This window comes from Embiotoca jacksoni, unplaced genomic scaffold (genome assembly GCF_022577435.1).
Source record: "Embiotoca jacksoni isolate LCO1_2020_lvr unplaced genomic scaffold, fEmbJac1.0.p SCAF_24, whole genome shotgun sequence".
In the NCBI taxonomy this organism is placed as follows: domain Eukaryota; kingdom Metazoa; phylum Chordata; class Actinopteri; family Embiotocidae; genus Embiotoca; species Embiotoca jacksoni.
The window spans coordinates 6,126,651-6,269,279 of record NW_027185375.1 but is presented as its reverse complement, the minus strand read 5'-3'; the positions used below and the strand labels follow the sequence as shown (position 1 = coordinate 6,269,279).

At 42.8% G+C, this 142,629-nt stretch overlaps 9 protein-coding genes and 2 long non-coding RNA genes across 17 annotated transcripts in view; 2 read left to right on the top strand and 9 right to left on the bottom strand.

The window, feature by feature from the left end:
* The window catches only part of efnb3b (ephrin-B3b), an 80,014-nt gene extending 46,531 nt beyond the window's left edge, over window positions 1–33,483 (bottom strand). Inside the window, exon 1 of the mRNA XM_069159215.1 lies at window positions 31,901–33,483. Coding sequence (XP_069015316.1) covers window positions 31,901–32,049 — 149 coding nt within the window. The 5' untranslated portion in view covers window positions 32,050–33,483. The remainder of the gene's footprint in view (window positions 1–31,900) is intronic.
* A 71-nt stretch (window positions 33,484–33,554) lies between these two features.
* Window positions 33,555–38,191, bottom strand: LOC138204180 (uncharacterized). The gene is made up of 3 exons (XR_011178777.1): window positions 34,691–38,191; window positions 33,944–34,133; window positions 33,555–33,807 (listed from the first exon to the last, which is right to left on the bottom strand). It is a non-coding gene; the product is annotated as an uncharacterized lncRNA (long non-coding RNA).
* A 6,092-nt stretch (window positions 38,192–44,283) lies between these two features.
* Window positions 44,284–59,092, bottom strand: wrap53 (WD repeat containing, antisense to TP53). The gene is made up of 11 exons (XM_069159213.1): window positions 58,896–59,092; window positions 57,989–58,460; window positions 57,678–57,858; window positions 55,691–55,786; window positions 55,169–55,277; window positions 53,995–54,083; window positions 51,671–51,894; window positions 48,468–48,679; window positions 47,703–47,806; window positions 47,294–47,437; window positions 44,284–45,979 (listed from the first exon to the last, which is right to left on the bottom strand). The coding sequence occupies exons 2-11, from the start codon at window positions 58,278–58,280 to the stop codon at window positions 45,754–45,756; spliced, it is 1,677 nt and encodes a 558-aa protein (XP_069015314.1). The 5' UTR covers window positions 58,281–58,460; window positions 58,896–59,092; the 3' UTR covers window positions 44,284–45,753.
* Window positions 59,093–59,211: 119 nt separating this feature from the next.
* Window positions 59,212–64,470, bottom strand: LOC138204088 (uncharacterized). Its single transcript, XR_011178772.1, has 2 exons — window positions 61,713–64,470; window positions 59,212–61,599 (listed from the first exon to the last, which is right to left on the bottom strand). It is a non-coding gene; the product is annotated as an uncharacterized lncRNA (long non-coding RNA).
* A 375-nt stretch (window positions 64,471–64,845) lies between these two features.
* On the bottom strand, window positions 64,846–84,901 carry gigyf1a (GRB10 interacting GYF protein 1a). Of its 5 annotated transcripts, none has more exons than XM_069159210.1 (25): window positions 84,404–84,901; window positions 79,525–80,146; window positions 79,371–79,434; window positions 75,518–75,647; window positions 75,171–75,266; window positions 74,859–74,976; window positions 74,209–74,317; window positions 73,201–73,403; window positions 72,072–72,301; window positions 71,722–71,848; window positions 71,409–71,594; window positions 70,590–70,744; window positions 69,762–69,930; window positions 69,312–69,607; window positions 69,003–69,103; window positions 68,778–68,878; window positions 68,592–68,665; window positions 68,269–68,406; window positions 67,698–67,919; window positions 67,364–67,584; window positions 67,095–67,252; window positions 66,809–66,972; window positions 66,067–66,111; window positions 65,209–65,353; window positions 64,846–65,002 (listed from the first exon to the last, which is right to left on the bottom strand). In XM_069159210.1, the coding sequence occupies exons 3-25, from the start codon at window positions 79,403–79,405 to the stop codon at window positions 64,935–64,937; spliced, it is 3,291 nt and encodes a 1,096-aa protein (XP_069015311.1). In that variant the 5' UTR covers window positions 79,406–79,434; window positions 79,525–80,146; window positions 84,404–84,901; the 3' UTR covers window positions 64,846–64,934. The 5 variants fall into 5 exon arrangements, with proteins under 5 accessions (XP_069015311.1, XP_069015309.1, XP_069015312.1 ...); XM_069159208.1 differs by having other exon boundaries at window positions 71,722–71,851; window positions 84,404–84,900; XM_069159211.1 differs by having other exon boundaries at window positions 68,778–68,872; window positions 71,722–71,851; window positions 84,404–84,900.
* Window positions 84,902–88,067: 3,166 nt separating this feature from the next.
* Window positions 88,068–89,487, bottom strand: ufsp1 (UFM1-specific peptidase 1). Its single transcript, XM_069159329.1, has one exon. It carries the CDS (start codon window positions 89,425–89,427, stop codon window positions 88,654–88,656), a length of 774 nt encoding a protein of 257 aa, XP_069015430.1. The 5' UTR covers window positions 89,428–89,487; the 3' UTR covers window positions 88,068–88,653.
* A 520-nt stretch (window positions 89,488–90,007) lies between these two features.
* LOC138203826 (zona pellucida sperm-binding protein 3-like) lies at window positions 90,008–92,519 on the top strand. Its single transcript, XM_069158816.1, is given in 10 exon segments — window positions 90,008–90,145; window positions 90,549–90,632; window positions 90,634–90,677; window positions 90,814–90,917; window positions 91,051–91,146; window positions 91,149–91,227; window positions 91,397–91,510; window positions 91,675–91,767; window positions 91,918–92,036; window positions 92,173–92,519. Coding segments are annotated over 10 exon segments (960 nt in total). The 3' UTR covers window positions 92,262–92,519.
* Window positions 92,520–99,243: 6,724 nt separating this feature from the next.
* epoa (erythropoietin a) lies at window positions 99,244–107,979 on the top strand. 2 transcript variants are annotated; one of them, XM_069159206.1, is made up of 5 exons: window positions 99,244–99,322; window positions 103,142–103,272; window positions 103,421–103,507; window positions 103,702–103,866; window positions 104,545–107,979. In XM_069159206.1, the coding sequence occupies exons 1-5, from the start codon at window positions 99,244–99,246 to the stop codon at window positions 104,695–104,697; spliced, it is 615 nt and encodes a 204-aa protein (XP_069015307.1). In that variant the 3' UTR covers window positions 104,698–107,979. The 2 variants fall into 2 exon arrangements, with proteins under 2 accessions (XP_069015307.1, XP_069015308.1); XM_069159207.1 differs by lacking the exon at window positions 99,244–99,322 and adding an exon at window positions 99,677–99,777.
* LOC138203825 (interferon-induced very large GTPase 1-like) lies at window positions 107,974–117,909 on the bottom strand. The gene is made up of 10 exons (XM_069158815.1): window positions 117,828–117,909; window positions 117,595–117,664; window positions 117,411–117,480; window positions 116,984–117,247; window positions 116,471–116,672; window positions 115,784–115,853; window positions 115,600–115,669; window positions 115,173–115,436; window positions 114,600–114,860; window positions 107,974–113,865 (listed from the first exon to the last, which is right to left on the bottom strand). Exons 2-10 carry the CDS (start codon window positions 117,637–117,639, stop codon window positions 109,178–109,180), a joined length of 5,934 nt encoding a protein of 1,977 aa, XP_069014916.1. The 5' UTR covers window positions 117,640–117,664; window positions 117,828–117,909; the 3' UTR covers window positions 107,974–109,177.
* A 1,438-nt stretch (window positions 117,910–119,347) lies between these two features.
* LOC138204085 (ribonuclease P protein subunit p20-like) lies at window positions 119,348–122,285 on the bottom strand. 2 transcript variants are annotated; one of them, XM_069159205.1, is made up of 3 exons: window positions 121,995–122,285; window positions 121,082–121,142; window positions 119,348–120,593 (listed from the first exon to the last, which is right to left on the bottom strand). In XM_069159205.1, the coding sequence occupies exon 3, from the start codon at window positions 120,543–120,545 to the stop codon at window positions 120,090–120,092; it is 456 nt and encodes a 151-aa protein (XP_069015306.1). In that variant the 5' UTR covers window positions 120,546–120,593; window positions 121,082–121,142; window positions 121,995–122,285; the 3' UTR covers window positions 119,348–120,089. The 2 variants fall into 2 exon arrangements, with proteins under 2 accessions (XP_069015306.1, XP_069015305.1); XM_069159204.1 differs by lacking the exon at window positions 121,082–121,142 and having other exon boundaries at window positions 121,995–122,284.
* A 785-nt stretch (window positions 122,286–123,070) lies between these two features.
* Window positions 123,071–134,978, bottom strand: LOC138204084 (up-regulator of cell proliferation-like). Its single transcript, XM_069159203.1, has 4 exons — window positions 134,604–134,978; window positions 133,602–133,664; window positions 133,405–133,492; window positions 123,071–128,568 (listed from the first exon to the last, which is right to left on the bottom strand). The coding sequence occupies exons 2-4, from the start codon at window positions 133,626–133,628 to the stop codon at window positions 123,887–123,889; spliced, it is 4,797 nt and encodes a 1,598-aa protein (XP_069015304.1). The 5' UTR covers window positions 133,629–133,664; window positions 134,604–134,978; the 3' UTR covers window positions 123,071–123,886.
* Between the last annotated feature and the right edge of the window lie 7,651 nt (window positions 134,979–142,629).

Below are 142,629 nucleotides of genomic sequence, written 5' to 3'. Positions count from 1 at the left end.
CGAGAGTCTGTGAGAGAAAAATCCAAGAAGAAAAAAAATGAGGTGAGAGACAAAAAGAGAGAGAGAGAGAAGTGGGATTCAAAGTGATAAAGCATCAGAACAAACACATAAGGACAAAGCGAAAACAAGAATTTTGGACAGCTTGCTCCTGCACCAATGTGGAAAAAATTGTGTCGTGACAAAAAAAAAACAGATAGAAGAGGACACTGGTTGGCACAAAAATAAACCAAAAGGAAATCAGCGTGGAGGATTTACTCGAATCTCTGCTAAAACTTTGACCTCTGCCATCCTCTGAGGAGGGGGAGGGGGTTTGTCCTTGAGCTAACCACAACCTGGTGAGAGCGGGACGCCGAGGAGAGACAGCAAAGGCCCGATCTATTAGAGAATAATAAATGACGGTGGTATTCGGGTCTGTGGCGGGACAGATTTATGGCGGGCCCTGCGCATAAAGCTGTCCGCACTAATCTCATGGTATACACAGCGTAATCACACACACAGGGGCTCTGAGTGAATCCCCCCTCCCCGTCCGTCCCGCCCCGCCAGCTCCTCCCACTTTTTAATGTACACACGCTGTCAGAGGCACGGCAGGGGAGCACGCACACTACAGAGTAGCAAACCGATCGGCTACGGGAGGAACACACACTCTGTATGACAAGCGTGCACGCACACACGCCCGCTGAGCTGAAACACCTGCGGGCCATCTAGTAGCTGTCGAAAGTAAATCCACCGGGTCTCATTTGCTGGAGAGCTGCTTTTCCAAAGAATGCCACAATGAGCACGCGCGCGCGCGCACACACACACACACGCACACACACACACACACACACACACACACACACACACACAGAGAGAGAGGGGAAAATTTCGAACATGTCATTTGAGCCCGAGTGGAATCTTTAAACCGCCCATTCTGCACCATAATTAATTTTCTTCAAATGCACTTTAATGGCTCTTTCTATCAAACAAGTGCTAAAGTCTTGAAGGAGCATTAAAAGACGTGCTCCTCCGGTATGAATAAAACGATTCAAAAGATTTTTTTGGGGGGGAAATGTAAAGTTATCTCACCCCACTGACAGACTGTTTTACCAGCTTTAAGGAAAATATTATTTCAAGCCTCGGCGCTGGATTAAATCACTTGCTACGACGGAGTTATTTTGCAGAGCACCCACACAGAGGAGGGACTGCAGGAGCTATCACTTTCCCCTCTTCTGCTGTAGCAATCAGCACAGCCCAGAAACACCAACAACATATAATGCAAAACACATGGCCTGGAGCATTTAAAACATGAATCCACAATCTGTGTCTGACACTGTACATGTAGGAACAGCAGCTCCATCAAACTGACCTGTTGTGCTCGACACGTCTCCCCTACATCTTTTGCCTGCAGCTGCGTCTGATAGGTTTAAAATTAAAGATTCAGGAGCTTTTCCGTTTTCCTCGTGTTGCGCTCTTTTATCTTGACCTCATCTTTGATCAGTGCCGTGACTGAAAGGGCCTTTTCAATACCTGTAAAAGCTGTTTGAAACCCATTTTGCAAGTTGAGCTTGAGGCCTGGTGTCAAAAAGTGCTATTATCATCTGCAGCTTTATCAGTGTGTGAGGTCATCCTGTGACATATTACTGAACAAATTCTGTGTTCATGTTTTTATATGTACACAAAATAGTCATATATGTCTCAGAGCACAAAATTAAAAAAAAAAAGAAAAAAAGAAAAGAAAATCCCTCTGTAGCTTCTAAATTAAAGAAATTATGTAATTCCTGCAGCTTTGAGACATTATTTGTCATCTTAAACTGTAGGAAGTAGCAATCAATGGTTATAATTTAGTTATTTGAACTTCTGCATCATCTGGCAGGACCCTCGGAGACGCTGCCGCTTCTGCTTCCATCAGCGCACAGGGCCGGAAAACGGTTTTAAAATATCCATAATCATTATTACTGTCTTCATTAAAGAACCATATACCCTGGAGAAGAGCCACAGAAAGTGGTCTTTGACTGTGTGTACAGAGCTGCGGAGAGAGAGAGAGAGAGAGGCACATTTGTACGAGATCGGGGCAGACAGAGAAGGGTTAGGACGAGACGGAGAGGAGGGGAAGAGGGAGCTATAATGTAAATTGATGAGAGTTTGAGTCTCTCTAGAAGCCATGGCCCAGATACCTCCGAACATTTCTATTACGGGTGGGATGGATGGGAGTTCGACGGGGAGCAGGAGAGAGGGAATAAAAGTTACATGCTTGGTTTCTGTCCAAAACTTTTCCTGTATTATAGCATCTTCTGTTTACTTGGACAAAGGTGGATGTAAACAGAAAGGATGCCAAACTGATCTTCTTTGACACCACGACACCACTGGTGGGTCGGTCAGTACAAATTCTGGGCGGACAATATTTACTCAAAAACCGAGCGACCCGATAGCTGAAAGTTTCAGGCACATGGGTGGAAATGCCGTCAGAATAGTTGCTGTTTCGATTCCCGGCATGCCGGACCTCTTTCTTCAAACATTTCCTGTCTGTCACTCCTGCTGCTAATCCAATAAAGGCAAATTGTCCAAAAAAAAAGTATTAAAAAGAAAAACAAATCCACTTAAACCTCCAGAAATTTTATTAAAAACCTGGGGGAGATATTTAATTTTCCAAAACTATCAAATATGTCAAGACTGAATTTGGAAGGGAAAAAACCCCACAAATCATGAGGAATATTACCGTTTGATGGAAAAATAAAGCCATTAAAACACAGCATCTTTGGCTTTGAAGCATCACAATACTGAAGCATCAATAAAAAAAGATCTGTAATCCTGTTATTTGCAGCTAAAGCAGAAAGCAGGAATTAAAAGACTTTAATCAAACTGACTACCTGCCCAGCATCACGATGGAACATCCAGCAGAGAAAGAGCCAGATATCTCCCTAAGGAGGTGGTGGAGACCAAAACAAAGCTAAAAAAAAAAAAAAAAAAAGAGTGGGTGTTGGATTTAAAATGACCAGGTGGATATGAATGTGAAAGCTTCCTCTTTCAAATGTTAACGCCAACAACAAGGTAATTATACGTCACTGGTTTGTTCTGTTGCGTCCAAGTGGACTAAAATAAATAGCAGCTTCGATGTCGGGAAATAAAAGACGAGGGAAAGATAAGCCAGCGATGAAGAGCAGCGTGAACAAGCACAAGGTTGATGTAAAGTCAGTGAGCTCTGCAAAGCCCTCAGGAATGTTGGTGGTGAGAAACGACAAGGGCTGTAATAGTTTCCATATGGTGAGAGAGGGAGAGGGATGAGAGGAAAAGAAGCAGTGAGGAGAAAGGTAATGCAACATTGATGAGGACGAGGAAGAGAGAGGAAGAGAGGAAGACAGAGAGAGAGCGAGAGAGAGAGAGAGAGAGAGAGAGAGAGAGAGAGAGCTGGGAGGTGGCAGTCAGCAGGTAGGGATGCAGAGCTGTGTTTGAATAGTTAGTTGGCATCATGGGACTTTGAAGGTAACTGCGTCCTTGTCATCAGTCACACACACACACACACACACACACACACACACACACACACACACACACACACACACACACACACACACTTGTCCGGAGGCGGTCCAGAATGCTGCAGCGTCGGTGTCACATCCAGTACACATCACCTGTCGGATCACCACGGAGACACGGGATGGAGGCACACCGGACGCCTTGGCATTTACAAAGAGCACGTACGAACACAGACACACACTGTGTTTGTCCCCCTTATAAACACGCACGCACGCACACACAGTCTTCATCTCCCTTGTTGCAGTGCCCCTGCTGCGTTCAATACATCCCATACAATACAATGCAGCAGATGAGCGTATCGCATTAAGTTGAAACTTGTAGCTGCATCATAAAGAGAAGCTAGAACTAACTGCGGAGAGATACTTTTTTTTTTTTTCCCCCCTTTGAACAAACGCAGCCATATTCAGGTCAACAGAAACTTTTCTCAAGCAAACATCCCCCCTCTCTCTTCTTCCTCATCTCTCTCATTTGCATCCTTGTTCCTGAGCTTTTTTTTTTTTTATGTTTCTGCTCCTGCATCTGCAGCTCAGAACTTTTGTTCACCGCTTCTTTTGACTCCTCCAAACAGTCGCCAGATGCGAGTTGTAGAAACTCAAGCTGCTCCTCTTCCTCGGTTTCTCCACCTCTCTACACCTTTCTCCAGCTTTCTTTTCTATCCAGCCGACCATGTGTCACCTCACATGTTTGCAGCTTTTCTGAGATTTTTGTTTTATTATCTGTGCTTTAGTCGTAAAAAAAATAATTAAGATCATAAATACGTGTTCATAATTCATACCAGCACCCTTGAGGCACTTTAGAAACAATTTTTGTTATTACTTTGCTTTACATTTTTATTGATCCGTATGTATGATGCTTTACTATTTCTATTATATAGTAATGTATACTATTGGTCTTTGTCATATTTATACTTCTATGTCTCTGTAAACTCTCAGTGGGACCTCATCTGACAGGTTATAAAATGGTTTTGTTTAGTTAAACAAGTTGGAGAATTTTCTCCACCCAAAAGGAAAGGAATAGTTTTCCTCTCCTGTTTTTATATAAGTGTTATGTTTCTCTAAAAACGAACTAACCAGCAACCATAAAGCCGCAGAGATGTGTTTTTGTCCAAAGTCGTTTTTTTCCTCCCGATTGTTTCAAAAAGAAATTTAACCATCCCTGTGGGCGATCACATGAGCCTAAACTCATACATCTGACTTCCCTGCTCACAGAAACAGTACTCCCCATCTTTTTCGTTTTCTGTCTTCACCTCTGAACCATCTCCAACCACCTACTCTTCCTGTTCCTATATCTCTTCTCCTCTCACCTGCCCTCCCCCACTCCATCCTTCCCGCCCAATTTCAGCATGTACTCCGGATGATTTGCAGCAGTCTGGATTGGTCCCATTAAGGTGGTCTATAGTGGAGGTGTGTGGTGATAGAGCACTACGGGCCTTGACAGCTCTGTGTGTGTGTGTGTGTGTGTGTGTGTGTGTGTGTGTGTGTGTGTGTGTGTGTGTGAAGGGGGGGGGTTGATTGAGAGGGCCCCCACAGTACGCAAATGGATACACCTACGCATGTGAGGCTGAAGGAGACCCTTGAGACAAACGCACACACAAACACACAGACCCCTATAACTCCCAGTGAGGTCTTTAGTGTGTTTAAGTATTTAACTTATGATGACATATATGTAGAGAATAAACACGCATACATGGATGGTGGCAGCTGGTGTTTACGTCTGGTGTGTGAAAAGTCTTTGAGAGTCGACTCATTCACTCCAACCACCTCACTAATTTAATTAGGTCACCCAGTGCTCCGGAGGAATGACGGTTATAATGCATGCAAGTGACTCTCACACACACTCACACACACACACAGAAAGAGAATCATCCACTATGCATCCCACTGGGAGTGAAGGAGTGAGGTGAGACGCTGACCTGCCACAGTGTGGGTCACCTACATTTCCAAAGCTGTGTGTGTGTGTGTGTGTGTGTGTGTGTGTGTGTGTGTGTGTGTGTGTGTGTGTGTGTGTGTGCCTACATGCATGCGTTCATGCATGTAGGCGTTCTCCCGGGGGTCCCCCTCTCCCCATCTGTGACCTGAGGGCCACTCTTGTGTGTATGTGTGTGGAGGTTCAACTTTGCTCTGGAGAGGCCACAGGGTGCAGGGAGTCTGAAACTTTAGCTAAAGGCGACTCAACTTAAGCTCAGTCAGGCCACGGTGTCAGGAGTGCAGTGTAATCCATAGGGGGCCCCTAGGGGCCACCAAGTATGCGGGGGCTCCTGGGATATATGTTTTTTTTTTTTTTTTTAACCAAGTAAGCTAAAGAACAAAGAAAGTATTTGCTCCATTTTATGAACATCTATCTTTTTACCCTTTAAAGGGTGAAGCTTGTGTTATTCTGTAGATTTTATGATTGTCTGAAAATCCAATAAAAACACCAAAACCAACAATACATTTCTTAATATTTAGTTTTTTAAACCTGTGACTCTTTAAAAACTCCAGTCTTTCTTTTAAAAAAAGTTTTCTAAAATATCTGGCTCATATAATTTTTGACAAATGGTACTAATTCTCTGGGGACTATGTTCTGCTGTGGATTAATACACATTGTAAATTGATAAATATTTATGGCAGCAGGACAATGTGTGTGAGATTGATTTAAATAAACTAAAGTGCTCAGGTTTATGATTATGACAGAACACCAGTGCAACAGTATGGCTCACTAACGGGTTATTGGGCAACAATGGAGTTCTATAACACGCAGGAATAAAATACATAAAACACACTTTGGTTGAATTAGATCTATAAATCAAATTGATTTCATATGTTTTGAAGATTTGTTGATTAAAAAAAAGTATTATTATCACAGTGGGCCACTGCAAGGCAACCGGCAGAGACTCAAAGCCCCTGCTCTGACCAACCTGTCATCTTTCCGTTTCATTTTTAAGTGTCAGAACAAAATCATAAAATAATGATATCAGGATAATATATGTTTAGGGGGTTGTAGGAATCATAATCCCAGGATATGTGTGTGTTTGCTGTGTGTATGCTGACAGGGGCCTTGTGTATCTGCAGCAGTGTCTTAATCCACCATTTGAAATGGGAACCTGGCTTCCATTCGGTTTCCCCACAGGCTCCGAGGAGCGCTACCCGACTCTCAGATTCTCAGCTACTCCGACTCCAGTGGAACGCATCTTGAAGCGATTTTGGGCTCAAACCCTCTGCTGCTCCCTCTCTCTCTCTCTTTTTTTTTTTTTTTTTTTTGCCCTCTTTCGTTGGCTATACCCCCTCTCGCCCCCCTTCTCCCCTCACCCACCCAAACGCCTCCTCCCGTTTTCGGCTGAGGGAAGATTTAAGGGCTTAGGGGAAAGCGCTGGAGCGGCAGTCCCGGCTCGACCCAGGGGTTGTGGAGCCCCGCGGTAAAATCAACAGTTAGCCCGCTGCAAAGAGCACAGGCTCCGAGCGGCCAGGGAGGGAGGGATGCGTCCACAAAAGTAGGACAGACGGGGTCTGGGACTGGCTGACGGCTGCCTCAATTGCAAACAGACACACATAAGTGCAACAACATGCACACGCACACAAACACGCTGAAAGAGAAAGCCTCCGGGTCATCAAAAATCCTATTCACTGCCGTCAGGATATTGAAGAGTGCCATGCCAATATTTCAGAGCAGATAGCTTTGCCAGAATGTGGTGTGTGTGTGTGTGTGTGTGTGTGTGTGTGTGTGTGTGTGTGTGTGTGTGCGTGCGCGTGTGTGCCAGTGTGAGAGTGCACGGCTGCGTGTGGGCGTGTGCTTGAGCACGTCCGTGAGCGTGCCTCGCCACTTCTCTCCCTCTTTATTTTCAAAAGAGTGGCTGTTTCAAAAGTCACCCGGGTATTTTCAAGGGGCCTGTCTAATTCATGCAGGTGAAGTGTTCTAAAGTTCCATTCGCCGTTTACCTGCGGGGCCTGAAAAACACACACACACACACACACACACACACACACACACACACACACACACACACACACACACACACACACACACACACACACACACACGACAGAGGAGTTGAAAAATCACCTCCTCCCGTTCCTTCCCCTCCCCTCCCCTCCCTCCCTTTTATCACAACTTCTATCCTTTTGTCCTTCACTTTTCTCCTGTCCCTCCACACCTGCCTCCCCCTGCTGCACACCTTCCCTTTCTTTCCCTCTTCTCCTTATCCTTCCTTCTCTCCTTTGCTCCCCTCCCTTCTCCTCCTCCTCCTCCTCCTCTCTTTTTTTTTTACCTCATCCATCCCTCATCCTCTTTCTCTCTGCCTCTCAGTGTTTGAAGCAGAGTGTTTGTCTCTAGGGCTGGATGATTGACAGCTGAGAGAGAGCCAGGCAGCTCTCTGGTGACAGATAAGGACTTTGGCTCTATTACTCACTGGGTCCCACAGACAAACACATACACACACACACACACACACACACACACACACACACACACACACACACACACACACACACACACACACATACATACATACATATAAACTCTCACCCATCCTCTCACACGCACACGGATTCACTTACTCGCCTGTGCGCACACACACAGAGAGAGAGAGAAACACACACAGAGAGAGAAACACACACTCCAGGTCCCATGCTGCTCCCACAGTTCGGCAGGGAGCAGACAAACCTATTTGCATTAGGAAGCAGCGTGTAAAATAAATAAAGAATCGCATGAATCGAGGAATAAATAGACAGGAGGCACGGCTGGGGATGAGTATGACTGATTTGCAGAGTGTGCGTATGTGTGTGTGTGTGTGTGTGTGTGTGTGCGCGCGCTCTCTTTTTCAACCTCTGGGCTCCCGAGTGGGGAGCGCGGCAGTGCAGCAAAAAGAAACACCCTGCACACCCTGTTGAACACACACAAACAGTCAAATATAAATTAAAAAGATTCTACAAAGCCAAAATCATTATGGTAATAAAAAAAATGAAAGATTCCAAAAATACTGCTTTATCCCTCCCTTTGTTTCAGGGGACCTCCGGAGAGACTGTTGCTGACAATGAAATCGGGAAAGAGTGAGACGGAGGAAAAGAGGGGAAAGAGTTTTTGCCTCCGATCTGCTTTTCCGCGAACATCTCCCTCTACAGCCGCCCAAATCTCTGGATTGCAACCCTCTGTGCTTGCTTCAAAGAGAGAAATTGGATTGGAGTGCAACTGGTCCAAATTGGGTACATGTTTATGTTCTTGGCACAAGAAAAGAAGGAGAAAGAAAAAAAAAAAAATGGAAAAAGAAGAAGCCTTGGTGACTTGTTGATTGACAGCTAGAAGTGAGAGGAAAATGGTGAGAAAGAGAGGCAGCCGGCGCATAAACAGGTGCAGCATCAGACACGGAGAGGGAAAACAGAACAAGAACAGGAAAGGAGAGCAAACACGGAATTAGAGAAGAACATGGTGAGTTCAATACTTATGCAAGTCTGTGCAAGAGTGAAAAAATAGGCTGAAAATGTGGGAGGGGGGTGGGGGGGATGCAGAAGAAAGCGAGCAGAGGGTGGTGGGAGATAGAAGGAGAGATGGATGAAAGACTGTGAGATGCATGCCGAGTTACAGGTGTGTGTGTATCAGGGAGTCGTAGGGGAGGAAAAGAGGGGGAGAAAAGATGAGCGAGGAATAATTAGGCCGACCCCCAGCTGAGGAGTGTGGCAGGTGAAAGGACAAATGGAGGGGAAAAATGAGGAGGAAAGATGGATGGATGGTGGGGAGATGAAGGAGGAAAGGGGTTGAAGGCAAGGACGCCGTGACATAGTGGGGGAATAAAAAAAAAAAAAAAAAAAGAACGAAAAAGCTAAGGCATGACTAAAGAAATGGCAGGCTCAGCGTGAGAGAAAGGAGAGGAGGGCAGCCTGGAGGACAGAGGTTTAAAAGTAAGAGGAGAGAAAGAGGAGGAGGTGGAGGAGATGGAGATGGAGATAGACGCTGAGCATGAAAATGGCCTTTGTCATCCTTTCTCAAAACACATTGCCGGAAGACAAAGGGAGCGTGAGCGCGAGCTGCTTCTTCCAGCATCTCTTAGATGACAATAGCTATTTGTCTCCTCGTCAGAGAAAGGAGAAGGTACAGAACGCGCTGTTCTTCATGTCTCTTCCTCCTTGCTTGCTTCTCATCTTCCCCACCCATCCCTCCATCCCAAACACTTTGTTCCCCCCCTCTCTCTCCACGGGCCATGCATGGATCTAAACATCCCCGACTCTCTGGTAATGGCCGTCTGGCTGGGTGCGAGGGGGGGGGGGGGGGGGGGGGGGGGTTGTGGGGACACTTCCCCACCCCACCTCCCTCACTTGAGGTTGGAGGTTAGGGGTCATGCTTGAGTGCTGATGGTGCACCCAGCCAGACAAAGCAGATTAGCACGCACACATACAGGCCAGAGCAGTGGTATGTCACCCCTCTGAACCTCCCCCCTCTCCCAGCTTGCTCCCAAGCCTCCCTTCTCATTGGGTGAGATGGGATCATATGTTACAGGTTGCACCAATGGGAGGTCAAGGCCTCAATTGTGCCTGCGGTCAGCGGTCAAACCACCTCTTGCTGCGGGCAGTGATGTGACTGCGGGGTTAGTATTCATGGCGAACAAAGTGCAGATTAACAGCGAGCATTATTTGGCGTGTTGACTCATCTAAAACTGACATGTTCACCATAAAGTGGATATTTAAAATCAGTATACTCCACATTTATCAAATTACACACACTTAGTGTAGCTCTGAACCTGCTGCTGATTCATATTATCTGAGCAGTGATTAACTCTAAATTAATTTAGTCATCTAGTCTGCTTTCTTTTTGCTTTATATATATATATATATATATATATATATATATATATATATATATATATATATTAAAAGACAAGATTAAGATTGCTTGGTAACTCCGTATTATGTCTCAGTAACATGTCCTTACCACCCTGAGATATCCACTACACAGGGATAGATTCTCCAGCCACAACAAATCAATGTTGTTCTGCAGAAAGTCTCTAAAAACATATCAAAACAGTTGCAAACAACAATTATTTGTCTTTGCTCTCATTTTGCCATGATATAATGGACGTGCAGATTTCCATTTGTGTGCATTTCAAGGACTTCTCCTCCACGTAGGCTTGACAATTGGGCTTTTATGTTTTTTGTCTTGGTCTGTCGAAATTAGAACCTAAAAAACCTTTTTTAAAACTGAGCACCAGCCAATGCAATGAAAACAGATTCAAACTGTTTCCAATAGAAATAAACTTTTATAAAGTTTCCATGAGACGGTCTTAATTAAGCATAAAAAAAAATGACTTTATTTGGGGAAAAAATTTAAACAATGTGTTTTTGTTTTTTTTGATCCAGCTTCAGATATTCTCGCTTCAGTGGCAGATTTTTTTTTTTTTTCAACAAAGTAACTCTTTAAAGAAGTGACTGCAGACGGGAAAAAAAATGGACAAGTGTAAAAACACATTCAGCCCAAGAAAGAATGTAACAACAACAACAGATCAATTTTGACGTCCTTCATTCCTCTGCTGATCTGTGTGTGAGGTTCTCCTTCTGATCTGGCAGCAGTGGGCAGCTCTGCCAGTGTGTTTAGAAGTGTTAAAAGCCCCCCTGACCTGCTGCAGTCTGTTATTAGGCCTACTGACTGCCAGGCCTGCTAACTCGTACTGGCATCAATGCCCACGCCTGGCAACACACACACACACACCAACCGGTCAGAGACACAAACTCACATGTGCAAACACTTACAGGAAAACATGCACGCACACGCGCACGCGCACACACACACACACACACACACGCACACACACACACACACACACGCACACACACACACGCACATACACGCACACACGCACACGCCCAACGGGCACTCAGCAGAGGGTGAATAGCCAGTGATCCACCTCCTCCTTCCGTCTTATCAGCGAGTCGCGTTCCGCCTTAGCCATGCATACTGTACAGTCATTAATCATGATTCTCATTAATTATCTATGCACCCGGCTGGCTAATTAACACATCAGCTCAAGCAGAACTAATGCTGCATGCTAGTTCACCTCCCACTCACACCCAACACTTCCCAACCCACACACACACACACACACACCCGACAAACCAACTCCAACCCTGCTTCTGTCAAAACTTTCGTCTCCGTCAGCTGCGTGGAGGAAACACACTTGTGACAAAAAAGCTTTAATGTGACAAACCGCTAACTGCAAATTAAAGGAACGTTCTGCGATGTTTTCTCGGTGTGTGCCGTTTCATGTCTTTCTGCTGTAACCCGTATTCGCTGCTCTTGTCACGTCTTTCCAGTGGCACGCTCCAGTCCATTTCACTAAAAGTATTTTGACAGGCCCCTAATGAATAGACATGAACGGCATTTACACACACACACAACACACAGGTGGGGATCGCAGTAGTGCTCGCTTGCGAAGGAATACTATAGCTTGAATAAAAAGCCAAGGGGTCTTCAAATATGTCCACCACATTTTGCCTGACAGAGTCCAAAAAAAAACACAAAAAAAACTAACAACTTTGATGGTTGTTAAATCTAAAAACCGAGACAATCTGCACATTTTAGGAGCCCCAGTCATTCAATGTTTGGTATTTAACTTGATAAATTACAGCCGTGTCGTCACACCATGTTCTGTAACCACTTTCTTAGCATTTCAGGACTAATTTACAGGCTTCTAATGTGGATCTGGTTCTTTGCTGGCTATAAGAGGTCTTGTCACATTGTGAGGTTTACGCTCCATAAAACAATAAAAAGTTATATATATATATATATATATACATATATAAAATATATACAGTGATATTTATACCTCTTTAAAGTTTATTTCAAAATAAATCAACACCCAATTTAATCACTCAGGATCCCTTGCAAATGAAATCAGGAAGATGTGAAGAGAAAGACGAACTATACATAAAATCCCACTGTTTAGACCCTGAAATAAGTGAAATGGATGGAATGGGAACTTTTAAAGTCTTGAATATATTGGAACTTCCGATTTTAAGCACCTAACACCGATTCAGCCCAGTGTCACGCCAAAGTATGTCATACATCAGTCCACTAGAGGATACCGTGTCAGTGCCACATTTTGTCTTGCCAATCTGTGAAAGGTAAGGTGCCCTCAGGTTTAGGCATCTAAAACCATGCGGTTAGGTTCAAGAAAAGATTGTTTTTTGGTTTAAAATAAATAATTTTACATTAGTAATGCTACGTACGTCATGTACGTCAATTTCCATACGTTACCCAAGTTAAATACGTTACATTTTGTCCAAAATGTTGACTTTTGCTTTCTCAAGGACTGAAATGTCGTCTGTGTGATAGTCCTGTGTTCGTTCAATCCAACCAAGCCCAACTAACTATGAGGACTTTATCACTCTTTGTACTTCATCGCATCACCTCCATCTTCAAGCCTGGTGAGTGTACTTTTCACGCCTCGGCGAGTCAAAACCTGACGCTGACACAGAATCCTCTAGTGGACTGACGGGTGTATTACACGTTCACCGTGCTGACCGATCACTACAATTTAAATGTGGTTTTTTGCATTTTAGGGACGTTTCCTCTTGGTTTGATCATAAAGGACACATGGGAGCAGGAAGCAGTAACAGGCAGTGAGATTGATTCAAAACGACTCCATTCAGAGTACAGGAGAAGGCCCGCGTCCTGCTGGGATATCTGGCCGCTCCATGTGGTTGATATGCAGGTCCAGCTTCCACAGTATTTACTCCCTTTAATCTCCCATGAGGCCTTGGGCAGAAGTAAGATATATGCCTGGGGGTAAAACGGAGGCTAATTCACACTCAGACATGGAATTATAATGTTTCCATGCATGAAGCTGCTGAATAATTTACAGCATTCAATGGCTTAACATTTCTCATCCTGCACACATGCATGTACACACACACACACACACACACACACACACACACACACACACACACACACAGGTCTGGAAACGCCCAGGTTGTAGTGCAGATTTAGTCGTCGTCATCGCCTCACCAATCTCTCACTGGTGCATCACTAAACACAGCCCCCTCATCTCATTCTTTCTGACAGGCGGTGCAGCATGTAATCATGTCCCCCCTGAAACCAGGGCGGTAATCTCACACACTTGTCTGGCCATTATTACGTCGGGCTCTGGCTTCTCTCTGCCCACACACTGCCGTCCCTCAACCTCTCTTATCCACAACTTGTTCCTTCAGCTGAGCTCTGATTTCTCTATCTCTACTTCATTTTCTCTCTCCCTCTCACCCTCTCCCTCTTCCTCACCCGATCACCCTCTCCCTCCCTCTCTCTCACCCGTTCACCCTCTCTCCCCCCTCCCTCTCCCTTCCTCTCTCTCTCAGGCCCAAAGCCTGAATGAGAGAACGAATGAGAAAGAGGCGCTGTGACATTAATGAGATTGCTCGTTAAGAAAGGAGGGAGGAGGGAGAAGGAGAGAGGAAGGGATGTGGAAAATGGAGTAGCTGTAATTGGGAGGTTTTTTTTTTTAAAAGGAGAGAAAAGAAAAGACAGAATTAGGTTTCCTTCCATGGCCTGTCTGAAAGGAGATACAGAGGGGACTAAATATAAGGTGAGAGAATGACTTGTCGGATTTCTCAAGAGGTGCTAAAGGTCAGATACACCTATCAATCAGGTTCATACAAAAGGGGCCGGGTCTGCCCCCACCCCTCCACCTCTCTTCGGAAGACAAAGAAACACTTTACAGTAACAGACTTCTGGAGACTATTTCCTTGCGGCTCTTGCAGCCACTGCACTGTCAGCAGGCCCATTACAGAAATGCATTCCATTAGCGTTTCACTTCTTGTTGGGCAGCGAGGCTGGAAAGCTGCTTCACAACACTAGACGCATCCTGCAGATACAGCTTGGTTCATAGCAACATAAAGAAGCGTCAGGTCCTTTCTCCGTGTGGGTAAAAAAATATTTACTCTGTCTTCAAGGAGTGACGCAGCATCCTTTGGAGTATATTTTCTCTTTGAGGCGTCGGACTTCTCTTGAAACTTTTTGCAGCTCATAATACTTGCTAATACATTTACAGAAACTGATATCCTAGTGTGTGAATGAGCAACCACCCCGAATAAGTCCGTGTGTGGCTGAAAGCGTGGGGTTTTGCATTTCTTAATGTGTAAATTTTTGTCAATAGATGTGTGTGTGCGTGTGCGTGTGTGTGTGCGTGTGTGTGTGTGTGTGTGTGTGTGTGTGTGTAAATCAGTGTAATCCCTCGCTATGGGATGCCCTCCCTTCTTCCTGTGCCAGATGAGGAGATATTCTGCCAAATTCGACGGGCTGCCAACTGCAAAATATACACTCTGGAGCGCACACCGAAATCATACGCTGGCATGTGGTGCATGCATATAGGACACAAAGAGCTTCTGTATGGATGCATATGCGCAGAAACACACGGGCGCTCTTGGCTGGGTGTGGGCAGGTTTATTCTCGTCTATAGGTCTGGAAAGAAATGTTTCGGGGGATTAGGGAGCGAGCCCACGAGGAGGTAGATGGAGGAGCTCCGAGTGAGGGATGGAAGGATGAAGACGAAGAGAAGACGACGGAGCAAATGAAAGACTGGAGAGGGGAAATCGGATCCAGAGGCAGGATGACGGAGGAATAAAAGCAGGCCAAGCTTCCGCTATGAAATGGTTAAACTCTGTGGTTTATACAGCAGGATGGATTATCTCTACCTCTCTGTGTCCCCCCCCCCCCCCCCCTGCTCCAATCTCTCCATTGTGCGCCGCTATAGAGCTCTATGGAAGCAGCGGTGTAGGGGGGAATTGAAAGAAATTCCCTCTCATTCTCTTTCTCCAGCTAAATTAATAATATGAAGCTCTCTATCCCTCTCAGTCTGCTTTATCCTCCTATTCGCCCCCCTCCTCCACTTTATCTCAGAGTATTCCTTGATTCTATTATTCCCTTGGCTGTATGCTTGAGTTATAGGAGTATACGCTGCTGCTGCTGCGTGTATTCAAAGCAAGCTCGGCAGGCTGCACACCAAACTGAGCATGAGAATTTTTTTATTTATTTTTTTGCTGGTGAGAGACTCAAAGTGAGAAAAGAGTGCGAAATAGCGAGAGATAGATACAAGTGCGACAAAGGGAAAGCAGGAGAGAGCCGATGGAGGCTGGGTGGGAGAGAATGGGGCAGAGAGAGAGAGAGAGTGACGAGCTGAGGCGGAGGTGTGAGATGAGTCCAAATAGATCAGAGTCACAGTTTCTAATAAGAGGTATGACACATTCTCATCTTTTACCTTCCCTATTTTTTTTTTCTTAACCCTCTTTTCCTCCCAGTTTTTTTCCTCCTTATGTCTCCCTTTATCTCTCCTCTGCCTTTGTTCTTCATCGCTGCTTGAACAGGAGTGAAAATATGGCAAAAAAAAAATCAGGAGCCTGCATGCAGTATTTTAAAAGCACAAATCATGAACAGGAAATGATTCATTTAAGTGCATAAATTATTACAAAATCCTGGTTCTTGTGCACAGATGACCTGTTGGAGTCTTTTATAGATTTCGGAGGCGTTAGCAGACAGCTTTTGTTTCACTCGGCCACATATTGGTCCCCACACCTCCTCTCACCTCTCACCTTTGACTTCTTGCGGTTTGTTTAAGCAGGAAACATTGCAGCACTAAAGTATGCCAAGCTGTGAACACTATGTTTCCACTGCGGCCTTCTACAGCAGCGGGATAGCGGCGCTGAGCAATGCTACTGTGGTGAACCTGTGACAATCTCCCACTCCAACAATCTGCGTCTTGCACTTGCGTGTCTGTGCCGTTTTACTTTTGAGATATCAGCCGTTTGTGACCGTTTGCTGATCACTCTCAAACACATCAGAGCTGCTCTAAGCCACTTGTTGATGCAAACCCTCCGTTTCCTGCTGCTGCTGCTTCACATTAAAAGTCCGCCACCAGCAGAGTTTTGTCAGCACCTGTTCAGCCCTGCAACCCAAAGAGCCTGCTTCACAGGCCATGTGGTGATTGAGATACCATTAAGGCATGAAATACAATCCAGGAAGTGAAGTTTGAGAAACAGATCTGAGAATTCGAAGGCTTATTGAACACGGCAAAAGTTCACAATACTCTGAGACGAGACTGAACAAACTCTGGACAGCTATTATTGTATCTTTTGTTGAGACAAACATGATGTAATCTGTAGAAAATCTGTCACATTCCCAAATAATACACCAGGAAGTCACAGTAATTGGCCACTGGTGCACCTTGACAGATAAAGTTGTGTTGCTTTGTGGCAAAGAGCCAGGTTACCACGGGGTCATGCCCTCTAAGTTAGCTAGCGGCTCCATTTAAAGGGATGGAGAGGCTACAGTTTTTCACATAGGGGTGGAATAATCTTCAATAAAAAAAAAAACCTGTCTACACGACAAGATATAGACATATTCTGTACTGCTTGGTCAGGAGATTCGTTTTTGATATTGTAAGAAGCAACGGTACAAACAGAAACTGCCACAGTGAGACGCTGAGCTGCAGGCAACCGGCTCTCTGGCAGTTTGAGCAAACCAACAATCTCTGCCCCGCCACGCTAGGAAGTGAAAAAAAAAAACTGCATTCATTCACGACTGCACTGCTCCTCTCCCTCTTTTCCCCAACTTCCTCACCCCTCCACCCCCCCTTTTGTTCCAGCATCTCTGACAGTGGATGTCTTTAATCAGAGCGTCAATCAGAGAACGGCGCGTGTAAGAGAATGAAGTTAAATCCAATATGAGATACACAAGATAATACAGCTGTTAAAATCATCAGCTGCCTGCCAGATAACAACCCTGTCACCCACATTAAGTGTCTCGCTCTGCCTTTTCTTTCTTCTCCCTCACTTTCGCTCGTCGTTGTCGTCGTCTAATCTCGCTCTCTTAATGGCAAAATGAATGGTTGTTAAAGCTCAGCATCTCTCCATCTCTCCATCAATTTTTTTGCTTCTTCTCCACACTGAAGTCTCTTTGCATCATCGTCTCCTTCAGGGTTATTATTGTTAACAAGAAGTCTAAATCAAGCCATGACAAACACTTTTGGATAAACTGAAATGAGATTTACAATTATAGTACAAATAAATCCGAACTGAGCAACTTAAGCTGTTAGCCTGTGAAAAAATTAATTGAAATAGGAAAATAGTTTTGAAAAAATGCAGAGAATCCTTAAATAACAGATCCAGAAGAAAATCAGTACTTTGTGATGTTTTTCGTTTTATAGAAATAGCTTTAAAATACAGTAAAAGAGGATAAAATGAATTAAACCAATAAGAAGAATATTAACTTGATATGAACCTAAAAACAGACCTTTAATAAAATGTTGCAGTCAAACTATAAAAACCTTAACCCCTGGATAAACCTCCATGCAGAGCCGACCTCTGATTTCTGGATGAAAGCGGCGAGATTATTCATAGGATTGAGGCAGATTAACTGGTTAATGTCCTGCAGCTAACCGTGCCCCGCTGGCCAAACTGGACAGATCACCAGTGAGAAACACAGAAACAGAGACGCTGCGTGTGAGACAGGGAGTCAATTTTAAAAAACAAAAGGAGACAGAGGGAGATGAAACAGTACCACAGGTGGGCAAACCGGTTCAAGGAGGTGAGGAGTGAAAGCCCGTCTGAACGCTGACAGACGCTTAAACTAAACAGACATTTAACAGACAGTTAGATGTGGGAGATAGTCGACGAGGAAAAAAAAATGGTGAATTAATGGAGGGTGACGGCGGGAGGAGCTTCCGTCACCACCTTGCAGGAGCCGATGGAGGCAGAGCTTTGGGTTTAAAACAGCATGGTTAAGGACGGGGAGATAAGATAGGACCGCAAGCTATTCATCACGTTGATAGGAAAGGTGACATTTAGTCAGATGACAGCTTGATGCTCGGGTGGGGGGGGGGGGGGGGGGGGGCAGGACGCAAAAAAGAAAGAAAACTTTGGGGAAAAAAAGGGGCAAAAGTTGTGACTTCCATACAAAAAAGTAGGTTTTTTTGCGTGTATTTGTGTTCTTAAATCAATTATCCTCTGCAACTTTGACCTCAGTCTGGCTTGTGCTGTTGTCTGCCATTCTTATTTAAGAGTGCAGATAGTTTGTACTACAAGACTCGTAGTTCTTTCTTTTGTGTGCAGGTGCGTGGCCAGTTTCCTTTGTCCTGATAGAGGACATGTGTCACCTCCCAAAGACACACACACACACACACACACACAGAGACAAACACCTGTCCCTTGTCTAGGTGAGAAACGACGCACGGGTGGGACGAAGAGATAGAGAAAGAGCGCGAAGGGCTTTAGAGGGAGAGAAATGGGGCTTACGGAGGACAGAGGGGGGACGGATGGAAAGCTGAAGATAAACTAAGCTTCAGACAGCAAAGCAAAATATGTCCGAGGAGAAAGACGCACTTTGTTGTGAGAGGACAGTGGACAAGGGGACTGACAGGCACAAAGCAGGGGCAGGATGCAAGAGGTGGCAATGGGAGAAATAGGAAAAGAAAAAAAAAAAAATGAAGGGAGAGAAGAAGAAGAGGGGAAAAGGCAAAAAGACAGAGGAAAAAGGGTGAGGGAGATGAGGGAGAGGAGGGAGGGTCCGCGGGTTCATAATCCCCTTACAGACAGCTTTGTTGAGTGATTGACAGTCCAGCTTGTCACGTTAGAGCCCAAGTGCAGGGGGGATGGAGGGAGGGATTATCTCTTCCCTGGTTTACAACCCTCTCCCCTCCCACACCACCTCATCACCCCCTTTCGATAGGGTCAAGTGGTACAGGCCGCTGTCTGTTGTTTTCACGCTCTCTTTTCACGCTCACCCAGAAACCTTTGCTTTGTCTCGCATGATTGTGTTGTTTTGCAAATAATGCTTAATGCGGTGATGGAGGGGAAGGGACGGTGAGGGGCGCGGGGAGGAGGGTGTACACAATCCCACGCAGGGCACGTACACAAGCGCACGCACCCACGCATGACGCATGCCTGACATCCACACAATCACACACGTAAAAAAACCTCACTCTATTCGGCATGCAAGGGCATCATGAGGGTAGAGAAAGCACTTAAACAAGACCTTGAGTGAATTCTTTTGTTCTAGCTAAGTACCACCATAATAGAGTTAGCTCGCCCGTCACAAGAGTGATTAAATTTAAGAGGAAACATAAGGAGAAAGCAAAGGTTTTGATTAAATAGATATAACATTAAAAATACAGTTCGAATTAGAGCACTTATGCATGATAGCGGCATTGTTTGGCTGCTCGACGGCGTCGACATTAAGGCTCGGAGGAATCAGATAGTGTGTGTGATTTAGGCAGTGCCAGAACACACCTCAGAGACTGGACGTGCTGCAGTGCTCAGCTGTGCACACACACTGCGCGCACACACACACACACACACACACACACACACACACACACACACACACACACACACACACATCACGGCCACCCAGGACTGAGGCTCCAGATGGGCTCGGCCTAACTGGGACCGGTGGCTTTACTGAAAACACACACACACACACACACACACACACACACACACACACACACACACACACAAAGAGGGAAACCAAACACAAACAGCACAGCAGCTGGGAGGACAAGACACACTCTCTTCCAAACCTGAGACCACACAGCCAGAGCGTTATCAGCGCCGTGTAATAAGCATCCCGGACACAAGCACATAAGCACACAAGGTACAGGACTGCACATGCTCGGCACAGTGACCCACAGTCGTGCCACTCATCCATCAACCCAAAGCCGAAGAATACAAGAGAGAGACTGTCGAAGAGGAGGGCTTTTGTCCCATCTACCCCATATCCCCCTCCTGAGCACCGGCATTCTTCTGGCTTGATTTTTCTTTGTGGGGAAGGAGGGAAGAAAGAAGGGGAGGATGAAAGAAAATGAAGAAAGGCGGGAGCTCCATCTGTTTTTTTTTTTTTTCTCCCCCTGCCGTGGCTGTGGACCTGCAATAGCTGCACTCCAATGGGGAGGAAGACTGATAAAGTATCAGGAAGGAAGACAACGATTTTTGGAAGGGAGATTAAATGACCAGGCAGCTAATGAGGGACTGGCTTCCTGATTTGAAGAAAATTTTGAGGGAGTGGTATGAGAGTGTGTGTGTGTGTGTGTGTGTGTGTGTGTGTGTGTGTGTGTGTGTGTGTGTGTGTGTGTGTGTGTGTGTGTGTGTGTGTGTGTGTGTGTACGCAGGCCGAGCTCTGGTTCACAGCGACTCCCAAATTACTTTGACACCACTGTGATAGGCAATCATGATTATTCATTCTGTCTCCACTACAGAGGGCCTATTTACTGCTGGACAGTGATGAGGAGAAACGGAGACCACAGATCAAAAACCACCCACAAAGAAGGAGAGAGACAAAATGAGCTGTTGGAGGAAAGGAGAGAAAATAGAGGAGAAGGAGATGGGAGCAATTTAAGACCAAAAAAAAAAAAAAAAAAAAACAAGGGAATAAATTTTACTGTCTGCCAACCAGCTGTAACATGATAAGGGCTTGGATCTCGAAGGAAACTTACACTGGTGGTAAGCCAGGCAATGAAAGAGAGAGAAAGTAAAGGAAAAGACAAAAGAAATGAAGGGTGGGGGGGTGGGTGGGGATTAGCGTGGAGAAGTGGACTGGTTTTGCAGACGACGAGAGGGCTAAGAGTGCGTGTGGGAGAGTGTGAAGCTGGAGAGCCGAGTGTGTGTGAGGGCTTTCAGTGGAAGCTCTGGGAGGGGAGCTCTTTTGTTCACGGGGAGCAGAGGGAGGAGGAAGAAGTGAAGGAGGGAGAGCGAGAGAGAGAGAGAGAGAGAGAGAGAGAGAGAGCGGAGACGAGGAGAAGAAGTAGTGGAAGAAGGGGAGTGAGGGATACGCTACTGACGGAAAGGGTGGTGTGGGGTTGGGGGTGGGGGGTGGTGGTGGTGGTGGAGTGCACCTCTGAAGAAACTCAACCCCTCCACTTGGACTTTTTCCAACACTGGGAGCAATAACATTTTTCATCTGTGCATGCATGAGTATGAGTATGTGTGTGTGTGTGTGTGTGTGTGTGTGTGTGTGTGTGTGTATATACAAGCTCTCCTCTGTGTGCATGCATGCCTGGATGTGTGTACGCCAGTGTATATGAATGCTGGTGTGTGTTAACGTTGACTGCGAGACATGAGGACAAAGGCAACGAGAGAGACGGAGTAGAGAGGAGGGTAAAAAAAAAAAAAAAAAAAAGCGCTAGAAAAGCAGCTCTGTCGCTTCGAGCGCGCACACACAGAGTCGTGTATTACGGCCGGAGCCGGGGGTATCAGATGATGGGATGTGGAAGGGGCAACAACAATCCACTTCACCGCTCTTTCTATACAAGATGGATCTTGTTAGAGTTACTTGTCCTAGACAACAAAGCACTGCAGTGCACTCCATACGCTGCAAAAACAAACAAAAAAAGCCCAGACCATTTGGAAGCAGTCAGCTGGTTTACTTTTGTACACGGCCTTAAATCATTGCTTCAGGTTGGAATACTTTTATCGGCAAAATGTCTGCTTTTCAGGAAGTGGGAGAAGCGGCCTTGTTTTAGTTTGACAACCATGCATTTTTGAGTTTATCCACCGCACGGTCTGAAAGGGGTTCATAAACCCATGAGTCTGGATCACTTTCTCAGTGCAAAAAAACCCAATGTGGTAGAGCCCGACGGACACTGGATTTTTGGGGCCGATGCCGACACCGATTGAAGAATTGTCCGATATTCTTTATACAAAAACTATATATAGATATCCATAAAAAAAAATAAAAAAATTTGCAATGATCCCTCAAATGGGGTTGTCAAACACTTTTGACACTTGTGACGAAGGTGTAATGGAGGCAGGACATTTTATAGTTTATTGTCCACACTGAGCACTGAAACATCAAACTTCACTGGGTATTTTAATCATTCTAAATAATTATAAAAAAAATTTAAAAAAAAAACATGCAAATAGGACAATTTATGATTTCCCCTAAGCTTCTTTTTTTTGCATTATGTTGGATAAAAAAAAAAAAGAAAAAAAAAGAAAGGTTTAATATGGCATATCAGTAATATATATCTGCAACAGGCCAATATCAACTAATAAAATCAGCCACCCAATAAATTGGTCGGGCTCTACAGTGTAGCTCTTCAATGACGTCCAAGATGGATGTATAAGCAGTAATACAAGTCCCTGCTCAACAAAATGTACTCAAGGACTTCAGCGCTCACAGCTTTACTATATCTGGTACAATAAGTGGCTTATAGGGGCTAAAGTTAATTATTGTTGGCCAATTTTAGCTTTAAAATAGAGTCTGACTTGCAAGCTAACTAGCTTTAAACTAATAACATTAAACTATAGCATTTCAAACTTTGGTTGCCACTAGAAGCTGTAGTGCATATGAACTCAACACAATGTTATTTTGTGTTTTCTTGGTTGTTGTTTTTTTACAGCAAAATCATCCAGTGTAGCTGAACTAGCTTTAAGAATGAAGCTATAGCCAGGTGGTGATTATCTTAGCTTAGCATACCGTAATGAGTTGAATAAATTGTTGCGATCTTTCAGAATAAGAAACCAGAGACAGTGTGTGAATTACTGAGCTTAAGCAGATATTTTGGAGTGAGTACGGCAAGCATTAAAGAATATACAAAGAGCGGTTTCCTCTCATCCAACTGGGCAAAAATATCTCCCAAAATGTCAAACTATCCCTTTAAGAGTTCTCGTATTCTGACAAAAATGCTGACTGAAATCAAAATGTGTATTTTTCTTCTCTTCTTTCCAGTCACAAGTGAGAAGTTTTCAAATCACAACAACTTAAACGGAACCATGTGGCTTATGTGCGACCTTCCAACTCGGCATGTGTGATTTAATTCCGCAAACTCCGATACACTGACAACTTTCATTTCTCCCCTCCCATGAAGCTCAAACATGCATTTGAAAACAGTAGAGTTCATCTTAATCTCACATTTCCATCATAATCGTGCATATTTAACGTCAGGTCCACTTATGTTGTATTTTATGCAGAACCCAGGAAACGGAGCATGATTTTTTTTTCCCTGCGCAACTCGCCAAGGTCAGTTTCCCTATAGACTATAACAACGATGGGCTAATGCCAAAGCCAGATGGACGATGCTCACTGTACGGTCTTTTAACTCCTAATTAGAAGTATTCATATGTGCGCGCGCACGCACACACACGCACACACACACACACTCTCACACACACACTCTCCCTCTCGCTATGTCTCTTTCACATTCATTCACTCTCTCTCACTCTCACACTCACACACACACACACACACACACACACACACACATACACACACACACAGACACACACATCTGAGGAGAAGAAAGTGTGAAGCCTGGAAAAATAATCAAGGTGGCAAGAGTCAGTCATGGAGAATATTGCAAAAAGATCTGAGGAGGAGGCCCTGTGCATATACGGGGTAATAAATGTGCACGTTTATTAGTAAGCCAGGTTTCAAGATGACTGGTTGTTATTGCAGCGGGGCAGCCCAGGACGGGGTTCCCCACCAAAGCCTCTTAGCATTAGGATCATCTCTGACCCATTGTAAGTCAATGGGTAAAGATTATTTCAAGCTAAGATGCCTCGGAATAACAGGTCTCCACATCTCCTACACAAGAAACCAAAACATCTACTGCAACTGCCAAAGGATCCACAACCCCTCCAATCACCAACCCCCTTCCACACACACAAATAAAAGCCATGTATCATTTTGTATTTGAGCAGTGAAATGCCGGTTCTGCTTTGTTACCAGGCTCCTTGCAGGCAGCGTGATTCATGTACGCTTCTTTTTGCGGCTCTGTGCGTTTTCTGCAAATCTCTGGGTAACAGCTTCTTATGTCAAAAACGCTAAATGAGATATTTAAAGAAAACTCCACTTGTAACCACTTCATCACTTTAAAAAAAAAACAAAAAAAAAACGCAGCCACAAACTGTGTGCCTTGCATTTCTAGGTCCGTTTTGTAGTTTGAGTTTTTGTTGTTGTTATCCTCGACATGACTGAGTGAGACTGTGTTCCACCGAAGCTTCAATGGAGCACAAGTAAAAGGAAAACATCCCAGCGAAACGTCAGGATTTTTTGGAGTGTGTTTCGCGGACTCAAAGAGAGAGGGCTCTTCTGGATGAAATCCATCAAAGACGAGGCAGAGACACCTTTTGACTGCAGCCTCAATGGACCATAATGCAAGTTGACTTCTGAATAGGAAGCATGACTCTAACAATGGCTCAGAAAAACGTGGTGTCTCGCGTTCGCTGTATTATTTTTCTCCCACACACAGTGCTGATCGCAGCGTATCAGTTGTAAACCACGTCTTTTGAAAAATTCAGAAAATCTCAAGTACAAGTTGAGACAATGTGGGTTCACCAATAAATGTAAATTAAAACACTTCACCCCGGAGTGAACTGAACTTCAAGTATTGATTATACAGTGGAACAGTAGCTTTCTTTTAAAAGCAATCGATCTAGCTTTTGGCAAATTAAGTCCATCAAAACGTTGTTCTGCTACGAGGCATTTGGCATCATTTCTGCCTCTGTGACTCCTGCGTACTGTGTGAAGTTGAAGCGCAGTGTGTGTTTGCAGCGTCTCATCTTATCATATGAACTGTGGTGAATAACAGAGAGGGGAAACAGCTGCCAGTCTCTTAATCGCTCCACGCTAAGTTGATCAAAGAGCTCATTCGAGCCCCAAAAGTCGGCGAATTCCTTTAAAGCTTACCGTGTTTCGTGCTGGACTTCACAGGGATAAATATTATGGGACGTGTCAGTAATGAGGAATGAGGGGCCGGCTCGGTCTTAGTCGAGCAGGAAGCAGCTAGTCATGGTGGTGACCTGTGGATCATCCGTCACTCTCGCTGTCTGGGCCGCGTCACATCAGCCAGTACCGATGTCAAAACGAGCCAGGCCTCCAAATCATCCATCTCTCTCCTCGCTCGCCTTCCCTCACCGTCTTTCATGCTTTTTGTTTCCCTCTCCGAGCCTGTCAGCTCTCCCATCTCCTCCATCTTTGCCTCATCTCACCCTGACAACACCCACTTCTTCTATTTTTGCCCTCCTGCTCATATCGGTCGAAGATGTTTGCCAAAACTTCAGCTGTGATGAGGCACAGCTGTCCGCCGGCAAACCCACTCATTTGTCTCTCTTGTGTAGACACACACAGACACACACACACAGACACACACACACACTCTCTTTAACATTCAGTTACAAAACCATTTTGGGCCCGTGTCCAATCAAAGCGCCGTGTTGACGTCCACTGGCCGACGGCGAGAGGAGAGTGATGGGTTTTGGTGTTGTTGAAAGTGATGGCATGTGGAGGCCGAAACTGAGATTAATTCTGGCTGATGAGTGAGGGACTCGCAGATAAGAGAACAAAACATTTGTCTTTTGCTTTGCATTTTATAAGCTCGGCCTTAACCGTGTGTAGGACTATGCAAAAGAGGGCTCCACCTTTATTTCGCTGGAGGGGAGAACGGGTGTAAAAAGACCAAACACGTGCTACAAAAAATACTCTTTTCAATCAGTCAGTTAGTTGCTAAAATCCTTGCCATCAGGCAACACATGAAGAATATCTCAACTTGTTGTCCGCAGAAATCAACTTTTTACAATGATTTACCAGGATGGTGTCAAATGTCTTCTAGCTAATGCATATTTTAGATGATACTTCAGACAAGTTGCTAACGGGATGAAAAATATCTTATTATACTGGCAGATTTTTTTTTCACGAGCGTCAGAAAAATAAAACTTAAGTACTCAATAACAATCTAAGTCACTTGATAAGAAGGAGATTTCCACATGCCAAACACAGGACTGCTTCGAACTTGACGATCTCAACACAGTTTAGTATTCATGGCACAAACACGCACATGCCAGCGCATCCTCCGTCACAAACCAGAATCCAGACCCACAAAATGACAATAGTGTCCAACTCCCTCCCGCTGCGGTCCCGTTTATCTGGAATGATGCCACAGCGGCTGCTGCAATGCGAGCCCAACCCAGTGCTGTGAAGATGTGCAGAGCAGCCGCAGAGCTGGTAGCCTCCAAGCTGAAGGGTGACGACGGAGGAGAAGGAGGAAGCTAAAAAAGAAAGAGCTAAAAGACTGAAGGGCAAATCAAGAGGAAGGATAGGGGAGGTGATGAACACTGTGACAGAGGCTGCCCTTACACTGCACACCCCTCTGTCCTGTAAGGGAGGGGGATAGAGGGGTGGGGGGGGGGGGGTTGACCTGGCCCAGTCCAAATGCTGCCAGGAGGATTGGATGATCCTGCTTAGGCAGGGGTGTGCTGTGAAGCAAGCTAATGAGAGGCCTGTGTGTGTGTGTGTGTGTGTGTGTGTGTGTGTGTGTGTGTGTGTGTGTGTGTGTGTGTGTGTGTGTGTGTGTGTGTGTGTGTGTGTGTTGGCTGGCCTTGCTAAGGGGCTCCGGGTTCAGCCACCCAGGGCAATCTGCCCAGTGATGCTGAGACACATGTGACCCCTTCATACCTACGGCCCGGATTACTGTTACCACCACTACCTCTGTGAGCGTGGAAGCGTGTGTGGTTTTGTGCATGTTTCCAGGAGTGGGGAGAAGAAGGGAAAAAAAAAGAGTTGCTTGTTTCTGCTAGTGTTTCCAACATTTTGAACCAGCTCAGCCAGCCGCACGCTTTTTAAATCTCCTTCATCCTAATCATCAGCACTTCTAACAATTACTGAAATCCCAAAGTCACTTCTAAAGCTCGCGGGACTGGGGAAGTAAATTAGTTCTTTAGCTAACCCCAGCATATTTACAACAGCCCTTTACAGCTGTTATGATGTTGATGAATGTGCAGTGCCCTGCCAAATAAACTTATAATCGAGTGATAAAATAATGAATGAATTCCGAGTGGAACAACAGTCCGTGACGCCTGCCAATTTTTTCATCTCTTCTCTACGTGTGTTTGTGTGTGCGTGTGTGTGCGTGTGTGTGTGTGTTTGTGTGTGCGTGTGTGTGTGTGCGTGTGTGCGTGCGCACATTTGCCCTCGTGTGTTTACTGTCTAGTGGCAGTGGTGGTGTGTTTAATGCTCTCTTGCACATGCAACAAAGGAGATACATTAGGACCTCACACTCTTTACACATGTGTCCGACAGCGATGGGAGGGGAAGGTCGAGCCCCCCGGGGCTCATTTATGTGGATGTGTGCAGGCATCTGTTGAGCACGAGCGGCTGCAATAGATCCGTCCGCTCACATGTCTGTGTTTTCCCAGTCCAACCTGCATACCTGTGTGTCTATCTATCCGCCCGCCCGCCCCGCCCGCCCGTCGTGGCCCGGCAAAGAAAGAGAAGGAGAAAAAGATTGCAGCCTCTCCGGCCCGATTGGCCGCCGTCGCTTTCTCCTTCCCCCGGCCTTTTCCTTTCTGCCACATCAGCTGAAACCTCTTTTCACAGCTCCTGTTTGCTCTCAGCTCGTAAACGTACACACACACGCACGCACACACACACGCACGCACGCACACACACACACCTCTTTTTCACCAAAGGGAGGTCGAAGGAGGAAGAGGAAGAAGGTGGGGTGGGTGGGCGGGCGGGGCGGGGTGGGGGTGGGGGCTGCTGCCTGCTTGCTTTAACAGGCGGCTCTCGAGCAATATGCTTCATATATCCTTCCCTTCTCTTCCTCTCTTAACTACATCCTCCGAAAAATGAAAAACTACCCAGTGGATATTGTTTAATCGTTTCGCCCAAGGATGCGTGTAGGCTTACCTTGCTTCGTTATCCACACGGCCAAGGAAAAAAAAAAACTCAGCGCGTGCATTATTCATGAGGGGGGGGGAGGTACAGTGCGAGTGGATCTCACGCAGGTGAAAACGGGTGTGGAGTTTCAAACACACCAACAATCGGTGAACAGGTGTCGGGAGTGCCGCTCCTCTGATATGACACCCTGTTTGACCTACTAACACTTATTCCACTCTCAGTCCGAGCATGCCCTCGCCCAAAAAGATTTCCGGCGATCCCACGCTTTTCTCCGGTTTTTTTCTTTTTTTTTTTCTCTCTGTAGCTGAAACATTTAGCCTAGTTAGCTAGTCTGTTATCCGGCGCCAATTAGCCGGCGATTAATGAATTATTGAGAAACGGGAAGGGGGGGGATTAAATTTTAATGTGGATCTTAGGGGGAATAGTTGTATTACAAGTCACCGCGAGCGAGGAGACGCCCACCCTCAGCAGCCGTTTGCAATAATCTACAGCCGTTTACTAAAATATGGAGAAAGAGACAGAGAGAGAGGGGAAAGGGGGTGGGGGGGGGGGGGTGAAGAAAGGAGAGGAGAGGCTTTGAGCAACAGGAGGGGTGAATGAGAGGTTTTGGCCTCAAGAACAGACACTGAAATCAAACTTGCAGAAGGGCCAAAAACTACAAAACTCCATATGCTGTGATCAGAGGAGTGACCAGAGCCAACGTTCTCTCTCTGCTTGGATTTATTTTTTTGTGTGCGCGCGTTAAGACGAGTGTGACCCGCCAGCGTGTGTGTGTGTGTGTGTTGGGGAGAGGGGTGGGGGTGGGGGGTGGGGGGGGTCAGCTGCTATCCCAGCACACACTCCACCTCCACGCCGCTCCATCCCCTCATAGTCCTGGGCAGTAATGCAAGATTCGATCTTTCATTAGGGTGGCCGTGTAAGACCAATAATAGGAGATGCTGAGATAAGGGTAATGTATGTCTGGAGGGGGTGGGGGGGGGGGGGGAAGCTCTTCCCAAGGTGATCGTTCTGGTTCAGTTCCCCTCTTCCTCAAGCAGAACCCGTATTGGCACTTGAGACTTAACTGGTATTGATTTACTTAGGGTTAGGACTGTGTCTACCCTCACTCTGCTCCCTCTGCCGCTCCCTCTGTTTCTCTTTCACCTCCCGGCACCTGTCTCTGCTTATATCCCTCCCTGAACACTTCTGTCTCCTCTCTCTCTCTCTCTCTCTCTCTCTCTGGCAGGCTGGAGTAATTTCAGCTGATGGAGCCATCAATAGGAGGGCGGATATAGCACTTGACGACCCCTAAGCACTTTGATACTACATTTTTAATTCAACTTAACGCGAATCCGGTCATTGTATTTATTCCAGGAGCGAATCGGAGTTTTCCCTCCTCATTTCTGTCATTCCCAACACATTTTTTTTTTTTTTTGGGTGCGTCAGCGGCTGCCGTAGCGGCATAATTAGTGGCTGGATGTGACACATGTTTCCAATTTGCTACGTCTGGTCACTGCACTGAAAAGGGGCGGGGGAGGAGGGGGCGGGGGAGAGGGGAGTGACAGAGCGAGGTGGAGATGGAGACAGACGGAAAGTGACAGAAGGGGAGAGAACACACGGATGCAGAGGGAGAGAAAGCAGCGTCAGAAACAAGGAGAGGGATGAGAGGGAGATGAAGGTGAGGAAGAGAAGGAGGAGCAGGAGGTTGCTCACAGAGGTGGAAAAAAGATGGGAGGGAGGGAAGGGGAAGGGGGAGCGGGAGGTGGAGGACGGAAGCTGCAGGTGGACAGTCAAAACAAAAAAAAACTTCAAAGCGTGTACATCCAGCGCAGGTCTGGAGGTTAACAACGTGACAGGCCATTTACTGCACAGACGAGACGTGAACCATACGTGCACTCCGGCACCTGATGGTTACAGACTCCTGCTCCTGCTTACTTTTCGCCTCATTTCAGACCAACAAACCAGATGTGTGTGTGCGGGGGCTCGGCAAGCTCGGCCTTGGAAGACGCACGCTACTTTGGACAAGCACGTGCTCTTAGCATATTTCAGCCCACGGCCAAAACCAATTTTGCCCCGAGGCAGCCGATACTAAAGTACAGCTCTTGTCATGTAGAGAGCAAGAAGAAACAAGTGCGTGGAAGTATGTAAAAAACAACAACAAAAAAACAAGGGTGGCCAAGAAAATAAACTGAAGGAATGACTAAGCTGATTAACTATGAATAGTAAGCTTCATGAATAAGCTTCGTAGTGTACAATAGGCTTTGTATGTTTATATGAGTGAGCAAATCTGTGGAAGTGACTGCGGAGTCTGCCGTCAAAGCCACCACCCTTCTAATTGCCAGCCAGGCCCTGTTCGCTGCTAAGCCCTGACACCCACCCTTAACACTAAACTCCATTAGGAGACAATGGATATGGAATCACCTGTAAGGCCTCCGAAAGCCCAGGCTGTTAGCTTTCTCAGTGGAAATTACCCTCCCGTGTCCAACCCTGTTGGGTGAATCCACCCACTGCTGACAAAAAGCCCTCATTAAGGGCTTCATGCCTGGCTCCACAGCAGGGGCCCACGCACAGTCACATCTGTGGAGAGGTGGAGGAACCGGGCCGGCCGTATAGCCTACAGCACATTGGGCGCATTAAAAACCTGTTAGTGCCTGAAAAGGCCCCTGGTATGGGTGTGAACCGAGAATGGTTTGAGGGTGGTGGTGGGTGGTGGTGGTGTGGGTGAGCCTAGATTAGCTTTTGTGTTGTTGTTTTTTTCTGTTACAAAGTGGGTAATGTAGACAAACCTACAAGCTTTATTCTGGACCAGCGCTCCTTGCTGATACTCTGTTTGCCTACATAAAGGTATTTATCAAGTTCAAAATGATCACTGCTCTAATTTGTCCCCAGAAGCAAGGATTTACAGCAATGAATCCCCCCCCCCTCCTGTCACCTCCATACAATCCACCTTCTTTTTCTCCAGACCCAGTTCCATTCAAATGCAGGGAAACTGACAGAGGTGTGAGAAAATTGGTGTCAGTCGTTAAGGCCGGACAGCGGAGAGGTGTTTAAAATGGCATTTCCTCAGCTAATGCCTGACACCTTCTCCAGAGGAAAGAAGGGGGGGGGGGAATTATGCAAATGAGCGAGGCCAAGTGGGGCAGGCTGGGTGTTTGGAGAGAGGCCTGAGGGCCTGGGCCTGGACTTTAATCAAGGTCATGCAGCAACAGCAATTAAGAGCATCACACAAGTCTTTATTATCCTCCACACAGCCTCCATCTTTCTACACGCCTGGAGCTCCCACACAGTTTGCCAATAAGACTAACTGCAGCTGGATTATCCACAATAATCAATGTGAGGGTGACAAATTCAGACCAGCTGTGAAACAGAGCAGTGTGTGTCAACTCCAGGTGTGGACATTTATCAGATTACACTGTTTAGATGGAACTTCTGCTTGGCTACAAACAGTAATGATGGAATTATGCTATTTCGGGAGGACACTGCAACAAAGTGGCCAAATGAAAACCTAAATAAATGAATACTCATCCTGTGGTAGGCCTGCATGTGCAGTGAATTGTTGCCCTCACTCAACTTTATGCTGTTTTGCATGTCATGTTGTACTAGTAGCTGCATTTAGAGTTGCTTGCGTTCAGGCAATGTTGCCTGAATAAACTCTTCTCGGCATTTCAAGTTGCATTTCACACTTCGAACATGCAACTTCGGGAATTTCGGTTTATCCCAAGCTGGAAAACTTCAAACCTACAATCAGTCAACCTCTGAAATCTTAAATGAGAACTGTTCTTACCTTTCGTTCAGGGAATTCCAGTAGATGGGCTCCATATTGCTGGCCGTCGTCCCCAGTAAATCCAGTAAGAATACCAGCAGGATCCACAATCCATTCCCACTTCCTCGACACGCCATTTCAACCCTGACACCCATCATATGCAGACCCATTTAAAATAAAATGGGCAATATTCGCTATGTTTTCAATGCTGTTTCAAAGGAGACTCTCAAAACAACGGATGTGCGACTACAGCCGACCAGGCTATAGGTAAAGGCAGTCAAAGTGAGAAGTGAAAACCTGCTGCAAGCAACCGCATGGATCCGAAATGTCGTAGATTGGACTGGATCACAGCAAAAAAAAAAATAAGAAAAACACGCTGAAACGTGCAGGAGAAACTTGTTCAATCCGTGCGTCTGGATCTCCAAAAACGACGTTTTCAGCGCGTCCTCGCTCGTACTATTTCAGTGCCAATCCCATGACTTTCCCATTAATTTGTCATTAGTCGTCCTTTTTTTTTTTTTTTTCCGAAATAGTGCTCCTCGGCTCAAATATAACTCCACAGAATCAAAAGATTTCTGCGAATTACCGCCACCCAGGAGCTATTTCTGTTGCCTTTCGGTGCGCCCTAATTGTCTTTTTCCGAACAATGTTCCCTTGTTCTCTGTGCCGACTCTGTGTGATTTCTTTCCCATTACCTTGTTTTCTCGCCAGCAGATCTACCTTCCAACAAATCAGGGTGGACTGGAAAGAAATATTGTCTCTCTGTTGGAAGGACACAGTCGAGATCCGGCCAGAACTGTGAAGGTAAAAGCGTTTTAAAATGGAAAAGATGTCACTCGTGTCCACAGCTCCATCCTCGTGAAGACGTGTTGATGCTCGGTGGGCTCAGTCAGTGCGCATTACAATCCTCACTCGCCTCTTTGTAAAATTATACAGGCTGGTTGTAAATCCTTCACAACGGATTCGTTGATAATTTAAAAAAAAAAAAAAAAAAAAAAAAAAAATCACGATCCAAATCGATAATAAATCCAAGAGTCAATTTTAGTGTCAACACAAGAAAACTGAGGAGAAACAAACCAAAGAGCTAGAAAAGCATCTCCCCTCTAATGATAGCGTGCGAAAGGCCGACGTGAAACTTGTGAAAAAGGAATAAGATGCGAGTTATGAGCGTCAGTCCCTGCTAGAAATTGACGTCTGTCTGATTGCAGCGCATCATTTGGAGAGCTGTACGCGTCGCTTCTCGGCCGGAGGAAAGCGCTTCAGTCGTTAGCCTATCTCATCCGTCTCAAAGTCCCACTGGTTTGACTTGCCCTAATGTTCGCAGCACATTGACAGACCGACTGGCTTGTTTGAGAGGAGGAGGAGGGAAAAAAAGGGGACGTGGATGAATGGAAAAAAAAAAATCCCCATCCTCCGACTGGCAGGCAGGGCGCACTGACGGAGCGCAATTCTTCAGGCTTTTTTTTTTTTTCGGAGGGGGTGGGGGGGGGACGCGGTATCGAGTCCCTTTCAGCACCTCTTCTCTCCTCCTCCTCTTAGAGTTTCAGGGGGGCCCCCCGACTCGGACCTTTGGACTCCCTGGCGCTCTATTCTGCCTCCTTTCAAGCGCTGAAGAACACCCCCCCCCCCCCCCCCCCCCCCCCACACACACACACACACACACACACACACACACCCCTCTAAACGCTCACAACGTGCGCCCCGCGAGCTGCTCGGCAGCGCCACGGAAGAGCAAGAGCGCCCTCAACGCATTTACGGGGCATCACACGTGGCGCGGGGAGAGGATTGTGTTGGGGAAAAAAAATAAAATATCCAGATGCAGTTTTAGGAGGATATTATGCAAATGTAGGATCAAAGCTATGTCCTATAGGAGAGTTCAGGGTTCACTATAGAAGAAATATGCCTCAACATGAGCTCACTAGGACTCCCTGTGGATGATTAAAGGAAAGCTTTCAGGTCAATTTAACAGCCACAATTTTGAGTAATTTACATTTGTCAGGAAAAGACTGAAAACCAAACTCCTTCGCAAATACATCTCACACTGATCAGTGGACTGGTCCTCACCTCATACATCTGCAGCTCAGTCTAAACAAAAAGAATCCCTTCTGTGGGAGGATGTGGTCCCCTCTGTCTCCCCTGTCCTCTGTCCACCAGGTTGACAGAGCAGGGGAAGAGTCCCAGCATCCAGCAGCCGCACTTCAAAGTGGGTTCATCGGCTTGATGAGTTGCAGGACGAGCCGCGTGACAGTTCCTGCTGTGGGCCACACACACACCAGTGTTTATGCTTTGGACCCGTACAGAATTTCTCACACACACACACACACACACACACACACACACACACACACACACACACACATGCTTGCGATTGGAGGCCTGTCAAAGCTGTGGCTGTACTGCCCCCATGTGGTAGATGGAGTGCATGGGCCTGAGGGTTGGTGTTTACTTCCAGTAACTATTTTACAATATTGTTTTACATACATTAACAGTCTATTGAATTGCATTATATGATTATGGTGTTTGATCAATACTGGAGAATTAAAGTGAGGCTATATCTGGCATTGAATCTTTAAAAAAAAAAAAAAAAAAAAAAAAAAAAAAAAAATTACAAAATCTTTATGAAATGTTATTTATTCCTTTCAAAATAAAAAAACAGGCTGCTCCTTTCCTTTGAAAAACAGCGCAGTTAACGACAAAATGTCACAGAGGTGCATGAAAACATGAGGTTTTACTCACATGAACTGACAAAAATACATACATTTTTGTCACTTTCTTTCAGATTTTGGGGTTTTGACTCTACGTCGTGCTTACATGACATTTCCATCAAAGGAATTGCTCCCGTACAGAGATCTTGGTCTGCCAGTAATGCTTTAGCATAGTCATCCATCAGTTCCCCAAACTGTGGCTCAGTGCAACGCAGCTCCAGATACCAAGAGGGAGACACAAAGAGAGGAAGAGACTTTTAGAAATGTCATTGAAAATATTTTACTTCATAACAACAGAGTTGGGAAAACTCGACGCACCACAAACACCTCGCCCTGTTCCTGCACAGCCAGGAGAGAGCGAGGAAATGAAAGTGAGACAGAGACAGAGGGGAGTGCAGGGAGGGAGGGAGAGGAAAGAATTATTGGAAAGTTGTGTCTACAAAAAACAGCAGAGCCGAAGCTGGGAGCAGTTCAGTGTCATGCTCAAGGGCACTGCAGCAGAGGGATGTTACAGGGGATCAAAACCAGAGACTGTCTGCAGGCTGAGGGATAATCTACAAGCGAGACAAAAAAGTTCAGACATTTCTTTTTTGCCTCCGCGATGCAAAATTACAGCATTCTTTCAACAGGAATTGTAATTGCAGGTTAGGAGATCCAAACAAGAAACAAATACAGCAGGGAGATTTTATAAAGTCGGTCGGAGACGAAGAACGAAAGAAGGAAAAATGAAAATAAAGAGGGTGCTGTTTCTGTTGCGCTGACCTCCAGGAACCTTGGCAGGGCAGATGACAGAGCTAAATGTAGTGGAGGAAGATAGACCAGTTTATAGACAACAGCAGTTCAGAGGTGGAGTTGGCAACAACAAAACAAAAAAACCTTCTGCTCTGTCTGGGAATCTATCTGTGTGGGAAAACTGGCTGGCTTGTGCCTCTGCTTGTGTGCGGAAAGATGACGCGTTTTTTTTTTAGTTGTTTTTTTTTAAACCGCACAGCTATAAGATCCCACCTACGCCAGATATCTGCCATACTGCTGAGTAACACGCACTCTCCGCACTGATGTGTGAGCAGAAGGATGGAGCCTTGTGCGTCTCATATACGCTCGTATGTTGGTGTTTTTATTAGTGTTCATTTATTCAGGCTGACCTTATTTACTGCACCGACCTTCAACTCCTCGTCACAACCGCATCCTCTCCCTGGCGACGCTGGCTACAGTCTGCTCCAGCTGCCAGACCTCACCACACACACACACACACACACACACACACACGCACACAGACACACTGTACTCGAAATACACGCACATACATGCATGCATTTACACAAATTCGCACAGCATGCATGACTGAAAACGTAAGCAATTACAGTAAGTGCATGGTTGACATTATGCATGTAGTGTGAGGGTTGAGATACACACACACGTGCACATACACAATCACACCTAAACCGGCACAGACACCCACGGTGGCGGCAGCACAAAGACCTCAGACAGGAAAACATGCACCCTGATGGGAATGAAATTTACACCGAGGGTGGTACAGATATGTGTGTGTGTGTGTGCGTGTGTGTGTGTGTGTGTGTGTGTGTGCGTGTGCGTGTGTGTGTGTGAGGATGTGGGTCGCTGCCAGAGCATGGCACCCTCGCCCGCCTTGCAGTTGATAGATCTCAGCTGCACGTCTTTATCCTTCAGCATCTGTCTATCCCTGTGAGCTTCCTCCTCCTCTTTCTTTCTGACACGCGCACGCACGCACGCACACACACACACACACACACGCACGCACACACACACACACACACACACACACACACACACACGGAGGGCAGGGGAGAGGGGGCGGCTGTGCAACATGTGAATTGCAGATTATACGTATGGATCGTACGCAGCGATTCGCTGATTCTGCCTCAGGAAATTTGTACCTGACGGCTGACCTGTCTCTCACACACACCGACTCACATTTGCATTCATAACAGTCTCTGTGTGTTTGTGCAACTTTACCTAAAGGGATCCATTCCAACCCAAATATGACTAATTTAAATAGCTTAAACATTAAATTTCCTCTACGTACACTGACTGACACTGTCGTCCCACAATGCAAAGAACAGGAACTAACACACAAACCAAGTATTGTATTTTAAATCAAGATTTTGCTTTGTCTTGGTGAAGATTTATTGGAAATGACATCCTGAGGTCTCCCTTTGACGTCCCTCAGTGCCAGCCTTCACTTAAAAGCTTCTTCTGTCTTTCTTGTATGATTCTCAGCTGGGAAGGGATCAGAGTCAGAGCAGGAGTTCCTGGATGGCTGGACAAAAATAAAACACGAAATTCACTTTGGACACCTGAGACCGTCCCTGAAGGAGAGACATGCATGACCGCCCGTTGCCACAGGACCTGAAATCTACACGTGGGTCATTTGGCGACAAACGAAACATCTCTTTGACGGCTGAGCAACTCCATCTACAAGGGAGGGCCGAAACGTGGAGCTGAGACCTTCAGAAACACCAAGTGAACTGGTTTTAAGGTTGGTTTTTTTTGCCAAGAAGTAGAAAAACATACATTGATTTTTTTTTTGTTTTGTTGATATGGTAAGAGAATACTAAGAACAAAACGAATCCTTGTGCAGCTTGTGACATCATACAGACTGAATACACAGTAGTTGTTAGGACTTTAGCAAAAGACTGATTTTCTCAGCTGGTTTCATCCGAGAGGCCTGAAGAGGAAAACTATGTCTTATAGGGGGGAAAAAAAGCAAAGATCAGTGTTGGAATAAACTTTAAGGGAGCAGAAGATAATATTTTTTTTTTTTTAAAACATCCTGTTTATCGTGATGCTTTCCGAACTCTGAGATCTGTCGGGTGACCCTCAGAGTGGTTACAACCTACGGGTCGGTAAGCAGCCCTGTACACTATTGGAACATAACCTAAAACTGGGTCTTTGAGCTATTATAGTCTGGGGACCCTGTTCGTATTAAGGTTTGCTCAGCTACTCTAAAGGGTGGACCAATCAGTGACCGGTGGGCGTGGCTTCTTGCAAAGACATTGAAGTAGTTCGAGGAGGCAGTGGTAGACTTTCAGCACACAACAGCTGCATTATGAATCTTTTTTTTTTTTTTTTCTGAAGGATATGATTTGGAACGAGTACTACACTTAATGTCACACTTCTTTTTAATGCCTTTTCCTCCTTTTGCGAATTGCAAACCTTTTTTTTTTTTTTTTTAAACGAAGTCACATACTGTATTTGTTATTTAACTTTAGACATCTACATGTTCAGTAGGAGCAGACGATCAGAGACAAAGTACCACTGTTGGCTAACAAGAGTAGAAAATTGCCAGCCTTCTTCTTCTTCCATGTATAAGTCATCACCCGGAGGTGTTAGCTCAGGCCACCCACAATGTCACTTGAGAGGATTTTCATTATCTTCGGATTGAACTTTGTTGCAAGAATACACACACACACATACATTTCGCCACACTTGGACTTTGGCTTTCATATCCTCTGCGTGTCTCCGTCTCCCCCTCCTCTGCGTGCCTTCTCATTTTAGCAGCGGGACACCTCCTCGCTCCTCCTAATCTCCTCCTCCATCTGTCTGCTCCTCAGCCCCTCGCAGAGGTCCTCTGACCTGCCCGCACCCCCTCATCCTCCTCCTCCTCCTCCTCCTGCGCTTCCAGCCTCCTCGAGCACTGACTCCCCCTACAAAGCGCCCCCCCCCCACACACACACACACCTCCCGCCGTGGAGAGGGGGGAATGAGCGGGAGGGCGCTTGTGAAAAAGGTGCAGAGGATGGACAGACCCCGGGATTCGAGTTGTCCACGCAGCCCGAGGGCGGGCAGAAGGGTGAATTTAGGCCTTACTGCTCTCCCTTTTTCCCTGGAGTGCAATTACGCAAGCAATTACCCTCCTTGGGCATCGCAAACCCGCTAAACCGCCAAGATCACATCCAATCTGCCGGGGCCGGCTGGGATACTGGATGCTTAATGTACTTCAATGAGCTCACTCTCATGATAGCTGGCTACACGGAGATCGCCAGAGGGAACGTGTGTAGAGCAGGAAGAAGAGACTGGGAGAGGATGAGGAGATGAGAAGAGGATGAGGTGAAGGGTATGGGGACGGTGGAAGCTCAGTTGATATTCTGCGAGGGCATATATATATATATCCGTGAGAGAAATATCAATGCGGAGCCACTCGTCTCTACTTGTCAGCAACAGTGGAATCCGATGGTATGACACATCTTTACTCTGGATTAATCTTCCCCAGCTATTTCAGATAGACACCCATGTGTGTGTGTGTGTGTGTGTGTGTGTGTGTGTGTGTGTGTGCGCCTCCACATCTGGAGCGAATAGAAGGAGATCAGACTCCGGCAGTGAAATGAAACCTCTGGTACTGTGCTTTTTTTTTTTTTTTTTTTTTTTTTCCCCCTGGCTTCAGAGCATGTGCGGGAGTGCAGGTGCCAATTATTTTCACATCTAATGTAAACCAGAGAACAAGGACACGTCAATCACAGCTGCAGCCTTTTGGAATGGAAATGGGATGTATTCATAGGAACGTGGCTATTTTGGCAGCTGATGAAATGGGTTGGTTGGGACTTATAAAAATATCCCCGCAGATTCAGGCTTTGTAAGGGAAACCTAAAGTCATCTGAACTTCAGACTGGTCCTTCTATAATGAGCAGAAATTGTAGCGACGCGAAAATGACATTCTCCGGCTGACTGTGAAGAATGAGGTGTGTCAATTTGGAGTCATGCTCATGAAGACATTTAGTATTTGGGGATTTGGCTCCTCTGCTAACTCGCGTTAACAGAAGAAATCATTGATCATATTCCTGCAGCCTGATAATAAAAAAAAATTAAAAATTAAAAAAAAAAAATGCAAAGGACAGCAACACACTGCTGAAAGAAGATGCGAACATCAGAGTGCCAACATGTTCACAATGATCACGCTAATGAGCTCCAGCATACATTTATTGCTCTTATAATAGTTTGCTAAATATCACTAAACACAAGGAACAGCTGAGGCATGTGAATGTCAACTTTTCGCAGGTAATTTGTCGTAAAAAATAAATTCCGATTTTGACCTTAAAAAGTGGCTGAGTGAAATCATCAAGTAATTAGAATTCATGCTGAAGGGAACATGGATGTGTGTATGTCCTGGTGGCACTAGAGGACAAAGTTAGGAGTAAAAACTGATTGGCCATGCACTGAATAGTTGTTTTAGACTAACTGACCAAAAAAATAAAAAATAAAAGTGTGTAATAGACCAGTGTATTCCACTAGAGGATGTCAGTGTCACATTTGGCCTCACCTTGGCACAAAAATTTGGGCAACCTCCGTTTAGGCACCAAAAAACATGAAATTTGTTTTAGTGAAAGATCATTTTCTGGGTTAAATATGATATGGCCAGCCTTAGGCTCCAACATGTCCTGATTAGCATCAGAAAAAGATTGTGATTTCGAGTTGAAATAAGTTCGTCATGTACGTTATTTAACATGTTTAAGTTAAACACATTAAGTAACTCCCTTATGTTAAGAAATCCGCGGTAACTTCTGCTTCCTCACCGACTTGAACACCGGCCTCCTGTGTAAATGTTGTCCGACCCAACGAACCCCAAACTCCTCCTCCTTTGTGGCCACCTCATCATATGGCTTCCTTCTGGTCACGTGACTGGTCTGGTCATACATACACTGACGCGGTATCTTCTAGCGAACTGGGTGTGTTACACACTTTGCCATGATCCGGGCTGGACAAACGAAACAACGGGACCTATCTGCAGAGCCGTGTCACAGGGGATGGTTCAAGTACAATGCCACAAGTCCTGAATTCTAAAGTTTACTCGAGTAAAAATATAGAAATATCATTGGCAAGATGTGATTAAGGGATCTTGTGCGCTCGTCAGACGTCGCACCATGAGGAGCATCAGCTGGTCACGGTGAAGCCAATTCAAACTGCTCTGTACCGGTGGGTAGTTTGACCCACACGGGCGCATCAAATCTAAAACCTGCCATACGTTTAATATGTTTAGGAAGGACGTTTCCCAGCAGAACATTGAACAGAGCATCACACATCGTGCACCCTGCTGTCATCTCCTCCGCAGGTAGACGTCCACGCGATGTCAAAGAAAACGTGACTCGTGTGACCAGGCCACCTCCCTCCTTCTTGCGCCGTTCGGCCCCCTTAAATAGTCGCTCATTTTCTCGAACCTCTTGCCGTCTCATATATCCCACCTCGTCGCTACGAACAGGCGCCACGGTAACAAGACAATCAATAAAATGCACCTCACCTGCCAATGGTTGCAACGGCTGATGGGTGCAAGTATAGCGGTGGAAAGTACACCATCTCCTCCCTCAAATGGTAACACTTTAAGTAAAGTACCGATACCTCGACACCATGCTGAAGTATTTGCGTGTAGTTTGTAACTTTCCACCACTGCTCGTGACTAAAGGCCTGGATGCCGATTCCATTTGGTCCCTACCCGGTCCCTTAGTTTTTATGAAAGAGTTGCACTAAATTGCAGGAGTCTTCTCTAAAGCTGTCCTGTGTGTCCCTTGTCCTCATGCCAGGGTAAGCTCCATCTGTCTGGTGGCAGGCAGAGGCCACATTTGCCCCCCAGCACAGCCAAATGTGGGAAGAATGAGTTCAACAAATTCACATCACACAGAGAGTCGCACGGAATTTGTTTTGGTGACACGTCCTCGCTGCAAATCGTCATTCCAGCGCCCAACTGTGATGAGGTTGATATGCGTCCGGATAATTTACACTTTAGTCATACATTTCCTAAAAAGCCCGAGCTGCAGAGTCGGACCAAATAATGTGGCGGGTGGGAATACGCGGCGCATAATCTATTAACTCTGAAGAAAACTGGATGGAACAACTGTGCTCAGCTGGCGTGTCAGAGCCGGGTCAGAATGAAGCGCTGCGCTAAGCGGCTGCCAAACACATCCGAAGTCTCTCGGAGATAAAGGAGCCACCCCTTTGACATTTTGAGAAATGCCATGTATGGCAACCTCTAAAAGCTACAGGAAATCTGTTCCCTCTGCTTCATGTTCCTGAAAGCCTTTTCCTTTCAAAGGCAGCGTGAGTGACAAACCAGAGCGCGGTCTAGACGTTTTAGCATCTCAGGCTTCAGAGCCGGCATGCGATCCCTCTTCCTTCATGCTGATTCAGCCGGGGTCACGAGCGCTGAGTGTTTGCTTGAGTGATTCACTGTGGGATTAGGAGATTCAACAGGCATACAGCCATTTGAATAATTGTTTTCAAATGTCTTTCTTAATATCAAGATCCCATTACTTACTATTCTGCACACTCCCTGGTGATGAGCGCTGGAACTGTTAAGTTTGTGTGTGTGTGTGTGTGTGTGTGTGTGTGTGTCCGTCTAATGGAAGGCACTTATGCGAGGCCGTGGAGACTCACTCTGGACGCGGCGTAAATGGAGGCAGCGCACACAGAAACACAGAACACTTGGATGTGGATTGGCTCATTAACTGCACAAGTGGAAAGACCACAGTGCAGGCCACCTTGGGGTGAAGATAACGGCTTTGCTGTCATCTGTCTCGAGGTCTGGCCGACGTGGCTTTTAAGAGGTGCGGCGGCGCAGATTGCATTTTCTAATGCATACGGCACGTATTCAGAATCTAAATGTAAATAGAGGACTGTCGTTCAGCCCTTGCTCAAGATTCCCATTCCTGGTAGGGTGTCCGAGCTTCTCGGGATTGGTTAGACAGCTTAATCGCTGAAAACTACAACATTTAATATTGAATCAAAATGATCAGATGCAATTTACAGTTTCAGCCTAGGGGGGGGAACGTTTTGACCGTGAGGATGAAACCTGATTAGTTTATTATTAAATCCTTTGGTAATGGACTGAAAATCATAGCAAAACCCTGAAATTTGAATATTAAATAGACAAGTAAGGAAACGAATCTGATTTGTAGCCAGCATAGACTGCGTATACAAATGGGAGTTGCGTATGGGTCGGAACAATGATGCAAATGAGGAAGTGCTTTAAAGTGCAATACCACTGGGGGCCACTAGGGTCTGGCTCCAAAAACTCACTTTAAAAAAAACCCATTAAGTACAAAGTCAATACAATTCAAATGGTCCTCTTTGTTAAATTCACTCCCTCTGATCAGAGCTCTGGCGGTCTTTCTGAAACTATTTTATAAGATCAGACATCAAAGAGAGCTATGTATGGGGGCGTGCCTTGTTTGATTGACAGGCCTGGAGTGCAGTCAGATTTCTGGTAGAGGTGGGCGGGGCATTGCGTCCTCTGGCTTTCAGTCAGATTGGCCCCTCGCTCCTCCCCAGCTCGAACGAATATGGTCACTTCCGGCTCTGAAAAAAAAAAAAGATGGCGACGGCCAAAATGCAAGACGTGAGGCTTAAGAGTTCAGTGGGTGACGTCACAGCAGATTGCCGCTTTGTAGCCACGCACTCCTGCTGCATCGTACTACAGCTGGAGAGCACAGACTCAATGAATGCCCAGGTTTTCAATCAGAAAATATCAGTCCTGTACCAGGTTTCTATGAACGATTAAAGCCGCACTGAAAGACAGCCTATATATATATATATACACATATTTATATATATATATATACGTATATACATATATATACATAACATATATATATATATATATATATATATATATATATATATATATGTTTCGGGCGAAGAGAGGACAAGGCACAAGCTCTCAACGGAGCAACAACACGACCTTATAAAACTGGGGGACTGTGCTGGGTCATTTTGTGTTGAGCAGGTAGCAACGAGCATGTTTAGAATAAGTTTGCCGAGCTCCATGAGGGCGGTGAGCATCGAGCTGAAAGATGCTTTAAAGCTCTGTAGAGCTGAGGGGAGCTGCAGAGTTGGGCGATGGCACGGGTGACGCCCTTTTACGTTGTGAGCAGTAATTTTAGCCACCGTTAAAAACGTTTTTTTATTTTTATTTGAGCAGCTTTAAAATTGGAATGAAGTAAAGCTTCAGTGGATCTGGTCTCCTTTGATAATCGCTGAATAAAGTGCCTGCTTTATTCTTTTAATAACTGCCCGTGATCACATCTGCTCACCACAGATCCAGCGGCTCAGAACAACATAAACTAGTGACAGGCCGACTTCATTCAGCCTCGGTGTCATGACCAGTTTCTGCCCCGGACAGTGAAGAGCTGACGGAGAGGTGATGGAGACCTATATAACACTCATCACCGTACATACACTTGACGCTCTGGTAGGCCTCGAGATTAGGACGAGTCCAGACCATCACGCAAACAAGTAGCAATCACTACACTGCTGGATTATTTATTACACTTGTTTGGCTTTTTTTTTTTTTCTCTCTTTGGTGCCTCCAATTTTCTGTCTTCTCGTCTTTCCGTCTACCTTCCTCTCCCGAGGCGGAGACGGTCGCTAGGCAACCCACACAACACAACAGTGCAGCTCTCCAACTTGGCTCTCTGCTCGTCGTGCCCCCCGTGGTTTCAGACAATCAAGTACACGAGTGTGCGCGCATTCATACGGAATGTGTGTGGGAAAGGTGAAAGCTATGAATAGGTTCCAGCTCATAAGCAAAAACCAATAGTCCTTTTAGCTTTTAAGAGCCGTCTCTTGGCTCAAGTGTAACATCATCTTGTATTCATGGAGGATTTATTACAGGGCACAGAACTCTAAACTGCCTTTTACACACACACACAAAAATACAAAAATGAATAAAGCGGTGAATCTGTTAAAAGATATGCTTTTAATCAACCCCAGCTTGACTAAAACCACCTGTTGGAGACAGAGCAACCTATCAAGACACTTAGTTGACATCTTAAAGGCCTACATGGTGCCTAATGCTTCCTGGTAGAGAATAAATCTGTGTAATAATAGCTACAAAATTATAGCTACTATTGTTTGGCAACAAATTTGAGTTCCAAGTTGTGAAACCTGAATTTCTGTTTGATATATCAGTGTCTGGAGATAAAAGGCTTCGGGTGGAGCATCCTGCAAATTAAGTCTACAGCACAGCACGTTTCATTAATTACAACATCAGAGCAAATCATTGCAGTACATTACTAAAGCAAATACTCAAACACGACGTGTTTTGTGCTGCCGTATCACCACTTACACGCGTACAAATGTAATCTGACCACAATCTGTAGAAAATATAACGATAAAGATGCTCGTTTCCCAGCTGCACCCACTGAATCACGACTTTCACAGATCGTTATGAAGTTACAGTAATCAAGCCAGCTGCTCACAGAGTGTACATTCGAAAACAAGAATCATCATCACGGCTTTACAAAAATATACATTTTGTGGGCATGCAAAGAGCGACACAACGTGGTGCGTCGGACACTTTAAAAAAAAGAAGGTAAAAACTGGAGATCCCCCTCTGTCTACAAAAGCAAAGCTCAAGAACAAATGGCACTTACTGTAACGATAGCAGTGGGGAATCTCCCGGGCAGCATCGCAGCCACGCACGTAAACACACACTCCCACAGACACAACTCAGAGGTGCAGTCATAGACATCGAGCCGCTTCACAACACAGTCAAGGCTTTCACTTCAACCTAATTTATCCCATTCAGGAAGAGGACACCCTATCAAAATAAAAGTAAAGTAAAGTTAAAAAAAAAAGAAAAAAAAAAGTAAAAGTTTCATATGGGAATCAATATGTTTCATCTTGACTGGACTTTAAGAAAAAGAGGGCCTCTAGTTAAATAAAAAAAAAAGAGAAATATTGGGGGCCTATCCACTCCTTATGTATCTCAACTCGTCTCAACCCGAGCGAGGCATACAAGAAAACCTTCTTTCTTTTGACACAGACAAAACATTGGCATATAGGTCCAATTCCAATTTACCAAATTATTATGTACATGAAAATTAGTCTTCCGGCACAGACCCCTGAAGGTCTGTTTTGTCCCGACGTGATGTGAAATATTTTTTTAATTTAAACTCAGGAAGTGAGAGTAAATAGTGTAAATGTTAAGACTTCCTGTTTGGATTGTACAGGCGTGTCGTGTAAACCGGCTGTTTGAAGTTTGAATGATCCAAGTAATGCTTCCCCACCTCCTGACTTCATGTTCCCTGATGGCAAAACGAACGTGACTGACCCATAGTTAGCTCTCTGCACACCGAACATGACCCAAATAAATATCACATGGCAGGTGTAACTCAATTGGTGTCTGCTGGCTGAACTATCGAAGAATCAGGCCTCCGTCGCCTCCGTGTCCCGGTCGTGGCTCCCCTCGGCGGCGGGGCAAAGAGGTCCGGCCCACCACAGAGTCAGCGCGTTGTCTTGCCGGGTCTCCTGCTGTGACATCACAGCTGCACCTCCCTCGGTGTCGGAGGCCGAGTCGCCCTCGCTGTCAGCAGGCCACGGGAACTGCCGCTGGCCGCTGGAGGTCGCCAACAGCGGCATGAAGGGATGAATACTGAGGAAGAGCAGCAGGGGGCACAACTGAATTCATTGAGGATGTAATTTTATCATTCAGAATGATGACATGATTGTAGCACATTTACAGCCATGACATCCGAGTTTTAACGTATTTACGGGTTTATTTCCCCTCTCTTCTGCAGAAAATGTGCCCTTCGACTAACGGTAAGTGTGTCAAATGCTACCTGGCAACCGAAACAGAAGTGGATTGGCATGAATACATTCAGTACGTGTAGTTATTGCTCTCCATTCTCTAAGGCTGGGGACTGTTAAAACATTTACCATATCAGTACTGGTAAAAAAAAACAACAACTTTGATACCAGTTTCTGAGCGACACGTTTTTCAACATCAATTTTCTAAAATCCAAATTGACAAAAGAAAGTGACATTACACCTCACGGTGCAGATGTTTAGTTTTTATTCAGTTCAGAGGAGGAGAGCGTAACTTTGGCTATTTTCTGTGGCAAGAATTCGTATGTGTTCCCTGAATGCCTCGCATGCAGGCTATTGCCCGACGCTGCAATTACCAACGTTCCTCAACGGCTCACTAGTATTGGTCAAAGCTACCTAGCCGGCTGCACGCAGACATGCCCGCACGTCCAAGGTCCTGCAGCACACACTGCTCAGACAGGTAGGAGGCGAAAGATGAGTTTGAAAAGAGTGAAATACGACATAAGATTGACTGAAGTTGAACAGAGTGATGTTACGAAAGCGGGCGGGTGTTGGCTCACCGTCACTGATCAGATTCACTCCTGCGTTAACGTCGCAATAGTCGTGCATTTTAAAATGAAAACGTGTTCCGTGTGGATGTAGCCTCGAATAAGGTACCTTTCAGAGTGTTGAAGTTCGGTCCTAACGAGTCACCAAGGCAGTAATAAGCTTCATTAAATGATGACTTTGAAATTAGAGGCCGTTTTCTCACTGAAAGAGTTTGAATGGTTTGTTTGTGTCTCTTGTGCTTGGAGGACGCAAACAGCACAACACAGCAGAGCAACCAGGGAGTAAGACAGCAGCACAGTCACTGAGCATCACCGAGTTCAATCTTAATCTTCTTACTGTTCTGCAATCTGTTTGGACTGAAGCTCAATAGAATCGAATAATCATAATGCGCGAAGATGCTTCACGTCTGTAACAACTGAGGAGCTTCAGTTTTGACCTCTTATACGTTATTTAACCCTTTCGCTCTGTGGCGAATGCTTATGACAAACGCAGACCGTCTCAGTCTGCCGGTTTATCTGCCCTGTCGTTACTGTAAGCGACAGTCTCCATGGCGTTACCAGCGACGTGGGTTCGATCATCTGAACGATCCTACCTGATGCCGTTGGTGCAGTCCCAGTAGGCCTGCAGCCGCAGCTGAGGTTGCAGTAGTTTTTCGTTGCCATCAGGAGGCGCCGTCTGGGTGTCCCATACTGAAACCACTCCCTCCGTGTCTCCACTCAGCAGGTACCTGCCTGACCTATACACGCACAATCAAACACAGGCGGACATAAGTACAACGCAACTGCCAGAAGGTCAGAGGTCACTGCTTCTGAACCAGCTACATGCGACGTGTAAAAAAAAAAAAAAAAAAAAAAAAGAAATAGTCAAAAGACAGGGTGCAGAAGAACTGGGGGACAGCGGGCTCAGGCGTAATGTGGCCTTTATGGAAGTGTCTCCATTTTGTCATAGTTCAAGTTTACACGCATGACTGGACTGAGTTCTGGTTGGTACGGTCCACTTACTGGTCCAGGTCAAAGTAGATGCGCTGGTTTGTGGACACATTCCTCTTAAGAGAAAACACAACTTTTCCCGGCTCTCTGAGGTCCCAACACAGGATTTCTGGATCCTGCACACACACACGCGCGCACACACACACACACACACACACACACACACACACACACACACACACACACACACACACACACACACGCACACACGCAAAGAGTCATGATTCCATCACATCACTATAACTATGATGTTAAGGCTTTTTATTGATAGTGATTATCTTCCATACGAGTTAGTTTATCTTTCTTACATTGGCTTAATATATGGTTTTCTCAAAGATCAGAATTACGCAATACGCCCTGATGTTTAATTGCGCACTGATTAACCGTTGGGTGTGAATCACACGCCAACACGCGAGAACGACTTTACAGACGTTCGAATGCTGAGCTAGCGAATTATTTTATCCGAGCAGGGTGACGCAGAATAACAGGAATGAGTTGCGGGCATTCAGTCGTAGAGGCTGATCGTTTGAGATTCATTACAAGTCGTCAAAAGAACATTTAAGACAATTTCACAATGCCAATCTGCCTAACACTTAAGAAAGCTATCTAGAACTGAAAAAGAAATCACTTTGGCCAGAAAGCAAAGACAACAAATGTCTTTGCTCGGCTGTTTAACACACACAAACCCCACTGATGGCGCGCGTGTGTGTGCGCGCGACCATTTAAACGAAGCAGCGGGTCTGTTCTCCGCATGCTGCTGTGTGTTCATGTGCTCACCTTGCGCCCGCCGGTGTACAGGTAGTTGCCGTCGGGGGAGAAGAGCAGATGGGTGAGGCCTCCGTGGTGGCGGGTTGGCAGCAGAGCCAGCAGGGTGCCGTCTTGGCAGGAGTAGAGGCCAGCGCAGCGGGAGTAAGAGCCGCAGGCGTAAACAGACTGGCAGGGGCTGAAGCCAAAGCAGGAGATGATGCCACTCTGGCCTTGCTTTTTCACTGCAGTGAGGACAAGAGGGTGGCATTTGGTGGAGCGTTCGGCCGTTTGGAGTTCACAGGACAGAATTTCCATTCATTCGTCCTCAAAGTTGACCGTTTGGCAGCTCACACATTCAATTGCATCTCTAACGAGAACATATTTCAGCATAATGCACATAAAAACTGATATTTGTTGCCTGTTTTTTTTTTGTGGCAATAGCAACAATAGGCAGCATTATATTCCCAGGTCAAAGGTCACGGTTCCTATGACCTCATAAAATACATTCATGGCGATAACTCATGACAACATTTCATCCAAATGTCTAATGGGGGGGGGGGGGGGAAAGATGAAGTGATGGTATTTCTTTTCCCAGAAGGTCAACTTCACAATGACATCATCTGCAAACACTTTTCTGGCCATTATTCAACACCATAACTGAGGAACAGAAGGGGATGTCATGACCATATTTCAATTTGTGACATGAAATTTTGGCGATTGTATTCTGTGCTGTCGATGTGTGTGAAGCCTCCACACTGCAATAAGACTGTACAAGAACTCACCTCTGGCAAAATCAATCACACAACAATAACACCGTTGTCTGTTTTTCTTGTTTGTTTAAATATATATATAAAAAAAATGCATTATTGTTTAGTTAGTTTTAATTTAATTATTCTATTTTATTGTAAAAACTGTGCATTTTTATATTTAATATTTTTTACTGTTATTTTATTGCCTTCCTGTATCTATAAATGCTGCTGTGGCGAAAAAAAAATTCCCCTTGGGGATTAATAAAGTATGTAAGTATGTATGTATGTATGTATGTATGTATGTATGTATGCATCTATCTATCTATCTATCTATCTATCTATCTATCTATCTATCTATCTATCTATCTATCTATCTATCTATCTAAGACTTGTAGCCTCATTGCAGCTACTTCCACATTTGAAGCATCGTCTACTGTCATGGGTACAACTGTATGTTGGCTGGATTCCTTCAAAGTATATAATAATATAGTAAATAATTTACGAGTCTGATCAGAAACGAGCTGTAAACTCCACCTGGTTGGCGGAGGTATACAACCACGAGGCAGTAATTACACTTTATTAAGGATGACTCCTTTCCAAAGCAAAAGCGACGGTTTGCCAAAGATCTCGCATGTGTCACGTAACCCGTTTTTGAGACTGACTCCGCGTCTTTACAATTTGAAGTTCTACGTTATCAAACACAGCCAAACACAAAAGAAACCACAGACAGCAGTGATTTACCGAAGCGTGATTTTTTTTGATTTGCCAGCAAAGCATTCGAGGCTTTTTCATTACCTGAAAAAAAAAAATCCTTATTTCAGGCTTTTGTTACCAGGTTTGTCGTGACCTGAAAAACAATCACTTATCCTCTGTACTGTGCCACTTGATGCAATAAATGATAATAACAAAAAAAAAACCATGAAAGACACGGAAGACATGAAAACTCAACCTTTGACTTGCAAAATAAAGCCTATTTGTTTGCATTTCCAAAGATTATTTTGATGGTTTGGAATACTTCAGCCCAACAAGAAAAAGACACAACTTCAGTTAAGTTCAGTACATAAAAAAAAAAAAAAAAAAAAAAAAAAATCCTCAAAGCAAACTGATGCTGTTTGAGATCAGGAATTCATCACTGAAAACATCAAGCTCTCTTTTGTTTGTGTCAGAAGAACATACTAAAAACTCTCCTTGTTTGGTTTGTTCAAGGAGACTTTAGCCTGTGAGATGTGACAGCTGGCTGTCAAACAGCAGCTTATTGAAAAGAAGAAACAACTGACTGCTTCTCATTATGCTTTTCGTAACGTCTCTGTTTACTTATTATTTGTCAGTGGGTTTTGATTTTCCAAGAATATCATTTGTGATTGAGATTCTCTTTCTCAATTATTCTTTACTCTAACGGTCTGGTGTGTCCTTGAACAACTAAAGTTCTAAACAATCCTTGTTTTCAAAAAGCGATACATATTTCACATAGCAACATACATAGTTCATATTTTTTTGAATTAATATTGTATATCAACAGGAATTATCATGAGTCATCACCTACGTGCAGATACATTTTGTATTTATTATGCATCTTGAAAGTGGTTGAAAATTGGAGAGAAGTTTAAGTGGCTATCCACTAATGACGTAAAGGAACAAAAATAATCCATGTTTATAAGGTTATGCCTTTATATAATATAAAGTACGAGGTGTGATCTCAAAGTTCAGAGACTTCCTGCTGCGTGCACATCACTGTGCACGCAGCAGGAGGAAGCAATAACTTTCAGTAAGTATTCCCAAGTTATATCATTTGATCAACATCGGCACCTGCGTTGCACATTTTTGTGACCACCTGTACGTGTGCATTTGCGATTTTTATAATGGGCCTAAAACTTGAGAGCGCACCTAGAATTTTGTGCCACATTTTCGGGGAACAGAAAGGAGTCGCAGGGATAAATCCAGTGAGTAGGTGCGGTAGGGAGCAACAATGGTGTTGTTGCAGGCGAGAAAACGTGCACGTCCTTAATGTGCTGCCCCCAGAACATCACAGTGGAACTCAGTTTTTGGCAGTCTGACCGCCTGAGGGCCAAACCCTGAAAACGTCAAAGAAAACTCCCGACGCCTGACCCGATACACCTTCTTTCGTCTTGGACAAGGGACGTTCTGCCCCTCTTTTGAAACATAAATGCCACTTAAAACAGCTTCCGCTGCCGGAGGCTTTCTGAAGTATTTTAAGAGTCTCTGTTGCAGATTTCCCAACTTTTATAAAAAAAAAAATTTTTAAAAATTGCTGTGCACTTTCTGCTCATGTGCATGGCGAAATTGAAAACGTGCACATCCTGGTGTTCACAAAAACACCAGTAACTCAGGCGTTGATCAAACAATGTAATTTGGAATACCTACCCACGAAGGTGTTTCATGCACATTATTGTACCGCACTCCGTTTGTGTGCAACAGAAACTTTTTGATTGAGGTGCGAGTGTGGGAGAGCGGTTGCTAACTGACCTACGGTGGGCCGCTCCTCGCAGTCTCTTCCAGGACGCTCGGTGTAGAAGACCCTGACCATTTTGTCAAAGCCGCAGTAGAGCTGCGCTCCGTCTGGTGAGAAGCAGAGGGAGTGGGCTGCCGTCAGCTCATCCAGGTGGTTGTAGGGTCGGAAACTGGCTCGCACCTCCCCGTAAAATGCGTCCCACACATGGACGGGGTTGTCGCGGCTACTGCTGGCGAGACTGTGGACGAGGCGTGAGAGGAAAGACAAAGAAACGGCAAACAGGCAGAGAGAGTGAACGATTAAGACATATGGGGAAAAGAACTGAAGACAGAAGGGGAAAAGTTTATGAAACGAGGGTAAATGAAAATGTTGAATATGTTTAAGGGAGTCACTGAGGGCAAATATCAAGCGAGTCCTTTCCAAGTTTAACCACATATTCGGTGAAAGTTTAATATGCGTCTATAAAAGCGAAACAAAGTACCTCTTGGAATAAAATAGAGTTTTACCTGCACTAATGAGGACGCAAAACAGATTCAAAAAGAAGAGGCTGCTAACATCCTTCTGAAATATATCATATTTATGACCAAAGAACTTGATTCATTTTCTTGTTTCTTTATATCAACTGCACCACATCTACCTGAATGCATCCATGCATCAAAACAAATACCCAGCACTGTGCTATGCCTCATTATGGAGACAAGACCAAAGCACATTTGTATTGATTCAAATAAGGGCCAAAGACTGAGCCATGCCTTTTTAACTCTAATTATTGGGCGCTGAACAAATGCTGAAACATCACTGCGGCTCAATTAGAAGAAGGAAATTAGCCCCTACCGCTGCTCCGTGTTCTGTTATGGCCCCTCTGAGCCACGGCTTTATTCCAGAGCAGGGAAATGCCCAATTATAATGCTAGACTGCTGCTAGCTTGGAGCAATGCCTAGAACTCAGTGCAACTTAACCGAGCCGTAACAGGGGCCCTTATTCCCTCTCTACAGGACGGGCATCGACAACACAGCTTTTGGCAGACAGAGTTCAAGGAGCGCAGGGGGGAAGACCGAGAAACAAAATGACGACGTGAAGAGGGAGAAAAGGAGGCAGCAAGGAGACGGAACAGGTTTGCTGTAGATGTTTCTAATTATCACCACCGCGGTCTTTTTTTTTTTTTTTCCCTGGCTGCCTCGGCCCTTAACAGTGCGCTGTGTCTGACTGTCTGGCTGTGCCCTGCGGGAGCTCCTCTCTGATAGGCGGCAGTGATCTGAAGATGATCAAGAGCGTCTGGTGTCAGCTCCTACTGGCCGCCTCCACCTCCACCTCCTCCTCCTGACAGGCAGGTCTTTGCTTTGGTGTATAGACAGAGGCCTCTCGAGCGGCTTGTTGTCCGCATGAGACATTTGTTGATCATTTTGGTGTTTACACTACTCTCATCTCCTGTTGTCCAGCTCCTGACCCCCACCCTCCTCCTCTTGTTGTTCGGTGAAGGCTGCTTGGTGTTAGGACGGAGCGGTGCCAACGCTGGGCCTTGATCAGAGGGAACTGCCAGAGGGTGGAGGCTGGAGCTGGAGGAGGAGGGCTACACAGTGAAAACTGTTGGCAACTTGACCTCAGCTCGTTCGCACGGGCCTACCTCTCTGACCGCTGACGATTAGCAGCCTCCACCGTGATGCCTGGGTGTTGCTGATGTTGGCTTTGCTTCACAGTGCATGCATCAACGCCCAGTGATGTCACAATTACCACATTTTAAAAGCATGCTAGGGAGCACGGCTGCACACATAGCAAAAATTTAAAAAAAATTAAAAGGAGAAGGGGATGAAAAGAGACGCCTTGAGTCGGGGGGGGGGGGTCATGAGGCCCTTTAGGTGTCGTCTGGACACGGGAGTGCTGTCAGTGGGCTGAATCATGCTGAAACGCACCGCGGGCCTCAAACAGCCGAGCGGATTGTGACAGAGGCCGACGGGACAAAGTCCAACTCTTCACTCATAATGAGAGACATCAGAAAGCTCTTTACAGCTACTCTCCACGCTGGCAGCCGGCTCCCACAACGAGTGCAAATACCATGGGGATCAAAGAATGAATCATAGGCATCCAACGATATCTTCTATATTTGGACAGTCTATTAGTCCGGCTCAAGCACGCAGAAAATTGCACTCAACACTAATCAGGATCCAACCATCTGAGACGTAGGTTAAAAACACTGACACGAGCCTTAATACACAATACGGTGCCTTTTCTTTGTATACATCCTTCACCGTCTGCCAGGAGAACTTTAAATGTCTCATCTATCCAGCTGCTGGGAGCCGAGGCTCAGGGGGACGCGGGGCGAGGATCAGGTTCAACTCACAAGCACGTGTCCGGCTCCAGAGAGTTCATCTTGGGGTACCAGCAGTAGTCGTAGACGGTGTCTCCTTCAGCCATCCTTAGCACTGGACTCTGACACGGGACAACACAAAGGAAAGAGAGTCAGGAACATCAGGACTGAAACACACGGCGTAAAAAAAGAAAAAGAAAACAAAAAAAAACGAGGTCAAATAACTGATGGGATTCATCAGTGCTGAGGCCGACACTGGATATCACTGGCTTTTCCTTGAAGTAGAATTCAATATTTGTTAGCCAGTGGCCACAAGTGAGAAACAGAGCAATCAACACTCCCATTTTATACCCTTTTCACAAAGTCTGGGAGATCTCAGTAATGGAAGAAAACGGATAGTATTTTAATTATTTTTGTTAAGTGATCCCAATCTGCGAGCCTGTAATACAATTAAGAGATTGGCTCGCCACTTGATACGTCCCAAAACCCAGAAGACACAATGTCTATTTCATTCTAGCTGATAATTCTTCAGTAATACATTTTCTCACGCAGCAAGCTAAAATGCTTTTTTTTTTTTTTTTTTTTTTTTAATAGCTGACTGTAACAACAGACATGCAGAAATTATGTTGTATATATACTGCTGTTGTATGAAGTCAAATGGCAAATAAATGGGATGAATATGGAAGGAGTAGAGTTGAATGTGACTGATATCAGTAATGGTGTTTTTGTAACTGTAGTTGTCTTTATACTATAATTCAAGTGTAACAACTTTCACTAGATACAGGTAGGGTGCGATTTAGAAATGCTGATATTCTGGTCTGGTATTCAGCAGCTTGGGGTCAAAGTTCGTCCATTAATAGCTTAACGTCAGGCTTTCACTGTGCTTTTCTTTCTGGTTTAGCAGCAGAGCAGAGAAACAGACAGATTAGCGCGACTTTCAGCGACAGCATAATACATGTGACTCTCTCACTGGTCGGAAATGAAACGAGTGCACAGGAAATAAGTAAATTAATAGTAGCTACTGGATGTAACTGCAGTTATACGAGTACGTTCGTAATTTGTTTCTTTCAGGATGCTGTTTCTCCCAAGATAATGGTGGTGGTGGTGTGTGTGTGTGGGGGGGGGGGGGGGGGGGGGGTTTACTGGAAACACATGCCATTTTTTCTACCCAGGAGAACCCCTGAGAATAAGATAGCCTGGTGCTCACCATCTCAGGAAGCAAGTCCCAGTTGTAGCTGTAAATCTCTGGAGGCAGGTTGTACACACGGAGCACGTTGTCTGCACTGTTGGTCAGGATACAAGAACCATCAGGGGCCCTGGGTTAGGAGGACGAGAAAGAGACGGCGTATCAACCGCACTGAACTGTGGACAACATTTACCGAGGATTTTTTTTTTTTTTGCATATTAAAGTTGAGACAAGAAAACAGGAATAAACACATTTCACACTCAAATAAAATCAACAAGGCTCTGATTTCTACCAGAGCGAGACAAACATATTGCAAATTATTCTTTAACTTCAACTGACCAGCCGTGGAAAATATTTTCTCACTGCAATCCGGCAAATCAATAACTGTCCTCTGCAGCGTAAGTGTCCTTGTAGTGGTCTTATTTATTTATGGTCATCAGAAGAATGTCTCAGAATCAATGTGATAAAGACAATAAATGTGTACCAATCACCTTCAAAACCTCATCCATGGTGTATTTTGTCACATTTATATTGAGAGATTACCATTTGCAGCCTTTAAGGTAGTTCTCTGGAAGGTTGGAGTATTCAGTCCACGAGCCAGTCAGCATCTGGGGGGTCTGGGTAAAATCCAAGCCAAGGCTGCAGACAGCAAAGACACAAGGACAAGTCCTCAGTCAAAGAGAAATAAATATTGCACAAAACAAGCTCCTGCATGCCACTGAAAATTAAATCTCCCGAATCATTAGTGTTAAAAACATAAAGGTTTTTAACTAAATATAACCAAAAGCCTTGTCTTGGTTTAATCAAGGCAAACATCCTCCGATAGATTTCCTATCCTTGGACAAACACGTTGCTGCATATAAACCACAGCATGGAAAATGAATGGTGAATTTCACCACTTTACTTGCAGCTCCCGAGCTGCTCCATTTGGACTCGGAGTGACTGCACGGTGGAGTGGATTGTTAATTACATGTCACACCTCTCCAGGTTAATTCCATCATTTATCACCCGGTGCCAACTGCTCCCAATTTTGCCATTATGGTGATTGATGGAGTCAAATTAATCACGAGTTAATGCTGCGGTGCTTTTTGCTGTCCCACTCCGACATGAGTGCTATTAGAAAAATGTAGTGAGGAAGCAGAGCAGCCTCTGCCACAACATCATCACACACAGAGACGGTTATTTTCAGAATATTGATATTACAGCCGGAGCTTTTAGGAGCTCTGGCAGAAGAAACTGAAAGATTGGTCAGCAGTTTCTTTCGACTGAGAGTTGTTGACATGTTTCGTTGCATGAAGGCAGACAACGGTGTGATCTTTCTCGTTGTCGATAAAGTCTGGTTGATTGCATCCATGTGAATGTTAATCACTTTATTTAGGTTAACTTCTCTGCTGACATTTAGTGATGCCAGATTAGAGATATTTTATACATTTTTATAGATTGGATTGTAGTGTGTGGGCTGTTTCAATTATTACTGTTACAATAACATATCCAATACTGAACTTATAAGGTTTAGTGTTTTTACATAGCTTGCTTTGACCACTTCAGTGTGTGCTGAAGAGCAGTAACCGCCTGCTGAATAGAAGATACATTAAAGAGTAAATGGCACTTAGCCTGACAACGCTCATTGTGAGTAATCGCTCGAATTGTTTCCATTCATGTGTATTAAAACAGCTGGATAAAAAGGAATAGAAATATTCCCATCACCGTTTCCACATTGTTTTCCCCTGTTTGAGGTTTGACTGGCGTTCCTTTAATGACATCTCTTTGCACGCCTTCCATGGTTTTACTGCACGAGTGAAGACTCAGCCTCATACTGCATTGTTTATTTTGATATTTGGTACCTGTCACTGTCAGTAATTTATCTTCATATTTCAGTAATATGCCTTGTACATTTAAGTTGTTATTAATGCCGTATCAGCTCGGTGCAATTTTTGTTTACAAAGCCTAAAAGGCAAAAGAAACCTGACTACATTTGAACTTCCTCATTACAGTCTGATTCCCGGGATGCTATATTTTATGTAAAGTTGTAGTAAAGTCTAAATTCATTGACATCAATGGGAACAAAATTCTTTCGTATGTGAAAGAGAGCAAATGTTTAAGTTGAAAAATGATCTGAACTTTGACCTGGTGGGGTAACGAAAGCTATTCAAAATATAAAAAGATTGGCTGAAAACAACAGGAATGCTCCTTTAAGATGATTTCATGTAAAAAAACGTTCGGGTGGAAAAAATTCAATAAACTTGTTTTCGTAACAAATCACACACTCGGCTCATCAGAGCTTATGATCAGGATACACTGGCCTGCGTATAACATTTCTCTCAGTTCTCTAAACAATCGAGTATTTTCCCAACAACACTGTGAGCTTTTAGCTGCTCTACACTACATACACCAAAGCTTCTTCCTCCATTTCATTTACATGTGTTTGACGCAGCTCTGCTTGAAATAGCTCACTTGATGTGTCTACCGTATCTTTAACCCGAGTTATGTGGACTCCGAGGTTAAAAATAAATCTCGTTCCTCCACTTACTGTTGCCCGTCACTGGGGCTGTCTGCAGATCTGTTACCGTTGTGCTCCTCCTCTGGTTTCATCGCTCCTTCTAAGGCAGCGTCATGCTCTCCATCTCCATTCTGGTGGCATCCTTCACCTTCCTCGGTGGCTGTTCCCTCGTTCCCTCTTTGACCTTCCTCCTCACACTGTAGTAGTCCACCTGTTCCAAGCAACAGAAAGTACATTGGATGAAAATTAACAGTAGTCTTAGCTTAAATAAACTGATTCCCCCCCCTCTCCTTTCTGGCCTTTTATTTAATACATGCAGCCTTGTGGAAACAATACTGTACTTTGTGCTGGTGGGGCTGGGTTTTCCTGCAGGAAGCCCGCTTCTGCTGGCATTTCTTCTCTCATCTCAACAGGCTCCACAACCTGCCCCAGCCCCTGATCCTCCTCGCTCATCCTGGGCCGCTTGGCTGACGGCGGCGGCCCTTCCTCCGAGATCTCCACCGCGTCCAAGCTGCCGCCTTCGGGCAGTAGAGGCGGGACCTGTTGAGGGGGCTCATTATCTGCTTCGGAGTCCTGCCCTGCACCTGCACCTGCAGCACCTCCGCTTTCACCGCCTCCAGCCGAGTCAGACATCTCTCCTGGTTCGTCACTCTCTCCTGTCGAGCCCTCCACCCCTGAGTTCAAGAGCCTTGCTGTGCGGAGGGGGTTGGCTGTCAGACGTGGGTGAGGTAAGTGCTACTCGGATAGTGCTTCTTCCTGCAGTGTGGATGTTTGAGTCGGTTGGGGTACGAGGACATCACAGCACCCAGCAGCCTGGAAAACAAATGACGAGGACAGGGCAGGTGAGATCAATGACGAACGCGCACGCTTCAAAGGAAGCGTGGTAAACGTGACGTCGCTTGTTAGAGGAACACATTGTTGACTCCCCAACCTGCTCGTGCGAGCACGCGGCGCGCACGCGCACGCACACACACACACACACACACCTGTGGCCGGTCGTGACGTGCCAAGACACTTCAAACTAGCGTCCGTGTCTTATTTAGCCGAGTTAATGCTCAAAATGCACACATTACTTCACAAAACCTCACACGTGTCACCCCCATTGCACGCCCTGCTGCAGCTTGAAAAAAAAAAAAAAGATGTCAAAGAAGACAACTTGCTCCCGTTTCGTTTGAGCGTCCGCTCACAACAACCACCATCTGACTTTAGCTCACGTTAGCATTGTGCTAACGGTCTGATGCTACATACCTGCGTCGCGGCTTGCCTGGCCTTTGGTTCTGCTCGCAGCTCGTCTACAAAACACTTCTGTCCTCCCCGGTGTCAACGTTTCACCTACAGCCGGAGGAAACGACCCCGACACAAAACTAACTGACGTCCCTCTGCTGCAGGACTTTGCGTTTCTTTTCACCAGCTCATTACGAGAAGTTGTAAACACTGTGGGCGGCCATGTGTTTCAAAATCTCGCGAGAGTTCCGTTGGTGACGTTTAAGACGTGCTCGCGGAGGCAGGCTCGCGCGCGCGCGCACACACGCACAATAGATAATACAAAAAACAATAACAAATATTGAGTCAGTCACAGCTAATTGTTATTTATTTTGTATTTATTTTGTTCTTCAAACAAACAAAAGCCAAACTATTTACATCTTTCAGTTGTTCTTTTCCAAAACAGTTTCCTTACATGTATGCTGTTACTTTAACAACATTCAAAGAATTGTTAAGCGGAGGAGCTGAGCTGATTGGGGTTTAACCTTTGACCAGCTACAGAGAACCAGGTGTTTAACTTCATATCCTCAAACAGACAGTCCGGGCCATGACGGGATCTTTTCAAAGGCTGCAACCAATCATCCAGGGCTTTTTGACAACACAATCCTGCAGTTTATCTGATCATAAAAGCCTTTGTAGTGCAGTAAAATAGACAAGACAGGCAGACTGACCATTGATTGATTCATACCACACAATATCAGCTTTTTAAAATGTCTAACAGATATCTCTAAAGTTATTCACAAATAAGAGACTCGATAGCATATGGTTAAAGTCAATTTCTCTCTTTTGGCAACCGATTACGACAACTTAGTAACCACCGGCTAATAATTCCTTATCAATTGTACAGTTATGACGTACTGGAGGTGACAGCAGCTACTTCAGTTTATGCAGTCAAGCAGCTAGCTCCACACCAAACCCTCAGACTTGGTGATAACACTTGTACATTTCGATTGGCTAAGCGGATGGTATTCTAGTAATATCAGATGCCATTTCGATTAAAAACTGCATATTGTTTAGTTATCAAGGATACAAAAAAACTATTGGCTGACTAAAAACAACGACTCTTGTCAAATTCACGAAGATAAAACGAGACGGAACAAGACAACAGTCCAACACTTCTTCCTTTCAGATTCAGACACGCAACTGACCGGTCAATTCCTCATCTCTTCAGTGCCATTAGTAATGAATGGTCAGCTGCACAGACACAGCAGAGGCACTCTGAGACGAGTTGTGACCCACCCTCAAGGTTTCAAGTCACAAATATTACAAATCATGCAGGCTTGGTATTACAATCAGTCTTATTAGACAAGCCTGAGTCATCATCTCAAAACTGTAAAAAAGTACCTTCCAAAAACGTTCAAGTCCCCTGGAGAGTAAAACAAAATGAAAACACTGCGCTAACTCGTATCTCCGTTTGAGGATGATCTGCCACTCTGGTTCATTCTTGCCTGTAGCCTGCGTGTCCAATGACCGAAACAGGTCTGTACTTTCAGCCCAATCAGCTCAGCTCCCGACAGTACAGACTTCAGCCCTTTGTTAAGCCTGCACCTTCAGCGAAAACCTAAATAGCAAATCGGAACAAATCAACTCTTCATTTTTAAAGGAAAGCAAAATGGGCAACGAAAGACAACCACCAGCAAAATGAGATCAATCCTAAAAAAAAAAAAAAAAAAAAAAAAAAATTGCTCTGTTCTGTAACTAGAACTTTAAAAGTGATCAGATGTACATGTCGGAGGTTCACGCCAGACAATTCTGTTGACCAACAGAAAACCGTCTTGGTGAAACCTCCTTTTTTTTTTTTTTTCCCTTGAACTTTGGAGGACAGTTAACGAGGTGGTTTCCAACTTAAATTCGTCATTTTTAACATTTGCAGTTTCCAGACTGAACTATACAATTTAAGGCATGTTGAACAGAGAAATAAAGCAAAAACCCACTATGAGAGAAAAATCAAAACACTTTTACATTATTTACAAAGCTCGGCGTTTATACTGCTGAGCGTTGATGCTTGTGTGTCTTTATATTGATGTGATATCGATGTATCCTTGTTATGTGTGCAGACGAGGCTCCAGTGAAGAACCAATGTAACTTTTGCTGTTAAGTGTGCATGTAGTGTGTCTGCTGCTCCTTTGGAATCTAAAATCTATGTGACATGTAGTTTTGTCATTTTTTTTAAAGTCTTGTTGTTGTTGTTTTTTTTTTTTTTTACAATTCTCTCAGTTCATCCAGTTCCAGGGATTTCCATTGGCTGAGATGTAATCCAGCCACATCAACCATGACTCGACCCAGCTCTGTCTCTGACGTCTGGGCAGGTCTTCTGTCCTGCTGGTGAGAAGACCTCAACACGACCGCCTGACAGTTTCAAGGCCGAGGTGGATGATGACATCTGGGCAATACGTGCCTTTTTTTTATTTTTTATTTTTATTTTTTTTATTATTATCCGTCCTCGTTGGAGAGAGCGTGATCCAATCCCAAACACGTCCAACACAGATGGGATCGATGGTTGATAAACCTGTAACTTCATCTGGTAACTGTCCAACTGATAATGCCAATGGCCTGCCCAGTCCGAGGTCAAGAAAAGTTTCTTAGGGTTTAAGTTCAAAAAGGACAGGTTTAGGGTTAACTGGTTCATGGGTTGGCTGTAGATTAGATCCTCTTTGCAGAGGGCAGCAAATAAAGCACAGCCAGACTCCTGTGAGGAGACAAAGAAAGGGACGTCATCGTCACACTGTTCGAACAAGCCTGCTGGAAAACACAAGGTGATTCGCATGAATTTGTCAGAGAAATAAAGAAAGAGTATCTTACCAATGCCAAGCACCTTTCCCCCCAGCAGTCACTCTACGGCTCTCAAGGGAGCCATCAGGTTGGGAAACAAAGTGGAAGCATCCTTGCCATTAACACACGTCTGCCTCTTCACTGTGCGTGTTGATCAAACACTCTTGGCAGGCTCTTCGCAGCCACTGCAACATCCATTTTTGATAAGTAGCTATCAGTCAGTCTTGGAGCCACTGTAGCATGTCCAACACCTCAGTCCGTGTGGTTTTCTGTCCCCGACTATTTCAGGGTTACTGGCAAACTAAGACAAACTCCCAGCAAGTCTGTCTCAAACTATATTCAAAAAGATTGGGTTTTTCTTGAAGAACATTCACTCCATATATTCAACGTCTCATGAATTTTCCTTCATCCGTTTGCAAATTTTTCTTTCTACTCTGAAAGGTAATACAAAAATATGGTTATGTACAGGAGGTGGGAGAAGACGTGCTTCTCGAGTCTCTTATTTCAGTTTGGGAATATCTTTTCAGTGACTTTGTCAAAGTCGTAGCAATCCTCCTGTTGTAATTGTGCTCCCGTCCCCGAAATTGTACCTCACAGCTTGAATGAACAAAAGTGCATAGGTGAGTTGGTGAGGGCAGGGTGTGAGCGCTGATGAGGGTTGAGGTGATGACAAGTGCACTAGCCAGGTGTACTCATACGGCCCTCTCAGTTCCCCTCTCTGCACTCCGTTTTCCACAAAACGGAGCCCCGTCCTTGATTTTTTTTGTTCCCCCCCCTCCCTCCCCCGCCTCGTGGTTGATCATCAAGTCTAAGGACCCACGACCACAAACAAAAGGCCCACTTAAGAGGATCTTGTCCACGTTGTTGTCATGCCTGCCACTCTTCCTCAAAAACAATAAACCCCAACACCACTCAATGTCCATATGGCAGAAGCGCACTTGCAAACCCCACCCGTCTTATGTGGGAACAAAAAAAAATATGAAAATAAAACAAAAACTGCACCCACAGATATCCATGTGGTTTGTAAACAACCAAAGCTCCAGTATGGAATAGAAAGAGTCCTTTCTTTGAATTCTTAGTCACTATTTGTACGACCAGGATTGTAGAGGCAGTGTGTTCAACTGTATCCATCCCAAGTTTTTCTTTTTCTTCTCCACTGTGTAAATGAAAAAGACCTCGCTAAACTCTTTGAAGCTTTTTTGTATTTTGTTTCCATTTTTGAAATCTTCTGAGGAAAAAAAAAAAAAGAAAAAAAAGAAATCTGGTATCAGCACGGGTTTCATGTCATTTTTTTGGAATACATTCAATATTTTCTTAAGAAAGAAATAATACACACTTCACATGGCAATAATGAAACAAAAAAAATGAAAAACAAATTAAGGAAAAAAAAAAAAAATTTAAAACACACAACAAAAATAGCAGCCCCAAGTGCTCATTATCTTAGTCCAAATACTTTTTAAACTTTGTATATAATGTATATATTCATATATATTTTTCATTTAGAAAAGAAAACTCGTCATTATCAAATTGCAACAACGAATAAGTAACACAATATGCTAACATTTCATGCACCGTTCTGTGCACTTGCACATTAAGATGCTGTATTTGTTTTTTTCAGAGTCAGAAACTCGACACCTTTCATTCACAAGTTCGAGAGCTGACAAAAGGCAACGTGATCACACCCCAGGAAAACAGACTGGACTAACCTTCCGATGGATCACCCCTCGACTCAACTAGAAATATCGACGATATAAACTTACATACTTTACATACGCTGTGCTGAGCACTGACACACATCACACTCGCTCTCAAAAAAGAGTTAATGTCTCAATGGCCATGCACCCTATCCAAGTTCTTAGGCACAAATGTGCATTCATACACATACAAAAACAGCACATTTATCCAAAATGAGTACCTGTAGTCTTAACTCATTTCTATGAACAGTAAATGAACTCTGAACAAACGCACGCACACGCATACAAAAAAAAAAATCTCATTCAGATGCACACACAGTAATGTCCCTCATGATTCGCCGCGTCTGCTGGTCCTTACAGGTCTAGAGACAGCTCCCCATGGGGAGAAGCTAAGGGAAATAAACTAGTGGTGGTCATCATGTGATGAGAGCAAAGCTAACAAATGTATGCATCTCTATTTTTTTTTTTTTTTTTTTTTCTATCTGGGGATGAAGAGCTGGTGAGAGAAAGGATGTGTTGTGCAATTGCCCCCTCTCTCTCTCTCATTCTCTCATTCAGTCACACTCTCAAAACACACACACACACACACACACGCACACACACTCTCTGAACATGAGAATACAAAATTACCATCTGAACAAAAAAGACAAAAATGGCCTCTTATGTTTCATACATCTTGGAAAGCAAAAAAACAAAGACAAAAAAAAACAAAACATTGTGCAGACTCTATATTACTGACACAAACCAACCATCACACACACATCACACACTCTCTCAGCCCATACACATTCACAAAAATATTCACTTCTATAACTAACCCCATTTGTTTGATTTTTTTTGTTGTTTTTCTTATTTCTTTTTTAGGCAAGTGCAAATCTTCAAGTTTTTTTAGAATCCATTTTTCAATAGCTTTACTTTTTATATAAATGTAAAAAAAAATGCTAAACAAGAGAAATATCAACAGTGTTTGTCTTTTGAGAAAGGATTTGCTCTCTGATAAGGTTTCAACTAAAGGTCCCCCTGACTTTGAAAACCTAACAGCCCGACCATTCGCCTCCCCACCGACCGTCCCCCCCCCCCCCCCCCCCCTCCCGCCCCCCTTCCAGTTCCGATGCACGTGCACACGGATATCGTGTACGTGCACTGATTCCGAACACACACATACACGCATATGAAAAAAAAAATGAAAAAAAAAAAACCTATTCAAATCCCATCTCAATAAAGTGCATTAGTTCAGTATAAGGTGCTTAATCTTTTGAGTGCCAGAGGATACCCATCTTCCTTTTAAACCTCACCCCCCCTCTCCCCTGCTCAAGTGATCAACTGGTGCAGCAGGGAGCCCTTTTGTTTTGTTTTTTTTCTATCCAGAGGGAAAGAAAAGAGTGGGAGGCGCAGATCTAGGCGCCTCCACCCTGCAACCTCCCCATCGCGCTTGCTCCCTTCTTACCCCCACCCAGACACCCCCCCCGGTTCCCCCAGCAGTGCACATTCGTCATCAGGTTTGTCTGATTAAAAGACAGAAGGCCTCAGGTAGCTATTGCTGCTGCGCTGCGTCACATCAGTAATCCTCCACCATCTCCATCTCATTCAGGCTCAGACACTCGCCCGCGTTGTGGAATGAGTACCCTGCAGGGAGGTGGAGGAGGGCAGAGAGAAGAGATGGGAGAGAGGGAAGTAAGATCAGAGGAGGAGGGCACATTGGGGGGGGGGGGTGTCAGGAGTCAGGCTCGGACAGTGTCAGAAGGGAAGTAAGCCGGCCTTTTATAGATTCTGACCATTTACGGATAAATCAAGTTGAGAGGGAGGTAAAAAAAGCTGTTGAGGGAACATACCTAAGATGCTGGGGTCAGAGTGCAGCATCATGGGCTGTTTCTTCTTCATCTTTCCCCCCTGGTTGTCATAGAGACCAGCCTTGCCCATGTGGTTGGCCTGAAACATGGACTGCAGAGTGCTTGGATTCATACCTCGCATTGAGTCCTAAAAAACAAGAAAGGGAAAGAAAAACAAAGTGACATGAGCCGAATATCATGAAATTGGCAGTAGTGTTGTGTTTTCCTGGTTTTAAAAGCAGTAATACAGTAAACTGATATCATTTTCTAAATATATATCCACATTATTGATGATTATCAAAAGTTGAATTTTGTAAATATTTTCTGAAAGCAGTCTTCCCTTCAATTTTGTATATTGATACCGAGATATTTGGTCAAAAATATATCTGATTTTGTCGACGTCACTTCGCTCTACATTTGTACAATAAAAGTCAGTCCAAGAAAAACCACAAGTCACCGTCCTTTCTTTTCACAGCCTTCCTTTGCTACTACTGCTTCTCTAATGTTGTCAAAAAGTCTGCTTGCTGACTTGGATCCGAGCCATCATAACGATGTTGTTTGTTGGCTTTTGTACATCTTGGGGAGTTTACCCATAATGCTTTGTGTCCCCGTGAATAACGTAGAAAATGTGGATTTTTGTTTCGACATTTGAAGATGCTGACCAAGGTTTGATACACAGCAACAAAGAGACACTTATAGCAATACAATTTGAAAGTCCCATCGAACCCTACACACTGGGTGATGTTATGGTTAAATAATATGGGGGACACAGAAAAGACACAATCACAACCACTATCGTCTCAACTCAGCTCAGCGAGTGTTTGCATGTACGTCGCAGTACAGAAGTATATCTGCATTTACCTGCAGAGGGAAGTTCATGTTCAATCCAGCCACTTCCTTTGATAACTGGGACAAAAAAACAAGAGGAAGAATTACAGCCATTTTTAGCTTTAGTTGTTTACAACATACTTAAAGCGTACAAGACTGAGCATAAACATGTATGCTCAGTCTAGTAAGTACTTATGATGATGCTTAAACTGAGCATCGTGTAAAAAAAAATATTAACCAGTTATTAATTGATAGTCAGTATAGTAGGACCCGTATCCCAGATTTGTTGTTAAAATGTACTGGTCACACCTCCGGGTCGTGGTTTGTTATAATGGTGTTCCACAGTTAAATTACACAAACTGAATGCTGGACATCAACCTTGCATGATGCATTTATTCCTGAGAAGAAATTTTCAACTGACAGATACAAAAACTAATTTCACTTCAAAACATTTTGAGTTTCAAATGTTCCAGACCGCATTTAAAACTAATTGTTGGCGAGTCAAAAACTAAAGGGAAGCTTCCTGTACATTAAAAACACAAGTTGATGTGTTATTTCTGCGGTGAGTTCTTTTTTTAATTTTTTTATAAGATGCTCTGAAAGTAGCCATCAGAGGACAGGAAAACCTTTCCTTGTTGTATAAAGAGAGGGGGAGGTCTGTGTCAGGGTTTCAACCAGTAAATGTCTGTTTTTTTTCTTTTACTGAACCAATGGACGTTTATGTTTATGGCATATGCCGTTCTCAGCTTAAAATATGCTCTGAGCTCGGGCCTACCTGTTGCTGCTGTCTCTGTTGGTTGGCTTTCTGTTTGGCACGTCGCTCCAGAAACTGTTTGGCGAACTCTTTGGCTTCCACTGTGTCCCCTAGGTAGGACCGGATGAAATCCAGAACTGCATAGGGAGACTCCACCTCCTTCAGGTATGCCACAATTGTGGCAACTTAATAAAGACATACGAGTTTAAACGATTAGCGACGCTGAATAAGTGACTCCTAGCTGTCAAAGTTGAGACAGCCTCCACACCCTTGACATTGCTAAAAAGGTAAAGATGAGCAAGCCTACCATCCAGAGAGGAGGAGGAGTTGTTGGCAGAGGTGTTGAGAGCGTGCAGCATCTGTTCACACCAGGTGGTGAAGCCATCCTGAGGCTTCATGCCCTGTAGCAGCTTCAGCAGCTTATCCTCCTCGTCCGTCCGTTTACGACGCATCATGTACTGATCACTGCGGCGGCCATGCGGGGACAAATACATTCATTATTGTGACCAACGTAAAGACATACACGTTGCATCGTACTCAAAACCGTTGTAGTTGATGCAATTAGACGCGGCGTACTTGAGTGACGGGCTGCTGCGGCTGTTCTTCAAGCCCATGTTGTTGTTGCTGTTGCCACGCAGGCTGGTCTGGTTCTTCACAGCCTCGTCCCACATGCCCATGCTGCCTGAAGACCCTCCACTACTGCTCTTCCCCTCCATCCCGCCAGGGCCACCCCACATGCCCACACCGTCCGCCCACTGCCCCCCCATGGAGGAGCTCCCCATCGACATACTGGAGTGCTGGAAACGGAGAGATAAATCAGGATGGAGATGTGACCAACAGTGTGTCATTTGCTACGACATGCTGCCATCATCCCTGTACGAAACCTCAGAATTGTGTCGGTGAAACTCACGCGGTCTCTCTGCTGCTGGGCTCTCTGTTGCTGCTGCTGCTGCTGCTTCAGGAGCCTCTCTGCCTCCTGCTGCATCTCCAGCAGAGCCAGAGCCGGGGGCTTTCCTGCCTTGGCGAGCCCAGAGGAGGGAGCCCCGCTCCAACTTGAGCCGCCTGCCCCGGATCCCTGCTGCTGGGGGGCCTGCTGCAGCAGCTTCATGATCAGTTCCTGCTGCTGACGACACTGCAGGAAGATACGGCAGACGGCATCATGTGATGGCTGTGGTCCCAGTTTGTTACTCAGCAAACTGCATTTAAAGCCACTCCTCCAACTGAATCACGTGACAACGAAGTTGTTTTTAATATGAATGTAACCAACTGCAATCTTTAACTGAAGGACCCAGAGTGGATGTCAAAGCACAAACTAAAAGCAAAATTTTATATATGACAGTTTGAAAGAGTAAAACATGCAACATTTCTTGTTCATTTCACGTTTCCGTGTACAAAACTTTCTCAAAAACGTTCACGATATTTAAAGCCTCGAGGCAACAGATAGGATCCAAAAGCCAAAATTTCTCTCCTCCTTATCTCACCTGCTTGCGTCTGAAGACCTCCTCCTCCTCCCTCCTTTTCTGTTCCTCTTGCTGCCTCCTCTTCTCCTCCCTTCGCTTACGCTGCTCCTCCTCCTCACGCTTCGCCCTGAGTTCAGCGTCTCTCCTCTCCTGCTGGAGCTGAGGGGAATTCATCATCAAAATCAAAAATGTTGGACTCAGTCCTGGCTTTGCCATTCCTTAATATCACTGTTAAACAATTCATTGTGAGCACAGCTCCTGCCTGGCAGCAGTGGAAACGATCTATAGATTTGTAAAGTAAGCAACTGAAACACAACAAAAAGGAAATGCCCGACTGAACTCACCTTCTGAAGCTGTTCGAGAGTTGGACCCTGAGTTGAAGGATTCATTGTTATGTCCCAAAGACTGGCTTCACTGCCTACATGGAAAAGATGGTTGTTGTTTTTTTAGCAGCAGTAGCAACCGTGTCCCTTTCTTGTGTTTTAATTGTGTTTCTGTGTGTGCACAGACAGCAGTGGTCCGCACTGTACCTGACGGCTGTGAAGCTGAGGTATGCATGTCCCACATGGACCCTGTATCTGGCACTGACATCGACCTGTTCATCGAAGGCATCATACCCTGCTCACTGCACCTGGGACAGGAAGCAAAACGCAACAGGTACACTTAGGTCACCAATTTCCTCTGATGTAAGAGGACAGAAACTAAAATCAACGCACACCAGGCCACGAATGTAAGGTGAAATCCACAACACCCACCTGTTGATGAGCTGGAATAGCTGCTGCTGTTGGAGCTGCTGATAAAGAGCTGCTGCTGCCAGCTCCTGTTGCTTTTTCAGGCGCTCCTGGTCTAGGTTTCCCTGCAAAGAAGAAGGGAGAGATCCCCTGTTAATAAAAAGCATCTTCACACTCAGGATACCAAAACAAAAAACTAAGGCTTGCTTTCAATAGCATTTATCTACATCACAAAACAAACAGAATTATCCATTATTTGTAATGACAATAACAGGTTCACGTCTTATCTTTTGACTTTAACTTAATTTGAATGAAATGCTTTGTTACTCCAACCTGTTTATCAAAGTGCCCTCTCATCTCCATCCTCCCTTCCCCATCCACGAGGTTGGCCGAGCGCTGACTCACAGTCCCGGCGGACCCCCGGTTGGGCTGAGGGCGCTGCGTTGGTGGGAGCTGTCTCACCAGCAGGGGCGGCGGGGAGGGCCCCGGGGCGAAGGGAACGCGGCCCCACATCTTGATGACGTCCCCGAGGGGTTGAAAGCCCTCATCACAGCCCCGCTTCACCAGCAGGGTCATGGTGAAATAACCAGCCTGGAACCACTCACACATCTCCACCGTGGTGAACGGACCTGATTGGTGGGCAGGACAGGGTCAAATTTACAATGCACAAACTGAGCCGACTTTCTTTACTTCATTAAAGTTAGTTCAGACGATCTCCAGAAAAGCGGTATAACACGTATAAAGAATAAGTGACTGTAAACTCCAGTGTGTGTGTGAAAGTACCCTGGATCTCTCCCTGGGGGTCCTTGTAGAACCACTTCATGGCAGCCTCATGCGATAGCGGCAGAGCAGCTGCTGTGTTCCTGCTCTCCTGCTGCTGCTGCAGAGCCTGGGTGAAACACTCCTCCTCCAAGGAGGTGTCCTGCAGTGATGCCACCATCTTCTCAGCCTCCTACACAAACACAAACATTCATTATTTGTTCAACATAATCCGTCTCGCAGGCTGGAGAGACTCCAGTGGGATGAAAAAGGTGACAGTTCTGAGAAAAAAGAGCTGAACTATGCTTTGCAATTGCATAACTGAAGCTCAGTTAAAATAAGAGGGAAATGAGGAAATAATGCTTTTGACTGTAAGAGTGCAAATAAAACGCCTGGCACACATGTTCAATTAGTTCTCACCGCATTTCAAAGGCATTAAAACAGCTGAAACATGTCCGTTTAGATTGATGAGGGTCAGCAGCTATCGTAAGGAGCTGAGAGGCGGTCAAAGTGTCAGTAGTAGCGCGCTACCCTGCAGGGGTAAAGAGGTCGCTTGCACGGTTGTGTGATTCAAGGTTCAGATTGCATTTTAAATTTGTGAAAAATATACAAATTAAGGCTTAAACAAGGTGTTAAGTTGTTCCATTTTTGCCAAGTGGACAGCCAGAATACCACCCCACACCCAAATGAAAAAAAATGGATCGTAAGTGTCCATATTGTTCTTTCAGAGCAGCCAAAGTATTCCCGACTCTGAGCCCTTGTATGAGGGAAGGAGAAGTAAATGCAGTGTGTGGCATGATTATGTAATACTTCTGAAACGAACGCTTGAAATGTGCCTCCTGTTGTTCCTACCTGCTGCAGGTGTTTCATGCCTTCATCGTCCTCAGTGTCTCCTCCAGATGGAGGGTGGAGAGGAGCAGCAGAGGAGGGAGGTGGGGGAGGCAGGATGGAGGAGGTGGAGGAGCTGGTGCTCAGCTGGGCCTTGGAGCCCCCGATGGGAGCTACGTCTAACACAAAAACAACAACAAGAACAAGAAGCAGGAGTAAAACAATGGGCCCTATTTTTAGTATTCCTATTGATGGGATGGTGATGGTCGATGTGAGCGGAGGAGCCACCTACTGGCTGTGTATCTGATACAGCAGCTTCAGTAAACAAGATATTAAATGACTGTGGCTAAATATATTCCATATCAAACCCAAACAACAAATTCCAGTGGATCCAAAATCAGAATTTTATGTGTTTACATCCACTGTAGATATCAAAGAAACAAGCTGATTATTTTTAGTGGCTAACTCAACATTTTGACTTGTTTGAGTTGTCAGTGGTGCTGTTACATACACAGCTGACAGTTTGACAAAAGCATTGTCAAAATCATAAAGCTTTTACTGTGAAAGACTTTATAACTGAATTCTAAATCACTCAATAAAAAGCTGGTCTCAGTCACATTTTTGAGGATTTTATTTAGTTTTTATTGAATGCATATTGTGTATGCAATGTAAAGAACATTTTGTATTTATACATTTGATATTCGTAAAGGAATAAGAAAAAAAAGAAATTGCCTAACTGTATAGATACATAATACTGCTGTGGACCAGATCTATCTCTGTGCTGTCAGTAGCACAGAAGTTGACATTAAACAGTTAAATACTGATATATGGGAGAAGACATACCTTCACCAGGCGTGCTGTTGGCCTTGACAGAGTGGCTGTTGCTCAGCTGAGCGTTATCCAACATCTGACCAGCGTTGCCGGGTCGGAGTTCCAGGGAAGGAGGGGCACAGTGAGCTGGAGGAGAAGAGGAGGGTGTTGCTGGCTTTGTCTCACCATTCCCTATAGCAGAGATGGCTTCTTTACTCTCTGTGCGGCCAGGAGGGGAAGAAAGGAAGGAGAAAAACGTTCACAAGGATGCCACAACCATTTGTAATTACAACAAAGAAAAGTGCACAGCACAAGGTGCAAATGTTTTTTTCTAAATGATCCTCACCCTGATCTTTGTCTCCGTCAGCACTGTTCCTCTCTGTATCTAGAAAGCTCTCCTCCTCTTCCTCCTCCTCCTCTTCCTCGATCCCCTTAAATTCAAACTCGTCCTCCAGGATTGTATCCTTGCCACCCTTCTGATAGAAACACCAGGAGAGTTAAGAGAAAAATTGTAACAAATACTGATGAACACCGAGCGTAAAATAAATATCATAGTGGCCAAAATAATAAATCCATCCATCCATTATCTATGTCCCCTTTATCCTGAACAGGGTAATAATAAATTACTAAGACTGAAGTTTCAAACTAATACAAACTCCACTAGTCGCCACATTAAATCTGTGAAATTTTACACACCTTCATAGGCATGAAAGCTCCAGATGAGTCAAAAGTGCCCATCTCCCCATCCTCCTCATCCGTGCACCACTCGGGAAGGCCGTCCCGGTCATCCTCCATCCCCTCGCTGCCTGCACGCCGGCGGCCACCACTGTGACCCTCGGAGTCCCGGAAGTCAAAATCGAACTTCCGACGCCGACTTTCACCCGGCCCGGTGTGGTCCCGCCAGCCCGCTGAGCGAGGACCACCATCTGACAAAGAAATGGACTGAGGATTAAGCAAGCTGCTATTACAGAGGTAAAGAAACAAGGTTTTATAAGATAAAGGCAGAATTAAGTTACAGTGATTATACCCAGGCAGTCATAGATTTAAGTCTTGAGGTGTTTCCTGACCTCGTGAAACCGTCACTCCGTCATTAACTAGCTTCAGTTTACACATAACATAACATAATAAGGAAAAAGCCATGCGGCCTGTTACACCTGACTGTTGTGTCTTCACAAACTGTGGAAGCTGTTGAGTGCTGTTTTAACCTAAACCCAGGTACTGTGTCTGGTAGAAATCTCTTCACTGCCACTAGGTGTCAGTATATCTACCTTTCCATTAAGGCTTCTGCACACAGAGATTTACTGTCACCAAATGTTTACAGGAATACAAATCACTGTTTACTAGTCAGGCCTGTTGAAACTTTAAGATCTCACCAGCATTCTTGCATAGATTTTTCACAGCTGACTCGAACTGCAGTGTGAACAAACTCTAACATTGTGTAATTGCACTTATTTGAATTATGACGTCTGCTACAAAGCCACAAAATAGTACTGATTCCATGAGGAACCCAACAGGAGAGTTTGCTGGGATCATGTATTAGCTGATGTGCTGACATGGAGTATTACACAGTGTTAACTGACTGATTTGTTTTGGCAGCAGACTGAATATTAAACCCTTAAACTCTCCACTTTAATAGGACCGTTCTGAACTGCAGCCTCCACACTGGTGAATGAAATCATATTCATGAGGTGTCTGCCCATCATGCATTTTCAAGGAAAATAAACCATCAATCAAACCTTTGCTTTTCTTGTTTACAGTCTTTTTGTGAACACAAACAGAGTTTAAAGGCAGTGCTACGATAAACAAATGTTTGCATTTATCATACCGTCCCTGCGGACTCCAGCCAGTCTCCAGTTGGTGCCCGGCTCCGCCCCCTCCTCCTCCTCCTGCTCTTCCCGGAGGGTGCGCCAGTTATCGCTGTCAGCCCTTGTGAAGTCCTTCCTCCCTGGACCCCCGGGACCTCCGGTTTCTTCAAAACCAGGACGTACTACCTCCCGCCGCAGCGGCTTCTCGAACCGACGCTCCCCCCTGAGGAAAGGAGGGAAATGGAGAGAGAATGATATCAGTCAGGTGAGAAACGGAGGGAAACAAAGCGCAAAACATGAGCCAATTTTTAGCCTACAGAAATACGCCCACTCAACAGCATGGCACCACCACAGACACTAACTCGTACATTTGAACCAGATCCATGAGTTAAAAATACATCAAACAGATATTAGGGCTGGTCCTAAAATAATATCACAATATTTGTGCCATAATAATCTCTTTCAACAACATACAGCTTCAACAAAATTAGGGTTATAGTTTTATGTTAACATAGACATAAACAGTTTGCCTTCAGATATTCAGTAAAAAAAAAAAAAAAAAAAAAAAAAAAAAAGTAAACAACAGTAGTAATTCAGAGGGAAATTCAAATTCTGTATAATATACAGCTGATTTCAACCATGCTTGTTGCTATGCGCAAGTTAGGCATGTACCACAATGTCAAACACTGCAAAACGTTACATCATTCATTATCTATGATCTTTTTTTCCACATTAAAAATTATATATATATACTATGTACTATATATTGACATGAACAAGTTGATATGCTCCACCCCGAGCAGACATTTCCCTTCAGTCTCAGCAGATAAGACGTCTGCAAAATAAACCATCCCATAAGAGCAAAAAACCTCCTGGAATACCAGAGCAGATTAAAGTTTCTTCCACTGGATGACAACTTCTCTCAGCAGTGACAATATTAGCCTTTGGAGCCATGAATTATGCGTGCGCACCAACATTTCTAAGGGCATTTGTTGGAAGCAGGTGGTATGTGCAAAATTCTTGCTTACCGGTCATCCCAGCTCTGACTGCGGTGTATCTCTCGGACGCTGCGGCTAAAGCCCACCTCTGCATCTTCAATACTTCTTTGGTAGAATCCACCTTCACCGCGGCCTCGGCCTGTTTATAAACACGTGGAAGAAGGTATTTATGTTTAATATAGACAGCATTTGAGCGAGAGCTTTTGATGACCTAAAATGCCTCACGCCGCCATTTGTATCTACTTTAACTCGCGGGCAGTCGCACACACCAACACATCCACACACAGTATGGAAGCCACACAGCATCATTCTCAGTTGTCCTAAACCGGACGCCTCATGTTTACGTTGGCTGAATGTGGACAAGGTGAGTTCATAAGCCCGGTGGTTTTAGACAGGTGTAGCTGGACAAAAGGAGGTCTATTTAGACAGGCCGAGAGGAAGTGTGCTACATCAAGATGGTGGAAGAAAGAGGGGAAATAAACACTTGAGTAGTTGCCTTGAATAAAGTGTTCTACTTTGCCTGGATAGCGGCCACGGTAGTCTCAGCCAGGGGCTTTGGGCAGCCTTTCTGTTGCTGTTGGACTCGGTAGCTTTAGCCCAAGCGATTGTGGATTCACATGAGAACACTTAGGCTGAATCAATATTTTACTTTATTATTTTTCTTTTCTTTTTTCTTTTACCTCGACCACCTCGTGTGGCCCCTCGTCCACGGACCACTCCAGCTGGGGCGGCCCCACCCACCCCTTTTCCCATGAGCCTCAGCACCGCCACACTGTTCACCGACATGGAGAAGTTCCTCTGCAGAGTGAGTGGAAAGAGCAAAACGGGGGAATGTGAGGAATGTGAGCTCACAGGCACATCTGTCAACCGACAGAGCAGCTCCCTTCGGAACTGAGGCTGTGTTAGGGTGAGATAGCACATGATGGAGCCGAGTTCAGCAGTTCAGTGTTTGCAGGTATCAGTGCTTTCGTGAGTGGGTGTTCGTGACAGACCTGCTCCTCCTCAGTGAGAGGCACCAGTGCCAGTGGCTGCATGGGCTCATCTTGCAGAATAGCAGCAAACTCCTTATCCTGCATGTCCTCTGGGACCTGAACACAACAACAGGAGGCGCTTTAGAGGACCAAATAAAAGTCTTTCAAGACTTCATCCATGACGTCAAAAAACTACTGCCAGGTTCTCATGTTTGAAGGTGAGAATATTTGCAATGCAAATGGAGGCAAACAGAAGTTAAAACAATGTGCAGCACTGTATGCTGTGATCAATGCTTGACCATTTTTAGCCAGCATTGCTGAAATCCAATAGTTTCTGAGAGAAGGTGGGCAGGATTTCCCCCACTAACCTTGTTGTCTTTGATATAAAGTGCTAACATCTCCTCTCGGCCGTAGCGATACTCGGCCAGCTTGTACTTTGGCATGGCGGGGGAAGGAGGGGGGGACGTCACACTCCCCCCACTGGACAGTGCACGAAGCCTGTGTGAGGAAGAGTACAAAAAAACATTATGAAGTAGAATAAGGTACTTTTATCATGCAATATATCTCTGTAACCAAAGCTGTTGGTCAGTGCCATGAGGCACCCTCTGGGGCTGAAAAATGAAACCAGTGCCAAAAGCTGCAGTTCCTAGAATGGCCACTTGAGGCTGGTTCCAAAAGCAAGTGAATCCCCAAGTTTCCTTTTCCCTGAGCACCACAATCAGTGTGTTTATTGTGTGCATGAAGCAGGGCATGAAAACATTTTTAGGTCAAATGACCAAATAAAGCCAGCAGATATGTTTGCAAGCGATGCATTTAAAGGTTACAGTTATTTCTGATAAGTGCAGAGTACGATTTGAAACAACACTACCCTGTTGAAATTCCCCCACTACACAAGCTAGTGTACGAACATGTAAGTATACTAATGGAGTACACGCTTTGAGACACAGGCAGAGACTCTCCACAGCGCTGGTTTCAGAAAACATCACGCACCACCTCTTTCTCGTTTGTGGATTGGCTGGCTAGGCAGAAAACACTCTTCATAACGCCTATGGCTGACGTCACGGAGGCTGCATCCATCTTTTTATTCATATATACTATGGTCAGTCCAGGAATGGGCTATTTTACAATTACAGACTGAAGCCTTAAAGCTTTCCTGACTAATAACTTTCTCCTGGTGTAAATTCCTCTGTTGGCTCAGAAATACAAAAGAAATCTGAACTTATTGCGTAACCTTGAAAGAATTCCTTTCAATCTGAATTGGGGAAAAAAAAACAAAAAAAAAACATTAACATCCATCCTGCAGCAGAGAAGAAGGAATTTAACAAATGTTCTTTCACAAATCAACCACTCTCCTACGCAGGTCCCCCTGAATACACTCGGCCCAAACACGTGAGGATATATTAGCTTTCCAATCTCAAGATTTCATTTTAAAAAGCTATTACTAGCAGGCCAGCTTCCAAAGCTTGCTGTTTAACAATGGCTCCATTCACTTGGCTCTACAAAGTGTGTCATTGACTCACAGCCCCACATCAAAACCATATGCAGCTCAGAGATGGAGAGGTGGGTGTGGGGTGTAAAAGGTAAAGGATAGCGTCATGAAAGACCAGCTGGCAGCATGTAGCATATCAAAGAGGGTAAAAATAAGTGGAGCAGAGACTAATATGCATAATAAAGAGGAGACCTGAGGAGACATGACAGTGGACAGAGTACTAAGAAATACTATTATTCAACTGTATCCAGCTCCATAAAAGTTAGCTCACTTTCTCAGTAGGACAAAGGGTGAAATCGAGAACATCTTCCACACACCGGCACACTTACCGGCTGCGCTGCCACCGAACCCTCAAATGATCAAAACAATTTTGTTACGCTAACAGGCTCGTCAACGTGCTGGCCAGACAGCTGTATGTGGTGAACACATGATGTGGCCGCTCCACATAGAAAGGGTGAAGGGATGAAAGAGGGCTGGAAAGGCCACTGAGAGGAAAGCAGCTGCAGATGTGTAAAGAGAGAAATATTCTGCGAGGCTGGCCCTGCACCAAGAATGCACACAGCAGTCACAGGCCGTTAGAGATGGAGTGCTACCAAACTGGAGATGACTAACACCCCCCCCCCCCCACCACCACACACACACACACACACACACACACACACACACACACACACACACACACACACATTAATCGCTACACAAACACTCGGTGCAGAGAAGAAACAGCAGAGCGAGAGAGAGAGGCTGCATCCACGCCTAGGACGTTTCAAAATGTAGAACTTCCGTACGTTTATGTCATGCGTCCACACCGCTGCGGCGCGTTTTTAAACCCGAGACTTGAAACGGAGACTTTTTCGGACCGTTTCAGTTTTGAAAACTTGTGTTGTGTTTTTGCCTGAACAGCGAAAAACAAAAGACTCGACGCAGACGTCCACGTTTGTTTCCTGATCGGGCCTTATCGGTCATGATGTGCCCGTCCCCGATTCGCCGAGCCTCTATCTGGTAACTCTTTTCCGGAAGAAATCAAAACGACATCAGCCTCGACTATTTCGAGATGAATAGCGAGCTGCAGCCGTTGCCGACCCCTTTGTTTATGTCAGCAGTGGTTGTGCAGTTAAATTCAGAATTTTAAAATGCCACACGCGCGGGAGACAAACCATCATTCGAAAGATTTGCAAAAAAATTCTTGTCTCCCGGCCCCACATGGAGCTGTCACACCGCAAACGCCTCTGGAATACCCCGACGAGTTGTTTCAGTCAACACCAAACAAGAGGGTCATCGAAGGCCATCACCACCTTCCCGAGTCCAGACTACATCAAAGCCCTGAATACAGAGCCTGAAGTGAAGGATCTTGCCGTCGTACCCAACGCACGGTACGCCATGATGCCTGGCAAGCGACTGGACACTCACCAAAGTAAAACAACCCCTCACTAAATCCACTGACTACATCAACAGAAAGGGGAAATATTCTTTGAACGTAACGAACGCTGTGTTGACTACAAGTACCGTTTCATGGTTCTGGTTCTGAAATGTTGCTAGAATGCTTGTGTGGACAGAGAAAACATGTTAGTGTGGATGTGGCTTGAGAGAGCTGGATAGGACGCTGCTGTGACAACACCTACATTTTCAATTCAACAGCTAACAACATCAACCCACTGAACTCGAGGCTATCATTTTTACTTATGGTGATTTATTAGTACACAGCAACTGCGACTGGTCCATTAGTCCAGAACAGAGTATGTAACTAGCGAATATTTTCATAAAAGATGAATCTGCTGCTTATTCTCTCGGTTGGTGTTGGTTGTGTCAGAGAAAACTATTTCCCAGAGCCCGAGCGGACGCCTTTGAATAACCTGTTTGTCAAACTGACGGTCCTAAACCTTAAGTTTTTAGGTTTAATTGACCATCTAGAAGTCCATCCAGGAAACTGTTTGGAAAGAGACGGGCACTTTCAAAAATTACTTGGCGGGTGATTGGATGAACCATCTATCACGGGTGAACTTCAACCAATCAGGCCCTCATAGGATGCTGATTGGTAGGACAAGCGCGGCAAGATGGATTCTCGCGTGATTTTGCGAATCCAGCTGCTTAGGAAAGGTTAATGCTCACAACCATATAAGGCAAAGATAAGCAGCAAAACCCTGCATCTGTCAAGCTAAAAAAAGAATGAAATATTAATCATTTTAGCAGAAATATTATTCAGACAATTGACAGCTCGATTCAATAAACCCATTAATAAGGGGAATTTTTCCTTGGCATTTGGTACGGACAGTCCTGGTGCTCGGAGGTCGAGCCAAGTTTGGCCCATTAAAAGGTATCTCATTTAATTAGGCCAGGTTTCCACAAAATGTACAGTTTATATTGTAGATCCCTGAGGACAATTCCCAGTCTTTTCATTAACCCCCTCCCCCCTCTTTCCTACTGCTATTATCAGGCCAAAATGTCCATTTTCCACAGGAAATTATCTTGTATTAGGGGCAAATTGCCATGAAATTAAATTGACACATTCATGAAGGCCATTTGTCAATAAGATGTGCAGATTTAAGGCAAATTTTCTTTAAACCAGCAACAAAGGAAAGTCCTTTAGAGGCTGAGAATAATTCAAACGCTTACACGGTTGCCAGAAAACTATTTCAGCAATTACATAAATTTTCTTCAGGAAATACCTCTTTATGTATTCAGCAGTATTTTTAAACCACGCTGATAAAATGTGAAGAGATGAGATCAATTACCATTCTGGGCCGAAGTTAAGAGTCTCAGCAGTCATATTCCTCACGTCCACACAGAACTGAGTATCTGAGGGAGGGAAAATAGTTTCAGTTTTTGTTTTCTGCAGGAAAGAATAAAATGCAAATTCTGAAATAATCACGAGTAACATTTCCTTACCCTGTCCAGATAATCGGAGCAGGCTGGACTCGGCTGGACCAGGCTAGAGCTGGCTGGCTTTAGTTAGGCTTAGGTGACTAGAAGGCTGAGTGGTGCTTAAGCTGTGGTCACAGAGCTCCCCAAACACACAGACACAAAGAGAATAGCTGCCAGTTTCAGGTGCTTGAGGAATACCAGGTTATCAGGTCCTAACTAGGTAAGGAAGGGGTTTCGACGATAGGTTGGAGAATGGAAGCTCCTGCTACTCACAGCCGAAAAAGGTTGTTAAACATAAAAAAAGAAACAAAAAGAACCTCGGAAATCAACAATGGAACAAAATAAAACACTCTCGCTAGTAATAATGTTTTCTTTCTTTTTTTTTTTCTTTTTACAGCAGTTATGTCTCACATTAAAGTTAAAAATATGAACTGATTCATCGAAAAAAGATAACGCAGGAACGAAATCACAGCCAAAACAATGAAACGGGCTGCTGGAACAGCTGCCAGGAGCAGACGCGACTTGCACTCCTCTTCTCCTTGCTCTCTCTCCCTCTGTGCCTTCTTCTCTCGCCCCAACTGAAATGTGGATTGACGGAGACCCTCCAGGTGACTCCTTTATTTCCTGTCCTCCTCCCTTTGCACCACTGGAAAATAAAAGCAGAGGGAAGATGCAGGTATAAGAGAAATTCAACAATCAAAAGAAAAGTGAAAGGAATATTATTATGAGTGTACACTTCATAAATTACTTTCACAGCTTGGCAGCCCACCTATATTGTCAGAGCAAAGGAGGCGTAATTTACGTGCCAAAAGGTACCAGCCCAATTTGATCGATCTGTTACAGCACACTGAGCGCAGAGAAAAGCACCGTGGTATTCCTTCACCGAGTAAATGAAGACTATTTCTAGTCTGGCACTCAGTCATGGCTCGATGTTTCTGCTGCTCAAAGGAGATTTTCCATCCAGAAATGTAGGGAGTCTATTTCCGTAATGTTGTGAACCAGCTGCTTCTTAACCCATGCAGCAGGTTGGAGATAGTTCATGAAGATGTCATGGCAACTCGTACAATATCCCGGCTACTATATTTGACTATTTCTACACTACTTTTTACAGCGCACCTATGAATTTACTGAAGGTTCAGCTTGTAGTGAAGGTTACACCAATGTCTTTGATGGATAAACATAATCCACAATTTCCTGCTGGAAGATCGTGTTTGTTTTGATATTCCATCGGGAGTGAGCGCTGCTCTCTAACCGGCGAGCCACACCTTCCCTGCTCGCTGGATTCAAGATGAGATTTAAACAAACATTCTTTTAACACTGTAACAGTGTCCAATATGCCATCATATGCAATGACACACTTTTCTCAAGCACAGTCTGGCACTATCTTGTGCCTTTGTTCAGCGTTCTGGTGTGCTTCTGTGTTTTGTTTTTTTATATATATATTTATTTTTACAATCCGTTTCAAGTTGCTGAGCTTTCTAGGCTAATTAAAGGACAAGAAAACGGGACAAGATTTAAATGAATACTGTTTGATCAAGCAAGATGTTAGCAGGGCTGTATCCTCTGTGCATGAAACAACTTTGTAAACAACAATATGACACTATCCATTCAGCTGAAAATAGTCATAACCACAACTGAACCACGAGATAAGAAAACTAAGTTTACATTCACATGATGTTAAAAGTGTCCTTCTGATCAATATTTAGATGGTATCAACCGATGAGTCAATTCCAGACTTTAACACATCACCAGGTTATTTTACTTGAGCTGTACCCAATCACATTGTCTGCATAAATTGAAAATAGCTTAGAATTGCTTACAGTTGGGTGACGTGGAATATACAATGCGAGATGATATATAATTGTTTAAGGTCAGTGATTTTGTCTAATGCTATCATGGGGGTATTTTTCGCTCTAATTTCTCATTGAGTATTGCTGCAAATTAGCAGGAGACATTACGGCTACATTAGACTTGCAGGATTTTTGCAGTAATGGGATGACATACAGTGGAAACCTCTGAGGAGCTGTAGTTATTAAATGTTAAAAGAATAATTATTTTATTGATTTATATCTAAACATCTGACAAAACATACTGAAATTCTAGGGAACAGGTTTCAGTTTTTCATCAGACTGTTGAAAGAAACTCTCAATGAGTCCTAGAGGCGAGTTAAACCTGTAGTGCGGGACATTTACTTGTAAATGAACGGCAGTAACAGCCATGTCTTTTCCAGATGAGTTCACGCAATGCTGATTAAACTTGCCCACTAAATCTCTCTGTATTACACAGTATACGGCGTTTTTGAATCTGGTGTCTGGTGAGACATTCCCACTCTGGCCGGATGAATGGAAATTCGACGTGCTCAACGGACAGAGCATTCGCATCGCAGACTTCCAGCAGCTGAGCTGACTAATTCTGGCTTACATCTAACTTGAATGGGGATAAAACTATTCAGCTCCTCTATACTTTCCAAATGATATTGGACAGAATGGAGGAAAGTCTGATAGCCAAGAGAGTCATTTCAGCGAGCCGTGACACTCAAAACAATTTAGCCAACATTTTACATCCACAACAATTGTGATGAAGGTGGCAAACGTGTAGCCTATTATATAAGATGGTATTGACGTGTTTTTTTTGTATTTACTCTCACCAGCAGAAGGTGAAGCGTGTGTGTGTGGGGGGAGGGAGCCTTTGGGATATCTTAAATACTGATTCGAAACCCCCAGGTGGCACAACTTTAAACTACATGATGTGAATTTAAATCCATAGATATTAAAGGCTATTTCAATTTAAATAAAAGTGATTTTCAGTTACTAGCCAATTCCAACCTGATGTGTCTATTTTTAGGGATTACAACATTTTCATAGCTATAAGTCAGAGCCACTTCCTGGACTGCTGCATTGCACAAGCCCCTTGCTCCTTCATGCCAGCTTCCCTGTCAAAGGGCTCTTAGAAACATAATAATTATTGTCCTGTAATACTAGTTTTTTTTAGCATTGCTCACACATCCTTGTAAAAAGTACAAAAACACATGCTCAGTGCAAGTATGGCACTCATTGGCATTGTGTTTTAACAGCATTTCAGAGTTTCACTATTTACATGATTATTGAATTAATTAGAAGACTAACAATGCAATATATATTAATACTCTGATTCTGGAAAATTGTGTGAATGGCAGTACTTCATGCTGTTTCCTGCTTATTTTGAAACATCAGCAACTCAGTGGGCCTCATTACTAAAACGGATTAACACTATGTAATAAAAGAAACATGAATAAAATACGAATGCAGTAAGGTATTTAACACTCTACTGTGTAAGTGGCTGTAAGGACATTTAATAACATCACTAAAAACACAGCAATAAACATATTTCAGATAACAGACAAAGGGAAGGTCCAGCTTACATTACAATGCACTATGGCTATAAATTTGTAATGTTCCTTTCGGGTCAATATGTTGGCTTTGAAGTTTGCGCTCTGTACGTTTGCAAACTTCAGATATATCAACATCTACAGCAACTTAACAAGCAAGTGATGGTGAAAGTAGGAAACCGGAAAACATAAAGCTGCCTTTAAAAATAGGATTATACTACTTCCATGAGACATTTGCCGTAGCGGTTAGATAAGACTCGTTTCGGCTCCTGATGAGAATGCCTATTGAAATGATCCGATACTGGTGGTCATCGTATCTAAAGTAAAGTTTCGTGAGCATTGTGACTTTAAACACATTATTTGTCAGTTTAAAGGCAGCAAAACAAGAACATATTTAACTTCAGGATCAATCTATGACACACAAATTGCAGTGAGTTCAGTAAAGACCAAGCAGAAATCCAACAAAGGGAAAAAAAACAACAACAACAACAATATAGATAAAGGCACCGAATAACATGATAAAACTTTGATCCAACTTCTCTTGTTTTCTCTATGGCCTGCCTGCTGTTATTTTGGCTTCAAAGTATTTCTTTACTTAACTGTGAGCCACAACAGGCAAACAAATGATATTTATAGAGTCCAGCACCAACTTCGCACTCAGAAAAGCGAAAGCAAGGTTACGTAGGAATAAACGTCGCTGAGCACAATGTTAAATTTCTTATGCATTGGACATTTTTTTTGCAAGTGTTATGGACTTCAAAACGTGGCGGGATACCGACTTCGAGCAGCGGGAATGCGGACTGTAAATCTACGATGCAATCCGCATTCAGTGCGCACCAATTTGTAACTTTAACAAAACGACCAATAAAAAAATATTCACTCCTAAAGGCGGTTAACATTTGGGCAAAAATATCTCGAGTTGACATTAGCCACCGTCAGTGGCTACGAGCTACATTAGCATCCGACATTGTTCGCGTTTAAAGCGAATTAAAGCGGATTGATTTGTGTGGGAAAAGTACAATAAATCAATCGTTTCAAACACATTTCTCTCTCCACCCCTCCTCCAAAACAAAACAAAAATATAATATTTCTGTTGCATAACAAGAGACCTAACCTAGCACACGGTATGCGTTGATCGCGAAGGCCTCGGCTGGTCGGTTCAAATGACACCAGATATGATGGCGGAGGGGGGCGGAGTGTCGGGATCAGACTCCCCGGCCTGCGTCGCCCGATGTGCGGACGACCACCTCCGCTCCGCTGTCGTTATTTTTTAAAAACTCCGGCTACCGTGCTTGTACACCAAAACAACCGGCGACGGAAACAACCGTGTTTGGTTTTTTTTTGTTGTTGTTGTTGTTGTTGTTTTTTTTTTTTTTTTAGCTTCAAGAGGACTTAGTGGAGAGAGAGAGAGAAAGAAAAAAAATAAAAAATAAAAAAGCAGTTTTTACGACAGATAAATCCAAGGCAGTCGAAAGAGCCGAGGCTAAGCTTGTTAGCTCCCCGTTAGCCAGCGAGCAAAGAGGAACCGTGGCTTACCTTCACTGTTTATAGCTACCAGACTGCTCGTCTGCACGGCGCGTCTACAGCCAATATACCGAATGCATTGGTCTCTTTAAACACTGTAAACGTATTCATTCGACAGAATAGTACTTTCGGAAAGTCGTGCTCTGTGTTTTATTTATTAATTCTTCCCCTCTCCTCCAACGGTCGCTGCTGCGTATCAGTACGTGTCTTGCTTGGCTCCCGGTCGCTTTGCTCTTCTTGTTGTTTGTGTTTCGGAAACATGGCCGTCCGTGTGACACCACGTGACTGGATACTGACAAGCGGCGAACCAATGTCGGAGCGGGGCAAACACACCCCTATTTTACCAAGCAAGGACGACAACAACAACAACAACAACACAAAAACACACACACCCCGATGTGTTCAAAAAAATGCAGAGCGTCTGAACTGGACGGGGTTTAAATGAACGAGGCCAGATTAAGCATTTAAAGGGCCAAACGCCGAAAACAGCCAACTCCAATACGAACTCGCGAAGCGGTAACGTGTCGTCCCGGAGTTATTCAATTAACTTCCCACGAAGGTGATTTTATAAACTGGGCTTCCGTTGGCGTAATGCATAAAAGGCATTGTGAGTTATTTTGGGTAATAAGTAACCAATACCCTTGAAAGTGGACCGTATGATAGAACATGTTCAGCGGCAACGACGCACTGCGCATGTGCAGTACGTTGCTAGACTGCAGTAATAGAGTTTGGTCGTTAGAGGGGGCTGTTGAACAACTGCAGCATTGTATATACACTGTGGTAAAAGTGTACATAGTTTGTTAGTCACTTCTCATATATAGTAAACATGCAGGAAGACTAAATCAGCATTAAGAAAAAAATATTTAATGTTCTCTTGAAATGGTTTGAAAGTTCATGAGAAATATGTGCAGATATAATCAAATAAAAACATATTGATGCAGGTGTGTATCACCTGGAGATATTTTTCAATCTGATGCATTTTTTTAACATCCAAAATGTATAATGTTATTGTTAAGGTCTCAATAAAACGACCACAGAGATGAAAAAGTTGAAATGAGTACGGAAAGGATAACGGTTTTGTTTTTTTATGCTGCAAAACAACAGGATCATGTTTGTGATCCGTACAAACACACCATGCAATTTGGAGAGAAGTTTAATATAACAAGATGCAAATCTGTTTTAAACTGATCAAACAAGCTGGATACAAGAAAAAGTAACTTCCACAGACATAGAAATAAAGAATGAAGCAAAAAAATAAAAAAGTAAACGCCAGCATGACATTTGAAGATACAATCAATGGAAATGTTTTAATTAGAATGAGTAGAAAGTAAAAAGGGTGGTTCATCAGATTTCAACTGTATATAAATATGACAAGTACAGTAGTATTAGAGCATGAATAAATATTAGTCTTAATATGAAAGGCTGTATTACTAACCAGATGAACCCACAATTCCTATATGTGTAACCTTAACACCATCTTAAATAATAACAGCTTTTCTTGAGGCCTTATTAAAGAAGGGTTCTCTATAAAAGTCTAGTTTTAACACCTATAATGTGAATTCATATTGTCCCAAGATGGTACATATTACAAAATAAATTGGGTTATAATTACTTGACCTCAAACTGAATGACACACCACCTGGACAATGGACAGGTGGTGGAGAGACAAAAGGTCACGTAGTGGTTAACACCTCCTTTCTGCCTCCTGGTCACGAACACTTAATCTGACCATTTCTCTTATTCTGTCCACTCACTGTAGGTAAATGCAGTGTTCAAAGCAGTCACAAATGTAGCATGCTGTATTCTATAGTATAATAGGATACAAGTATTCATATTGCATGTTGTAAATGCAGACATTATAAACAGTACAACTGGTATTAGTATTAAAACTGACACCCCTAATAATAGTAACTCCTGTCTGTTTATTTATTAATAGATATGGAGTTATAGTTACTCCACGCGGCCACTAGAGGGAAGCAAACAATGGTACCTGATCAAATATTGTATCTTTGATGGTTGAATCACTACTGAAAACTACCACCAAAAACGATCCATTTATGATTAAAACAGTTTGACAGTGCTACAGAGCATTTATATCCAGTGCACAAAAGTAGTTAGTCTAAAGGTTGGTAATGTTTCAAACAATAATGAGAAAAAACATGAAGCACATGGGATACTTGCAGAGAAAACAATAACATTGATTCTTGTTATTCTTAATCTTGTTTCTTATTTAGGAAATCTGACAGGTTATGTAATTTCTGATCTGTTATACTATAGCAAGACTACATTTAAAGTGACAATAGCTCATCCTGTTCTAAAGGATATTGTATAATCACCTCTATCAGTGTTTCACAGCTCATTCACCAGACCAGAGGCAGGTGAGCTTGAGCCTCCTTGCTTTCCATCCCATGTTCCATGACAAAGGTCAGGGGGTCATTGTCAGTGTGGCCTCACCTCAGGGGAACCAGCAGGTCCTAGAAAAGGAGATCAGCCCCCATCCTGAATGGGCTGTCATCGGAAGCCCTGGGATGCCCTCTGTCTTGTGGGAGAAGTACAAATTGCCGTGATTCACAGGACACACAAAGGGGGCAGACTCTGCTCTGGTGCAAGTAGTCATAGTGATCATCTTCATCTCACACATCAAGTTTCCTTTCTGTCTTCAGGGGCAGCTTGACAGTGTCCAGGAAGAAGTCTTCATTCCACTGAGGGTAGTTGGTAGTGGTGACCATCAGCACCCAAACAAAGCCATCAGTTTGGGAAGCCACTGGCACTTTTAACAGGGACAGTGATGTGGGCTAGGCCTCGCTGCTGAGGGGTGCAGCTGTTATTGACGTGTCTGGTGGGTTGACACACATGTGCATGGATTGTGGGAGCTGTAAGTGTTTAACTGTAATCCTCACTCTCCTTTTTCTGTCCCATTTTCTTTACAGAAGCTTGGTAGAGGTGGTTCAGGCTGTGGCTGATAATATCTGGTTTGATTCTTAAGCTTGCCTTCCAGTTTCTGAAGGCTTTGGCCTTTGAGCAGAAGAGGAGGTCAGTTGTATTACCTGTGTTACCTGTGTGAGGTTTATGGGACATGTGGTCTTGAGGTCCACAAGCCTGAGATATCAGCAAGTGGCAGCAGGATGCCATCACACTTTTACCTGGACAGAACTTGAGAAGCTGACGAGTGGACAACTGGACAGATCTGCACCTGTCAGAGGCCTCTTCAGAAGAACTCAGACAATGTAGAAAAGTTCAAGGTATGGCTCAGACTGGAAAGTCCACACTTATGGAAAGTCTAGTCGAACTACAGAAACACAAAGTCTAGCAAGAAAAATTGAGATTTGGCTGGGAAATGGATTTCAAGGCGCTAAGGGAAAAGGCTGTGGCCCACAGTGACCTGTGGAGAAAAACTGTAGACCTGAAAATGAACATGACATTTGAGGTGGTGAATCAAAGGGTTCATGCTCCTCACAGAAAACATTGACAAGTAAATGCAATTGTGATGATTGTTTTACAGACGTTATTATAATCAAGGAGAAGGGGTATATATATATATATATATATATATATATATATATATATATATATAGATCTCTAAACCAGAACTTTGTCTTAGATGACACTTGAAAGCAACTGAGATGTTTTGTTGGATTATACCATATAAGAAATAAAATTGGGAATTGAGTCTGAATCTGAATGGGATCTGTTTTATTTAATCCAAGAGTCCATATAGGAGTCTGCAGAATATTTTCTTGATTAACCAATAACCAATGAAAAAGCTTTATAATGAATAATTCAAAAAGTCATCACAATGTCCTGGTAACTGAAGTAGACATCTACAAATTACTTTTGTCTGACTAGCAGTAAAACAAAAGCATAGAGAGAACAAATCTTCACATTTGAGAAGCTGAAGTCAAATAATTATTTGCATTAAAAAAAAAAAAAAAAACGTTTTAAACAATAAATTGATTGTCAAAATTCCAGTAAAATCCAGAGTAAATACAAAATATTACTGGAGAAGGAAGTTAGTTGTACCTTTGCAATCATTAATAAAGCCATACCAAATACTGTCAATGTTTTGTTCTTTCAATATTTCAATGACTTTGACCACAGGATGGCACTGCAGCTCGATACAAAACCAGCTGGGAACATGGAGTAAAGTCTGTATGTACCAATGAGACACTTTGAAAAGCATCTAAATGAGAAAATCCTACAATTTGCTGTTGAATTCATGCACATATTCATAATAATAGAGGCATTAAACAAAGATAGTTCTGTCATATTCCCTTTTGGGCAGTCTGAGGCATACACAGATTATAAAATGAGGACTGATCCAGAGATGATACTCTTTTCCAGGCCACCCACCCCCGCCTCTGTAGCTCTGCCGCCTCCAGCTCACATCCATAGTAGTGAGGGTCAACGACTAGCAAATAGCTCCCCTTGCCCCCAGTCCACACCCCTAATATCCCCTTAGAGGAATTGTCCCTGTCTCCTCCCATCATGACAGGAGAGCCATGCTTCTCAAAGTGCTGATGGAGCTCTTCCACTGCAACACCCTCCAGCTCCCCCCCTCCACCTCTGATGTGGACCAACTTACAGGGAACGACATAGAAATAGTCAAGGACCAGGGAGGCTTCAAATGTTCCTATCCACTCCCTGGAGCCTGAGAAGGAGCCTGGCTTGTCCCCCATCGTGACTAAGGCTTGTTGAATCTCTGGGAGGCTCGGTGGAGGCCTGTTCTGGTTCTGAGGTGGAGAGCAGTTGTGGCAAAGCCAGGAAGCCATTGTTTGAATGGTACGGTAGCCACATCCCCAGCCTCTGTCATCCTTCCCATCACAGCCATAATGAAAGTAGCGATAGTCTCCTTTTATTAGAGAACATTTTACAGCATCTGTGGGTGGATTAGGAAGACCAGAGTGGATATTCTTTGATGAGGTCCTGGTCTTCTGCACAATATTCCCTTCTTCTGCTCCACTTTCTCCCCAGTCAATCTTCTCCCCAGACGCCGCTGCTCCAACCTCGTTGTCCATTTCTCTCGACCGAGCAAACATGAATATAAATTCAAAAACTTGCCAGCATGTTCACAACGCGGAATAGCCACCCGAAAGTCAGCTGGTGCAACTGCAATAACAGTCCCCACGGTGCACTTGACATATCAAAGTTCCGCCTGAGCATTGGTCCCACTGACGGCGACGCCTTCAAGAGCTTTTCGCCCCTCTTAGCAATAGCGATATCTTATAACCCTATATATGAATATATATTTTTAAGTTTAAAAATGTAGTAAGAGGTCCTTATTTAATTTTAGAGACAAAGTGGATAAAGCGCAATAAAGAGCAGAAAAGCACAACAATTTGCTTTAGTAAACAATTGTCGTTTTTTAGTACAGCCAACATATATTTTTGTGAAATCAATATAAATCATAGCTTAATGATAGCCTAATGTTAATTGGTAGTTTGTCTGACTTACAAGGTTTTCGGCAGTCTTTGAAGGTAGCATAGCAATAACCAGTGCACGAGCAGACCTGAATGGTACCTGAATGCACCAACGCCAATTAGTGGCGTTTTCCTCCACAATGGTCAAAATAGTCAAATATACAGTAGTGGTCTTGTTCTCCATTGTTTTTCTTACTTTATGTGGCGTTTCTTTTGGCTGGAAAAAATTACGCCGGAACTCGGGAAGGCGACGGACTTGAAATACAATGCGGAGAAATTATCTGAAACCAATATGGTCATCTCTGCAGGGCTACAAGATTGTGGGACTGAGTCCAAAGTAAGTGAAAGGTGGAGAGGTCAGAAAGGAAAGTCCCCTATTAATCTTGTTCTTGTGTTGACAGAGCAATATTCAATTTAAAAATCCATACGCTGTATGGACGCTACTAATAATGAAGCTAAAATTGGACTGAAATTCAATGTTGAAAAGCAACTGAGGACATTTACTCAATTATTGGAAGATGAAATCAGTGGTTTCCAACCTGCAAAAAAAAGGTAATTAATTTCAGCTCGTTCCCAAGAGTAGTTCTCATGGAAAAACATCAGTCATAGAGCATTGTCGAATAAGGAATGTATAACTTTCTTTTGCAATCATAAAACCAACATTTGACAGGGTTATTGTGACGCTGTGGATCTTTAAATATACATTAAAGTTTGATTTCTTTCTGATCACTACTATCCAGGTTCAGGGTGAGTGGCTTGTGTACTCCAACCAGCTGTTACTGTGTCCTGCTGTGGTTCCTACCTCTACAGGCACTCTGATAGTTAAGAGGGGCGACTACTGTCATGCCTGTTGAGTGCCATTATAAGAGGTGAATCTGTTCTCATTTGTGCCCACAAAACAGTGCTTCTCCTTGATTCATGCGGTGTCCTCAAAGTAATGGTTGTAGTAAGCTGTCGTCAATGCTTATAAGCCTGTGCCTATTTTTTTTTTTTATTTGAGCACAGAAAGCAGAAAGTGAATGGAGAACCATTAACACCAACCTGGGTACCGATGACATCCGCTATTGGTGTCTTTGGCCTTCTGGACTTCTCCCTTCGTGTCATGGCAGGCGAAACTACTATCTCACTGAATCTATACAGCATCAGTGGAAGATTTCTCTGACAGCAGTGTGTGGTAATATTGCCACTATCTGGAGTCCATGTGAAACTGAGTGGATGGAAAATGTCTGTGTCCTTCCACAGATGGTTGTGCCTCTCTACGTAGTTCCTCGGTGTATCAGCAGGGGGAGGCAGTGTTTTTAGAGGCCAGAGTGGAGGCCCCGCTCCACCCTCCCCTTACATCTATATTGACTGTTGCGTCCCTACACTGAAGCCCGACCCTCTCTCCTTGCCATGCTGCAAGTTTATCACCAAGCATGGGTCAGTATTTCCTTCTGACTCACACAGATCTTAATCCAAGAATTCAAACGTAAGCTTGAATCCTTGCAGCCAAGTTCAGCCATCTTTTAAAATGACTAGGCTGGACATGTCATGTCTAATGTGATGCAGATCGTGAAGACATTTCAGCTGTGTCTCTCCTCCATTACAGATGTCTTATGGACAGTTTACTGCCAGGCTCTTCATCTCAATTCTTCCCCAGGGAGCAAGCTAACAGCCTATGCTTCAGCGTCCAAGCCTTCCGCTTCAGCAACAAGTCTTGGGAGTACGTAAAAACACTTAGTGGAAAAGTTGCGTGTCAATATCTTCCCGAATGTGTAAACTATTGTTTGTCAAGCTTTTCACATTTGCATTTTATTTGATGCCATGTTATTTTTTAACTGAATGTGCTCTCTCTATTTTTTTTTTTTTTTTTTTTTTTTTTTTTAGATGTTCATCAAGCTGCCATCTCAGAGCTGCTCTGAAACAAAACTCTCACAGCCACCTTAATAAAGCCTGCTTCTTCCACAGGCCCTCATTCAGGTCAGGTTGCCAAACCATTTACGACCTTTGGCTTTTAACCATCCTGATTAGCTCTTGGCTAAGTTAACATCAACTGATGTGTAACGTGTATTGTTTTAGCTGGGGCTTCACAGCTGAGGTGTACAATCAGGGTGTTTGTCTGTCATTCAGCTGGCGGGCCGCAGAGGGAGACAGAGCTCTGTGTGAATGCTGTGACGCTGACGACTGCTCTAGACTGACTGCAGAGAGGAACTGTGGCCTCACTGGACACACAGCTCAACCAGAGACAGGTTGCTCAGCCCTCCACGAACAAATGCAACCTGCGTAATCTTTGACCGTGTTTTTTACCAACTTTGCTGAATGCAACTCATAGTAAGCTCATGGGAACTTGATCATTAAGTTGTGTGTATGTCAATGTTTTTACAGAAAAGATGCATGAGGCGGACAAGACCGTTGGGCCACTTCGCACGCTGAAACGCTCCCGCTGGACCGGCCGCCTCTCCGTCAGTCACTGAAGAGCCCTTTTCCAAATTCACCGTTAGGTGGATACAGAGACTGTTGAGATCAAAACTGGGGGCGTTTAAAATTATTGCATGCATCATATATTGTTTATCTTTGATTGTTGATATTCAATTTTAATCCTTTACAGAAAAAAAATTATTGTTGGAAGCCATAAATAACAATTCATAGCACTGACTACTGTGTTTTACTTGGAGGCACCAACAAAACCCATTTAAAGCCTTTTTCAACTGTATTTTTCTAAAGCCATCAAAAACTCCCCATAAACCACTTCTGACAACACACAGAAGACATGACTGGGTAAACACATTTCAATAGATCTATAAAAGAAGGAGTTTTATTCTCCCTGACAAAAAATGTGTTCATGTCGGACAGTTTCAGATAAATGATGCTAATTTTGTAAACTTTTGTAATTCCAATTACAACATCATGCTGCAAACTGTCTCTGTCTTCACTTCAACACTTAAATTACATATGAGATAACAACAAAAATCCTTCTTAATCATCATAGCCACCTATGCGAGTGCCACATTGTGGAAGTAGTTAGATAAGATGGCATGTGGCATTTAGTTTAAATGTTAAACAAGACATTGGTTGAGTGCAAGCAGTGAAGTCACAACGGAAGAAAGGGTATTCATTGTTATCGTTGGGTTTAAATTTAAACGTCGAGCCTACAATCATAGTTGTGTGCACGCTGTGGCTATAAATTTCAAAAGCCCATGTATTGGATTGAGCAGATTGTCACTTAAGACAATCCCATTGTCTATTATGCATAATGGTACAAGTAACATGTCTGTGCTTTGTTATTTTGGTGTCACACACATATGTGTAATTAATGTAACCAGACAAACTAAGAGAAAGTAAAAATCAAATGTGTGCACATCTGGAGAGTCGCATAGTGCAATATGTAAATGAAGGCGACAGCTTGGGGTGGAATGTAAAACCTACAGTCTCAAGCCATACAGGGCATGCAGTGACAGACAAGGACGGCCAAAAGAGGGGAAAGAGCATTAAGTGGAAATGACACGTGATGAGAGGCCCATTCGATAACAGAAGGTGTGAAGCTCGGGCAGCTCGGACAGAAATAATTCCACAGAGGTCACGTTGGCAGCAGGGAGAACTGGATGATGCAGCCAGGGAAATACTCAAAGGACAATGGGGGAAAATAAGACCTAAATCAAGGGGACATACTCTTGGGTGCCAAAACTGAAATAAGAGAAAGGATACTGGTGCTGCAGATTTTTTTGTTGACTCATAGAAATTACTGTATAATGACATGGAGCAGAGTGGAAGCAATGATATCAGGGCTTTAGAGCAAGAACTCCAAGACAACTTGTCTAGCAGGATAGTGTACTGTACTCTTCCTGTCTGACAGGGACAAATTTAAACACAATTCCAGCATTTGGCATGTAATGTAATATTTGTCTGAGCACAAATGACCCTCCAGGCTTTGTGGACCAGTGTTGACCTGCTGGACAAGGAATGACTATTGATTAACAGCTTTTAGCCATGCTTGTGAAGCAGCTCTGTATATGGAGATGATGGTCAGTTAGTTGACTTATTTTTGTCCAGACTGAAATGTCTCATTATCATATGTCAACATGTTATTTTGTACAAATATTGGTGGTTTCCAGAGGATGAAACCTAGAGTTTGGTGATCCCATGACTATCAAGCAAGTTGACATTTTCTTCGTGAAATGTCTCCACAACTATTGATTGAATATATACCGAATGAATTTGGCTATCCCCTAACGTTTATTTATGTATAACCATTAACACCTCGAAACTCAATCTGTCGGTACAATACTTTGTGCATACATTTTTGGTGCCTAAACATTGACATTTCAATGGCTTTGTTTCGGTCAGTATTCGGTCCTACAAATCATCCGAGCTCCTTTGTACCATGTAAAGTTCCTATTTGCATTTGGGAGAGGGATGGTAGGTCATCATTAACCGAGTGTGTCCCATTTAAGCTCTGATTAATGTCTGCCTGCTTGCACTCTTAATGGCAATTTGAGCCGCACTAACAGCCACTTGACTGCGAATGTGTAGGTATTATGGGAAGGCTCTTAATCTTGATAGGCCAATTTTAGCTACTACGTGAAAGCAGATCTCTTGACTTTCTTCATGTATTGTTTCAATTAGAGTCCATTGTACGGTTGCACACCTGTTTGCAACTAAATTCTTATATTGTCTCTCGGCAAGGAGCTCCAGTGGAGAATTTAGAGGGTCCCGCTTCCGCGGGATCACAATAAGTTCAATAGAGATGTAAGATTCTTGTCACCGTGGATGCCTGTAAGCTGAAACAATAACTTCCGACCTCGTCAGTGGCTGCTGCCTTGGCTCCTGGCTAGGCTCCTCTGTCCCTCACTGTCGGGTCCCCCATTCTTTTATGTCAGCTTCCTGTCTTGTCTCGCGCCAGAGGAGTAGACCCAGCTGGCAGCAGGCCCAAAACCTGGATGAGAAAGCGAAACACACACACACACACACACACACACACACACACACACACACACACACACACACACACACACACACACACACACACAGTAACAGCTATGCACTGCACTTTCACTGACTCCTATACAATGCAGCCTCTTCCTCGTTGTGTTGTTTGCATCACCGCTGGCCATGTTTGTTTCCTAAACCGTGAAGTTTATCGTGGATTTGTACATCTCCCCTCCTCCTTTAAATCATCATCCCAAAATTCAACAAGTGTGTCTAATTCCAAACCAGGAGTCAGTGTGACTGGACACCGCTGCCCCCGCACTCCCCACACGTCCCTCACCTCCCACCCCAATCCCCTGCTCTGGTCGTGAAGCATGGCTCGCAGCACGTACCTTGTCTCCCTCCACTCTCTCTCTCTCATGTTGGCTCAGACATAAGCAAACAGCCCTTTGAGCAAACAGTGCAACACAGTTCTCAACACTGCCTTCAGTTTAGCACCTTCAGTTTAGTAACCATGCAGCATTAAAGATGACTAATGTCACCTGGAGGACCAGAGGTTTCAATTAAACGTATATGGGACTGTCAAGAGAATGACACTCACTTATGAATATTTTAGTGTCTATTTGAATACCTGCGAGATACTGTGATTAGTTGACACTAAATGCATACATCTCCTCGCTATGGCATTGCATTTTGGCAAACTTTTCATTGTTGATATTGACATCAGAAAAATTCTGGTGCTAATTTGCTTTTGCATTTCAAATGTTTTATGTCTTTTTTTCCCCTTGTAATTATTTGATTTGTTCATGCACTTCTGTGCGTGGGTGTGTTGTACCAAAAGTACAGTTTATAGTCTTATGAAACTTAGCGTTTATCAGTCTTTCCGAGTATTTCTGTGAGTAAAGCAGTGTGTGTCACTTGACATTGCATGTTGGCTCCTGATAATGCATATGAAAACATGCCTTCACCTTCTGTCTGATGGGAGAGCGGCATGTAGTCCCTGGAAGTCGTCGTCTCCCCCCCCCTCTTCCCCCCTGTGATTTCTAGGAAATTTCTATATATTTCCTTTACTCTGGCTCCAAAGAGGCTGTCGGGGGTCAGGCTAAGGATATGGCATTACTGTATTTAGGATTTTACCTGGAAACAGCTTTGTTTATAACGTTTAATCTGGAAATTACACATTTCTCTCAGGCGAGACTGCAGTTTTCTTGACGTTGTTTTAAAGGCACTGATATCTTCCTGATAAACTGGGAGTGTTAAAACTGCTTGTTTTCAAGCTGTCCTTTACTGTAAGATAAGTGTGTGATTTTATCAGTTATAATACAGTTAACGTTTTCATGGAGCCAGTGTCGAATGGCCTTGAGACCAAAAAATGACTTATTTGGACTGATCACGAGAGAACTTCTGTTACCGTAGAATCATCATCAGTTTTCACATGTCTTGCTTTCCTCTCTGTTCTTTGTTCATCATCATCGGCCTATAGTTGATGTTCAACACACAGCAAGAAGTAAGAGGTAAATTGGGAAATCAGTAAATCTGTACATTATATGTATATAATATAATATAATAATAATGTGCATATTAGACTTTTTCACAAATGAAAGTAAAGTGAAAACCATAGTAAGGTGTTGGGCCACCACCAGCCTCCAATATAGCTTCACTGTTCCTGGTCACAGTCTCTGAACTCTACTGGAGTGGTGAAGAGTATGCTACAAAGGCAATTTTTTTTCAATGATGGAAAGCACTCCAGATGTCCCATATGTTAAGATCATGCAACAGCTATTTTTCTGAATCAAATGATTAAGTGAACCCTTGTGCTATGCAAAATAAGCATTTTCACAATTTGTTTTTCTCCAATCTTTCATTTGGGATTTTAGTTATCTAAAGTCAGCATGTTTTTGAGCAAAACGTAGTACAGTCCTGGCCCAAATTATTGGCTTTTGTACTTTAAAGTACATAATTCAGAATATCTATGGGAATTCATAATTTTTACCACCAGAATGTTTTGATAAATAAACTTGCATTATAGTGACAAAATACAAACAAAAATGTACTCAGGACCAAATTATTGTCACCCTTCACTGTTGGTTACAAAAGCTTTGACTACAATGACAACCTCTAAACATTGGAGCCGTCTAGAAACTTTTTGCACCTGTCTGCTGGTAGTTTCTGTCACCATGCATGTCTTAAGTTTACAGGCATGCTTTTTGCATTGGCAGATTTCTGCTCTCTTCAAAGGTTTTCAACGGGATTTAGGTCCATCTTTTTTTTTAATCAACCATTTTTTTGTGCTGCTGGAACGTTGTCTTCCTGAAAGATCCCAAATCCTCACCTCAAACCAATTTTGGGACTGTGGGTAACACATTTTGCTCTGAAATGCATTGGTGCAGCATGATGACCTCCACCCTGTTTTACTGTAGGTTCTGTGCTCTTTTTCATCACCTATAAACAAACTGATGCGTATTGTTATAGGCTGAGACCTCCACTCCAGCTCTCTCCAGGTCAGTCTGAAGCTCTTTAGATGTGTCACTTGTTATTTTCCCTACAATCCACATCAACATTCACTGACTTCTCTCACTGAGTCTCTTTTTAGGGTCACGTCCTGAAAGGGTTTTTAGCATTTTGACTCTGAAACTTCTTGATAACATTACAAACAGTTGAGACTGTTTTTTTTTTTTTTTTTAAGATCTTTGGTGATTACCTTTTAGCCTTTAGAGTTATGGTTGTTGATGATAACATTTCTGATTCTCTCAGGTAGCTGTTTTGTCTTCACCATTGTGAAAAAGTGGAAAACATGAGCCCCCTTTTATGCTGTAAAACCTCATTCATTGGCTAATTGAGGTCATGTGAACATTGAAAATTAGACACAGCTGGGGCTTTCTTCACCTTTACTTTTACTTTGAGGAACTAATTTAAATTAATCAAAAGGGTGCACATTTTTTGTCTATTTAAAGTTTATTTTCATATTTCACTAAATGAAAGAATTTTTTTTTATTTTTCAACAACGTTAAACATTTTATTGAATATTCTGATTGTACTGGCTTCATTACCAAAGACTTGAAGGAGGACCTGCTGAATGCAGAAACCTAAGTAATAGTACAGACTTACCAAAAAACACACAAGTCAGCTTTGATATTGACAAAAATATCAGGTTAGACCTTCAGAGTCTCCAGGAGATGCTGAACTTGACTATGTGACTGGCATCTTAGATTCTTTAAACTACCAGGCCATTTTGAAGAATTTGAAGTTTGGTAATTATTGAAGTTTCCATAAAGACACCAAGCAAACATCCAAAGCCAACCAAAGTTTCGTTCAGTAATGGTTCCTGGAATTTGTCCCTGCGTGGCCATCTCAGTCCCTGGATGTGAATCCCAAAGAAAAGTGATGAAACAGAAAAAGGATTTACAGAAAGCATCAGCAGCACGGAAACCAAAGGGTGGCTTTGGATGGCTTTGGACATGAAGATCGGTCAACTGTGTGAGAAACAACAGTAAGTGTTGGTCATAAAGGTCAAACGTTAGCACTTGATATTGACTTTGGGGGTTGAATCATTGGCCTTTTTGAAGAATTTTTTATTTGTAATACTAAGCTCATTATCTTCTATAAAGTAAAATATGCATGATTGAACTTTTTTTTTTAAAGCTTTAGCTACTTGTTTTATTACATTTTATTTTGCTATCATATGTCTTCTTGGTTAAAGGGGTAGAGTAATTCAAGTCAATTATACAACTTGCTGCTAACTTATCTATATAGCTACTGTGACTTTTTTTTTTTCAATGACCTTAATGTGCATTGAATGTGCTGAAAGATCACTAGCTGTAAAAAGGCTATTTGAGAATGTCCTTCATGGCAAGGTGGCAGTTATAGGATGCACACAGAGGGGAACTAACGCAGACTGATCTGTGCAGATTCTCGAAATAGATCAACCGAAACTGTAGGTTTTGTCTCAAATTGTTAGAATTTCAATTTTAATTTATGACAGACTTTATTTACTGCGTCTCATCGTTTGACCACCTTGGTCCCTGAATACGACCTGAATCATAAGACAAACTGTCACAATCCAATACGTTGTTCCTCAAATTGCTCATTTTGTATCATTATTAACATTTACACTATCATCGTTTCGAAATGAAAACACTGTAATGACCGTTTCTACAACACACACACACACACACACACACACACACACACACACACACACACACACACACACACACACACACACACACACACACACACACACACACACACACACACACACACACACAATGACACACAAACAATGAATGGGAAGTCTCCGCGTGTTTTTTGAGGCATTATTTAGTTTTTATAACAAATGTTTTTCTAAGCAGAGATGACCTATTATTTGGATAACAATGAAAGAAAACATTACATTTGGCCATGTTGTTATCATAGAAACAATGCAACTTTATTTCAAAGTCATCAATAAAAAAAATCAAACAGCATCAGTTTTTAGAAACACCTACCGGATAAGTGCAGAGATCCACAAAAGAGCTTCGTTTCCAATTAATGGGCAATAGACGGACCTATGGGCCAAACCGCGAGGACCCTGTGAGGGGCTATGCGGACACCGCTATGGAGTTTCCCAGTGAGTTATGGGCATGCCTTCATGATTTTTCCTCTGTACCCTGGCTTTGGTAGTAAGTCTATTTTCATGCTTTACGCAACGGGGGGACTGCATGGGTCGATGTTTAATCGCTCGCCGTGGTACGTCAAAAGGCGCGTCCGCGTTCTTGCGGGCTATCACGTTATCACTATATCCTTAGGGGAGGTAAATAAAAGCTTTTGCCAAAGCACAGCAGTGATGCAAAGTCTGGTAGGTGACTGCTCTCACCACAGGCTCAGAGCGGTTTTTTTTACACGGACTTACATGCCGGTCGGACCAGCCCGAGAGGACCGGCGCACTTGGTTGCATGAGAATTTTTTGTGTGTGGATGTGACCGGTGCTTTTAAACCGTGACGCCTGTGCTTAGGTCTGATTATTTCACAATGTTTTTAAAAGATGCGGCACCTCTTTGCGAATGTTGCAGAAAACGGGTAGAGGTAAGAGCGACTGTAATAACTCTTACTCTGATGCCTTAGTTTGTGTGCGCTACCTGTGATACACAACAGTCTCTTCATCTTGATGATGTGGGAATGCTTGCTGTGCTTCTACTATGTGGGAGAATACCGAGAGTATTTAAGCCATCTGTGGAGGTTTGTGCTGCTTTGAGTGTCAGATCAGAGGACATGTCAGATGTACTCTAATTTCTAACAGCCTCGGTGTGCTACAGAGTACAGGACATCATTTTTTTGTAACAGTTCATGGAAATAGATTGTGTAATTTCACTCTGTAGAACACTGCTATTCATTAGGCTATGCTGTTAAATTATAATCCTCTCAGTAGCCATTAATCATTAAACTATTAAACATTTTAGAGGCCAAATTACTGTCAGGTGATGCATACTGGAGTAATAATGGGCTGAATAGAAACTATTCAGTCTAAAAAAAAAAGACAGTCTTTGAAGCTAAAGTAAAGTGCTGTAAAGCACCATGTTGGTTCTGAACTTCTCTGATTGGAGCCAGGCACTAAATCTGTTGCGGCTGCAGGTTTGAATCCCACTGTATCAACAAGCTGACTCTGCAGTTACCGCCACAGTCGTCACATACTTATGTCAGCAGAAAAGAGCACAAGGTTATCAAAGGCTGACAACTATAGGGGATTCCAGCAGAGCAGAAGAGGAAGTGATGTCACACCTGTCATCTGATGGCCACTTTTTCACAACTCGACACTTTGTCATGCAGAAGACATGTTCAAATTTGGGAGGTCACACAGCATTCAAAATCATTTCATCTGTGATGTGCTTTAAAAAGTATCTCCTTATCAGCCCTCTGCGATGTTTAACTGTTACACCAAGTAGTTGGTTTAAGTTGCTCAGCCCTTTCGGTGCACTCGTTTTCACGAGTCACTTAAAATAGCACAGGCTGAAGGTGTCACCTCGTGAGCAGCCAGCCACTGTTGCACAGCATTGTGTCACATACCTGCAGTGGAGCTTGCCATTATCCAAAGTACTACCACTTGTGGACTACTGCATCCAATTTAAAATAGCAACATGGTTTTGCCAGCTGATGTTGGCAGGCAAAGCTGTTAACTTTTAGTCTGGCTACAGTCCTAGACTGCAAGGCGGACAGAGTGTGTGTGTGTGTGTGTAAGAGTGTGTATACACAGTTTAGATTAATGCATTCTCACGTAGGCAGCAGTGGAGGTGAAAAGGTTACTGATAATCCTCAAGCTGAGTCACGTATACTTATTTCACAAATGCCAGTGCATATGGAAAAGAGGCCATTTGTCCGTCCATGCTGCCATCACTTTGCCTTTAAACTCCTATATACATTGGTAATAGAGCACGGATCATAAGTATACTTTGAACCCAGGTGTTGATGGGAAATTTTGCTTGAATGAAAATTTAGAAAGACCTATCAGGGCTTGTGTAAAGCATCGTAGAGGGTCTGAAGGAGAGCACATGCACAAAGATTTCAAGTTTATGATTTGCTTTGAAGCGGACAAAAGTCTACAGATAGATTTATTAGTGTCTTAGTGAAATGGAGTAGCCACTTAACAGCCAACAAGATGAAAACAGGTCCGTATGTAGTAGGATCTATTCTGTGTGAAATGCTTTGTAATGATTTCCTGCCAATCTTATGACCTGTATTCATTACAAGTAAATAATTTTCCATCAGTCTATGAATGAATCTTTAGAAAGGCGTATGCATAGCTACCAGTGTGTCACATATCTAAAGATGCTGCACATGTGCTTGTGTCAGTGTGTTTCTTAAGATTTACCGGACTGCAAGTCTTCAGGGATTATAAGCCCTTGCTGCTACGAATGTACATGGAGCAATTAGTTGATCTGAAGTTGTCGGGCACAGTTGCAGGACTCTGTACCTACAGAGTTTACAGAAAGTGTCTGTTAAACGTAGGTTGTTATGAGTCAGATGAGAAGTTTTATAAGTACAGATTGAGCCTACGTGTCATTAACAACCTCCTGGCTGGCATTGCTAGAAGAAAAGGCATGGAGGTTAAACTGATTATACTATGACCTCTTAAAGGACCAATAATAATGTACTACTATTTTAATTTTTGATGTTATTTGTTATTACCCCTCAGTGGGAGAAAACCAACATGAATGTAATTTGAGAGGTCCGCTCAGTTACTCAGGAGCCGGAGAACTAAATGCGACCCGTATCTGCCCTGTCTGCCTGGGAAGATCATCTGTATTTTCTGTCATGCTTTTGCGTCACACATCCAGGCTGCAGTGAAAGAGCACATTCAGCATGTCGCACGGAGGAACAAGCCTGTATGCCCACATGACCCACCGGAGTAAAGTCACTCACATTGTCAAGTATATTCTTAGAGTCTGCGAGCTTTTATTTTCAGAATAAAGAATAAAGAATAAATAAAGAATAAATCGGACTCAGGTTTAAGTTATAAAAGCACCCTGTTATAAATAAAGGTCAAACATGGTCGGTCCTGCATTGTCATGGTTCCTTAGGTGACATATGCAAAAATGAAACAGATAATGCTCAGTCATGCTGAATCATACTGAGTTTACATGATTCTGCCTTAAAAATAATCAGCTGGTCTTCAGTGTGTTTGTTATTAATGGCAAGTATGTGACACCTATATACAGAAATTTGTCGTATATAATACCTATTTGTGTGTGTATAGAACATTACAGCAGATAAAACCTAACAAGGCTGATACCTGAGCATTAAAGTTTGAAGTGATGCATACTAGAAAGGCAAAGTATTCAGAGAAACTCAAAAGGTGTTCTGTCACTCTATATACGAAATACAGTCAACACCATAACACGGAGGCACGTCCATCCACGAGGCATGGTGCAGAAAGAATATAAACTCATTCAAAAAAGTGGATTTCGCAACTTTGCAATTTCGCAATTTCACAAAGAAATTAAAGGCAAACATGGGCGGGGGCCAATGCCAGCAGACGCAGCTATATGAAAGGAAGGCGTGGATATCCCGCATTTGAATGTGTGGCGTCAAGTTCAGGCGTTATTCAACAAAACGCTTTGACCTATATTATATCGCCCCCTAAAGGTTGACATGTGTGAAATCTTTTCAGAAAATATTTTTTGGGGCTCTTAATCTTCCATTGAAATTTCACCTCGGCACCATCCACGGTTTAGGCACCACAACTGTTTGTTTGGATGGAATAATAATGATAGTCAGAGCAAGAACAATAGGTTCCCCCACCGTTGGTGCTTGGACTCCTAACTGTCTTATCACAAATACATACAGTTCAGAGGGTCCCCAATCTTGTCTCCCAGCTGCTACTCACTTGTTAGTGTAACTGTTGCTCAAAGCTTTGCATTGATTTTTACTGCTGTTGTTGTGTCTGTGATGGCAGGACTGCTTGCCTTGCTGTTGATAGTGTTGGAGTTGACCCGGCCAGGCCTACCGTCCCCACTGAGGCCGATCTGCGACCTGAGGGTCCTGAACCATTTCATCAAGGAGGCACGAGACGCAGAAGTCGCTATGGTGAGAGAATAAATGTATGCATGCACTGAGAGCGTGTCGAGGTTGCTGCACAGACATGGTGGGCCTGGGATCATCCATGCTGAATGTTTCCGCACCACTAAATCAAAATACCCTAAAGATGGTCACTTTTACGCTCTTGCTTTCTTAGAAATCATGTAGAGAAGGATGCGGCCTGTCAGAGTCTGTCACTGTCCCCCAATCCACAGTCGACTTTGATGTCTGGGAGAAGAAAAATGTAAGTACAAAAGTTGAATGTTAAACAGCTAATAACAGCTTTAGACTAAACTCAGTGCTTGAGGGGTTTTTTTTCAGGGTGGACTTGTCTTGTTTATTTCTAATGGGAAAGCTGCTTACTTGCTTCCTTTAGTCTTTATTGCTCCCGTAATGAGCCTCTTCATCTCTCTCCCTCTGTTTATTTCGTTTGGCAAGGCACTGGAGCAAGCCCAGGAGGTGCAGAGTGGCCTATGGCTTTTACAGCAGGCCCTCAGCCTGCTACGGACGTCGGTCACCAACACAGCGCTGCACAGCCACATAGACAACACCATCAGAAACCTGCTCAGCATCAACGCCGTGCTGCGTAGCCTCAACATCCAGGTGAGCACGAATTCAAAAACAATGGCTCAGCAGCTGTGTTTACTTGGAGCCGTTTGGTGTTTTCATAGCAAAATAAATGCCTAAATGTATTTAACTTTCAAGGGATAGTTAACCCTTTTTTCATGTACATGCTATTTGCAATTATTTAGTTTTGCTCTACCATTACTTGTCAGGCAGTTACTAACATTTCAGTGCTAAAAGTTGATTTTTGTTAAAGAAGTGCAGCACAAAGACATTTTGATGGACTCGGTTGTTTCAGAATAAAAGCAGTGCAGTTAACAGACACCTTTAAGTACATAACACAGGTTTGTTGGGTCATCTACAGCGCATATGCATGTAAACAGTTCATCCTACCATTACTATTTTAAGTACTCATAAAGTATACTCCAAGTACATTTAAGGGCAAAAAAAGGCCTGTGTGAATACAGCCTCTATATTTCTGCTTTCTAAGATATCGTGGTCATACTTTAGGTCATGTCGAGTATCTTGGAATGAAATAATGGTGCTCTCTTTGGAAACAGAGAAACTGAGGGGTGTCATGGGACGCTCTGTAACTGTAAGCCTTTCGTGACACTGCAAAAACGGAGCCCGGATGGATAGACTAACTCAATCTGAATGAGCAGTCTGTGTCGAGGCTCCAGAGTCACTTTCAAGATGTCTCTTTGTATTCCCTTTCAGGAATATTCCCCACCAGCAAGTGCAGCGGGGCTCGAGGGAACATGGAGGGTATCCTCAGCAACAGAGCTGCTTCAAGTCCACGTCAACTTCCTGCGAGGCAAAGTACGCCTCCTTGTTCTGGACGCACAGGCTTGTCAGCAAGATGTCAGCTGATCAGCTGATCGCCCTTCTCAAGACGAAGGTAATTTGTGCTTCCAAAGGCAAGAAGAGGGAACTTGACACCGTCACCCTGCACGCTGGCTGCTTAGAAGCAGTGTAGAAAGAGAAAGATGAAGCAATCCTCACATACGAGGAGGACGCTGAAAGGAGAGGACAGTCCCAGCAAGGCTTTGGACGGACAGGAGACGACCGCACCTTGGAATGTAGATGTGACGAATGGTGAAGCACACACACTGACCAAACTGATGTCTTTTTGGAAGCACTGCTCCAATAGCTGTTCTACTGGCACTGTCTTGCACTTTGTGTGTGGATGTACTGATGTGTGGGTGAGTGAAGCCCGAGTGTTTCAATGTGCATGTAATGTTTGACCCAATGCACTCATCTCTGCAGAGTGAATTGTGGAGTGCAAAACCCAGAAAATATTGATTGCACCTGGAAACTGGAGGACTGTGGGGTTGCAACAGGGCATCCATTTTAAATACCACTGCAAAGAAGATAAAATGAATATGGCCTCACTCCACAAGCCTTTAATATTTTTCAACCATGCCTCACAGAAACATTATTCTTTTTTTTCAGTGAGTATTTTAATATTTTTTTTAAGGTGTGTAATTACTATTTATACAGATTTTCTACTTATAAGCTCCAGTCTCAGAGTTAGTGTCTAGCCATTTGTTTTGTTCTTTTGTGTAACACTGAACATTTTTTATAAAGATTGTATGCACCTGACGAGCTGCTTCACACTGAATGTTCTTTCCTAATAACAGAACGGAGGCCTAGAAAGTCGACCTGAGGTTCGGTTACAGCGAGCAAGGGAGTGAGAGGTCAGCATGGGGAGTTACATGAGAACTGTGAAGCTGTTTTGTCATTATCTCTGTTGTTGTTTCTGCCGAACCAAAAGGCACCAAGTCTCTACGCACTGATAGCCAGACGGCCTGGAAAAATGTTCAATTAACATCCTGTGGGGCTGAAATTGCAAATAGTTTTGCAGAACCCGACGCTACCACTGTCTCCTCCCTCTCTCTATTGTTTGTCATCAAACAGCAATCAAGCAAGCAGTTAGTCCTGGGAACTTTGAGGCTTTCTGTAAAATAGATGCTCAACTATTTCACATCAGTTAAGTGTTCTTCCTTGTTTTTTCCCGTAATTTTATATCTTGTTGTGCACGTGCAAGATGTTTTTAAGGATGTTTCTACGTTTTCTTTCCTGTTGTTTGTGTTGTTTTTGTCCCATCACTGTATAATTCACTATTTAAATCCAAAATATTGTTCTTGGATAAAGAGAGGATAGTTGGAAACACAACAAGGGGAAGTCTGTCCATTTCATTAATTATCTGTCCTTTTCAGGTCAGTGGCGTTATAAGCAAGCGTGTGCAGTTCAGATGCTGACGACAAGCTGTTATCGCAGATCTCACTGGTTTACATACATCCTGATCAAATTTAACTGCTTATCACAGAGGTGAAATTTAAAGAATACATTCCAGCAAGTTTTATTTGTGTCCACAAATCAAATACATCATCCTCCACTACATCCATTTACCAAAATAACCACCAGCTGCAGTTCAATGAAATGAAACCCCAGATCAGTAGATTTTGGGTCTCGCTGACCCCCAGCTGAACTCATACTGGAAACAATTTGCAAATACATTGTTGTGACATGGTGCCATAGAAATTTGGCTGCCAAAGAATAACATCCTGCCATGCTTATTGTAGCTCCCTACTGACATCTAGTGGACATTTCTAACAACAACACCTGCTTGAAATTCAAACTCAGGATTTCTCAGCTTTCTTCTTTTTTGAATCTTTAAAACAAAACTGTAAACACTCAGAACGGTGGACCTTAAATTTAACTCCATTTTTAGGCTAATATTTGGCACAGCCATGTTTACATGTATTGAATGACACTGAAATTTCACCTGGCGATTACCACTGCAGCTCCAAGGCATGCAAACTTGAACAAAACGGACACAAAACATGATAAAAGTTGGTGAACTAAAGTTGTCCATTTGAGAGAATTCCAACATGATTGACACAGAAAACACACTGTACACCAGTGAGCTCCGTCCTGCAGTCCTCTGCTGTAGCTACCTACTGACATCTAGTGGACATTTCTGACAACAACACCTGCTTGAAATTCAAACTCAGGATTTCACCTGGGAGTTATTTTCATTAGAAACTACATTTTCACGTAATTTTGGTCTGTTATGACAAGATTTATTTAAAAATGAAATAAAAATAATAATCACAAAACACTGGTAGAACAAAGATGATAGTGAATGCATTTGGACTGCAATTTTTGTCATCCTACCATAGTTATTTTTTATCCAGCTGCCAGCTGCAGGGACAGGTCATCATTACTCCTATCAGTTCTTTCAAATTACAAAGAAAATGTTTTAAATGTAATTGTCATTTAAAAAAAAAAAAAATTCCAAACAGAATTCATATTGTTTCATCAGCAGCAACAGTAATGTTTACAGCAGCAAAGTCACAATAAACTCAGTAATATCTCCCCGGAAAGCAATCTGAAAATGTCAATAAACTATATCGATGGCATCGAGACACCGAGTGACGTTTGGAGATCATGAAGAACACAGACATCAGTCACTGTCAGTTATGCACTAATTTGCTGATTTTTCTCAGTTTGATGACTTTTGAAAACTGGATAAGACAAACTGACATCTGATCACATCACGTTGGGCTTCAGGAAATGGTGGTGGGACTTTTTCATTATTTTTCAGAATCTCACAGACCAAAGAATGAACGAATTAGAAACCGATCAACAGAGTAATTGGGAATATAAATAACCAGTTAAAGTCATTTCATAAAAGGGAAATATTAGATCAAACTGCATCATAAACATACCTTTATTCATTATTAACAGCATTGACTTACAATCCTAACGCTGCTGTGAAGGCAGCAACTGGCAGCCTGTCACGATAACCGGACTATTGGCACCGGTTTAGAAACAAAACAGTTCTGACAGCAAGAAAATCGAGCTGCTTAAACCGAGCTGGCCTCATTAGTGTCATTCAGTCATGAAGCTCTCCCCACGCTGACCAGGGGAAACATCAACACGATGTTTAATGTCTGTTATCCTGCTGCAGACTGCATCTTCTAATGTATAATGGTGATCTAACACAATGGTGATCTCTGCGTGCAGAATCACACTTACAGCTGCTGAGAGCCCTCTTAACTAAGGCGTAGGGAAAAATACACCGCTGTGCTTTGGGAAACCTTTCCATTACTCCGACGGAAACAGGAAGTTACGTCATCATCATGTTTAATCAGCACCACTGCTTTAATCACCTGCTGGTAGGTGGAATAAAAACATGCGTGTACAACATGTTTAACACGTGTTGCAACGTGTAACATGGGGAAAATATGTGGAGAACATTTCTACATGAGCTTCAAACATTACGCCATGAAAATGTTCCAAAACCACGTTATCTTTAAGGCAATGTACATGGACCCACTTCTGGCCTCCTTAATATGAGAGAGTGGATTAAAAGGTTACAAAACTGCTCCTGGAGAAGAGTGAAGCTGTAACCTTTGTGAGGAAGCACTCCAAGTTTCATCGCTTGATCAAAATCAGAACCTTAGTTACTCGTGCTTTTGTGAGCTGCGGTCTGGTTGTGTCGGTGATTTCTCTGTGGACATGATCAGAGGAAACACATCAAATTTTGTGTCAATCTCAAATCGGCAACGGAGACCCTTCAAATGCTTCAGGAAGGCTGTGGCAATGAGCCAATGAGCCCTCTGTTCCAGTTTGTGGTTCTTGGAGAAATCGTCGATTCGTCGGACCGGTGATCACAAAAACGTGTGTAACAGGTGCTGATGTTGATCAAGTGATGAAACTTGGAATACTTATTCACAAAGGTTATAGCTTGTCACTTCTCCAGAAATGGTGCTCTGCACTTGAGACATTCAAAGCCAGATAAGATTGTTCTCTTTATTTAGTCACTTAAGTACTAACATGCTGACCAAACCACATACAAAATGAATGAAATAATGAAATAAACATGCAAATATCTGACATCGCACACAGAAACAAAAACCAACAACATTTTCATCGTGTACATCAGAACAATATAATCGGTATTTTTGTACTTATTCTTTTGTGTTATTCGTACTTTTCTCACTTTATATTCTTACTTGTTTTTCTCTTACCGTTTAGTTTTAAAATTATTGCGACAAATTGCTTGTATGTAAAAACTAATAAAAATTGTTTTAAAAATCTGCTGCCACATACATGTTTTTCAGTAAGACTATAATGGCATGAATAGGTTGAATAACAAAAAAAACATTTAAAATTCACTAATAGCATATGACTTCTATTAAACATGTTAAATGTCAAAACAGGGAAAGCTGAGCAACAACTACAGTGATTTACTTGTTTCCTTATTTTTAAGCCACAAAGGTTAAATATCAGAAGAGAAGCATGTGTCCTTCCAAACACTAAAAGTAAGTGAGGAGGATTATTAGTCTCCTTTGATTCTGAATGTCTCTTCCAGACTTTTTTCTGCCTCCTTGTTCGTGATCTTTTTCCAAGCAGCAGGAATATCAGCAGGTTTTGCATCATATGCTTTGGCAAAGTCATCGTTGTACTTTGTCATCACATATTTCCAATAGTCTGATGCCTGATAGCTCACATCTGGACCAATATTCCAGTCTGGATAAATTTTCCTGTACTCCTTATAAGGATGCCATTCATTGTTTGTAGCACTGCTGCGAAAATGAACGTCACTGGCCACACTGGACGAGCATATGTCGGTGGAAAGTTTTCCTGTGAAGAGGTACCTATATCTCCCCAGACCCTCCGGCCGATGCAGAGTCGCCCAGTGCTGATCATGGTCTTTTGATCCTGCATCACAGGGCGATGCACAGAATGGACACTGTTTGCCACAACCAACAACTCTGGTGAAAAGCTCATTCTCAGGCTGCACACTGAGATATTTTAGTTTCATTTCAATGTCTGATTTTTTGAACTTCTCTCTAAGATCTTCTGCCATGTCGACCACAGACACTTTGAGACACTTAGCAAACTGTTCCTGGTCAGCTTTGTTCAGGATCATGAAATTACCAAGAGCATCCTGGGAAATGACCAGTTTATCACCAAGTTCTCTGCAGATATCTTCAACAAATGTCTTCAAGTCAGAGCTATTTCCTGTTTTGGCCTTATTGATTGCGTCATTTATTCTGCTGATACATGTCTTGAGATGTTGGTCCTCAAACTTAAACATTGTAGAGCCGCTTGAAAACGTTTTCTTTATTTGTTCAAGTGTCCATTTCTTTGCATAACTCTCATAAGAGCGACTGTAGCTCTGATAGCCTTCAAATTTATTCTTTGAAAGTAGATCCAGTAAAAGTGAATACTGGAAGGAGGATCGTAAGCTGAACATCTGGATTGTCAGCATTTCATCAACGATATCAGTTCCCAGGTGACGGTTGACAAAGTCTTCAACAGCCGGCTTCAAGCATTGGTTGGTGAATTCTTCTGCCTTCTTCTGGCACTGGTCTCGTTCCTGGAACACATCTTTGAAATCAGCACAAAACTTGTCCTTGTTTTTAATCAGACATCTGTAGGGATCATTTACTTGTATGAAATCTTCATGCATTTTCTGGAAATGTCTGGCTGCGAATCCACAGATGTGCTGTTTCAGAGAAACCTCAAACTTGATGTCCGTCTTAAGATCTTGATTGTTGTGCAGCTTTGCATCAATCATGTGTAGGATCTCCTGGATGTAAGTGTCATGGTAATTGTTTTTTCTTTCCATTCTTTCAGCTACAAACTGAGTGCACGCATCTATGATGCTGTCAGACATTTCTTGCACAGCCATTGTGTGACTTTTAAGGTTGAAGGAACTGATCACTTTGTCTGTAAACCGTTTGAAGACTCCTGTAGCTGCATATTTGAAAGGCTGTATTCCACAATCTTTCAGCGTCTTTTCATCTAATAATTGACATGCATGACTCCCCTTATGTCCCACATTCGATCTCAAGCATCTGGATACGCTGATGAAGACATCTGTCGTCTTTTGTTCATAAAAAGACAGTTTCTTCAGTGTTTCACTCCACATCTTGTTAAATTCTTTGTCCAGCTCTGTGTCTGTCATTTGGACCTTTTTCTTTCGACATTGATCAATTAAGTCACACACTGCTTTTTCAATCTCTTTTTTATGAGTCTCCTTGATTCTGTCAATTTCTGTCATTCCCTGTCTGATGTCTGCTGCTGTTGTGAGCTGGTTAAAGACAGATCTCTCCATTTCTTTTCGAAGTGTCTTTGCGCTGTTTGAGAAGTCCTCTTTGTGTCCTTCGACAAGATAGACATGACCTTCTGTTTGCTTGAAGTATTCCGTGAGATTTTGTTGAAGTTTTGTCTCCTTTGACGACAGCAATTCAGAGGCTTCAATTTTCAAACTTGTGAGAAGTTCACTCATGTCAGATGTTTCAGAATTTGCAGCAACTGTACCAAAATTGGAAATCTTTGTTTCTGCATCGGTCACCCAGGTGTACATTTCTTTTTTGAATTCCCATTCCCATTTGTTGAATTCAGTGCAGAGCTTCATGTATGCGTCAGCTACAAGGCTGTTTCTGAAGCTGAAGATGAAGTTTTCGTGCTTCACTGCATTCCACAGACTCGTCATCCACTCTTTAAACTCCATGATATTATTAGCAGATGACTCACAACGTCCCAGTAGCTGGATGATGTTTTTCTTCAGATCATACACAACCTCGCTGTATCCTGTATTGACTGGTGCCATTGGTGGGTTTCCATTCCAGAGTCCAGGAATGTACCAGTTCCCGGTGTCTGGATTGTACTCCATCACATCAGTGAACTTCTTGTTCTCCTCTTTCTTTTCCATTTTGGCTGCAGCCTGGGTCATCTCATTCAGCTGTTCCAAGAACAGGTTCCTGTCTCGTAAGTTCTTCTCATGGGCAGAAACATCGGACACGTTCTGGTGGACAAATTGACATATAGGATGCTTGCCGACCTCCTTCATCCTGAGAAAAGCATGCACAACTATCTGTAGGATGTCCTTCATTTCTGTTGAATTCTCCATTGCAATATTGATAATGGTGATATCACTCAAGCCCACAACAAGAGTTGCAAGCTCATTGTCATGCTCATGGCTGTTGTCCAGTTGTGCGAGCTCTGGTGACTTCAAGCCCTCAGTGTCAATGATCACCATGAAGTCACAGTTGAGAAGTCTTTTGACGTCTTCATTGATTTTGATGAGCAGCATGAAGGCACCTCGAGTGCATCGACCACTGCTGACTGCAAACTGCACTCCAAACATGGTGTTGAGGAGAGTGGACTTTCCTGTGCTCTGAACTCCGAGAACTGTGACCACCAGAATCTTGTTCTTTGGAGAGACCAAGTCACTGAGCTGAGAGAGAACATCACTCACCCATCTGAGAGGTATGTTGGAAGCATCTCCATCCACAAGCTCAACAGGAAATCCATCAAGCAACAGTTGTGCACACAGTTTGGGCAGATGCTGTAATTGTCGACGTGATTCCTGTGTTTCTGGAAGGCACAGTGAAGCTTCGTAGATCTGACCCATTTCTCTGAAGAAGTGTTCAGTCCCCAGTGAGCTGTTGGAAAGTTGTCTGTCTATTTCCTTGATCTCCTCTTTGTTCTCAGAATTCTTGCACTTTTCTTTGTACTGCTCCCTGAGTCCAGACAGTTTAATACGAGACACGTTGTCGAGGTTCATTCGCATCCATTTCAGGAAGTAACACCTCTCTATCCCTTGGCTTGATATTGCTGCAATGAAGCGTGTCATGGCCGTCGATATGTCATAAGAGTTCTGCTTCTCCCGAAGTTTGGATTTCTGTATCTGGAGATCACTTTTGTAATTTTCTATGTTTTCTGAACCAAGTTTTCGAAGCCGAAACTCTTCCTTCTCTAAGCGAGTCAGTTCCTTCCATATTTCGCCTTGTAAGGGAAGCTGATCTTCTTTGTATTTAAGGATGTCCTGAATTTCTGCAATGATGGCGTCTGCATTTTGTTTGCCAGCCTGACACTCTGGAGAATCTTCATCAACCGAGATTCCAAACTCACGGGCAACAACAACCATCTGCTCTACTGACATCTTCATTTCTGACTTTTCAACCACATCATTGACTGTTTTTCTCAAACTTTTGACAAAGTCTGCATCATTTATCTGTTTCGTCTTTATAATGATGTTGTCTTTTGACAACCCCAACTTAGTTGCTATTTTTTCTAAAGCATCGAAACTGAAGTTCTTGCTCTGATGGTTGCCCACCAAGAAGATCTTTCCCTTGTGTTGTTGCTTGGTCAGGAGTTTGCACCCAGATTTCAGATCATCAAAAAACACAAAAACTGCTGCAGATGTCTGACACAGAAAGGAGTATTGTGTTTCAAACGAAGCAATGTCTCCACGAAGATTTGCCACAGCCACTGGCTGACTGAAAACATCCATGTTTCTGTTTCCACAAGGAAGGTACCAAGTGATTTCAGTCACTCCATTGGATATTCTTCTCGGACTGTCACCACAGTCCATGTTGTGGTGAACGAAGGTGTCATGGTACTGCTGAGAGTTGCTCAGAAGCTTATTGAGTATCTCCGACTTGGACAAGGAGCACTCACCCAGTCTCACAAAAGAAACCATTGGAAGCTCAGAGACAACAATTCTTTCTTCAGTAAAGCCTTTCGATTCAGACAGATTCGGAGGTCTGTACTTCTTAACAATGTCTCTCATGGCCCACAGCATGAGTGTGCAATGGTTTGTGTCACAATTAGGAAGCAGCAGAGGGACAGAAAACTGACACAAAGACATTTTGAGTGCCAATTCCTGCTGTACAAAACCATCAGAACACAGAAAGAGAGCAGTGATTATGTCGAGAGGGTTTAGCATGTCACCTGAGTTTTGGCTGATGACCAGATTTTTGAGATCTAACATTGTAATCTTTGATGCATCATCACACCTTGACTCACATACAGATGTACACTTCAAATTCCTAGCTGTCACATTACCCATCATCAATTTCTTCAGAAAATACCATGGAAGGTCTGATTTACACTTGGCAGGTTCATCAGTAGTGGTCTTCTCATCAATCTCCAGTATTTTGCTGAGTGATAGCCTCTCTGTGTCATACTGCTTCAACCCTAGATCCTCCAATATGCTTTCCAGTAGTGTCTCTGTAGATATAAAAAAAAAAAATGGTTATTGATATCATGATTTTATTTTTTTATGTAGTAAAGCATCCAAACTTAAATTCTGCAGGTAGGTTCACACTATACGAGTGAAGTACAGGTCAGTGTAGTGATAGATAAAAAAAAAAAAAAAAAAAGCAGTAGACAAGGAGTGCTGAGGTGTCCCTTTATACAGAATAAATGGAAAAGGCACGGGCAAAGAAGTCCACAATGCTAAACAGTTTGAAGTTTCCACTGCAGAGTCAAGTTTAGTTTTGATTTCTTTGTCAGATTAAATTACAATTACATACTTTGTCTTGTCCTCTCTGCATGTGCTACTGCGGCTAATGTTTTTTTCTTTTCTTCCCATTCTTTTTCTGGATGAAGAAAACCTGCCTCAACTTTGTGTATTTGGTCCGAAAGTCTGAACAATTCAAAACGTGTTTTCAAATCACAAACAATCTCAAATCTGGTTCAGTTTGATCCAGACTGAGACCACCACTTTTGGTAGTTTTAGCCTTTCTTTGGGAGCTGATTGTTGATAAGAGGTGAGGAGGTAACAGGAGGTCAAATTTAGACCTTTTACTTTTTTTTCTGTTTTATTCCCATCGTTTTTGTAATCCGTTCGCTTTGTTGGGTATCAGATATTGTAGGTTAAACCTCTAGCTTGTTTGACAAAGTTTGTGGCTTTGGCTCCTTGAATTTTTTTTTTTTTTTTTTCATGGTAGTGTTTCTCTTACTTGTTTTGGCAGATGTGACAGCTGGCTTGCTTATTCTTCCATTTTTCAGTTGTGCAGAAACATGAAGGGAGTAACACATCCCGGGCCTCAGGCTGCTGAAAGTCACACTGTTTGTGTCTGTTGTCTCCTCATGTACAGTTTCTCCCTCACAGCAACAGGTCACAGTGTAGTTCACCACTTCACCAGCAGGAGTGTCCCAATGAGGAGACAGTGACTCACTGCTGATATCAGAGACTGTTATCGCCACAGGAGGAACAGGCTCTGTGAGAATAATAGAAAAAATGTTTCATGCACTCAAATTTCAAACAGATTAACTTCTCAACTTAAAAGGGCTATTTGACTGTCAAACATAAAAAGTGCGATACACAGCAAAACTTCAAAACCTATAGCGCAATTTCTCCAAAGTCATTTTGTTATAACAAACTCAAATACCTCAGTGTAAGAAGTATAATTATGTTTGTTAAAATCAGGAGAAAACATTTTGTGACGTCAATGACTATTCACCCAACTAAAGCCTGCACTGGTTAATCAAGCTTTCATTCAATCATCAGATTTTTATATCAAATGACTTACCTGTGAAGACAGTTACAGAGGCAGCTTTGCTTTGATTTCCGTTTTCTTCAATCCTTGTGATGCTGAAGGTATACTCAGTCCCAGGATTCAGTCCCTCAACATATACAGCGCTGCAGTCATCAACGATCACTCTGTCTCTATGTTTGTCACTGGTGTAATCTATATGAAGTTTACACTTAACAGAGGTAACAATGGGTGCTAAACCAAAAGAAACCATGTTAGTGCCAGCATAGAGAACTGCTACCTCTCCAGGTGGAGGAACAACTGTTAGGAGAGAAGAGAAATCTCATTCACAATGTGTACAGCGTGTTTTCAGTCCTGAAAATATCTACAATATCGTGACACTTTTAGGGATGTTTTTATTCCATTCATTTCAACTGTTGATCTCTTAAGGCTGCAGTTCTACATGTGCATCAGACACACTTACAGTCAGACCTCGATGCTGTAGTAGATTCTCCTTCATAAGGAACACCGATGGTATCCACTGAATCAAAGAACTCCTCGATGAATGAGAAATATATGCATTAATGAATCCATTCATAAAATCAATTTTAATATGTATTTGACATGTTATCTTATTATCTGGTTCCATTAACCATGAGTTTGTTTACCTCTTCGTCCTCTGAACTATCCATTGTGGATACACGATCAGTCATCCCACACTCTTTAAACTGCTTCTCACTAAAAAAAAAAAAAAAAAAAAAAAAAACAGGAGAAGATTTTAAATCCAGAAAACTGACAGCCACAGATAGACCAGTATAAATGAACAATAATCAGCGAGATAAAAACAAAAGAAAAGAAAATCTGCTGATTCATGCTTGAATAAACAACTGAATAGTGACCTACCTTTATGAATTTTACATGTAAACAAAACATCATTCTTTATCCAGGAGTTTGTATCGACAGTAGACTTCAGTATTTGTAATATATAGCACAAGGTTTAGCTTGAAAATCCAGCCCCGCACTCTCCGGTAGATGTCACTAATACTTCAGCCTTCTCTTTTTATCTGCTGGATGTAGTTACTTTAACTTCTGAGAAACAGTGCATGATTAACTAGGCTGACTAAAAACAAAACTTAATGCTCTGTTTATAGATGCAAGGAAGCCGAACTGCTACGAACTGCACACTGCAGTCAGGAGTACTTGGGTGCAAAGGACACTAAAAGGTGCATCTCAGCCTGTAGATGAGAACTGCTTGACCTGGATGCCCCCTGTTTGTTTTGTCTTTCTTTCCAATTTTATACTGTAAAAGGATTAAAGTTGGAATTAAAGAAATATTAAATAAAGCATTAAGTTACCACTGGAGGGAGTAACACATCCCGGGCCTCTGGCTGCTGAAAGTCACACTGTTTGTGTCTGTTGTCTCCTCTTGTACAGTTTCTCCCTCACAGCAACAGGTCACAGTGTTGTTCACCACTTCACCAGCAGGAGTGTCCCACTGCAGAGACAGTGACTCACTGCTGATATCAGAGACTGTTCTCGCCACAGGAGGAACAGGCTCTGAGAATAATAGAAAAAAAATGTCATGCATTCAAATTTTAAACAGATTAACTTGTCTCTAAATTTGTCAACTTAAAAGGGCTATTCAACCGTCAAACATAAAAAGTGCGACAGACAGCAAAACCTCAAAACCTATTTGTCTAAAGTCATTTTGTCATAGCAAACTCAAATACCTCAGTGTAAGAAGTATAATTATGTTTGTTAAAATCAGGAGAAAACATTTTGTGACGTCAATGACTATTCACCCAACTAAAGCCTGCACTGGTTAATCAAGCTTTCATTCAATCATCAGATTTTTATATCAGACTTACCTGTGAAGACAGTTACAGAGGCAGCTTTGCTTTGATTTCCGTTTTCTTCAATCCTTGTGATGCTGAAGGTATACTCAGTCCCAGGATTCAGTCCCTCAACATCTACAGCGCTGCAGTCTTCAACGATCACTCTGTCTCTGTGTTTGTCACTGGTGTAATCTATATGAAGTTTACACTTAACAGAGGTAACAATGGGTGCTAAACCAAAAGAAACCGTGTTAGTGCCAGCATAGAGAACTGCTACCTCTCCAGGTGGAGGAACATCTGTTAGGAGAGAAGAGAAATCTCATTCACAATGTGTACAGCATGTTTTCAGTCCTGAAAATATCTACAATATCGTGACACTTTTAGGGACGTTTTTATTCCATTCATTTCAACTGTTGATCTCTTAAGGCTGCAGTTCTACATGTGCATCAGACACACTTACAGTCAGACCTCGATGCTGTAGTAGATTCTCCTTCATAAGGAACACCGATGGTATCCACTGAATCAAAGAACTCCTCGATGAATGAGAAATATATGCATTAATGAATCCATTCATAAAATCAATTTTAATATGTATTTGACATGTTATCTTATTATCTGGTTCCATTAACCATGAGTTTGTTTACCTCTTCGTCCTCTGAACTATCCATTGTGGATACACGATCAGTCATCCCACACTCTTTAAACTGCTTCTCACTAAAAAAGAAAAAAACAGAAAAAAACAGGAGATGATTTTAAATCCAGAAAACTGACAGCCACAGATAGACCACAGTGTAAATGAACAATAATCAGTGATAAAAACAAAAGAAAAGAAAATCTGCTGATTCATGCTTGAATAAACAATCAAATAGTGACCTACCTTTATGAATTTTACACGTAAACAAAACATCATTCTTTATCCAGGAGTTTGTATCGACAGTAGACTTCAGTATTTGCAATATATAGCACAAGGTTTAGCTTGAAAATCCAGCCCCGCACCCTGCGGTAAAGTTCATACTGTAATACTTCAACCTTCTCATTTTAATTGCTGGGTGTCGTTACTTTCACTTCTGAGAAACAGTGCATGATTAACTAGGCTGACTAAAAACGAAACTTAATTCTCTGTTTATAGATGCAAGGAAGCCTAACTGCTACGAACTGCACACTGCAGTCAGGAGTACTTGGATGCAAAGGACACTAAAATGTGCATCTCAGCCTGTAGATGAGAACTGCGTGACCTGGATGCTCCCTGTTTGTTTTGTCTTTCTTTCCAATTTTATACTGTAAAAGGATTAAAGTTGGAATTAAAGAAATATTAAATAAAGCATTGAGTTACCACTGGAGGGAGTAACACATCCCGAGCATTAGGCTGTTGAAAGTCACACTGTTTGTGTCTGTTGTCTGCTTTTGTAAAGTTTCTCCCTCACAGCAACAGGTCACAGTGTTGTTCACCACTTCACCAGCAGGAGTGTCCCACTGCAGAGACAGTGACCCACTGCTGATATCAGAGACTGTTCTCGCCACAGGAGGAACAGGCTCTGTGAGAATAACAGAAAAAATGTTTCATGCACTCAAATTTTAAACAGATCAACTTCTCAACTTAAAAGGGCTATTTGACTATTTTAATATTTTGTTTTTATAAAGATTGTATGCACCTGACGAGCTGCTTCACACTGAATGTTCTTTCCTCATAACAGAACGGAGGCCTAGAAAGTCGACCTGAGGTTCGGTTACAGCGAGCGAGGGAGTGAGAGGTCAGCATGGGGAGTTACATGAGAACTATGAAGCTGTTTTGTCATTATCTCTGTTGTTGTTTCTGCCGAACCAAAAGGCACCCAGTCTCTACGCACTGATAGCCAGACGGCCTGGAAAAATGTTCAATGAACATCCTGTGGGGCTGAAATTGTAAATAGTTTTGCAGAACCCGACGCTACCACTGTCTCCTCCCTCTCTCTATTGTTTGTCATCAAACAGCAAGCAAGCAATCAGTTAGTCCTGGGAACTTTGAGGCTTTCTGTAAAATAGATGCTCAACTATTTCACATCATTTAAGTGTTCTTTCTTGTTTTTTCCTGTAATTTTATATCTTGTTGTGCACGTGTAAGATGTTTTTAAGGATGTTTCTACGTTTTCTTTCCTGTTGTTTGTGTTGTTTTTGTCCCATCACTGTATAATTCACTATTTAAATCCAAAATATTGTTCTTGGATAAAGAGAGGATAGTTGGAAACACAAGGGGAAGTCTGTCCATTTCATTAATTATCTGTCCTTTTCAGGTCAGTGGCGTTATAAGCAAGCGTGTGCAGTTCAGATGCTGACGACAAGCTGTTATCGCAGATCTCACTGGTTTACATACATCCTGATCAAATTTAACTGCTTATCACAGAGGTGAAATTTAAAGAATACATTCCAGCAAGTTTTATTTGTGTCCACAAATCAAATACATCGTCCTCCACTACATCCATTTACCAAAATAACCACCAGCTGCAGTTCAATGAAATGAAACCCCAGATCAGTAGATTTTGGGTCTCGCTGACCCCCAGCTGAACTCATACTGGAAACAATTTGCAAATACATTGTTGTGACATGGTGCCATAGAAATTTGGCTGCTAAAGAATAACATCCTGCCATGCTTATTGTAGCTCCCTACTGACATCTAGTGGACATTTCTAACAACAACACCTGCTTGAAATTCAAACTCAGGATTTCTCAGCTTTTTTCTTTTTTGAATCTTTAAAACAAAACTGTAAACACTCAGAACAGTGGACCTTAAATTTAACTCCATTTTTAGGCTAATATTTGGCACAGCCATGTTTACATGTATTGAATGACACTGAAATTTCACCTGGCGATTACCACTGCAGCTCAAAGGCATGCAAACTTGAACAAAACGGACACAAAACATGATAAAAGTTGGTGAACTAAAGTTGTCCATTTGAGAGAATTCCAACATGATTGACACAGAAAACACACTGTACACCAGTGAGCTCCGTCCTGCAGTCCTCTGCTGCGGTCTCCGCGGGTCTCCACACAAACAGTCCCAACAGACAATTTTTTCTGGCTTACTGGCTTATGAGGGAATAAATAGGAGTTGAAGACGGACGGAGAATCTCTGCTGGATTCACGGGGCACACCTCAGTTCATGTCACTGAGGGTCGGGGTAGAAAACCTTAATATGAATGGCTGAGTTGTTCCGTGTACGCGTCATGGGCTCCCCGGCCTCGTCGGGGTCCTCGGGCTCCAGGTCGTCCACCAGCTCCACCGTGGAGGTGTTGGCTGCCAGCTGCAGCGCCCCTTGACTACTGGCCTGCAGCTGAAGGGCAATGTTAATAGCCCTGTTGATGGCCAGGCCCAAGCCGTGGACACAGATCTCCCTGTGGCCCCCGCCTTCCAGAAGCTTCTGACAGCGGGCCAACTGAGCCCTGAAATCTGTCTTCATGTTGACGTAGACGTCGTTCCTCCTCTTCGGGAGTTTCCGGGGGAGGCGCTTCCTAAGAGTGTACTCCACCGGGTCCATCTCGACAGCGGGCGAGCTGGAGTCGGTGTGCGCTGGAGCCGTCTGAGGGACGCAGGACATGCCGGGGTTACGAGGCTCCGTCATGTTTCTCTGTGTGTGTGTTAAGACAGCAGCTGGGGACAAAGGAGGAAGCTGAGGAGAGAAGACACAAAGTCAAATAGTAAAAGAGTATAATACCCTCCGGCTAACTTAAACATCTCCTAATACTTATTTTCATCTCGATCTGATTGTTCTTTAGTCCATTTATCATATGTATACAATAGAAAAATATAATATTAATTTTAAAAAATCAGCATCCCAAAATAATACCTTCAACATATAATCACCCAAAACCCAAAACCTTTTGTTGACTATTAGCAAAAGACAAATAGCTGCAAAAGATTTACACGATTGAGAAAATCGTGCAACCGTTAGTAATCAGGTACACAAAATTGGGGTTTTCCAGTTTCTCAGAGGGCTCAGCTGGGAGGAGTTATTTTCATTAGAAACTGCATTTTTAAATTATTTTGGTCTGTTATGACAATATTTCTTTAAAAATGAAATGAAAATAATAATCACAAAACACTGGTAGAATAAAGGTGACATTGAATGGATTTGGACTGCGAGTTTTGTCATCCTACCAGAGTTGTTTTTTATCCAGCTGCCAGCTGCAGGGACAGGTCATCATTACTCCTATCAGTTCTTTTAAATTACAAAGAAAATGTTTTAAATGTAATCGTCATTTAAAAAATAAATGAATTCCAAACAGAATTCATATTGTTTCATCAGCAGCAACAGTAATGTTTACAGCAGCAAAGTCACAATAAACTCAGTAATATCTCCCCGGAAAGCAATCTGAAAATGTCAATAAACTATATCGATGGCATCAAGACACCGAGTGACGTTTGGAGATCATGAAGAACACAGACATCAGTCACTGTCAGTTATGCACTAATTTGCTGATTTTTCTCAGTTTGATGACTTTTGAAAACTGGATAAGACAAACTGACATCTGATCACATCACGTTGTTCTTCAGGAAATGGTGGTGGGACTTTTTCATTATTTTTCAGAATCTCACAGACCAAAGAATTAACGAATTAGAAACCGATCAACAGAGTAATTGGGAATATAAATAACCAGTTAAAGTCATTTCATAAAAGGGAAATATGAGATCAAACTGCATCATAAACATACCTTTATTCATTATTAACAGCGTTGACTTACAATCCTAACGCTGCTGTGAAGGCAGCGACTGGCAGCCTGTCACGATAACCGGACTATTGGCACCGGTTTAGAAACCAAACAGTTCTGACAGCAAGAAAATCGAGCTGCTTAAACCGAGCTGGCCTCATTAGTGTCATTCAGTCACGAAGCTCTCCCCACGCTGACCAGGGGAAACATCAACACGATGTTTAATGTCTGTTATCCTGCTGCAGACTGCATCTTCTAATGTATAATGGTGATCTAACACACGTCTCTTGTCCTCCAGGAATGACTCAATGTTTGTCTCCAGCAGAACCGATGATTATCATCCACATGTTGAGTAAACTTACCTTCAGAGGATAGTTTCAAATCACCACGTTTCTGTCGCTGGTCACTGACGTCCGGGGAGCATGTTTGTCCGTACAGGGAGTTTCTCCTGAGCCAAACAAGCAGTTTGTGCCCTGCGCACCGGAAGTAGTCTGACGGGAAAGAATCTCTGCGACACCGTTTTGGTCACATTCATGAATCCCTTTTTATTCCAACTCCCTCACAAAGTGTAACTCCGCGTGCAGAGTCACACTGACGGCTGCTGAGAGCCCTCTTTACTAAGGCGGAAGGTAAAAATACACCGGCGCGCTTTGGGAAACCTTTCATTACTCCGACGGAAACAGGAAGTTACGTCATCATCATGTATAATCAGCACTGCTGCTTTAATCACCCGCTAGTAGATGGAATAACAAAAATGAGCCTCGAGAGGTGTTTTGAGTCCCATTCATGTTTCCGAGGGGCAGAACGTCACCATCCAAGACCGAAAAAAGTGCATCGTGTCAGGCACACAACCAGGTGGGTTTTTATTGACATTCATGGGGTTGTGAACTGTGAATTCATCCTCCAGGATCAGAGTCTCAACTGTGGTGTGATGACACTTTGGTTGACAATACGCCCACTCAGCACTTTGGAAACGCACAAGTTTCTCACCCACAACACAATCATTGCCCCCCCACCACTCCGACTCACCAGATTTGGCTCCCTGCTATTTATTTCTGCTCCCCAATAATCCCACACACACTTTGATGCGCGCTCTCTGTTCCAGTTTGTGGTTCTTGGAGAAATCGTCGATTCGTCGGACCGGTGATCACAAAAACGTGTGTAACAGGTGCTGATGTTGATCAAGTGATGAAACTTGGAATACTTATTCACAAAGGTTATAGCTTGTCACTTCTCCAGAAACGGTGCTCTGGATCAGTCTCAGTCTCTGAACTTTTTGATCTGCCCTCGTACACTCGCTCACTTAAACCTTCAGCTTGGTCTCCACTGTAAATGTTTATCTGCATTCTTCTTGTTACATTCTGTTAAATTCAGAAACACAAAACTTGAGATGATGTTTGAATAAAGAAAGAAAAAGTAAAACTTGAGACGTTCAAAGCCAGATAAGATTGTTCTCTTTATTCAGTCACTTAAGTACTAACATGCTGACCAAACCACAAACAGAATGAATGATCTTGTAATTCCTTTACAAGTGGAAATATTTTCCATCAAATATCTCACAGGAACAAAGACAAATTTTAATTTTGAGTCATAGATCGCCTCATGCTTTATTCCTTCTTTTTAAAAATCTGCTGCACTGTGACGGCAATATAACGAGACGAAGTGATATACAGGAAATAAACATGCAAATATCTGACATCACATACAGAAACAAAAACCAACAACATTTGCACTGTGTACATCGGAACAATATAGTTTATATTTTTATACTTATTCTTTTGTATTAATTGTAGTTTTCTCACTTTATATTCTTACTTGTTTTTCTCTTACTGTTTAGTTTTTGATCATTGAGCATTAATACACCGAGACTAGTTGCTTGTATGTAAAAACAAATTTTGAAAAAAAAAAAAAAAAATCTGCTTCTTTGAGAAAACAATCAATAAAAGTTCCCATATCGTGTTTAATTTAATGAAAAGAAAAATAGCATTTTGTTGTTTCTGTCAGCCACATATATATTTTTCAGTAAGATTATAATGGCATGAATAGGTAGAACAACAACAACAACAACAAACATTTAAAATTCACTAATAGGATATTACTTCTATTAAACATGTTAAATGTCAACACAGGGAAAGCTGAGCAACAACTACAGTGATTTACTTGTTTCCTTATTTTTAAGCCACGAAGGTTAAATATCAGAAGAGAAGCACGTGTCCTTCCAAACACTAAAAGTAAGTGAGGAGGATTATTAGTCTCATTTGATACTGAATGACTCTTTCAGACTTTTTTCTGCCTCCTCTCTCGTGATCTTTTTCCAAGCAGCAGGAATATCAGCAGGTTTTGCATCATATGCTTTGGCAAAGTCATCGTTGTACTTTGTCATCACATATTTCCAGTAGTCTGATGCCTGAGAGCTCACATCTGGACGAATATCCCAGTTTGGATAAATTTCCCTGTACTCCTTAAAAGGATGCCTTTCATTGTTTGTAGCACTGCAGCGAAAATGAACGTCACTGGTCACACTGGACGAGCATATGTCGGTGGAAAGTTTTCCTGTTGCGCTCCACCTATATGTCCCCAGACCCTCCGGCCGATGCAGAGTCGCCCAGTGATCCTTATGGCCTTTGGTTCCTGCATCACAGGGCACATCACAGAATGGACACTGTTTGCCACAACCAACAACTCTGGTGAAAAGCTCATTCTCAGGATGCACACTGAGATGTTTTAGTTTCTTTTCAATGTCTGATTTTTTGAACTTCTCTCCAAGATCTTTTGTCATGTCGACCACAGACGCTGTGAGCCACTTAGCAAACTGTTTCTGGTCAGCTTTGTTCAGGATCATGAAATTACCAAGAGCATCCTGGGAAATGACCAGTATATAACGAAGTTCTCTGCAGATATCTTTAACAAATGTCTTCAAGTCAGAGCTATTTCCTGTTTTGGCCTTATTGATTGCATCATTTATTTTGCTGATACATGTCTTGAGATGTTGGTCCTCAAACGTAAACATTGTAGAGCTGCTTGAAAACGTTTTCTTTATTTGTTCAAGTATCAATTTCTTTGCATAACTCTCATAAGACCAACTGTAGCTCTGATAGCCTTCAAATTTATTCTTTGAAAGTAGATCCAGTAAAAGTGAATACTGGAATAAGGATCGTACGCTGAACATCTGGATTGTCAGCATTTCATCAACGATATCAGTTCCCAGGTGACGGTTGACAAAGTCTTCAACAGCCGGCTTCAAGCATTGGTTGGTGAATTCTTCTGCCTTCTTCTGGCACTGGTCTCGTTCCTGGAACACATCTTTGAAATCAGCACAAAACTTGTCCTTGTTTTTAATCAGACATGTGTAGGGATCATTTACTTGTATGAAATCTTCATGCATTTTCTGGAACTGTCTGGCTGCGAATCCACAGATGTGCTGTTTCAGAGAAACCTCAAACTCGACGTCCATCGTAAGATCTTGATTGTTGTGCAGCTTTGCATCAATCATCTTCAGGATCTCCTGGATGTAAGTGTCATGGTAATTGGTTTTTCTTTCCATTCTTTCAGCTACAAACTGAGTGCACTCATCTATGATGCTGTCAGACATTTCTTGCACAGCCATTGTGTGACTTTTAAGGTTGAAGGAACTGATCACTTTGTCTTTAAACTGTTTCCAGTGTCCTGGAGCTGCATATTTGAAAGGCTGTATTCCACAACCTTCCAGTGTCTTTTCATCTAATAATTGACATGCATGACTCCCCTTATGTCCCACATTCGATCTCAAGCATCTGGATACGCTGGTGAAGACATCTGTCGTCTTTTGTTCAGAAAAAGACAGTTTCTTCAGTGTTTTACTCCACATCTTGTTAAATTCTTTGTCCAGCTCTGTGTCTTTCATTTGGACCTTTTTCTTTCGACATTGATCAATTAAATCACACACTGCTTCTTCAATCTCGTTTTTATGAGTCTCCTTGATTCTGTCAATTTCTGTCATTCCCTGTCTGATGTCTGCTGCTGTTGTGAGCTGGTTAAAGACAGATCTCTCCATTTCTTTTCGAAGTGTCTTTGCGCTGTTTGAGAAGTCCTCTTTGTGTCCTTCGACAAGATAGACATGACCTTCTGTTTGCTTGAAGTATTCCGTGAGATTTTGTTGAAGTTTTGTCTCCTTTGACGACAGCAATTCAGAGGCTTCAATTTTCAAACTTGTGAGAAGTTCACTCATGTCAGATGTTTCAGAATTTGCAGCAACTGTACCAAAATTGGAAATCTTTGTTTCTGCATCGGTCACCCAGGTGTACATTTCTTTTTTGAATTCCCATTCCCATTTGTTGAATTCAGTGCAGAGCTTCATGTATGCGTCAGCTACAAGGCTGTTTCTGAAGCTGAAGATGAAGTTTTCGTGCTTCACTGCATTCCACAGACTCGTCATCCACTCTTTAAACTCCATGATATTATTAGCAGATGACTCACAACGTCCCAGTAGCTGGATGATGTTTTTCTTCAGATCATACACAACCTCGCTGTATCCTGTATTGACTGGTGCCATTGGTGGGTTTCCATTCCAGAGTCCAGGAATGTACCAGTTCCCGGTGTCTGGATTGTACTCCATCACATCAGTGAACTTCTTGTTCTCCTCTTTCTTTTCCATTTTGGCTGCAGCCTGGGTCATCTCATTCAGCTGTTCCAAGAACAGGTTCCTGTCTCGTAAGTTCTTCTCATGGGCAGAAACATCGGACACGTTCTGGTGGACAAATTGACATATAGGATGCTTGCCGACCTCCTTCATCCTGAGAAAAGCATGCACAACTATCTGTAGGATGTCCTTCATTTCTGTTGAATTCTCCATTGCAATATTGATAATGGTGATATCACTCAAGCCCACAACAAGAGTTGCAAGCTCATTGTCATGCTCATGGCTGTTGTCCAGTTGTGCGAGCTCTGGTGACTTCAAGCCCTCAGTGTCAATGATCACCATGAAGTCACAGTTGAGAAGTCTTTTGACGTCTTCATTGATTTTGATGAGCAGCATGAAGGCACCTCGAGTGCATCGACCACTGCTGACTGCAAACTGCACTCCAAACATGGTGTTGAGGAGAGTGGACTTTCCTGTGCTCTGAACTCCGAGAACTGTGACCACCAGAATCTTGTTCTTTGGAGAGACCAAGTCACTGAGCTGAGAGAGAACATCACTCACCCATCTGAGAGGTATGTTGGAAGCATCTCCATCCACAAGCTCAACAGGAAATCCATCAAGCAACAGTTGTGCACACAGTTTGGGCAGATGCTGTAATTGTCGACGTGATTCCTGTGTTTCTGGAAGGGACAGTGAAGCTTCGTAGATCTGACCCATTTCTCTGAAGAAGTGTTCAGTCCCCAGTGAGCTGTTGGAAAGTTGTCTGTCTATTTCCTTGATCTCCTCTTTGTTCTCAGAATTCTTGCACTTTTCTTTGTACTGCTCCCTGAGTCCAGACAGTTTAATACGAGACACGTTATCGAGGTTCATTCGCATCCATTTCAGGAAGTAACACCTCTCTATCCCTTGGCTTGATATTGCTGCGATGAAGCGTGTCATGGCCGTCGATATGTCATAAGAGTTCTGCTTTTCCCGAAGTTTGGATTTCTGTATCTGGAGATCACTTTTGTAATTTTCTACGTTTTCCGAACCAAGTTTTTTAAGCCGAAACTCTTCCTTCTCTAAGCGAGTCAGTTCCTTCCATATTTCGCCTTGTAAGGGAAGCTGATCTTCTTTGTATTTAAGGATGTCCTGAATTTCTGCAGTGATGACGTCTGCATTTTGTTTGCCAGCCTGACACTCTGGAGAATCTTCATCAACCGAGATTCCAAACTCACGGGCAACAACAACCATCTGCTCTATTGACATCTTCATTTCTGACTTTTCAACCACATCATTGACTGTTTTTCTCAAACTTTTGACAAAGTCTGCATCATTTATCTGTTTCGTCTTTATAATGATGTTGTCTTTTGTCAACCCCAAATTAGTTGCTACTTTTCCGAAAGCATCTAAACTGAAGTTCTTGCTCTGATGGTTGCCCACCAAGAAGATCTCTGCCTTGTGGTGTTTCTTGGTCAGGAGTTTGCACCCAGATTTCAGATCATCAAAAAACACAAAAACTGCTGCAGATGTCTGACACAGAAAGGTGTATTGTGTTTCAAACGAAGCAATGTCTCCACGAAGATTTGCCACAGCCACTGGCTGACTGAAAACATCCATGTTTCTGTTTCCACAAGGAAGGTACCAAGTGATTTCAGTCACTCCATTGGATATTCTTCTCGGACTGTCACCACAGTCCATGTTGTGGTGAACAAAGGTGTCATGGTACTGCTGAGAGTTGCTCAGAAGCTTATTGAGTATCTCCGACTTGGACAAGGAGCACTCACCCAGTCTCACAAAAGAAACCATTGGAAGCTCAGAGACAACAATTCTTTCTTCAGTAAAGCCTTTCGATTCAGACAGATTCGGAGGTCTGTACTTCTTAACAATGTCTCTCATGGCCCACAGCATGAGTGTGCAATGGTTTGTGTCACAATTAGGAAGCAGCAGAGGGACAGAAAACTGACACAAAGACATTTTGAGTGCCAATTCCTGCTGTACAAAACCATCAGAACACAGAAAGAGAGCAGTGATTATGTCGAGAGGGTTTAGCATGTCACCTGAGTTTTGGCTGTTGATCAGGTTTCTTAGATATAACATTGTAATCTTTGATGCATCATCACAGTTTGACTCACATACAGATGTACACTTCAAATTCCTAGCCGTCACATTAACCATCATCAATTTCTTCAGAAAATACCATGGAAGGTCTGATTTACACTTGGCAGGCTCATCAGTAGTGGTCTTCTCATCAATCTCCAGTATTGTGCTGAGTGATAGCTTCTTTGTGTAGTACTCCGTCAGCCCCAAATCCTTCAGTAGGCTCTTCAGGTGTGCATCTGTGAATTTAAAGAGGCATTTTAATATGAATAAATATGGTTCATACATTTATTATTACACAAGATCTGAAATAATATCTTGTTTTGGTGATATGTTTCTCCATAAAAATCATGTCAACTTTTGATATTATACTACAATTAAATTTTCATCACTGGCAGTTTGTGGGTAATATATCTACAAAAACTGAATATGTTCAACTGAATAAGAGCCCCTGTCAATGTCAGACTCAGTGTTAAACTCTTTCTACATGAAGATTGCATTACACTTTTAGTAATGTTCAGAAGTGTTTCATTGCCTTCATTTTGGGCATATGAACTCGTTCGTTGTCTTAGGGGGGTGTACTTTTTTTTTATTTATTTCGTCTCTCACTGGAGTCTTGTCCAATTGTGTTAGCTTGGCACTTTAGGGCTTTGAGGTCTCACTTTCATAGACCTAAAGGACATTTCTAACATGTTGGAAAGATGCCATGTTGCTCTGGAATTAAGTCCCTGGGCAAAATGCCAGCACTTCTTTAAAGACCCTACACAAATATTACCCATCATTTTAGATGATTTATTCAAGTCTAAAGTTGGATCGATGTACACACAGATTTAGCCGAGATAAGCAATCATGTTCAACAAAAACAAACAAAATAAGTTAATTTGCGGTGTACTGTAGTCTACTGCAGCGGATAAACCTTCTTCACCTCACATACCACTGCCGGGTCATGCTGGGTCCCAACATAACTTTTATGGACAACACCAGAACAGGACACCACAGATAACAACTTCTCAAAGCTTTAGCATCGAAAACCTTATCAACTAGAAGCTAAACAGGAACCACTTTCCCACCTCAAACCAACGCACTGGTTTTCACACCAGGAAATGATGACTCCTCTCTTCATTCCGTACGCAAATGACCAAAAAAGAGAGACGAACCAGATGAACCTTTCCGTGTTACCACAATGTCATCTACTGGTTGACAACTGTTACATCTCCATAACGACAAACTCCTCACCTAAGCTTAATGAAAGTTTGGCTTAATTTCCACACACTCATTCCTGTTTTTCATCATGTATTCTGTGTTTCTCATATAATTAGTTAATCCTTGTGTAAATTGATGATGTAAATGTATTCTTTCTGCTGTCTGCAGCATGGCAGTAGCCTAATAGTAATATCAGGGTACGTCTCCTATGTTTAGATTGATGAATAAATTTATCTCTTGTTGCTCTTGGTCATGGTGGAAGAAATAAAAAGACAACTAATTCATACTTTTTGCCACGTAATTAAACAACCCAGACTCTCAAAGAACAAATAAGTGGCCAGAGGAGGTGTTTATTTTCACACCTAACACGCATTTAACACAATTTGAGTAAAACTGATGAATTTCCAACACACATTCACTTCAGTTTGTACTTTCTTTACAGCTTTTGCACTTTTTTTTTTTTTTTTTTTTACAATTTCACTTTTACACAACCCCGTATCCAGAAAAGTCAGGGTGCTGTGTAAGATGTAAACAAAAACAGAATGGGATGATTTGCAAATCATGTAAACCCATATTTAATTGAAAATAGATCAAAGACAACATATCAGATGTTGAGACTGAGAAATGTTATTGTTTTATGGAAAATATATGCTCATATTGAATTTGATGCCAGCAACATGTTTCAAAAAAGTTAGGACAGGAGCTACAAAAGACTGGAAAAGTTGTGTAACATTAAAAGGGATGTCAAGTGGAACATCTCAACGAATTAAGTTAACTGGCAAGAGATTAGTTAAAATAAATGAGTGCATAAAAAAAGCATCCCAGAGAGGCAGTCTCTCAGCAGTGAAGATGGAGAGAGGTTCATCACTCTGTGAAAGACTGCGTGGGCAAATAGTGCAACATAAAAGAATAATGTTCCTCAACGTAAAATTGCAAAGAATTTGGGGATTTCATCATGTATGGTACATAATATATCATATCATATATCATTATGTAGTATCTATGTAACACAGTAGATTTCCTGTGTTAAGTTTAGGACTGTCTTTAGGTCGCTCTGGGAGTGAATGAAACACGGCAAATGTTTGCAGTTTAAAACAAGGAACTGAACTGCAATTTATTATAGTTATTAACACACAGAAAATCAAGGGAACAACATAAAAGAAAAATAACAAATTCAAATAATAACCCCAATACCGGTATTTCTCTCACAGTCAGTCAGTTTCAGTCTCTTGTCTTTCAGTCTACTACCAGGTAGTGTATGTCTGGAGGCTCTCAGACTAACTCTTATCTGAATCTTTTTGCTCGTCGGTGCTCCTACAGGAGAATCCAAGAAGACCAAATGCAGCTTCACCCACGGAGAAGATGATCAGGGATCACAGGGTCACTCAGCTCCAGCGCTCTGTGGAGGTTTCTGGGGATCGCTGTCTCCATCACAGATCCATACAAAAAAAACAATCTGCATGCAGCAGAATTTAACACGATGTCAGTACTATAATTTCTAAACTCTATTGTTGGTGTAACAGTAAATGACCAGTAAAATAGTATACACACACACATACATATATATATATATATATATATATATATATATATATATATATATATATATATATATATATATATATATATATATAATATTCACTACGGTCAATATTAACATATTTCACACACACACGTACTCATGTCTCAGTGACATCCGTCACTTATACCTAACAGGCATTATTTAAACGTCCACCGTTACTAAGCAACACACTCAACAGCTGTTCTCAATCTGACCGTTAACTTCTGGCGCCAAAACAAGAACATGACGTCATCGTTCCCGCTCGGTTCAACAGGTCCCGACGCATTAACCCTTCAGCGCTTAGCTAGCGCTTAACTCGCCCCGTCGGTCACATGTAGCTCCACAATCACAGATATCAACCACGTAAAATAATATTCAACAACAATTTAATATTTATCTCCGACTGGTTTTTTTTCTCTTCTCTCCTGATCGGTATCTTTAGCCCAACTAAACAACTGTCCTTCTTTGTAGCTCAACAGCAACGGCTAACTCTTAGCAACGCATCCGTCACTCACCGGAGATTCTTCTCAGACTTAAAACAAACTTTTTCCTTCGGAGTCGGTCTGGTTAACGATCAAATAAATAAAGATCCTCAACAGCAGTGAGCAAAAATCAACCAAATGAGATTCTTCATGGTGTCGCTCATGACGCTGCTGTTTCATTCGAGACATAAAGGATCTTCTTCCGGGAGAAGGCTTTGATCTCCCGACGTGCACCACAGCGCCCCTCTGGTGAACGTCGGTATTGCATGTTTGAGTTAACCCTTTAGTTGCTGGTAAAACTAATGTGGGTTACATCATCATATCATATATAAGATTCAGAGAATCTGGAGAAATCTCTGTACACAAGGGACAAGGCTAAAAACCAATATTTGATGGCCTTATCTTTGTCCTTCAGGTGGCACTGCATTAAAAACAGACAAGATTGTGGAGTGGAAATCACTTCATGGGCTCAGAAACATTTCCGAAAACTATCGTCTGTAAACAGTCCTTTGCTGCATCCGCAAATGCAGGTTAAAACTCTATAATGCAAAGAAGAAACGATACATAAACATGATCCAGAAACGTCGCCTTCTGTGGGCCGAAGTTCATTTAAATGGACTGAGGTGAAATGGAAAACTGTCCTGTGGTCTGACCAATCAAAATTTTAAATTCTTTGAGGAAATCATTGACGCCACGTTCTCTGGGCTAAAAGAGAAGGACCACCCAATTTGTTTTCAGCGCACAGTTCAAAAGCCAGCATCCATGGTGATATAGGGGTGCATTAGTGCACATTGGATTGGTAGCTGGAACATTTAGGAAGGCACCATTAATGCTGAATGATATATTTACAGGTTTTGGAGCAGTGTATGCTGCCTTCCAGACAATGTTTTATTCAGGGAAGGCCTTGCTTAATTCAGGAAGATAATGCCAAACAGCATTCTGCATGTATGAGAACAGCATGTCTCTGCAGTAAGAAGAGTCCAGGTGCTCAACTGGCCTGCGTGACAGGTCGGGACTGTCACCCATTGAAAATATTTGGTGCGTCATGAAATAGAATACGACAAAGGAGACCCTGAACTGTTGAGCAGCTGAAAGCAAGAACAGGACATTTCACTTTCAAAACTCCAGTAACTGGTCTCCTCAGTTCCAAAACGTTTACAGAGTGCTGTTAAAAGAAGTGATAAAGTGGTAAACATGCCCTTGTGCCAACTTCTTTGGTACATTTATCTGGCAATCAAATTCAAAATGAGCATATATTTTTCATAAAACAAAGTTTCAACATAGTGCTGTCTTTTGTTTATTTTTATTTTTTTTTATTGAATATGGACTAACATGATTTGTAAATCATCGCATTCTCTTTCTATTTACATTTCACACTGTGTCCGAATTTTTTAAATTGACATCCTGACATCCTGTTATGGTGCATTCAGAATGCTTCACAAACTCCTATAATAACAGAATATTTAGGACTATACTGTATACAACCACAATCATTTCCTTCTAACTCTGTGTGGATTAGATCAGCTAAATCAGGAAACAATTTCTGGCCTAACATCATGAATCACTTGAAAAGCTTTTCTTTTTTAGAGCGCTACGGCAAACCCATTGTCATCCTGAGATATTAAAACATTCACTTCAAGATTTTTGTTTGCATTGATTCATGTTTTTGCTATTTTAAGAAATGAGTCTTTGGTAACCCTTTCGTCCAAGAATCTGCTGAGAGGAACTTTGCGACATATTTCTTCATTTTAATTATAGTTATCTATTTCTAACTGACCACACAACATACTGTGACTTTCTGCTGAAACAAAAGAGAAATGAGAGCTGACCTTCACCACCAGTCTGACAACCATCCTTGCTGGCAGAACAGGGTGTTGATGGAGGGTCCCCACAGGAATCGACGACAGCATTCATTCCCTTTTGATAAATGAGAAAAATAGATATATAATTATCCCATACACTCTATCTTATGAGGATATTATTGGTATTTTAATATGGACATGTACAAATTAGGGTAGCTGTTTACCTCCATTGAGAGAGCTGACTCAGCCATCCCACACTTGCTTCAAATTATTCAGGCAGCATCTCTCTGTAAGTAATGAGAGCCAATTATTGAAGTTTTTTTACTCTCCACGTCCTGTAAATATCTAACAAACCCTCTCCTGTGCATCACATATTACTGATAATGATAATAATTGCTCATGTGCTCTGGAAAAGATTTTGGATTGCAGTTACCCCACCACCGTCCTGCGTGTGCATTGGGAAACCCCCATTTAACTGAAACGGTGCTTGCAACCCAAAAATGGAGTGAAATGATTAAGTTATACTAAAATATGTGTCGGACACAGACGGTCATCTGTCTCCAGAAGCCTGACAAACGCAAATAAAGCAATCACCAGACAATCATTTCTGGTATCTCCTATAAAATGCTTGGATAGCTGTCATAAATCATGGTGGTTTATGATCTGATGGTGGCAGATATGCAGATCAAAGCAGTAAAAGCTGATAACACGATAATTCTTTCGTCTATTAAAACATTAAGGTAGATATGAGATTGCACGGGAAATACAAATGAAAACTTAAAAAATGTAAATAAGTAAAACATTTCCTGTGCGCGCCCTCCTCCCTCCTCGTGTTTATTGTAACGGATGTTAGACAAGGAGTGACAGAAGGTGAAGAGATGATGTGCAGCAGCAGTGTTTCCACAGGAAACAAGGAAAAGCAACAGGAAATACTTTTTTGTTTTAAAAAGCTCACTGAGGTAAAATGAAAATATACTTCTACAAATACAAACAATTCTTAAATGGTAAATCCAATTGACAAATACAAACTGAAAATACAAAATGAAAAACAAAGTTTATTTTGAACTCACATGCAGATGAATAACAGTTTACAGTGGAAGCTCTGCATTAAAAGTCACTGGTCCAAATAGTAACATAACTTTGTTGTTCTCTTGCTAGATTTTGGTCTTCCTAATCATGCAAATAATGAACAAAATACTAACAAAACAATAGCATAAGCAACCAACCTTAATCGAGGAGATCTGCCATGACAAAAAAAAGAGTTGTTTCTTTGTGCTGTATTCGTAGGAAAATGTCCTGTTTCTGGACCTAAAGGACCTAAAGGACCTAAAGGACCAAAAGGATCACTCCTCACCGCGTGAACCACTGAAGTGCAGAGAACCCTTTTTATTTGTTCAGTGAGGATACTTTCACTTTGACTTAAAAAGTCACATGGTTTCCCAGAAAACTGAGCTTTTACAGTCAACCAAGTGATCACCCGTTATTGAACCGTGTGATGATAAAAATGACTTGCAGAAAGTGGTTTTCTTTGCTGTGCTGCAAATTTAAGATAGTTTTGTTGAAACCTGGAGTTGAAAATGCAGATTTTCTTCGAAAAATTATACATTTTTAACTTCACTGTCAAACTCAAGGTCAACATTTGTCTCGTATTCTACAAAAGCACAAGTTGAATTGGATGTAATTAACAATATAAGAAAGCATGTGCTTTAAAACAGGATAATAAGCTTCATACATTTATTTTGAACAAAATTACAACAATAAATCAACTTAAAATTGGAGTTGTTTAAAAAAAGTGCCAGTCAGTGATCAACTGTTTTGAAATAATTACATTGACTAAGTCTGTCTTAGATATTTGTCCAGTACAAAAAGAGTCAGTTGTACTAAGGCTGTTATTTGTGACCCATCATGAACCATTACTGGGTTAGTGGAAACCCAAATGTCCTTGCAAATGGCAGATACCTGTTGTATAACTTGGCTTTATCAATGCTATACCCGGATCCTTAAACTGTATTAGAGCTGTCTAATCATGACTTGGCAGCTGTGGATGTTCAAGGTAAATGGACTGAACCTTTATAGCATCAGAAAAGTTGATCTCAGTGACTTTGATCGTGGCATGAATTTTGGAATTAGATTGTCTGGTTTGAGTATTTCTGAAGCTGCTGATCTTCTGGGATTTTTGAATTCAATTTTTTTTTTTTAATTCACTTGTATTTATATAGAACCAAATCACAACATCTTGGGGAACTTTACGATAAGGTCAAGATCTTACAGCATTATAAAAAGAATTCCTCTTGAGCAGCACTTGTCAACGGTGTGGACAAAAAAGTCCTTTTTAACAGGAAGAAACAGAAAGACTTTTAAAAACAATGCTACAAATTGCTCTACATAGGAACATTTTGATAAAACAACTGAGCAAACATACTATTTTTTTTAAACATACTATTCCTTCTGTCTTTTGCTGTATAAATAAGAACATTACCAGTAAGTCTATAGGTATCATGACTAGAGCAAAGGAATAACTCTGTTTCATGTCCTCATTATGTAAACATTATGTAATTATAGTTATTTGCAATTATTGCAAAAGGACAATGGTCAACAGATTCTGTCTAGTACCACTGCCAACATCACAAAATGCATTTATTCCTCTGAAACAGCATTGAGGAACTCACATTTGTTAGTATGTGCAGTTTCCTCCATTTCAGATACAAAACAGGGAGAAGTCAGTGTTCTGCATCAAAGCAGACTGTGGAGGATTTTTACTGTATAACCTGCACTCTCACTTATAGTTTGGAAAGGTACTTAATGTGGTGGACCTTCAAAGCGAACACGCAAACTAAGTAAGGGTGAATAACGAGTAGGCAGGGTTGTAATTGAGGGCCGGCTGGCAGGTCCCAGAGCTCCTATAAGTAAATGTAATTTGAACTTGAGTGATCCCCTTTCATTGGTGTTGGAACAGTATGAGAAAACACAGTGACCCTCTTTTTTTTTTTTTTCCCCAAGTTTTCATCCTCAGCTTTAGATTCCTCCCCCTGTTTTTACAACACACACAACTTTATCATTATCAAGTTTGCTAACTGCATTAATTTATGTTGTTGACAAGCTAGCACTCTGGCTAACATTGGCTAACCGCATTAAGTTAAGGCTACTTAGACCTGAACCAGATTCTTTCACATACAGGTATTTGGGGGAGTGCGAAGTCAGCCATACTGTTGGATGTGCAAACAAACTGGAGAGATTTAACGACAGCAGGTAGCAGGCCGACACATCTCGAAGTCATTACATTATTCTAAAATGCTGTTTAGGGAAATAAGCTTTCAAAAATAGTTGCAAGTGTCATTTGTTACGAAGCAACACAACGTGAAGGCTGTGATTTCGTTGGCTGTGGCGGTATACAGTATCCAGTCACCAGACAATCATTTCTGGTATCTCCTGTAAAATACTTGGATAGCTGTCATAAATCATGGTGGTTTATGACCTGATGGTGACAGATATGCAGATCAAAGCAGTAAAAGCTGATAACACGATAATTCTTTCGTCTATTAAAACATTAAGGTAGATATGAGATTGCACGGGAAATACAAATGAAAACTTAAAAAATGTAAATAAGTAAAACGTTTCCTGTGCGCGCCCTCCTCCCTCCTCGTGTTTATTGTAACGGATGTTAGACAAGGAGTGACAGAAGGTGAAGAGATGATGTGCAGCAGCAGTGTTTCCACAGGAAACAAGTAAAAGCAACAGGAAATACTTTTTTGTTTTAAAAAGCTCACAGAGGTAAAATGAAAATATACTTCTGCAAATACAAACAATTCTTAAATGGTAAATCCAACTGACAAATACAAAATGAAAAACAAAGTTTATTTTGAACTCACATGCAGATGAATAACAGTTTACAGTGGAAGCTCTGCATTAAAAGTCACTGGTCCAAATAGTAACATAACTTTGTTGTTCTCTTGCTAGATTTTGGTCTTCCTAATCATGCAAATAATGAACAAAATACTAACAAAACAATAGCATAAGCAACCAACCTTAATCGAGGAGATCTGCCATGACAAAAAAAAGAGTTGTTTCTTTGTGCTGTATTCGTAGGAAAATGTCCTGTTTCTGGACCTAAAGGACCTAAAGGACCAAAAGGATCACTCCTCACCGTGTGAACCACTGCAGTGCAGAGACTCCTTTTTATTTGTTCAGTGAGGATACTTTCACTTTGACTTAAAAAGTCACATGGTTTCCCAGAAAACTGAGCTTTTACAGTCAACCAAGTGATCACCCGTTATAGAACCGTGTGATGATAAAAATGACTTGCAGAAAGTGGTTTTCTTTGCTGTGCTGCAAATTTAAGATAGTTTTGTTGAAACCTGGAGTTGAAAATGCAGATTTTCTTCGAAAAATTATACATTTTTAACTTCACTGTCAAACTCAAGGTCAACATTTGTCTCGTATTCTACAAAAGCACAAGTTGAATTGGATGTAATTAACAATATAAGAAAGCATGTGCTTTAAAACAGGATAATAAGCTTCATACATTTATTTTGAACAAAATTACAACAATAAATCAACTTAAAATTGGAGTTGTTTAAAAAAGTGCCAGTCAGTGATCAGCTGTTTTGAAATAATTACATTGACTTATTAACACAAGTTTTGAAGCAACAGAACATAAAGGCTGTGATTTCATTGGCTATGGCTTGTGTACAGTATCCAGCTGCTGACAGCTCTTGGAAAGCTGAATCCATTTACCTCCATAATTAAGAAATGACACGTTTCATTCAGCTGCAGCTTTAATTTTTTTCCCCACTTATATCAATTTAGCACAATTTCTGATGTTAAACCTGCTGCCAGGTGAGATTGTAATGGAGGGCTATGTTTTGACAAATATCTTTTTGTTTTTTACCAATCTGAGACAGACTTACTTTAAAGCAGGGCTCTCAAACTCGCGGGACGATATTTTGTGGCCCCCACCTTAATATGAAAGTTTAATGTTAGTGCGGCCCGCGAGTTTTATATGAATGGCACTTTACAGGTTCGTGTGCGGAGCTGAACGAACCGACCAATCACGGTGGGGTATATGGCTCTCGGGGGCGGGACATCGACCGGGCTTGATGCAAGCAGAGCAACATTACTCAATGAGTGAAAGTGACAGCAGCGTTGCCATGGAGAGTTTTCTTCCGGGCCTGGCTGGCTGCCTCGTTTCTATTCGGCAAACGCGGACATCCGTCCCAGCGCGCTGCGTTCACAACACTTCCAAAAAAAAGTTTTTTAAGTTGCTGCCCAGCGGGACATTATACGTCTACATGTCTCTCTCTGACAAAATAAATCAAAGTGATGCGTACGCGGCGAGATAAAAGAAAGGAAACAATGTAGCCTAATGTGGTCTGCAGTCACATACCGACACCTGTCCGTCGGCAAAAACAGTCCCCGATAACCCGGACCAATTATAGGGTCGCACCGTTATTTGGGGGTCATTATTTTTTTATTTGCATTGCCTCACACGATGAACACTACATATATTTCTATATGATGTCATAAACACGGCTAAACACGACAGTGACACCAAGTGGAATTAAAATATATTCCACAGCCCCAAACATGTCTTTTTCAAAGCCTGCAGTGAAGAGAAAGGTTGGTGATGAGCACAGACAATCCCAGGAAAAGTGGGAGATGCAATATTTCTTTGTTGAGCACAGGGGCACCCCGACGTGTCTTATTTGCACAGAGAAAGTTGCGGTGCACAAGGAATACAATTTGAAACGTCATTACACAACTAGACATGCTGAGGAGTATGCAAAATACCAGGGATGCTATGCGAGAGGAAGCGCTGCCAGGTCTCTAGCAGCAAGGAGTAGGCAAGAGAAGCCATGTTCAGAAGAACAGTTCATGTTCTTCAATGTTCCATTCATGTTCAGGACAATTCATGTTCAGAAGAACCCATTGAGGTTAAAGAACTGTTAATAAAGATGTTTAAATCTGAATACAGCAGATATAGAAGACTGAAGAAACCACACATAGTTGCTGACTAGAGAAATCTAATTATTATTATTTTATTTATTACTGATTTATTTACTTATTAATTCTTAATTTGTTTATTTATTTTTTCATCTTATTTTGTGTTAAAAAAAATAAAAATAAAGACATTTGAGAAGATTGGAATTTTTTTAACAAAGCTTTTCTTGTGGAATACCCGATGCGGCCCAGCCTCACCCAGACTCTGCCTCCAGCGGCCCCCAAGTAAATTAAGTTTGAGACCCCTGGTCTACAGTCTTCAATCTACTGAAACTAACGGGGAATAAGTTAACATTAGGGACGATCGAGTACACCATTATCTGTATTGTTGTACTTGCTCGTCCCTTAGCCTTAAGTATGGAATATTTAATCTAAATTCTCACGGTTTCATTTAGTACTGCAAGGATGTTAAAGTGGGTCACGGAAATAAGGTTTAAATGGAGGTTAAGAAACAGTTGATATCATTTACAACAATTCAGTGTCCGAGTTCACTTCATAAAACACTTGAAATTAAATATTAAACCAGAGTCCAACATGTCACATCACTGCACGTGCTGTAACAGCTTCTTCCAGACATTTGTTGTAAAAATGCTGCGACCACAAAACTCTTTATTTTCTTTTGTCCTCTTGTATTGATGGCAGAATGTGCACGCGTCTTTACGTGTGCAGCTGCACTAATTTCAGTCTTTCATCTTAATTTCTCACTTAAAGAAATGATCAACATTTTAAAGAGTTCCAAAGGAGTCAGATCTTTCATCATGAAGTGTCCACGAGCTGGGAGCGCATGTCGGTGTTGCCAAGGTTTTAGATCATTTGGTGAACTTTGGTACTGTGGCGCAATAGTAGAGTAGTAAGAACAGATAATAAGAAGGTGTGTCACATCAGACTTCAATCATTGCCAATGAAATCAGCTCCTCTCCTTTAAAACCACTGTGGTGCAACGGACTGTCAGTTTCCAATGGTTGTAGAAGGAGCAGACCGGCGCCGCCAGCCAAACTCTACACGGGAGGAAACTGACATGTCTGGAGGCACAAGCTCGAATTACAAAAATTGAGGGCACTACGAGTCGGCCTCCATGATGTTGAATTGGCTTGGGAAGTGGTAGCTAATATTATGAATAACTCTTCCCTCGGTGTTATCAGAACTTCTGTCCAGTGTCGGAAGTGAAGCTGCGTTTTGTAGACGCCAAACACTGGCGTTGATTAGATATCGAAGTGAACAAACAAAACTCAGAGAAATCTGGTGCTGGAACGATGTGGAGGAGTGATCAGAAGTAAATTACACAAACTTCACGACTACTAATTTCATTGAAATTAAATATTACTGATTTATTCATAAAGAGACACAAATCGTTTGCTAAAAAGTTTTATAGACGGTTCTCAAAAATATTCATGATCTTAAGCCCGGACTGTTTAAATAGCCTATCTGGCTTTATCAAACACAAAAGTAAACTATATATTGTCCTGTATGTCTGCCTTCCCCTCCCCATGTCTTCGTTCATGTTTTTAGTTTGAGGGGGAAAAGCACAGCAATAAAATCTTAGTGCACATTTAAAGAATCATGTACACATTTAGTTTCTTTGACACATTCACAAATCAGATAGTCCAGAGCACTATCAGACTGACAGTCTGTGTGTTTATCAGTGGATTACTCGATGTCCAATACTCTGACCCGACCCACACTTGGCCTTGTCTGTGTTATAAAGGGACTCACTGAAGCCTCATGGGTCAAACAGTTACGGCAGGATTTCTGTTTATTCTTATTTCAACACCCTTCAAAAACGAATTGCCCAAAAATATAAATGATGACTTCAAAACACAAATTCAATGAAATGATTCACGGAATCACAAATAATCAACGTAAAAATACATGAAAACAGTGACACATTCAAATCAACCTCACATCTTCATCAATTTTACACCTGCTTTAACATTCTTTGTTTTTGTCCAGTGTGACGTAGCGGCACCGTCACCGACCGAGAGGAGCATTGACACACACACACACACACACACACACACACAGATTACTACGTCGGTACTCGGGAAACTTCACCGTTATTTGTTCTGCCAGTAAATGATCAAGAGTGCACACTTGGTAGTTCGAGCATAACTTCACACCGCTGGTCACTTACTGGAGGTCGACTCTCCTCTCAGCCTGTTCCCGGGGCTTCCCGTTCAAACTGAGGCTGACGCCAATCAGCTGTTTAATACGCCTGTAGCGGTGCGCAGTTCTGTGACGTCATTGGTTTCTGACCGTGCCTGTTATTAAAAATACAATTGTTAATCATAAAAGACAGATTTATCTGAAAGCTATTTGTTGGGCTCAGTGAAGGAAAAAAAATATTTGTTTTCTGTTTTGTTTACTGCAGTAAACAGACGAGTAATAACCTCTGGGTGAAGATATTTACTTTATTTTTTGTGTTATTATAATCAATTAGCTTTAGAAGGTAACAGCTGCTTTGTTGAGACACGGTTGACTTTTGTAACTTTTAGGTTGATAATTTATTTTATTTCTTTTTTCAAACACGTTTGTTGTTTGCTGGTTCCTTTTTCTACTTTTTAAAATATTTTTGCCACCAATCTGCACTTCTGGGAGACGAGCACAATAATTTTCACCATCACTCTACCTACGACTACGCCATGTTTTGTGCTATCTGAGGGCTGAGGTTGAACCCCGTCACATGTGGCGTCAGAAGTGGGATGAATAGTCGAAAGAGGACAGTTCACCTTCCAAGACCAGGCAGACGAACTTTGTTCCAGCAAGGCGGCGCATCAGGAAGAGGAAGAGGAAAAGGAAGAGCCTGCGTCAGAGTCAGACAGACAGACAGCATGGGAGACTATAAATTCATCGTCATCCTCAGCAGATGAAGAGGAATGGCCCCGGTCCACCCCTGTCTCATCTGGTGCATCAGGGGGAGAGCTGGTGTCCATAATGAGAGACTTTGTTGATGAGGGTCGCGCTTTGAATGCATTGCCAAGACGTGGAGCTGGTCAGAGACTGAGTGGGCATGCAGACTCATTCCACTTCTATCTGGGAAGACACAGGAGGCCTGTACTGTGATGGATGAGGAACAAGCCCACAGAATAACTCACAGAAATGTCTTTTTTTTTCAGTGACTATTTTAATATTTTCTTTTTATAAAGATTGTATGCACCTGACGAGCTGCTTCACACTGAATGTTCTTTCCTAATAACAGAACGGAGGCCTAGAAAGTCGACATGAGGTTCGGTTACAGCGAGCGAGGGAGTGAGAGGT

Coding starts and splice junctions, on each gene's coding strand:
- wrap53 (XM_069159213.1), bottom strand. CDS start 58,280: ATGTCTGACTCGGCTGGAGGCGGTGAAAGCGGAGGTGCTGCAGGTGCA. Junction 51,895..53,994: donor CTGGAGCCGGACACGTGCTT/GTGAGTTGAACC, acceptor CCTCGTCCACAG/TCTCGCCAGCAGTAGCCGCG. Junction 45,980..47,293: donor GACTGCACCAACGGCATCAG/GTAGGATCGTTC, acceptor GCTCTTCCTCAG/TATTCATCCCTTCATGCCGC.
- gigyf1a (XM_069159208.1), bottom strand. CDS start 79,405: ATGACTGCTGAGACTCTTAACTTCGGCCCAGAATG. Junction 69,608..69,761: donor CCCCCAGGGAGAGATCCAGG/GTACTTTCACAC, acceptor CCCACCAATCAG/GTCCGTTCACCACGGTGGAG. Junction 69,104..69,311: donor GAGGGCACTTTGATAAACAG/GTTGGAGTAACA, acceptor TCTTCTTTGCAG/GGAAACCTAGACCAGGAGCG.
- ufsp1 (XM_069159329.1), bottom strand. CDS start 89,427: ATGTTTGCTCGGTCGAGAGAAATGGACAACGAGGTTGGAGCAGCGGCG.
- epoa (XM_069159206.1), top strand. CDS start 99,244: ATGGGCAATAGACGGACCTATGGGCCAAACCGCGAGGACCCTGTGAGG. Junction 99,323..103,141: donor CACCGCTATGGAGTTTCCCA/GTGAGTTATGGG, acceptor CTGTGATGGCAG/GACTGCTTGCCTTGCTGTTG. Junction 103,273..103,420: donor GAGACGCAGAAGTCGCTATG/GTGAGAGAATAA, acceptor TTGCTTTCTTAG/AAATCATGTAGAGAAGGATG.
- LOC138203825 (XM_069158815.1), bottom strand. CDS start 117,639: ATGACTGATCGTGTATCCACAATGGATAGTTCAGAGGACGAAGAG. Junction 116,673..116,983: donor CTCTGTAACTGTCTTCACAG/GTAAGTCTGATA, acceptor TATTATTCTCAG/AGCCTGTTCCTCCTGTGGCG. Junction 114,861..115,172: donor CTCTGTAACTGTCTTCACAG/GTAAGTCATTTG, acceptor TTATTCTCACAG/AGCCTGTTCCTCCTGTGGCG.
- LOC138204085 (XM_069159205.1), bottom strand. CDS start 120,545: ATGACGGAGCCTCGTAACCCCGGCATGTCCTGCGTCCCTCAGACGGCT.
- LOC138204084 (XM_069159203.1), bottom strand. CDS start 133,628: ATGGCTGAGTCAGCTCTCTCAATGGAG. Junction 133,493..133,601: donor AGTCAGCTCTCTCAATGGAG/GTAAACAGCTAC, acceptor ATTTATCAAAAG/GGAATGAATGCTGTCGTCGA. Junction 128,569..133,404: donor TTGTCAGACTGGTGGTGAAG/GTCAGCTCTCAT, acceptor TTAAATTCACAG/ATGCACACCTGAAGAGCCTA.